General features: G+C 35.1%; 6 protein-coding genes and 1 pseudogene across 7 annotated transcripts in view; 2 read left to right on the top strand and 5 right to left on the bottom strand.

Moving 5' to 3' along the window:
• Positions 1 to 3,391: 3,391 nt before the first annotated feature.
• Positions 3,392 to 21,428, bottom strand: LOC128193162 (WD repeat-containing protein 76-like). Its single transcript, XM_052866452.1, has 14 exons — positions 21,241 to 21,428; positions 16,647 to 16,781; positions 16,128 to 16,214; positions 15,961 to 16,019; positions 15,752 to 15,872; positions 15,439 to 15,578; positions 14,581 to 14,734; positions 11,983 to 12,147; positions 11,751 to 11,872; positions 9,932 to 10,033; positions 9,452 to 9,607; positions 9,266 to 9,316; positions 7,086 to 7,188; positions 3,392 to 4,594 (listed from the first exon to the last, which is right to left on the bottom strand). The coding sequence occupies exons 1-14, from the start codon at positions 21,310 to 21,312 to the stop codon at positions 4,445 to 4,447; spliced, it is 1,617 nt and encodes a 538-aa protein (XP_052722412.1). The 5' UTR covers positions 21,313 to 21,428; the 3' UTR covers positions 3,392 to 4,444.
• Positions 21,429 to 22,088: 660 nt separating this feature from the next.
• On the bottom strand, positions 22,089 to 44,657 carry LOC128177719 (CD63 antigen-like). The gene is made up of 7 exons (XM_052844548.1): positions 44,463 to 44,657; positions 31,618 to 31,821; positions 30,194 to 30,268; positions 26,400 to 26,498; positions 25,781 to 26,026; positions 25,589 to 25,672; positions 22,089 to 24,919 (listed from the first exon to the last, which is right to left on the bottom strand). Exons 1-7 carry the CDS (start codon positions 44,532 to 44,534, stop codon positions 24,752 to 24,754), a joined length of 948 nt encoding a protein of 315 aa, XP_052700508.1. The 5' UTR covers positions 44,535 to 44,657; the 3' UTR covers positions 22,089 to 24,751.
• Positions 33,338 to 37,254, bottom strand: LOC128177709 (zinc finger protein 862-like). The gene is made up of 3 exons (XM_052844537.1): positions 36,905 to 37,254; positions 34,193 to 36,508; positions 33,338 to 34,090 (listed from the first exon to the last, which is right to left on the bottom strand). Exons 1-3 carry the CDS (start codon positions 36,951 to 36,953, stop codon positions 33,819 to 33,821), a joined length of 2,637 nt encoding a protein of 878 aa, XP_052700497.1. The 5' UTR covers positions 36,954 to 37,254; the 3' UTR covers positions 33,338 to 33,818.
• Positions 44,658 to 50,406: 5,749 nt separating the features above from the next.
• Positions 50,407 to 55,763, top strand: LOC128168690 (probable methyltransferase-like protein 15 homolog). Of its 2 annotated transcripts, none has more exons than XM_052834847.1 (7): positions 50,407 to 50,492; positions 51,577 to 51,679; positions 51,848 to 52,128; positions 52,449 to 52,585; positions 52,871 to 53,065; positions 54,229 to 54,423; positions 54,867 to 55,763. In XM_052834847.1, exons 2-7 carry the CDS (start codon positions 51,589 to 51,591, stop codon positions 55,291 to 55,293), a joined length of 1,326 nt encoding a protein of 441 aa, XP_052690807.1. In that variant the 5' UTR covers positions 50,407 to 50,492; positions 51,577 to 51,588; the 3' UTR covers positions 55,294 to 55,763. The 2 variants fall into 2 exon arrangements, with proteins under 2 accessions (XP_052690807.1, XP_052690801.1); XM_052834841.1 differs by having other exon boundaries at positions 50,444 to 50,505.
• A 7,267-nt stretch (positions 55,764 to 63,030) lies between these two features.
• Positions 63,031 to 69,623, top strand: LOC128171255 (neuromedin-B receptor-like; annotated as a pseudogene).
• Positions 69,624 to 76,279: 6,656 nt separating this feature from the next.
• Positions 76,280 to 83,934, bottom strand: LOC128186087 (uncharacterized). Its single transcript, XM_052855849.1, has 4 exons — positions 83,846 to 83,934; positions 83,447 to 83,656; positions 83,213 to 83,356; positions 76,280 to 76,851 (listed from the first exon to the last, which is right to left on the bottom strand). The coding sequence occupies exons 2-4, from the start codon at positions 83,643 to 83,645 to the stop codon at positions 76,670 to 76,672; spliced, it is 525 nt and encodes a 174-aa protein (XP_052711809.1). The 5' UTR covers positions 83,646 to 83,656; positions 83,846 to 83,934; the 3' UTR covers positions 76,280 to 76,669.
• Positions 83,935 to 120,705: 36,771 nt separating this feature from the next.
• LOC128170181 (macrophage mannose receptor 1-like) overlaps positions 120,706 to 121,896 on the bottom strand; it is a 21,664-nt gene continuing 20,473 nt past the window's right edge. Inside the window, exons 6-7 of the mRNA XM_052836119.1 lie at positions 121,628 to 121,791; positions 120,706 to 121,141 (exon numbers count right to left, since the gene is read on the bottom strand). Of these exons, the coding sequence (XP_052692079.1) occupies positions 120,923 to 121,141; positions 121,628 to 121,791 (383 nt within the window). The 3' untranslated portion in view covers positions 120,706 to 120,922. The remainder of the gene's footprint in view (positions 121,142 to 121,627; positions 121,792 to 121,896) is intronic.

Here is a 121,896-nt window from a genome sequence, read left to right as displayed (position 1 = left end):
TACATGCACAAGAAGGAATTGTTTGCATACTGACTCGATTACTAGTATCCCATGTTAAAGGGACCTAGACAAGATTTGAGATCAAAATTTCATTTTTCATTTATTATGTTTAAAATTGTTTACTTGTGCATTTTGAATGATTGACAAAAATTGAATGTTAGAAATCAAGTTGTATGATACAGGCATAATAGTTCATTGTTATGTAAACAAAGCTCGAGTCTTAAATTTGTTTACAAATAATGCAAAGTACAGAAATTCCCATTTCTCTGACAAAATGACTCATGCCAAACAAGATAAACTTATTCAATGTGTTTATGAATAATATTATCAACCAAACAGCAACATTAGATTGAAACACATAGCAATACCACATACGAGGGTTGTCCCAAATTAGCGTAGACAGGACACATAATTTATAATCTGTTCACTGCAATTTCATTAGACTTCTATGTTTCCTTCAATGACCATTTGGCAAACAATACTGAAAAATTCATATCTGTACTTTATTTATTTCTCGAGAAAATGAATAATTAGTAACAACAAGATTTGTCAGGCGGCGCAATGTGCGACGTCGAACATTTCCAGTTTTACGTTGTTGCTAAACCCTCCACATCGTTTACGATAACATTTACGTTTTATTTCCGAAAAAGTCTTAGAAAAAATATTATCTTTGAACAAGTAACCCGAGTGCACATTCAACATATATTTCTAGTTTTTAAAAAAATATATTTTCTTAGTACAAACGATCTGTCGGCTCCAAACTTGCCCTGTATTATTTGTTATCTAACGTCCGTCTTGCCTAAAATTGTCGTTCAGCATTTTGACGCCCATTGATATCGTTCGGAGTTTCTTTTTCCACTTATTGTCATCATACTTGTTCAAATATTTTCAATGCTGTTTAACTACTTAATACAAAACATATTTTTAATCCATTTTGTTAATTTCATTTACTTCCAAAGCCGCTAAGGATTTATTTCATGGTCTTTACAAAATTGTATCAGTTACAGCTGCGCCGCCTTAAACGCTGACATCGTAATTTTATTACGAGTTAACTTTTCAACTTGTCACAAAACGCGCTATGAAATATTTAAAAGTTTTGTTATAGCCAAAACATTTTTTGAGTAAAAAATAGAATCATTATCAAATACCAATGCATGTTTAATTTGAATTTTTTCATTCTAAGTACTTTTCCTCGCAATTTTCATTTCATTATGTTGATTTTAAATTTTTGTTTTTGACATTGGGCCGCATGTCGAATTTCTGATCTAACATGCTTTCATTTCACTAATTTAATCTCAAACAATATTTGATTTTAAAACATTATTTGAATGCAAATTTCTTGAACCCTTTGTGGCACAAATGTCATCTTCCTTTGTCTTAGATTACCTGAATAACGCCACTTGTCTACGCTATTTTGGGACAACCTCGTATATGTAAACAATAACAAGACTCGAGCTTTGTTTACGCTACAAAGAATTTCGACCTCTTTATCTTGCTTGTAACTCAATAATTGACTTTCAAATTTTGGCGAATCATTTAAAATAACCATATTGACCATTCTAGTTACTAAAATTGGAAAAGTAAAATTTAAAAATTTTCAGCTCAACTCGTGTCCAAGTCCCTTTAAATATAAGTTTATTTTTTAGAGGGGGAGGGGGTGTACCTTAACAAGGCTAATTTTTCAAGTGACAATTTTTTTTTCATAACTCTGTCGACAATTTCTAGAATATTTGCACATTACGTTATTTATTCCCGGAAAGAGCAACAAGCTAACACAATGGGTAAAATCGTATGAGACTCCCAAGGACTTTCCCTTCAGATAGACTGCAACTGTACATGTACGTCCCCATTACATCTGAACAGAAATAGTCCCGACTATTTATTTTTCATAAGATTTATTAATATTTAATATTTGCAAATGAGAGGTTTATCATTTTTTTGTTTAAATTTTCTTTATCCCCAGGTGAGTCGTGTATTTTACAAATCATGTATTGGAGTCGACTCCCCCAAGCTTTCCCTAGCGTCAGGGGTTGTGTACATGGATCTAGGGAGGAATGTGATACTTGTACATGTATTATCTAAAATTGTTTCGTTTCATCCTAATATGCACGAATGACAGTGCATCACAATTAAGACATACAATCCCTGTTTTAAAAACCTAGTCAATATTCAGCATTTTAAAATGGAGTAAAATTTTAAATTTCTTTTTTCAAATTAAAAAAAAATTGTGGATGCCGCAGCCGGTCTCGCAATTACAGCTTGGGATTAAAAGCTAACGATGTAACCAAGAGAGCTTTTCTGGCCAAAAAGCATAGAAACAAGACAGATAAAACAAAAGTTTGTTTAAAGTACGTAAAAAATAGGAATCTCTCAACTCTTTTGATTTTGCAGTAAAAACGTTCGTTATTCAATATTCCATGCGGTCTGAAGACATCGTTGTAAGAAATATTTACGAACAAAAAAAACCCATGAAATATTTACGAACAAAATAACCCAACGTAACACTGACATTTCAGGGAAAACGGAATCAGCGGCCATAAATCAGAATTTATACCCTGTTGTGGGAGGGATGTCAGAAAGGAACGACCCAAACGATGACCAGATATAATTAAAAAAGGAAATGAAAACATAAAACGGTGCCCAGGGGAGGTAACTGGATATGTACAGCAGTAGTCCCTTACACAGTGCCCGTGTGATAGATGGAGACCCGGGCACAGTAAATTCCCATCGGCCTGTGTAAGAAAGGCCATTCATCATGATAAGTAGGGGAACGACTATAGGAGTTCCTGACACAATTTATGAATTTGTTGATTTTTGGACAAATATAAAATCAACTTTTTAGTTCTGGTTGAGATCTGCGGTGCACCCATTTATCAGGTTCTCCTATGCTTTATTTCTGGGTGATACATCCAAGACCATTTTCGTGTTTCTTTTTCTGACACATTAAAAGAGCTGGGTGTAACTGTATTAGTAACTGTATTCTTTATCAAGTTATAGCAAATTTCTATAAACGTATATATTCTCTTTACTATATGATAGTTATGGCTGAACAAATCATTCATAAATCAATTTTGGGGAAGATCTGGTGTTTATTCATTGACCACACCGCCTCCTTCATAGTATGGAACTTTGATCCGGTTATTTTTATGTACTCAAGTTTTGTTCCGTTTTATTTCTTACTGATGAAGAACACTTTTTAAACCAGTTAATAAATTTAAATCATTTAGGCATATCTGGAACAGTTTTTTTTGTAACTCTGCTGAGTTAATTGATGGGTTGACAAAACGATGGAAGAACTGAAGACAGAGTCAGGCATGACAAGCTTGTATCTGGCCATATATACAATGTATACTGTAGGGCATAAGGCATTAAAATGACAAATTGAGAAACATTCTCATTTTCATTTCAAGTTTAATATAATCCAAAAATACAAAAAAGTATAAAAATCCATGGGTTTTCAAAATAAAGAGAGAAGAAAAAGCCCCAAATAGATAATGTCATCGATGTGTTATTGATAATGTCATCGATGTGTGATTGATAATGTCATCGATGTGTTATTGACAAAGATAATGTCATCGATGTGTTATTGACAAAGAATCCCCAGGAAAATTGAAGACAATGAAAATACAAGCAATACATTTATAAAAGACTTTCAATTCTTAACCTCTTAAAAAGTTGAAAACAAAACTGTGAACACATGATTTGCAACAAAAAATTTAGATGAAGAAACTAGTCTAAGTTTACTAAAAATCTATAGCTAAGGGAAATCAGAGAACAAAAAATCTCTTAATCTCTTGTTACATCAATATATTACCCGTATAACCAACTTAGGTACATTTTTTTGCTTCTATAGAATAGTCATAATATACATCTAAGTTCATGAGTCACAAAAAGTATGCTGTGTTTTTGTACAATACGGATATGTCCATACAGATTAACATACAGGCCATTAATCATCATCATCATCGTCATCATCATCATCATTATCAAACATCAAATCCTATAACAGATTAAATGAAATGATGTTTTTAAATTTCTAAAATATGTCTAAAAGAATAATGCTGCCTTTAGAGTACAACTTATTCACCCGTCCCTGTTTATCAATGTGCTCAACACATTATTCTCCCTCCAACAGCCTTCTCTGTACAAGTTGTATATATGACATAGTACTAACATTGACACCGGGTCAAATGGTCACAAGTCAAAAACCATACCAGTCTGTCAGTAATATAGGAACACATAATCGGAACACATACAATCAGCCACATCTTTGACTGTTCTAATTCAAGCTCTCTTTCGTCAGGTTTAGTATTCAAAGGATTCACTGGCCTATTTGTGATCATAGTTTTCCTGAAAACCAGGTAATCCTTCATCCCCTGAGTGCTAGTCCCTGCCATTGTCTCATCTGTCTGTACCCAATGAACTTTGTCATGGTGCCTCCGACCTACATTAAGACATGGACTCTCCCACTGGAGTTCCCACCCACTAGGACGTTCCGGGTCGGATGGAACACGTTGAGTGAGCAGACTGAGCCCAGGACCTCGGGGTCACTCAGATTACGCAGGATGTTACCCTCACAGTCGTACACCTGGATCTGTAACAGACGGGAGGTAACTCTTGTATAAGGATTCAAAATGAAGACTGTTGGACAAATACAATCACAAAAATACATGTATACCTTTATTGTCTTCTGTAAGATATCAAATGGTCATATACCAAGTACATGTAAATTTTGATTAAATGAAAATACAATTTATGACAAAGTGGCACCTATTGTAAACAAACTATTACAGATGTATATGCATGCCCTAAATATCAACAAGATTTGTAGCAGATATTAAAACAAGAGGCCCATGGGCCACATCGCTCACCTGAACAGCAGTTCCTTGTAACATTACATTTCGTAGCATATGCTTTTTCTATTTTAAACATTGAACCCCTTTCTGGGGACCCAGTTATGGTCCGAGGTTTATGGTTGGCTTGAACAACATAAATAGTAACATAGGAATTAAAATGTGTAGCACTGCGGTGGGACCGCACGTACACAACCTGAAAAAGAAGAGAAGAGTTCCACTTCAAGAGGAATAACTCTCAGACTATACAGAACATCAAGAAAGATAACTCTTGGTTCCACTACATTAGAGTTTACACAATTTGAGGATCCTTGCAAAGTAATCTCACAAACTGTAGCATTATAGTTCTCGAGAAAAACTTTTTAAAAACATTTTCAATATATCTTTCTATGTTAAACTTTGAACCCCTCTTGGGGCCACAGTATTAGTCCAGTGCTAAAGTTTTAATCATTTGGAATCTACATTATTTAAGGATGCTTGCATAGTTATCTCACAAGCTGAAGCATTATAGTTCCCTAGAAAAAGATTTTGGTCTGAGGGTCACAATTTTTATAATTTAGAATCTTCACTATATATACAAGCTTTTGTGTAAATATTAGCATTTCTGGTGCAGTGGTTCTTGAGAAGAAGATTTTTTAAGCATTTTCCCATGTATTTCTATGTTAAACTTTGAACCCCGCCTGGGGCCCCAGTTTTGGTCTGAGGGTCACAATTTTTACAATTTAGAATCTTCACTATATATACAAGTTTTTTGTGTAAATATTGGCATTTCTGGTGCAGTGGTTCTTGAGAAGAAGATTTTTAAAACATTTTCCATATGTAGTTCTATGTTAAACTTTGAACCCCGCCTGGGGCCCCAGTTTTGGTCCGAGGGTCAAGATTTTTACAATTGAGAATCTTCACTATATATACAAGCTTTTGTGTAAATATTGGCATTTCTGGTGCAGTGGTTCTTGAGAAGAAAATTTTTTAAGCATTTTCCCATGTATTTCTATGTTAAACTTTGAACCCCGCCTGGGGCCCCAGTTTTGGTCTGAGGGTCACAATTTTTACAATTTAGAATCTTCACTATATATACAAGCTTTTGTGTAAATATTGGCATTTCTGGTGCAGTGGTTCTTGAGAAGAAGATTTTTAAAGACATGCACCCTATACTTACTGTTTCGCAATTATCTCCCTTTTGAAAAGGGCTGTGCCCTTTATTTTAACAATTTATAATCCCCTTTCCATAAGGATGCTTTGTACCAAATTTGGTTAAATTTGGCCCAGTGGTTTTTGAGAAGAAGTTGAAAATGTGAAAAGTTTACAGACGGACGGACAGACAGACAGACGGACGGACGGACGACGTACAACGGGTGATCAGAAAAGCTCACTTGAACTTTCGGTTCAGGTGAGCTAAAAATGAAGATTTAAAATATATGTAGTTTTGTTATTCAACATATAAAATGACTTCTTGCCTTTGAAAATGAAGCCTCACAGTTCTAAACCAATCAATGACACTTGCAAAACTTAATTTAGGACACCAGAATCTACTAGATACCAACTAACAACAGCAAGAGAGGTAACCCCTCAGAGGACTACTGATATTGTACTCCATGGTTGCCTACTGATATTGTACTCCATGGGTGACTACTGATATTGTACTCCATGGTTGACTACTGATATTGTACTCCATGGTTGACTACTGATATTGTACTCCATGGTTGACTACTGATATTGTACTCCATGGTTGACTACTGATATTGTACTCCATGGTTGACTACTGATATTGTACTCCATGGTTGACTACTGATATTGTATTCCATGGTTGACTACTGATATTGTACTCCATGGTTGACTACTGATATTGTACTCCATGGTTGACTACTGATATTGTACTCCATGGTTGACTACTGATATTGTACTCCATGGTTGACTACTGATATTGTACTCCATGGTTGTCTACTGTTATTGTACTCCATGGTTGACTACTGATATTGTATTCCATGGTTGACTACTGATATTGTACTCCATGGTTGACTACTGATATTGTACTCCATGGTTGACTACTGATATTGTATTCCATGGTTGACTACTGATATTGTACTCCATGGTTGACTACTGATATTGTACTCCATGGTTGTCTACTGATATTGTACTCCATGGTTGACTACTGATATTGTACTCCATGGTTGACTACTGATATTGTACTCCATGGTTGTCTACTGATATTGAACTCCATGGTTAACTTACCCGCCTTGGTCTCTCCATGCTTCCCACAACAAACACATCCTCCCGTGAGGGATGCCAGGCTGCACGAAACGGGGTCAGCCACCTCCCAACATGGTTGTTGTGTCTGAAAATAGCAACACAGTCATACATTTCATATATTAAGATAAACTGACATTAAATCAAAATGCATTTTATTCATTTTTTTCAATTTTGTTTCTGTAATAATGGGTGTTATGAGGTATCATAAAGTTAGATAATGTGAATTACAAAAGCTGAAACTGACATACAATAAGCCAAAAAAATTTCCAGGTCATGGTTCCCACAATGTTGTTTATAGTTAACACAATCATGAATAAACAACATTGTATATTGTCATGCTACATGTAATGCATTATTACAATATTTGCTGCATTACTACCATTGTCTCATACTTATTTTATCAATATGACGACCTGCAGCTAGCAATGACTTAGGCGAACATTTTTTTTTTAATTGGATTACGGATTTTTTATTTTAAAAATTGGGTCGGTAGGTCGAAAAAAAAAAAGAAAAAAAACCTGGCAAACTTCAAAGAAACAAAATAAGTCTTATGTTTTGTTTGATTTTTTATTTACTATTCCATGTACACATGCTTAAGTGTGTCTTTGGGCCACTTTTAGGGCATTCCGAACCGCAGGTCTCACACCTCTACTGACACACGATTTACAAATTCAGGCCTCTCACACCTATTTTTGGTACTGGGGCCGGGGCCAATGGATTGGGAAAAATGCAACGTTTTGATAGAAATTGGGAATTTTTTTCCTTGCTTAATGTACAGTCCTCTGAACAAAAACCAGGGTATATTGATTTGATTTTTTAAAAGTTATTTTTTTTTTAAATTATTTTTAAAACTGGGAACATGTGTGTATAATAAGGAGAAGGAAAAAAGTGTATTTACAGTGTGTGATACAAGTTTGTTACTGACTGAAGATGTAAAATTTCCCAAAAGGTTTTTTGTGTTTAGTAGCCTGCTATATGTCAAATGGCATAGAAAATAATAAAAGGTTTTTTTTTAGAATTTAAAAAAAGGTTATCTTATTTTTATTTATGTAAAATTTAATCTATATTTGTATTTATACCTTTTACAGATAAATGTTTCCTGATTGTGTTAGCCTATTGAGAATATTTATTAAATCAGTCTCTGTACTTCTGTGTATTTGGGGTATTAGTCCAACCCATTGACCCACTTACTACCGTTTTGTACAGGATCTAGATCTGTTTAGACCAAAAATTTTATAATTATTTTAACATTTACTGCAGAATTATAAACTACTAACAGCTTATCAACTAACCGTAATATCAGAAATAAAAGTAAATTAATAAACATCGTTTTTAAAATTACACCATCTCTGTCTGAGGAAATTCTGGCTAAGTTACCGATCACAAGAAACAGTTTACAACGCGGTAGTGTTGCACATATTCACAGTGCCTTTATGACTGCTGAATATACAATATATATTTAGAATAAGTGTAGTTTTCTTTTAAGTTACTTTATTAATTTTAGGCGATCTCAAATTGGGGAAAACACTCAATTTTGGGGAAAAATATGCCTTTTCACGTTGGGAATGGGGCCGAATATCGCCCCCAATTAAAGAGAATCGAGAGGCCTGAAATTGGTCTTACAATGAAATATTGTTGCTTTAACTGATGCAAAATGTCTCCATCATATATCGTACTTCTGTCTGACGACTTTATTTCCAAAACTTTGAAACATAATATGTACGTGGGTTCTTACACTTTCAAGAACTTCTGACACCGCTTGCCCCCAGTATGTGACAACACTGTTTCAAGGTCTTAAACGACAGTTTAATGTCATTTTTGCAAATGACAGATATGTGAAAGTATGCCATTTAAATGATAAAACACAAACCACCGTTAGACAACATGGCACATGTGTGATAGAGAAGTCCGTATTCCAAACTCGATCAATTTTAAAACTGAAAGTGTAAAAGTTAAGGTAATTTTTTCGTGAATGAAACCAATTTATGTGGTTTTTATTGATATTTTTCACCAGCCATTTTATTTTATTTTTTGTATTTCTTTAAATTTATGTCGGTCAGTAAAAAAAAATTTAGAAAAGTGCATTTTATTTTTTTTCTAAAAGTCAAAAAAATTCGGTCGGCGGATCCGTAATCCAACTAATAAAAAAACGTTCGCCTTACTTGATAACTTTCCTCTTCCCCAGCTTTCCTGAGTCTGTGCACTCCACTACACTAAAACATACAAGATTTAAACTTACAAACAAAAACCTATAAAGCTCAATCTAGTTCAGCCAATCATGAAAAGAATGACCACACAATAAAGCGATAGTATTTACTGTCATTCCCATAATTCCCTACACTACTCACTTGAGCGTTCCGTCCAGAGAGGTGGTCAGTATATGGTTCCCAGTCAGCGGTGAGAAGTAGGCGCTGTACACATTCTTACTGTGGACGATCTGATCCAGCCATTTGTTACTCTTACCTCCTGATTTCAAATTCCTCAGGTCCCAGATCTTGGCAGTACTGTAACAGAACACATCAGTCATAAAAGGGGAGAAACTTGTCTATATCTACTGTTAATTCTACTTTGTACTTTTGACTTCCAAAAAATGCAAAACAAAAAAAACTGTCTGAGAGACAAAACTGTAATCTGTATTTAATTCCCTGCATATTTTAAGGGTAAATTGTGGATTAATTTTATAATGTCAGTAGTTTTCTTGACAACAGCATCATTACAATCCACTGTACTTTTACAGTCGGAAGAATTTTTCTTTCTACCATAATAAGCCAACTCTTGCAGCGAGTGAAATCACTAGATAAATGATATATCATGAGAAGACTGCTCACCAATCAGTGCTGCCGGTGACAATCAGGTGATTGTTGATTGGATGAACAGACACCGTCCTCAAAGATTTCTGATGAAGCCAATACACATGCTCAGCATCCGTCCTGTAAAAAATTTCAGTTGAAATATCATGTCCAAATGCAAGATGGTTGATCTAATATATATTCTGAAAAAAGATACTGTGGTACAGGTATTTTGTATACAAGCCAAGTTACAGTTTGGTAGTCAGAGACAAGGCAATCAATGATGAGTTATATCTACAGGCTACAGAGGATTTCTTGCAATCATGTTGATGTCACTGGTCAGATTACCATAACTATGCCACAAGCAGCACGGAATAAACAGAAGTACTGCACCAATCAGGTCACATAATTTGTCACTTACCCAGGGGTTCTCCTGTCTACCAAGGCAGTCACCTACCCAGGTGTTCTCCTGTCCACCAAGGCAGTCACTTACCCAGGGGTTCTCCTGTCTACCAAGGCTGTCACTTACCCAGGGGTTCTCCTGTCTACCAAGACTGTCACTTACCCAGGGGTTCTCTTGTCCACAAAGGCAGTCACTTACCCAGGGGTTCTCCTGTCTACCAAGGCTGTCACTTACCCAGGGGTACTCCTGTCTACCAAGGCTGTCACTTACCCAGGGGTTCTCCTGTCTACCACAGCTGTCACTTACCCAGGGGTTCTCCTGTCTACCACAGCTGTCACTTACCCAGGGGTTCTCCTGTCTACCAAGGCTGTCACTTACCCAGGGGCTCTCCTGTCTACCACAGCTGTCACTTACCCAGGGGTTCTCCTGTCTACCACAGCTGTCACTTACCCAGGGGTTCTCCTGTCTACCAAGGCTGTCACTTACCCAGGGGTTCTCCTGTCTACCACAGCTGTCACTTACCCAGGGGTTCTCCTGTCCACCAAGGCTGTCACTTACCCAGGGGTTCTCCTGTCCACCAAGGCTGTCACTTACCCAGGGGTTCTCCTGTCCACCAAGGCTGTCACTTACCCAGGGGTTCTCCTGTCTACCAAGGCTGTCACTTACCCAGGGGTTCTCCTGTCTACCACAGCTGTCACTTACCCAGGGGTTCTCCTGTCCACCACAGCTGTCACTTACCCAGGGGTTCTCCTGTCTACCACAGCTGTCACTTACCCAGGGGTTCTCCTGTCTACCAAGGCTGTCACTTACCCAGGGGTTCTCCTGTCTACCACAGCTGTATCTTACCCAGGGGTTCTCCTGTCTACCAAGGCTGTCACTTACCCAGGGGTTCTCCTGTCCACCAAGGCAGTCACTTACCCAGGGGTTTTCCTGTCTACCAAGGCTGTCACTTACCCAGGGGTTCTCCTGTCTACCAAGGCTGTCACTTACCCAGGGGTTCTCCTGTCTACCACAGCTGTCACTTACCCAGGGGTTCTCCTGTCCACCAGTGTCACTTACCCAGGGGTTCTCCTGTCCACCAAGGCTGTCACTTACCCAGGGGTTCTCCTGTCCACCAAGGCTGTCACTTACCCAGGGGTTCTCCTGTCTACCAAGACAGTCACTTACCCAGGGGTTCTCCTGTCTACCACAGCTGTCACTTACCCAGGGGTTCTCCTCCCTACCAAGGCTGTCACTTACCCAGGGGTTCTCCTGTCCACCAAGGCTGTCACTTACCCAGGGGTTCTCCTGTCTACCACAGCTGTCACTTACCCAGGGGTACTCCTGTTTACCAAGGCTGTCACTTACCCAGGGGTTCTCCTGTCTACCACAGCTGTCACTTACTCAGGGGTTCTCCTGTCCACCAAGGCTGTCACTTACCCAGGGGTTCTCCTGTCTACCAAGGCAGTCACTTACCCAGGGGTTCTTGTGTCCACAAAGGCTACTGTGCCATCTTGCTGAGAGTAAACAAGTGTGTCAGCTGAGTGGAAATCAAAGTTTTTCAGCAGATTGTCCTCATCCTCATCTGTGGCATACACCTACAGGAAATATAAATATTGTAAACACTTGACAAAATTAAACCTGTTTGTTCACTAAGTATCAATCCTCATAATATTAACTGTAGTGAAAACTGATTAATGTTTGATACCTCATTGAACACAGTCTTCTGAAGATCACAGCAACGGGAAGTTCCATCATAGCTACATGATATGATGTGCAGGTGGTTGTAGGGCGACACTCGGAGATCGTTGATTGGTCGAGAGTGCGGGTGATAGACCACTATACCGTCTGTATCATCCGATTTGTCATGGACCTGGATAACAAAAACATTGGTGACAGCACAGTAAATGTTACCAAACTACTGAAGTTACAAGGTTAACAGTAAATGTTACTGAACTACTAAAGGTACATGGTGTACAGTAAATGTTACCCAACTACTAAAGGTTCAAGGTGTACAGTAAATGTTACCCAACTACTACAAGTAAAAGGTTAACAGTAAATGTTACCCAACCACTAAAGGTACATGATGTACACCAAATGTTACCCAACTACTACAAGTACAAGGTTAACAGTAAATGTTACCCAACTACTACAAGTACAAGGTTTGCAGTAAATGTTACCAAACTACTAAAGGAACAAGGTGTTCAGTAATTGTCACTTAACTTCTAAAGGTACATGGTTTAAACCAAATGTTACAAACATACTAAAGATAGAGTACAAGGTGTACAGTAAATGTTACCCAACTACTAAAGGTACAGTACAAGGTGTTCAGTAAATGTTACCCAACTACTAAAGGTACAGTACAAGGTGTACAGTAAATGTTACCCAACTACTAAAGGCATACTTGCCAACCTCCAACATGTGAAAATCTGGTCATGACCAGATTTGGAAAGTAAAAAATCTGGTCATAGCGCGTAACGATATTCACGACATATTTATCATGCATTTCATAGGTATATACAATAGAAATATGTGTTAAAACTTATGTGTAATACATGTACTTTATTGCAAAGAACCATTTTAACTAACAGTTGCTGATTTTGAATTTTGTAAAGTGATCTGACACAGAAAATAGTAGGTTGTGTTCAGCTGAAAAAAAAAAAATGCAAAAAGAGTTTCTGCTACATTAACCTTGCTTTTGAACTCTGTAAATGATGGCATAAAAGTTGTAAGCGACTTGGAAGACTTTTGTGTATTAAAAAGCACTCTCTACATGACTTAGCGTTTTTGAATGTTTAGTCAGATCATTTTGAGAACAAAATCCAATATTCAAATGTGCGTTACATAGAACGCAAAAGCCTCGTTTTGTACTCGATTACTTTGTTTTACCTATGGAAATTCATTTTTCCAGATATGTTGATAGGTAGCGACAAAAATATCGTTTTCTTTTTGTTGGTTTTGATTCCGTTGGCCCCGATGAAGACCTTTTCTTATTGGAAGCCATCAAACTTAATGATTTAAACCTTCGCTTAGTCAAAACAACTCACGATAATAATTACACTTATTAAATAATGTGTCTATTAAAGCCATCGGCATTGTTTACGTGTTACGTAAATCCAAGCTTAGCTTGGGTTGATAACTGGAAGTCAAACGCGCAACGTAATTTACGAACCAAATCCGGAAATCGGGAGATTTTCGGGTTGTTCGACAAAAATCGGGTGAAAAGCATGACCCACCGGGTCATAAAAAATAATCGGGTGAAGGGTTGAAAAATCGGGTGTGACCCGACGAAATCGGGTCAGTTGGCAAGTATGACTAAAGGTACAGTACAAGGTGTACAGTAAATGTTACCCAACTACTAAAGGTACAGTGCAAGGTGTACATAATGTTACCCAACTACTAAAGGTACAGTACAAGGTGTACAGTAAATGTTACCCAACTACTTAAAGTACAAGGTTTAAAGCCCCAGTTTTTCTCCCATGGGAGAAACTTTTTTCATCAGGGTCTGCTGTCAACAAAAGGTTACAATCCAGTCAGATTTATGACTCTGTAGTGATGCTCTGCCTAAATAGCTAAAGCATTACTGAATGAAATAACAAGAATATGTTGAAATTTATTCCCACTTGTGTCCAAGGTAAGGAACACTAAGTGGGTTTGGATACCTTGATCTTACTAATTTTAAAACAACCTTGTCCGCAAAACCTTCAAGATATTAAAGATGTAAGTAAATAGTTCAGACTCGGACTCTGAGAGTGATAATGATGACTGAATATTATGTAAATATGGTTTATTTGCTGTGATAAATAATGACTATTGTTAATTAATTGTATTAATTTGAGAAATTTTACATAAAAAGTTAGCAATAGGTCTTTATCAATGAAAGTCAGTGATATACCAGCAGTGCTGAGCTGATGGCTCTGCAACTCAGCTGCTCTATATACAGCTGAATCTAATGCTAGGTGACAGATTCTGATAACAAACCAATTAAATTGAGTTTAAAACAAGCAGTGTGTGTCATACAGTGGCTGCATTAAATTCCCCCGAACTTGGGGCTTTAAGTTCTTTCATATATGCATGCATGGCAGTCAAACAAATCCAATCATTCTATACAAACAATGATCTTTCTGTTCTCATTACTGCTTCAATGACGTTACAAAAAACACATTTGACTGAAAATTTCTTTAATAGGTTCCATCTAAACTTGTCATTCCTTGGAAGGAAAGTAAGTTGTTAGTATCGACACAAGTTCCTCTACAACTGAGAGGGAGGGGTATAAATGACCTTGATATATAAAGGGTCCACCTACCACATCCCAGAATCCCAGCTTTCCCCACTTGTCCCCGGCCATGACCAGTGTTCTGTCATGGGCAGGGTGGATAGCCAGGGAGAAGATCCTCTCCGGGACAACTTTGGACACCCCCTCCTCTCCTAGTCTCAGCTGGTTCAGGTCTTTCACAAAACTGTAATAGAGAATATGTAATAAAGAATATGTAATAAAGAATATGTGTCAAGTGTTCTTGTTCACCAATAAATTATCAATAAAGAATAAAATCAAAATAATTTGAACACACTGACTACTCTCAGTAGCTTTTTTTTTTTTTACTAAAGCTTGGTGTAATTAAAAGTATGTAGGTTGTTTTAATGTCACACAATAACAATATTTTAGTAAGTAAGTAATTGTTTATCATAGTGACAGTGTGCATGACATCTATATCATGCAAAGTATGTCAAATAATCGTAATTTGCACCCGGCCCTTTGGACCTCTAAGTCACTTTATACAATTGTAACTTTATAAATGCATGATTTTAAATTTTATAATAAATTAACCTTTGGACATTGATAAATAACATTTCTGATGTACAATATTTTAACACAGTTACTTTTGAATATTATTTTTCTTTCTCATGCAGTCGATGATTTCTTGTGCGGTCTCCAAAATATTTTTTAAATTCATTAAATATTGAATGTAAAAAAATTTGATTTGTAAATGAGGAAGACTCATGTACTACTTTTTTTCGGGAAGTATACCTGGACGTAACATCTTTTGAAAAGTGAAACATTGTTCCATGAGTGTCCAGAAGTTACACATTGCCAAATTCTCTACTTGGTTAAGTGAGTTTTGATCATGGAGATTGACAGAAGTTTTAATGATACAATGCTTACTTAGTGAGAGGTCTGGTGTCTGTCGTCTTGGAGGAGACTTTTGCTGAACCAAGACGTGACACGAGATGAATGTGATCCTCAACAGAGTTACCACTGAACAGGGCATCCTCCATACCCATTGGGCCTGATGGTTTTCTAGCCTGAAAAAAAACCCCCATCAAATAGTACATATATAGAGGACAATAGAGCAAAAGTGGAAGAAAAAAAATATAATTTTGACTGATAAAAGAATTAACCTAGATATATTTGCCAAGAAATATAACCCATTCAAAAATATCATTTGATTCATATTTAAATGTAGTTAAACACAAACATGTTGATCGATCTGTGGTTCCTCTGCTGGCAGTTCAGGGAGAGGCTGACCCTCAGGGTCGATCCTCTGTAGCCTCATGCTCCGCCGACTAGGGCCCGGGGCAGGTTTGGGAATCTTGACCCTGTATCATTCAGAATAAACTCAGTAAGGGATCAGCTTAAAATTTTAATTACACCACTGATTCAGAGAGAAACAAATACCACCAATACCTTTTTGTTGCTGGCTTTGGTTTGTATTTCTTGGATGACATCTTAAGGTCTACTTTAGTCTGAAAAAAAAAAAAAACCAATTATGCCTCTTATCCTTTCCTCTGTAGTTTTATTAAATATCATAGCTCTACTTGACAGAAATAAAACATCACATTCCCTAAACCCACCTCCTGGAAGCCCAGACTAGAGAAGATGGCCGCATTGTCCTGGAGGTTCTTTTGTCTCTGGGACTCCAAATCCAAGTCGTCTTCATCCTGCAATAACAATGGAATACGTAAACATTTCCATGGAACTCCAGTGACAACCTAATACATGTAATAATACTCATTATTATCATCATAAACATTTCTTAGTACATGTACTGTCAAACATTAACATCTCCATAGGAACAAATTAAAACTTTGAGATAGGGTTAAGATTCCATATATATTGAGGATAAAATACATGAAGAATAAGGGACTGGGACTTCCAAATCACTGAATAAACATAACCTTGGTATTGAAGATTACTAATGTCTCTGTTCGAGTTGCAAAAGCTAACTCATCTTCGATTGATCTTTGTGTCTTCCAAGTTTGATTAAGTCTTTAAAGATGACAAACACAAACTTTTGCCTCTAACCCTGATTCTCTCAATGCTTGCAGTACTGACTTAAGCAAAGGCATGAAAAGTCTGGTGTTACTTTTTACCTCACTATTTGTGTTTTCCTCTTTCATTCCCTTTATCTCCAACTTTGTAAAGTCAGGTGGGCTCGGTATAGGGATGTTCACTGGAACCGGAGTCAGTGGAGTTTTGGGCTCCATTTTAATTGATGACAACGCATTCTAAATACAATACAAATTGTTAATCTTACATAAATTAATAGGCAGTTGTGTAATTTAAATCAAAGTCAAGTTTTTTGTTTTTCAATTCAAGCTGTAATTTTGCTATAAACAATCTTGCAGCAATGTTAAGTGTCCAAGACTTAAATTATAGCTGGAAAACTTCATTGTTAAAATCAACGGAAAAAGTTCCAAGCTATTTTTACATGCATCAAAATCTCTTCATTTAATTCAAGTTTACTCATAGCAGTACGAGTCTTCAAACCATTATACATATAGTTTATAAATAGTCATTTACTTTACATGAAACTTTTTAAGATAATAAATTTCCCAAGAGCTATCAAATGGAATGCAGATTGTGTCTTCAAAGTTGATGACATCATATTGTATGAAGTACAGACAAGTTGACTCTCTACATGTCGCTGTGAAATCAATCAGGGAGCATTAACATACCTGCACTGTGTTTGTTTGGTTTTTTTTTTTTCAAATTATTTGGACTGCATTAATAAATTTTGGTCTATCATTTTTGATTCTTCATTGCAGGCAGTTGCATTTGATGCAAATAGAGCAACTATTTCTCTTTCAATCCTCTTTAGAGAACTCAAAAACAGCCTGGATAACAGACACTTGTCTTTGATCAGCTGTTTGTGGCCATGACTGTAACCTTCCTAAAATATTTTTCTACACGATTTCACCTATTATTTTTATACATTATTTTTATACATTAAAGTCAATTCCCAGCGGGCATTTCAACGTTGAAACAACGTTGTTTCAACGTCAGGCATCAACGTTGAATCAACGTTGAAATAAGGTTGCATATGAAAGTTGAGGCAACGTTGAAAATGTAACGTTGTTTCAACGTCAAAATTCAACGTTGATTCAATGTAGAAAATGTGTTGAAATCTGGTTTAAAATATATAGATATGACAATGAAAAAAAGTTAAAATTAAGTGATTTATGTAAAAAGTTGTTTATAAACATATCGTCTTTTATTACGTTGTGCTGTTTTATGTGTTTTGACAATTTATTTAAAAAATCCAAATGTATAAAGTCGACCTTTATTTAAATCCTAGAAGTATTTGAGTATATCCTTTGCTAAACAACTTGTGTATTAAGTCCTCGTTAAAAAGTTGAACTTGGCATTTCAAAATGTTTTAAATAAGGCTGTAGGAGAAACCACGTACATTCCGCCAAATGGTAGCCATGCTTGTTTTCCATGACATGAAACAAAGGATGTCAACACAAAAACGTAGAATCCACAATAGTCAGTTCATCATATGCATTCTGCAGACTGATTTAAAAAATAACTCCCAAGATAGGTACTCCAGTGTAAAATATAAAATAGTCACAAATTAATCGTCCAAAAGCTAAAATCCCGGCATGTTACTGTACATTAAATCTGTGTAGTGACTGCACGAGGTGTACCTAAGAACTGACTTTCTTTGTTCACCAATAGCGTCTTTAGCGGTCAAGCTGACATAGAGCAGCCTGGTAAATTACAAAACTCCCTTGATCAGCAGTGCTTGCAGTAGTGATATGTCCGCGCATCCCCTTCTCACTGACCCAGTTAAAATGCAATTAGCCACTTGCAGTACTCACAGCTCAATCTCAAATTTCTTGTATGAAAACAATCTTTTTTATAATCAAAATACTGAAAGTACTGATAGACGGAGGCATCATTTCGGAGGAAATTAAACTAATGACAATATATGATTTTTTTTATTAAAGGAAAAACAGCGCGCTTACCCTTATCATGTTAGGATAATCGCAAAGCGGTTTATTATTATGGCAATTTAAGGTCGCGAGGATATTTTTCAGGTTGACATCAGAGTTCGGTAGATAATATTAAAAAAATTTGTGCTGTTCTCTTATCTTAACCTTATAAGCTTACTAATATATTACTACTTAAATGTGTTTAATCTTTACAAAAAAGGAAGGAGGAAATTATTTTGCATCACAAAACAACATTGGAAACTCATTTTACTGTACATGTTATTAAATGCATACAACTCGAACTCAAAAAATACAACGCAAACTATTTATGTACACATTTCTTTTCTTGTGTATATTTAGTTTAAGTTGATATTATTTCCTGTGTATAGTGATTTGCAAACGAAAGGTTGAAAACGGTATACTTTAGAGGTTTCCACACCTGCTCAAGACAAAAGATAACCTCTAAATTGCAAACTAACCTCTAAATTGCAAACTACTTTGTCTAACTGTACAACACCACCCCCCCCCCCCCTTTTCTATCTTGCAAAAGGGGTTTCTTCATTAATGAGTGTCGTCGATCCAGATATTCTCGTATTACGATCGTTGAGAGAGAGAGAGACAGAGAGAGAGAGAGAGAGAGAGAGAGAGAGAGCATTTTAGGCGTAATTTTACGTACATTCATTTAAAATATATACTAATATTATATATTCATAAAATTAGTATCCACAAAAGAATATAGTACATTGTGATTGAATCCAGCATGCATTTTCAGTCAAAGTCCACGTGTTACCCCTGTTAATCAAATCAACGCGCGAGGTGCACCACGTGCTCCTTCCAAGATAAGGGAAAAACGTTTCGTTCTAAGTTTTCATTTCAAGTGAGGAGAACTGAATTATGCCTAACAATAAAGTATTTTACACTGTTTGTGATGTTTTGATTTCTAGCAAAGAGAAAAAAAGTATGTCTAACAATGAAGTACATGTATTATACACTGTTTGTGATGTTTGATTTCAAGGAAAGAGAAAGGAAGCACGCCTATCAATAAAGTATTCTACACTGTTTGTGATGTTTTGATTTCTAGTAAAGAGAAAAAAATATGTCTAACAATGAAGTACATGTATTCTACACTGTTTGTGATGTGTGATTTTAAGTAAAGAGAAAGGAAGCATACTTAACAATGAAGTATTATACACTGTTTGTGATGTTTAATTTAAAGAATGATATACTGTGACAGTGTTTGTGAAGTTTAATTCGTATACTTCTTTTTTCTCAAAAGAAATCTCTCTCTCTCTCACTCTCTCTCTCTCATTAAGCCTATGGACACAATAAACACATGAACTTAATTTTGCTATTTATTTTGAATTTGCAGAGAACTCAAGTTCAGTAGTATGGTTCCAGTTTTAATGATATATATATATATATATATATATATATATATATATGTGTGTGTGTGTGTGTGTATATCTTTTTTAAATACACCGACTTCCCAAATCACTTGCGGGGAGGGGGCAGCTGTAAAGAGAGATACGTCTCCGCGGGAGATTAATTGATAATATGCGAACGATATACGACAGAGACAAAGAAGCACACCATGTTTATTCATTGAATCTCATAATTATTCATTATTTCGACCACCGCTAGATGGTGCTTAGGGAATCCTCATTATTTGACGTCACGGACAAGACAATCACAATATACGGAGGCTGTTGAACAGCCACCATCTAAAAATGAAATGTGAAATATTAATTTAAATTTTCATTTAAAAGAAAATTGATATTTTAATTGGATAAGACAATAAAATGTTAATTTTATTGGAATATATATAAGATAAAATTGTATTCAAATTAACATTTAATATTTGTAAAAACATGTCATTTAATGCTTCCACTTTTCAAATATAAGTAAAACCTAAATTAAACAAATGATATAGAGGTTTAAATTTGAAAATATGTGTTCAGTTTCATTAATATATTAAAACGTTGCTTCAACGTTGAAAAGTGGTTGATGTCTTCAACGTTGAAAATAAGTTGGGTCTTCAACGTGGAATCAACGTTGAGTTATGGTTTGGGTTTCAACGTTTAAACCTCAACGTTGATTCAACGTTGAATAATGGTTGATCAACGTTGCAACTTGATTTCAACCATTTCTCAACGTTGAAACAACGTTGTGTGCCCACTGGGTTGTTCGTCATCTTTGTTTTGACAACAAACGTTATTCTTTTGATGGCATAAATTTATTAAGCGATTGTATAAAATTACAGCAGCGAGCACCACAAATTCTCACTTAAAGTTAAAGGGGCATGGTCATGATTTGGGTCAAAAAATATTTTCCGATTCTAATGTTTACAATGCTTCAGTAAGGCATTTCTAATAGTCAATCAAAATTTGAGTGTCATTCGTTGAGTTATAGGCGAGTTACAGAACTTAACATTCTTTGCTATGTTAACAAAGCGTCTGTTTACATTTTGAATGTTGAAGTGAAAATTCCAGTTTAGGACCAAAAATGAATGTGAAAAGATTTTCAAATCAGTTTAAAAATTATTTTGAACTTGTTTACATGACAAAGAATTGTGAGCTCTGTATCTTTCTTATAACTCCATGAATGACCCTCTCATTTAATCATTGAGCATGCATTTTTAAAGCATTGTAAAAAATAAAATCAGAAAATTAGAATTTGGCCAAAATCGTGACCATGCCCCTGTTATAAACGATAACAAAACAAACCGCGAACTGTCAAACTATCAAGATACCTTCATTTTCTTCTGTTCATTCTTGTCTTCACTTTTTGGTGACGCACGTTTCCTCAAGCTTCGACGGATCATTTTTACCACGCCTTGGTGTGCTGAATTACTCAAAAATTCACCTCCTGGCCTCTCACAAATTTTTGTTACACAACATTCCCGCGTAAAGTCCTTTGACCTCCTAACGCAAAAGAGTTCCACAAATAATAATTTTGGAATCGAAAAGCACAAAAAGTTTCCGGAATAATATCCCGATGTTTTACATCTTTTTGAACCCTCCCCCCCCCCCCCCCCCCCCCCCCGACACGTTTATATAGACCAACTGCATATTCTATAATATAGTTTTTCAATAAGTTTAAGAGTTACAATTACATCATATATATTATAATTATATGATGTAATTGTAACTCTTAAACTTATCGAAAAACTTTATTGAATACAGATGTTGAATTGAAAAGACTACCACATTCATCCCTAAAATTATATCAGAACTTGGCTTAAAACAATATATTTTTTCTTTTGGTTCAAATCTACACGAATGTAGGATATTGCAATTTTATAAATTGATATATTTATATAACTATAGAGAAAAACAAAAGAAAAAGAAAAATATTGTTCATGTTCACACATAATTCTGGAGTATTTTAATATTTAAAGTTTCAATGTACATACGAGGTGATTGATATTTTTACTAAGTACACGTAAATGGATCAGAGATTTTCTTGCCAATGTTTTCAGTTTACATGTTTCTTGTCACACCTCTTCACTAGGGTCCTGATTAACCAGCCATGTAATGTTCAGTTAATTCACAAAATATGGACAAATTGTGTTCTTACAAAAGTACAATAAACACCACATTTATAGATAAATTAATTTTATTCTCACATGTACAATAAAAGTTACAATATTTGCCAATAAAATACAACATCATTTATAGAAATATGTGAATTTTCAAATTGAATATACACGTATACAATGTATATGTTCAATACTGCCAACTAAAAATTCACTTCTTAAATCACTGGATGCATACAACCAAATAAGCTTCATACAACCTTTAATTACATTTCACATGCATAACATATAATCCAATAGATATAAAAGGAATCATGGGATGTCTGTGGCATGTTGAAGATGTGAAACAGATGAAAAGATGTGTCACACTGTAGAGCCATTTTAACAAGAGCATAAACTTTTGGTAGGATGGTATGATATAATTTTTCAAACAATACAAGCAGTCAAATACTGAGTAACTTCTGAATTGCTAATTAAGAGAAGCCCACCAATATTCATAGACTGTAAAAACTGGAATTTTTTTTTAAAGGTCTACTCTTGTGAAAAATTGACAGTAAGTTTTAAGAGAAATGTCCCCGGATAAAATTGGACAAGTGTCATAGCGTTCAATGTTTTCACATCCATTACCAAATGACTGGATAATTAATCATGAGTAGACCCCACCTACATCAAATTGGAGTTTGACACTTACTGTACTGCACAAAGTCTGATGTCTTGTTCAAACAGCTCTTATCATGCTAATTTTACATATATCTTACCACTTCATCACTTAGTTATTGGAAATTATGTAAATGTATGGTAAATTTATATAATACTAGTATGTTAAACAATGAATAATTTAGGTCAATACTTTGAACTCTTATATCTTAATATCTAAAGACTGCATCAATTTGCTGTGAGGGTGGATTCATACACATATCCTTTCATTATCAGCTGTGCATGAATTTCTTACAGCTAGATTAAGGGGAATATCTCTCATACTGTCATTTTTCTAAAAATAATTGGAACAATGACCATCTACTCCATATTCTAGCAAAATCAAAACACTATATACCAAAAAAATTATCACCTGCAAACAAGCAAGACATACACAACATAACATAAATACATGTACATAACCTCACACTGCACTGATGAAGGTTCTCTAGGGAAAAAATCTGTTGGTAATCATGTGGCCAACACATACGTGTGAAAGAAGTATAATGAACTTTATAACAGTAATTGAAATCATTTTTTAAAAAAATCTCAGATTAAAGACATAATTGCTTGAAGAGATGACAAGGAAATTGACATTTTGGTCTCTTATTTATCTTTCAAGTAGATTTGTTTACACAATATGGTCCCAAAAGTTCATAAAACATCATCACAACAAAACTGATAAATTCTTAAAAAGGTTAACTATTTCTCACTTTATTTTTGCAAGAAAAAAAATAACCTTATATAAATTCAACATCACTGCATGATCACTGATATTCAATATATGACCAAAAAATAAAATAAAATTTGGCCCGCTACAAATTTAAAATGACTCAAATATAATATCAAAACTTGAAATATCAATCAACACACAATTTAAAAAAAAAAATAAAACCATTAAATAAGTATTAATATGTGTATCTGACTTTCTTTCTGCTTTTCTTTTTTTATGGGTTTGAGCGAAAATCAACGACAAAAACAGAATTTAAGTGAAGGAGTGTTGGTAAACAGGCACAAGTCCCTAACATCGAGTTAACAGTCTACATGGTCTATAAGAATGAACAATAACCACATCACATTTCTAACAGCGAACTACAAAACTAAAAAAATCTATGTCAAATTGTAATGTACAGTGTACATGGAGATATGAAATGACTATAAAATCTACATCAAATTGTCAACACCCTCAAAATGTACATAGAGACATGTATTATGACTTTATCGTATATGAGGCAAAAATTAAATAATCAATATCTCAAACAACATCAAACAAGGTTAGATTAAAAAGTACATATATCTGAAAAAGTATACTCTATACTAAACATTCTTCAAAAAATGCTGCATAATTTTTTTTTTTTTTAAATCATGAGTTATAAGTTTTGAAGAAATTTTGTTATCAAAAAATTAGTTGTGTGAATTATTAACACTATACTGTACAATTATCAAATGAACTGACTAATTGTATTGCACATGGGTTCTCCTCAGAGAAAATTTGTTAAGGGTAAACACAGATTTATACAGAAAAAAGACAAAACATATCAATAAATACGTGTACATGAATAAAAATGTGTCAATAAAAATCACATGATAAAAAAAAAATAATGATTCTCATTCCTATCTTCTAGATAACTGTCCCTCATGTTTTGTGTGATCAAGTCACATCAAAACACTCTATGCACTAGCAGGTGGTCGCGTAGTCAATTTCTATATAAAAAGCAGACGAAACACACATAGATAATAAACAATGCATATAAACTCCATTAATTCTTGGTTAAAATAGAAAAATCTTGCTCAAGACAAACTAAGACCTTGTAAAAGCTTGGTATTAAATACAACCTTGATCAAAGCCTATGATCTCGGCATCACATCTAAAAATACATGACTCAGAAAAAGACAACCTCTACTTCCAATGTTCTCTCAGAGATGACGTAAATGAATGCGGTGGGTAAGTACATGTAGTATGGCTATTTTACACTGCGTAATGTGATGACAAATGATTGTATCGGTGATATTGTCACTAATATCTGGTTCAGTTGGTGTACAGGTTGGCATAAGGCCCAGTCCCACGTGTTGGGTAGGGCGATTTTTCTTGACACCGTGCCATTTCATAGACAACATCATCGTTATTTGCTTCGTATGGTGTGTATCTACTGTTGTATAAATACAGCAACACGGAGGTCAAGATAATTCCAAACAGCTGTAAAAAAAATGATGAAAATACATGCTATAACATAGTCACTGTCACAGTGATAATCTATTGTTATACTTTCATGTTAAATACTGAAATCTGATTGGTTAAGACGCAGTTAATAATATTTACTATTACCCTCAGCGTTAGCAACGCACTTGGCAACGGGTAACGTTAAAAAATGTTACATGCGCGAAAATTATGCGCGTACGGTTCGCTGTAGAATTCATGTTATTCCTATATAAAAGCAGTAAAATTTTCTTAAAAATTTTAAAAAAGACATTCAGTATAACAAAATAAATAGTGCCTGTTTGGGAGGATAACAGTTGAAATTGACACCCCTCGAAAACCATTGTCAACCTCCGCTTCGCGTCGGTTGACAATGGTTTTCTCGGGGTGTCAATTTCAACTGTTACCCTCCCAAACAGGCACTATTTATATAATGTTACAGTAAATGTAGTCACACACACAGGGAGGTAAAAAAAGAATGAAACACATTAAACCTTTGGAATTTTCCAGTAAGCATTCTCATACACATGTATGTACTCAACTATTTTATTTTTATTTTCAATATTTCAAACACCTGAAGCTAAAATGTAGAGAGATACATGTATGATACTTTGTCTTTTAATTCATAATCTGAAAGAGTGATTAGGAGAGAGAAAGAGAAGTACATACCTGACAAGTCAACACACCAATAGCCACTCCTGCTACAATCCCAAGGTTCGTTTTGAAGAACTCGACAACTGCCTCATTACATGGCTACAAGACAAAATCATATCCCATAAGTTTAAATCAAATGTACAATCATAAGAAACCTTTAACTTTGTACTGTGTGATTTGTTTAAACAGTGCATAGTATGTGCTCACTTTTTTCCATATGTAGGGGTTTTCCCTGGAGCAGACCAGTATGTTCTGTCCGCTGGGCTGATCCAAACACATCTGGCAGGTCTGGTAGTTGGAGTCCTGTGTGTCCTTATTTCTGTCGTAGAAACTGCAGCAGCTCAGAGGAGCTACGTTATTATTGGTGTTGCCGATAACGTCGTTAATCTGAAGATTGTTACTCCAGTCGGAATTCTTGTAATCTGTGTATCCTTGTCCTCCACAGCATTCCAGCTGTAAAACAAACGCAGCAATGATCTAGTGCAATCTTTGTGGGACTTAAATCGTGATCATTCATTTGATTCACCTAGGTTTTACTATGATTCAGATAATAGGTATCATCATAAACAATTTTCCAGTCTAAAAATTGTTCTCTAACATTGTCGAGTATTCTTCCTTTGATAACTTATTTAAATGATGGCACATTGATAAAAATGACCAAAATAACGTTGTGGAGAGTTAAAAAACAAAACATATTTGGATAATTGTATTATAAGCTAGTTACTGCATTCCATATATTATCATGATTATTGATGACTATAATTTTTATATCTGAATCCCTATTTCTCACAGAAACAGGAACAAACTAATCTCTGTGTTGACCTACCTCACTCTGCATGAAATCAAGGGCCCGTGTAACCATGGTGTTCTTGCCATAGTTATTGGGCACAATGGTCTGGAAGGTCTGCTTTAACTTTATCTCGATCTGAAACACCAAATTAATTACTATTAAGTACGTAATTAGTATATACAGCTTTTATATAGCACTGTAAATTGCCAAATGTGCCCTACAAAATTTCACTGAAACCAGTATAAATGTAACCACTATTTCATTAATGTGAATCTAAATGAATACACAATGAAACAAGAGGCCCATGGGCCACATCGCTCACCTGAGGAACAATAGGTATGATAAAGTCAGCTTAATGGAGTCATAATACAATCTGGACAATGTACATTAATACATGTAGATCCTGTATAAATAAAATCCATTTTTCCCCCTTGGAACTCGGATAGCCCTGATTGCTGAAAATATTTACAAGAGCAGACTTTAATCACCGCTCCTGCACATATATAGGGACTCAACGTTATGCAGGCAGGGATGACCGCACACCTACGCAACTCAACAGGTACCAACGTTAATGCAAGCAGAGATAACGCAAGCAGGGATGACCTCACACTTGCGCCAACAGCTCAACCTAACGCAGGGAGTGCCACACACTTGCACTAGAAAGGCCAGAACACCAGCAGGGATGACCATACACTAGTGCTCCGCCACAACCACCACCAATACAAGCAGGTATGACCGCACACTTGTATCAATGCGATACAGGGCAGAAATGACCGCACATTCTGTATCGTTGGTTAGAAAAACACGAAAATTAGAAAGAGCAGGGATGTCAACACCCTCAATCTCTCCGTACCTGTTCAAGTTTAACCCCAAACAGTCACTCGTTGCAATGGAATAGACACTGTCCCTATATATGTGCCAGCCTAAAATAATTCATAGTATCTAAAAATTGGAAATCAAAAATAAACAAACTAATCCAGCCTAACCCAAAACTACTTATGCAGAACAACTTATATACATTGAATATTTATTATTGTATAAAAATAATCATCACATTAATTGGTTAACAGTGGATGCATTAATTAAAATAATCAAGAATCAATAAATCAAGGGCAATAACCCAAAACAGTAATACAAAATGATTCTAATGAAAAAATAGCTGCCTGCTTCAATTTTATAGTCATATCACATGTTGAGTATTGCAGTTCTCAAAAAGATCCTTTACAATTGTTTATATATGGGATATTTAGCTACATCAAACTCTGAACCTTCTTGTGAGGCCGAAGAATTGTCCTGGAGCCAAAGTCTTAACAATTAAAAAGAATCATCTTGCTGATTAGTTTCTGAGAAGAAGATTTTTAAAGATTTACTCTTTATTCCTATGTAAAACTTTAACACCCCCCCCCCATGTGGCCTCACCCTACCCCCAGGGGTCATGATTTTCACAACTTTGAATCTACACTACCTGAGGATACTTCCCACAAGTTTCAGCTTTCCTGGCTGATTAGTTTCTGAGAAGAAGATTTTTAAAGATTTACTCTATATATTCCTATGTAAAATTTTAACCCCCCCCCCCCCATTGTGGCCCCAACCTACCCCTGGGGGTCATGATTTTCACAACTTTGAATCTACACTACCTGAGGATGCTTCCACACAAGTTTCAGCTTTCCTGGCTGTTTAGTTTCTGAGAAGAAGATTTTTAAAGATTTACTCTATATATTCCTATGTAAAACTTCGACCCCCCATTGTGGCCCCAACCTAACCCCAGGGGTTATGATTTTCACAACTTTGAATCTACACTACCTGAGGATGCTTCCACACAAGTTTCAGCTTTCCTGGCTGATTAGTTTCTGAGAAGAAGATTTTTAAAGATTTATTCTATATATTCCTATGTAAAATTTTAAGCCCCCCCCATTGTGGCCCCACCCTACCCCTGGGGGTCATGATTTTCACAACTTTGAATCTACACTACCTGAGGATGCTTCCACACAAGTTTCAGCTTTCCTGGCTGTTTAGTTTCTGAGAAGAAGATTTTTAAAGATTTACTCTATATATTCCTATGTAAAACTTCGACCCCCATTGTGGCCCCAACCTAACCCCAGGGGTTATGATTTTCACAACTTTGAATCTACACTACCTGAGGATGCTTCCACACAAGTTTCAGCTTTCCTGGCTGATTAGTTTCTGAGAAGAAGATTTTTAAAGATTTATTCTATATATTCCTATGTAAAACTTCGACCCCCCCCCCCCATTGTGGCCCCACCCTACCCCCGGGGGTCATGATTTTCACAACTTTGAATCTACACTACCTGAGGATGCTTCCACACAAGTTTCAGCTTTCCTGGCTGATTAGTTTCTGAGAAGAAGATTTTTAAAGATTTACTCTATATATTCCTATGTAAAACTTCGACCCCCCATTGTGGCCCCAACTTAACCCCAGGGGTTATGATTTTCACAACTTTGAATCTACACTACCTGAGGATGCTTCCACACAAGTTTCAGCTTTCCTGGCTGTTTAGTTTCTGAGAAGAAGATTTTTAAAGATTTACTCTATATATTCCTATGTAAAACTTTGACCCCCCCATTGTGGCCCCACCCTACCCCTGGGGGTCATGATTTTCACAACTTTGAATCTACACTACCTGAGGATGCTTCCACACAAGTTTCAGCTTTCCTGGCTGTTTAGTTTCTGAGAAGAAGATTTTTAAAGATTTACTCTATATATTCCTATGTAAAACTTCGACCCCCATTGTGGCCCCAACCTAACCCCAGGGGTTATGATTTTCACAACTTTGAATCTACACTACCTGAGGATGCTTCCACACAAGTTTCAGCTTTCCTGGCTGATTAGTTTCTGAGAAGAAGATTTTTAAAGATTTATTCTATATATTCCTTTGTAAAACTTCGACCCCCCCCCCATTGTGGCCCCACCCTACCCCCGGGGGTCATGATTTTCACAACTTTGAATCTACACTACCTGAGGATGCTTCCACACAAGTTTCAGCTTTCCTGGCTGATTAGTTTCTGAGAAGAAGATTTTTAAAGATTTACTCTATATATTCCTATGTAAAACTTCGACCCCCCCATTGTGGCCCCAACTTAACCCCAGGGGTTATGATTTTCACAACTTTGAATCTACACTACCTGAGGATGCTTCCACACAAGTTTCAGCTTTCCTGGCTGTTTAGTTTCTGAGAAGAAGATTTTTAAAGATTTACTCTATATATTCCTATGTAAAACTTTGACCCCCCCATTGTGGCCCCACCCTACCCCCGGGGGTCATGATTTTCACAACTTTGAATCTACACTACCTGAGGATGCTTCCACACAAGTTTCAGCTTTCCTGGCTGTTTAGTTTCTGAGAAGAAGATTTTTAAAGATTTACCCTATATATTCCTATGTAAAACTTCGACCCCCCATTGTGGCCCCACCCTACCCCCGGGGGTCATGAATTTCACAACTTTGAATCTACACTACCTGAGGATGCTTCCACACAAGTTTCAGCTTTCCTGGCTTTCTGGTTCTTGAGAAGAAGATTTTTGAAAATTTCTCGAAATTTTTCATTAATTTCTAATTATCTCCCCTTGAAAACGGGTGTGGGCCTTAATTTTCACAACTTTGAATCCCCTTTGCCTAAGGATGATTTGTGCCAAGTTTGGTTGAAATTGGCCAAGTAGTTCTTTAGAAGATGTTGAAAATGTGAAAAGTTTACGGACAGACAGACGGACAGACGGACGGACAGACGGACGACAGACAAAATGTGATCAGAATAGCTCACTTGAGCTTTCAGCTCAGGTGAGCTAAAAAGATACATAAAAAATTATTATTACCTGAAATCTGTATACATAGCACCAGACGGTTCCACCAATCAACACCAGCATAGAGAGAACCAGACAAACCAGATACTGTAATGTAACAAAAACATTATTACAAATGGCATAAAGAGAACCAGACAAACAAGGTAGTGTAATGTAACAACAGAACATTATTAAAATGGCATAGACAGAACCAGACAAACAAGGTAGTGTAATGTAACAACAAAACATTATTACAAATGGCATAGAGAGAACCAGACAAACAAGGTAGTGTAATGTAACAACAAAACATTATTACAAATGGCATAGAGAGTACCAGACAAACAAGGTACCAGTACTATTACGTAACAACGAAACATTATTACAAATGACAAAGAGAGAACCAGACAAACCAGGTACTGTAATGTAACAACAAAACATTATTACAAAGGACAAAGAGAGAACCAGATAAACAATGTATTGTAATGTAACAACCAATCATTATTACATATGACATAGAGAGAACCAGACAAACAAGGTACTGTAATATAACAACCAAATATTATTACATTGTACAACCAGCGTAGAGATAAGAGCAGATATGTAACAACCAAATATTATTACTCAGTAAATGAACATTAAGGTACAGTATTGTCATACAGCTCATGTAAAATAATTATCGCAAGTTAGAAACTTTAGGTTTTTACCAAAACTATTGTTCTACAAAATGAGAGTTTATCAGACTAGTTACACCAACTTTGTTTTTTAACTGGTCTGACAGAATCTGCAGTTTGGCTACAACACAGCCATAACAACATCCCTACTAACTAGACATCATTTAAGATGGAGACTGCATCTCAGATAGTTCCATGCTTTAATAAAGGCAATAAAGAGGATTTAGCTTTGACCTCAACCTCTGACTTAGGTCATTGCATATCCAAACAATCACTAGGGTTCAAATATGAAGCCTATAGGGAAAAAAGAGATCAAATGGTCCAAACATGGATTTTATAGGGATGCTTTACAACTTTGCCTTTCACTTAAAAATTTTGTTCACTTCAAGGTATCTGCACATCCTAGATCTTCAGACATTCTGAGTAAATTCTAGACCAGATTGGGCCATGGGGAAGGAAAATATGGCTTGCACAAAGGCTGAGAGTAGTTCACTGAAAAATCTGCTATGACCTTGACCACAAAAATAAAAACTGTGTTTAAGGTCACTACACACCGTTTACTCATAGGCTCTCTGTTGCCAGACCGGGCTAAGGGAAGAGAAAATATGTTCTGGCCAAGTTAAGTTAGACTGACAGTGATCATTTACGGTACCTCAAGCACTATGGTGTATCACTAGCCCTAATATTCATAAAAAATCAAATAGATCTAAATGGAACACAGTCCATGTATAAATAGTTTGAATTTGAAGTACTGGCAAGTTGAGACTAGACCCTAACTGGACTTACTATAACAAGGAGACATTTCCAGCTCGGTTTGATGGCTCCAAAGATTCCAATCAGACTGTAGACCACCATGAACGCACTGGCCGCCACAAAGACATAGATGACGTATTTGGACTCCTTCAGCTCCGCTGTAGCAGCCTGGTACTCATTCACAAAGAAGTCCACCAACAGCCACATAGAAAAGCCAAAAATGGCTCCACCAATCAGCTGCAAGAATAGAGAGTATACATTTGTAATCCAGGTTAAATATATTGATATGCTCTGACAATGTACAATTTTACTATTATACATATATGGCTTCAAGGACGACTATTTAATTGTTATGTACCCCGATGTCGTAGGCAGAGGGTGATATAATACACCAGGGTTTTTCTGTCACAGAAGTACAAACATTCTGGTTTTGTTGCTTTAGAACACATGTAATATATGTTATATGGCATTTGTAAAAAAATCAAAATCAATTTACAAATGTATCTATTTTATAGACAAGTGTGTTTTAATAACACTTGTTCATATCTTACTAATCTGAATGTAAAATGCGGCACGTCTTTTAACCCCAAGGAACCCCAAGGAAACCCCAAGGAACCCCAAGGAAACCCCAAGGATACCCCAAGGATACCCCAATGAGAGAAATGAATAACTATTGATACCCAAGGGGGTCTCATTAGAGTGCAAGGGTCACCCCTTACCCTTGGTACCCCAATTATACCCCAAGGAACCCCAAAGATAACCTAATAATACAGATTTATAACTCCTGATACACCATAGAACCCCAAGGAACCTCAAGGATACCCTAATAATACAAATTTTAAACTCTTGGTACCCCTGGGGACTCACTGGTATTCCAGACACACCTCTAAGAACCCCAGGGATATCCCAAGGAACTCCAAGAATACCCTAATAATACAGAATCATAACTCTTAATACTCCATGGAACCCCAAGGATACCCTAATACATTGTAATACAAATGTAAAACTCTTGATAACCCTGGGGACTCATTGGTATTCCAGATACACCTCTAAGAATCCCAGGGAACCCCAGGGATATCCCAAGGAACTCCAAGAATATCCTAATAATACAGAATCATAAATCTTGATACTCCATAGAACCCCAAGGATACCCTAATACATTGTAATACAAATGTAAAACTCTTGATAACCCTGGGGACTCATTGGTATTCCAGATACACTTCTAGGAATCCCAGGGAACCCCATGGATATCCCAAGGAACTCCAAGAATACCCTAAAAATACAGATTCATAACTCTTGATACACCACAGAACCCCAAGGATACCTCAAGGAACTTAAAGGATAACTTAATAATACAAATTTAAATTCTTGATACCCGTAGGGACTCATTGGTATCTCAGACAAAACCCACGGATACCGGGCCAAGGGAACTCTAGGGATACTCTTATACATGTATTGGTTATATAAATTTTATAACTCTTGATATCCTATGGAACTCCAAGGATACACTATATCTCTTGATACTTTTTGGGTCTCTTTGATATCCTAGACAAATCACAAGGTATCCCAGGGAACCCCATGGGTACCCCAAGAAACCTAAAGGATACCCTAATAGTACTCTAATAGTAATAATACAGATACCCCATTGTTATCCTTGACACACCCTATGGATACCTCAAGGAACTCCAAGGATACCCAGTAATATAACTTTTGTTACCCAAATGAACCCCAAGGATACCCTAATAACCAGTGTTTTCAATAAGTTTTTGAATAGAAGGAAAAAAATTTGGAACAGCAGGCAACCTAATCTCGGCGAGGGGTCTGGGGGCCGCCCTAGGCCCCCAGCGGGTCCAGGGCAGAGCCCTGGTGGGGGGACCAGGGGGGCGAAGCCCCCCTGCCGAAAACGAAAATAATCATTTTTGAAGGTACTTTTGCTGCTTCTAAGGCCATCTAAAAGTATAAGTTTTATGAAATTTCTACTGCTAGCAACTGCTTAATTTTACCTTAAATAGTGCCATTTTAAAGACTGTTTTTTCTCTATTTACCAATATGTAAAAAAAATTCTTGAACATTTTTTTATCCAAATTACAGCTAATAAAAATATTTATGTGCTAAACTTTTATGATGAATATACTGTATATTTACTCCATTTCACATGAATCTACCTTTCAATAAAAACATCAATCAAAACTCTATTTTTTAATTTCATGTTGATGCATTACACAACTTAATTCTTAAAAGTCATCATCTGAATTCCAATCAGATTCACTTTCAAAATTGACAGTTTTGCTGTATTGCTGTGCTTCCCTGAGATTTTTTGCTATTTTTAATTGAAGTAGAGTATTTTCCAAAAGTCTGTCTTTTTCATGGTCATCATCACCACAGGTTGATCCAACATCATCAGCTTCATCTTCATCACCAACTTCAGTGCCATATGATAAGAGAGATTCCGACTCAGTCTGGACTTCTGCCTCCATATATGTTTTCATGCTGTCCTCTCCTGTAACTATAACATTTAATGAGTTTAAATCATAGTTAGGACATAAGGTCTCAGAATGTGACTAGATCTCAAGATTATCTTTTATCAATCCTACTGGAAAAAATTTACCTGAAGTCCTACTGGTAGGAAGTTTCCTCCTTTTCTTGTCAGTGATCCACTTCTCAACTGCATTAGTAACTAAACAATCACACTCCTCTGTGCACAACTCTGGGCCATTTACAGCAATATGAAGCAATCCATTTAACATATCATTTTTGAGTCTGTTTCTCAGATCAGTTTTAATGATCTTTACTTTTGAGGCACCTCTTTCTGGCCAGGCATTGGAAAGTGGCATTGTAAGTATCAATTCTACAACTTTTGTTAAAAAGGGGCACATGTAATTGTATTCATTTTTGTGCTTCATTATGTCACTCAAACACCATTCCAAGGGAGTAAGACCATCTGATGGATTGACAGGTATTTTACTCTTCTTTTGAGCAATATGAAATTTCATCAAGTTCCATTCAGCTTTTACTTCTGCAAGGGTACAACATTTTGAGAGAAACTGCTGGTGAATAATTTCAACAGAATCATCACCATATGAATTGAAGCTTTCATTGTCCTTATCAGGAATGTGGCAGGGATTGAAAATATTGAGAGCAGCTAAAATTGGAACATCAGGAAAGCGTCTTTCAATATTTTCCACTAATGCAGAAACATAGTTGTTAAGTGTCTGTCCAAGCTGGTGTTCAGTATTTTGATTTATTGTAATATCTAGTAGCTCAAGCTTTCCACCCTCACTTAATTCACATTTAGCCGACTCAATTGGACTTTTTTCACTTTTTATCTGTTTCAGTTCTTGAACTGCACTGTCTAAAGTAGGCTGAATTGAACTAAAATTCAGATAACTCTTCTGAAAAATCCTACTAATTTTTCCCAGAATTGGTAAAATTGCATGAAGAATAAAGAGCAAACCTACAAAATGGGCAGAATGCAATTTTTTTAGTAATCCATATGCTGCAGCATCGCTTTCAGAGAGATCACTTAGAGTTTGAACTAAAGGAATCAGATCTTCCATTGCAGCAGCAACTGATGCTTCAAAACTCAACCATCTGGTTTTACATGCCCGTTTCAGAATTTTTACACACTTCTGTCTTTCTGATGAGTTGAGTACAAGGCTTCTGTAACCCTCAAGGTGTTTCAAAAAACAAGCCATCTTCTTTGGAGAATAATGAAATAATTTCCAAAGCTGTAGCATGTATGTCTCTACATTACCAACACACTTGAGATTAGAATTGGTGTCAGTACATGCTAATGCCAACCGATGACATACACAATGAGTTGCAATCAGACCTTTGTTCAGCTGTTTCAGTTTAGCACTTAAGCCATCTTTTTTACCAATCATCACACTTGCACCATCTGTGCACAAACCAGTTATCTTCGCCTTATCTAGATTCATGGCTTCAAAATTTTCACAAAGTACCTTGAAAAGAGTTTCAGAATTTGCCGAGTCCGACTTTTCCAATAAATTTGCAATGAAAAGGAAATCAGTTTGAACACTCCCATGCTCTTGATCAAAGTATTGAATGTACACAATCATCTGTTCCAGTGATGACACATCAGATAAATCATCAATCATTAATCCATAGCAGTTTGAAGATTGTAACTTTTTAATTAAATCATTTTTCAAAGTATCTGATAAAGTTAGTAAAACTTCCCTTTGCGACCCTGCTGATCTGTGACTGAAATATTTCAAATCATTCAATCCAATGTGCTCTATGAACTTCATTAGTTTGTTAATCTTAAAGTTTGCAATCATCTGATCCGCAACAAATAAATGAGAATAGAAGGCTTGGAATAAAATTTCATTTTTGACTTCTAATTTTCTATCAATATCTTTTTGAAAAACTGAGACTCTGCTTAAAGATTCACTATATTTTGCTGCTTCATGACATTTTGTTTTCAGGTGTTCCTGCAAAGCTAACTTCCTAAACCTTTTACTTGGTTCATCTGCAAATACAGCTGATCTGTTTCTCGGATTTTTAATATTATGTTTCCTACAAAGTAGACAGTAGACTCCTTGTCCCTCGACAAAAACGAAATGCCATAACCTTGTAATCCTACAGAAAGACAAGTCTTTTGAGTTCAGCCAAGCATGATCAAATTTTTCGTTTGAAGTTATAGAGCAACAGTCACTCTTGCTGCAAAGCATGTAGTGATGAATCTTGTTAGAAATATCATTTTTTTCAATGTCAGGAAAACATGACTCAATTAATTTTACATGTTCATTTTCTGAAAGACTTGTACATGTCAGAACAGTGGAAACATCACAGTTACTCTGGCTCTGACTGGGATTAGTGAAATTTGTTGATGATCTTTCTGTCTGCATTAACTCATTTGGCTGGCAAATATTTTGATTTATGTCAAGATTTTCAGAGTTAGTACCTACAATTAAAAAAATAAAATCAAAAATCAGAAACGTATGAAGATCGATTTATGCAGTAAAACAATCACTGAAAATGTTTCTGCAAATTCAAGCTACAACACAGAGTCTAGGAAAATATTTTTACTTTGGGAACAAAAAAGTTAAGTTCTGAGGGAGAAAAAATTAGTACAGTACTTCGTGGTAGTCTGTTTGTTAAATGTAGCAAAAATTAATTAAACTGACTTTCCTTCGAGTTACGAAATAACAATCACGAGAAATTTCAAGTTACGAGGAAATTCTGGTTGATCTTTACCTTGAATTTTGAAAGAATGTAGATTCGTGAAGTTAAAAGTTATGTTATGTCAAAAAAGATACACCAGTCTCTAGAAATAATATATTAAAAACTATTGTTTTACCTCGTTTGGAGACAGGAAGAAAGAAATCGTTTATTTTCCTCTTCGACATCTTCGGACATGTTGTTGACTCGATCGTTTGACATATGGTGGGAACCAGTTCACGTTGATCTGGGTCATTGACGTGTTACTATTTTGATGCCATATTTTCAAACGCATTAACGATTAGGATTTTGATATTAACTAGCTCTAGCCTAGTACCCGAGGCCTTCCGAGTGCAGAAGGCCTCGGGTACTAGGCTAATCAAGCTCCTATGGGAGAATATCGGCAGAATTTTTTAAAGACGGAAATCTCAGCCGGAAAATTTTATTCTACAGGCGGTTAATTTTGCCGGTTGCCGGCTCTTATTGAAAACACTGATAACACAATTTTATATCTCTGGATACACCCTCGGGGCTTTTTGATATCCCAGACACCATTAGGTATCCCACGGAACCCCATGGATACCCCAAGGAACTTAAAGGGTACCCTTATAATACAGATTCATAAAACTTGATACCCCATAGAACCCAATGGAACCCCAAGGATATAGCCTAATAATTCAAATTAAAAATTCTTGATACCACTGAGGACTCATTGGTATCCCAGACACGCCTCTAAAAACCTCTATAAACCCTAGGGAACCCCACAGAAATCCCAATGAACTCCAAAAGATACCCTAATCATACAGATTTATAACTCTTGATACACCATACAACCCCAAGGATACCCTAATATGTAATACTTTAAACACATTTGGTCTAGCCGTAAAAATTTTGTCTATAAATTTGTTTCGGACTTGTGATATTGCATCACATTCTAAAATATAATGAAATTCATCGGCTATACGTTTTTTGTAACAGAGAGGACAAAATCTTTCATTTAATGGGATACCTTCCCATCTTCCCACTTCAACTGGTAGCTGGTGATTTGAAGTACGAAAGAACTATATATGATATGAGTTAAATTTGGCCCCCATTATTCGCAATTTTTTAAAGTGTTTCAGGTACAATAAAATGTTATGTTATATTTTAGAAGAGTTGATGTAAAATTTATTTTTCACCTATTTGTTTAATTTTTTTGCACTCACTGGCAGTAAATGAAGTCAGAAGTGACGCCATTTCTATATTTCAATCAAAATCAGTCAAAAATTTACATTTTTCTTATCTTTTTATGAATGGGAAATATAGAGGGCATGCTTGAACAGGGAACATTTTTTTGTCACTTATTAGCCTTGGCTAGATATATCTCTGATTAAAATATTTTGTTTGTTCAAGCATGCTCTCTATTTTTTCTGAAAGAAAAACTGCTTGAAAACAAGCTGTTTTATGCTAAAAATGCAAAAATGGCAGGAAAAGGTTGTCTTTACGATGTCATATTTCTAAATTCTGGGCAGGATTACCTCCCTTACTTTTCAACATTAGTGAACAATATATAGAATAAGGAAAATGAAAACTGTCATAAAATCATTAAATCTTGTCTGATCCTAAAAAAATTACAGGTGCACATCTTTAGATGGTGATCAACATATGTACAAATTTTCAGACTGTTCCATGCAGTAGTAAAAAATTCTATAGGGGGAACAAAGTTGCATCTACAGAGAGACGGACGGACAGGGTGAAACCAATATACCCCCGTAAACTTCATTTGTGGGGGTATAGGGGTATAATGAGACTCCTGGGGTATCACTAATTACTAATTTCTATTATTGGGTTTACTTGGGGTTCTAATGAGTATACTTGGGGTTCCTTGGGGTATCCTTGGGGTACTACGAGGTGACCCTTGGATTCAAATGAGACCCCTTGGGTATAAATAGTTATTAATTTCTATCACTGGGGTACCTTGGGGTGAGCCTTTGATTCGAATGAGACCCCTGGGGTATCACTGGTTAATAACTTTATCATTTGGGTTCCATGGGGTTCTTACGGGTTTCCTTGGGGTTCCTTGGGGTACCCTTGGGGTACTTAGAGGTGACCCTTGAAGTCCAATAAGACCCCTAGGGTATTAAAATTTATTAATTTTTGTCATTGGGGTTCCTTGGGGTATCCTTGAGGTTCCTTGGGGTTTCCTTGGGGTTTCCTTGGGGTTCCTTGGGGTTCCTTGGGGTTAAAAGACGCACCCTGTAAAATGTTTTGTTTAAAGTCAATTGGTGCTTATTGTTTCAATAAATTAAATATTATAATGTGCACGCTTGTGTTGTTGAAATGCATAATGGGAACTGACAACATTTTTGAAGGCTGTTCTCTTTTGCCTGGATAAGATCGAGGTTTGTATTCAGCCACTCACGATTGAATCGATTACTCTTATTATATTTACAAAGTTGTTACAATTAATTTAACAATTTTAAAAGTTCATCTGAATTTAAAATCAAAGGCCTGAAGGCCTGAGCGGCGCATTGCATTGAAGGTAGCTAAAAACATCACTACAAGTTGTTGAATATCGCCATTCTACATGAGGAAGGTTTTTATTTTACATTTTTTTACCTCCAATATTCGACCAATTAACGTCACTGCTTTTAAATTGAAGTACGAACTGTTGTTATGCAAATTATCTCATCGGTTGACTGGTCCTCTGTCCCTATCTTACGTACATCGCATTGCAGGCATTGCCAGTCTATCTCATCTGCGAATTAATCTTTGTTTTGTTCTTTCATTGATGTTGATGTTTTTTCAATGTGTAAAGGAGATATTTATTGTAATGATTTGTTGATATTTTTAAAACGAATACTGAATATATGTTCCTGGTTGAAAATACGTAACAATCAGAACGGCACTATATATTTATTGGCGCATTGATACTTGAGTTCTATGACGCCGCTTGTATATAAGCCGAGAGAAGTGAGCTGACAGCAATGAGGCTACATCGCTGATAGCGATGCGCCTCAAAAAAGATGCACACGTACATTGTCCTAACGTTTTAATTTTCAGGAAACTGTTTCATTTGCTTAGCAAATAGCTCTTTGAATTTCGAACCCGACATAAAATGCAAGGGTGATATAATAACAGTTTTGGGAGGGCAATATAACCATTTCTAATGGAATATGACTGTTTCCATGAGGGCAATATAACTTTTTCTGGCGTGCTTAATCAATTTTTGGGGCATGGTAATAAAATTATCTCATTTGTGATATAACAAGAAACATCATTGAAAAATGCTATATAAGCAATATGACTGCACATGTTGGTGAGATTTTCTTCATGACAGTGCAAAAAAGCCAATCATAATAAGGCATAATTTATTGAGGAAGTGGTCATATGTGTGATGAGTATGCCACTGTCGGTGAGTCTATGGGAGACTATATATAGCAATGGGTATCCAATAAAGACTTTAAATATGTGAAATCTCGCCGAAATACAAAGTATTCTACAATTTTTTGGTTTTTTTTGCATACCTCCTGTGTACAATGTCATTCATGATCAACTATGTTGTGTATCTATAATATTGACTAATTGTGAAACTTATTAAACAGTTATGATATTTTCTTTGGTCATTGCTGACCGCCATTCTACATGTTCTAAATAAATTGTTCTTAATCATAATACATGAAGATTTCTTTAGATTCTTATTCTAGCTGTATATTAACAAACTCATAAAGGAGACTACATGTATATGCATGCAGCACCCTTTTTAAACCATCTCCATTTAAATAAATCAACTGATATAATATTTCTAAAAACCTGTGAGATTGAACACAATCCCAAGCTGAAGTATTTGATGAAATAGTTGGTTTACGACATGACAATAAACCTGCCACAAGACTTAGATCAAACTTCTCCTGGTGGGAAGTTCAATACACTGACGTGTTCAGCATGCCAATCTACTACTGGCTTATGTACAAACTTTATGATATTGTGTAACTGAAAAAAAATTTACAGCAGGTACACAGTTGTTTTGTTCCCAATCCCTGCAATATGACATATCAAGTGAAACTTTCAATCTATATTTTGTACATGACATTCAAAATCTTCACCAATATTGCATTCAATTGGCATTCTGAACTAATAGCTTATTTTTGCTCCAGTTTTTAGGGGTTTATTTTTGGCAATGGATAGGGTATGGGTGTTTGATGTTTTTTTATTTGTGCAAGCTTGCACATAGATTGCAAGAACTAGTACATGTGCATGTATCTGCATAATAACAGGGTTTTCTGTTGCAGCATGCTTCAGCTGTTTAGCTGTGTATACTTAGTACATGCACTTCTAAAGTACACTTAATTGTGCTACGTACCATTACTCAAATAGACTTGAATTATCATCTAAAACATTAACTAATGTAAAAGATATAATCAGAGGGCTGCACCATGGGGGGAAATTTTGAAACATTTACATTTGATACTGATATATGTCTATAATCAGTGTATAACTCTGTAGGCTGTGTGTATGAGTCTACAGGTTGTGTATAAGTCTATATGCCCTGATTCATTGGAGCCACAGGGATGTTTGCTGCCAGGAAAGCTTCAAGTCAATGCAGCATTCTTAAAATCAATATTTAGGCCATCTTACTTAATTTAGTGGGGAATGGGTTTTGTACAAGCCATGGGCGTGAAAAGACAATTACCCAGAATCCATCAGAGAGCCAGCCTGTGTCATCAAATAAACCCAGTCTCAGACAAGTAGGACTCGCTATGAAGTTTTTTTCATTCTATTGGATTTTTTTTAGACAAACTTCCTGCTTCATTTTTGGGTCTTTTTTTTAAACAACACCAAATGTGCGCCTTTGATTGTTGGCAATTCAATGCCCTAGACTCCAAATGAAAGCAGATTTTCATCCTGACACATTAAAATGAAATGTTCACATGTGCCTCATGCTATTACTTTTTATAGCTGCATCACTTCAACATGTTGGATTTCATTTGATGCCATTCCTAACAATCTGCAATTTAAAAAAAAATTTTAAGGCACTTCACAGTCAAAGAGTACAAGTACCGGTATACCGAGAACAAATGGATGTGATCATCCAGGGCCACTTGTCCGCCTCAAGTGAACTACTTGTGAGCGGTTTTAATTGTTTTGACTGATGCCTCCGGTGGAAACACCTTGAGCTAGCTGTTGCAGCATGCTCTGACTTCTTCAGACTCCTACAGACTCCCTATTCTGCTTGCTGCCTCAGGCACACAGCTGGATATCATTACAAATTTTTTCTGCAGAATTTTTTTTCTTAATAAATACAATCATTTTGTTTTTTACTTTGCCTCCAAAAACTAAGCATTGCACAGGAACACATGTGGAGATATACAAATTGTTTGAGCACCAATGCAGTTAATGATATCATGGATATATGCATCAAAAGATATGAATGTTTAACGCTGGTCTTGTATATATATACCGTAAACTTACACAATATCAAGGTTTCTCCCTGACAAACAAGGTGCATGAAAAAAATCTTCAGAGACAATTAATACGAGAGAGAGGGACACAGAAAATGAGGGAGGGGGAAGGGGAGAGATTTAATATCATGGATACATATCACTGATTTATATAGGTACAATAAAACATAATGGTGCTTGCTTTTAATAATGTCATTATCTTGTGTTATTTACTGACTTCACACAACTTAAACATAAATTGATTTTTACACGATCTTGCAATTAAACCCAATAGTCGGTAATAGAAAAGTCATCAATATTCACTTCCATACAAACAAAAAAACAAAAAACAAAAATAACTAACGCCACCACAGGTTTTAGGATGATGTTGAGTCACACTGTTTTCAGTCAAGCATGCAGAACTGATGGAACGGCTATACAAGTGTTTTAAGATATTGATTTTTGCTATACAAGATGAAGTGAATCTTTTTCTCTGTCTATAAACATCTTATCAAGCAGACCAATATTTCATTATGATTATAACAGTGCAATGACAAGCAAGATAAACAAACTCTTTTTTCCAGTGTTTTGAATATATACACTGTCTGAGGTGGTAAAGTCTTAGTCTTCATGTACTACACTTTTAAATGCTTGTATGATTGGCATCAGTGACACTCTATCACACACGATTGTTTATTTTCTGAATACTTCTGTAACCACTGAAATTGGTAACATCTTGTGAATTTTATGTAACACGGAGTATTTGTGTGGGTGTTGTTAAGAGAAAATTGACCCAGTCTAGCAGTAGCAGTTTGCTTGGTAATATATTTTCTTAAGATCTTTGTTAAATATAAAGATTTCTACTAGTAACACAATTTGCAATTATGCAAGTAAATACATCCGGATATATCATTAGTACCAAAATATTGCACAATTCTTGCGTTGCATATCTAAAGTACTGTAGTACATATCTGTACTAATATATCACATCTCCTGAAGTGCTTCCTCATTAAACACAAGAAGAGAATAAGTATACACAATACATTATATCCATATGAAAGGAAATTCCCACTTCAATCATAATGACAATCAGAATTATTCTCAAGTACTTCAGTAGCATGGAAAAAAGATAAATGTACACATATAACATGTATAACATATTTAATATTATACCTGTCATCCCATCAACAAAATATCGGACAGGAAATTGAAACCATGAAATCAAATTACACTGAGATTACCAGCAGGTTTCATTACTAGGTCCTCTTGAAAAAATCTCTCTTTAAAATTTGATGCAAAGAAGCTTTTACGAATAAGAAAAATTCATTATGCAAAACATTTCATTTTCTGTATCATATCAATCATTTAGATAGAGATACATTGAAATCAGAGAATTTTCTTGACATACTTCAGACACCTTTTTTTTTTTTTTATCTTTTCAAGAATGCACAATCAATCCTCTTTTCTTTTTCTGTGCCAAATGACAGAACTAAACCATTAAGAATGAACAAAGAAAGTGGTTCAGCTCATGACAGAAAACAACCTCTTTTCTACAGCGTGAGGCTCTTGGATCAAAGCCACACAAGCTTGGAATTCTGTGCATTTTATCCTATTCTTCTATAATTATTTGTTCCATTGAACAGAAAATAACCCTTTCATTAATTATTGTAACTCATTGAGCAATTGAATAATAAATGCATGTACAATGAATTCATTGGTCACAATTTTAGGTACATGTAATACTGTTATAAGCTGTGTGACAAGCCGCAATGTAAAACAATTTAAACTCAAACTCTCTCTCTCTCTTTCTCTCTCTCTCCATCCACAAAAACACATTATGTTCATCGTAAAATAATAAATCAATACCAATATAATGCCTTAACTTTTCAGCCGGATTCATTCAACCTACAGTTTATTTGAGCACAGAATGACCAGTACACTTAGAGCATGATTTAATCATCCATTAAATCAAATAAAAGAAGAAATAACAGCATTAGGAGAATCAAGCATATGGGGTGGTTTTTAAAAAAAACCCAATCAAATCGAAAACAAAACAAAGCACTAACATACATGTACAAGGGTACAAAGAAAATCATCATTAGCAAAACTGAAAAATAGGAAATTATTTTGTTTCTTATCACATTACATTAAAGCAATCAAACAATCATCCCGATTACTCAGTGAGCCTATGATGATTAGGCCCAGTGGGGTTTGTTTGACAAATCTGAAAATGTGTCATACGTTACAAGAAGAAAAAACCCCGGAATTTCCACTTACCCAAATCAGTATTGCATCTGTGATGACAAAAATTCTAAGGCATCGTACTCCACCTTCGCTTCGACACCCCATTCTTAAGTTATATTCACAATCGTTCCTAAATATTCTTTTTCATTCACATTTCAGGTAAATCTATATTTCATGTACGACTACATTTGATACTTCCGTTGCACTTCTTAACCGCAAGAGGGCGTTCTTATTCATTCAAACGGGTCGCACTAAACAACGCATCTTTACCCAAAATTCGGCAAATGGATAGATAAGGTATCCACCGAGTTGAGTCGATTGCTTAAGGTGGAATAACACATCGTCATAAAATGGCTGACCTCTGATAAAAACGACATTTTGTTTTATTAAAAGGATTTTATCGACGGCAACATATAAATACCTCAAAGCCGAGTGGATAAAGTGTCAGGCGAATCCCTCAGGGGCTTTTGTTGTTTCACTGAATTGATTTTTTAGATATTCATTTATTATCCCCAATTTGCAAATTTTCGCTTATTTGACATATGTATAGTTTATTTATCATTATATCTTTCATAATCAAATAATTTACAGTTAATATTTCAATGACTTTTTCCAGGTTTATTGAATATTACTTCATTGATATCTTAAGGGTGTTGTTTACTCAGGGTTTGAGTTCTCAAATTCCGATTGCTATAAAGTTGCATTTAATGAGTAAAATTTGTTCTAAACACAAAAAGTATTTATGAAATGAATTATTATTGACAAAACATTCAAAATTTTTACTTTATTATGGAATTAGGCTCAAATTAAAATTGACCTTTAGCCAAACAGAGGAAATTCGGACTAAATTTTGCAAATTTTGTTTTCTGCTCAAAGTTTTTTGGCAGTAGTCTAATCTTAAAAGTTAGGATTTTATATTTAATTCTATGTAATTTTGCATATTTTCCGTTGGTTTTACCTCACTTATTCATTTAAATAAACTTATGGCACGAATTATAAAATTATTGAAAAATGCTTAAAAACGATAAAAGACACCATATCTCAAAATTTTAATCATTGACCTCATATAAATTTTATGCCAACAGAATAAGGTCAATATAAGTAGTTCAATACCATTCATGTTTTTGTATTATCATCATTCAATTTTTTGTAAAATTGGATCAAAAATGGGTAGGGATTTGAAAACTGATAGAGGAAATTCGGACTGGATTTTTTTTTTTAATTGTTGCTGAAATCTTAATGCTGTGTACTTATTTAGTGCCACTACCATTCATAAACTGTACCTTATTTTTAAAAGTGTTTTATTATTTGTAATATTTTTATAATAAAGAAAATCTTAATCGTAGTGTAAAATTTTATGGGATTTTTCTTGATTTTTCAATAAATATTCAATGGCCATTAACTCAAAAAGTAGGTCATTGACATACTTTTCTGAAAGTGAAAAATAACAATACAGGCAAAGGTCTATAACACGCAATAGATGGTTTTTCATTATCATCAGTGGATTTTTTTTTCATTCTGAGTAAACGTCATCCTTAAGTACTAAAAAATCGATGTGTTCCTCTAGAGACATAACTATGTCTCTGGTTCCTCTTTTTTCATTTTTTAGCCCACCTGAGCCATAATATACAAAGCGCGAATATATATTAATTACAATGAAACTTGAAAATATGTCGCTTCAAAATTGTTTCAAATTCTTCATCATTCATATCTGATATTTCTATCTGAACACAGATCTAATCACTCCGTTTCTAACGATTGTCACATTCATTTTAGGTATAAACTTGAATTTTCTTTAAAATTTCACGTTCAAAATGTAAACAAAAACATGACCTGGGTTTTGTTTACATAACAAAGAATTGTGAACTCGCTCAAATTTGGTTGATTATAAAAAGAAGTCTTACTAAAGCATTGTAAAAAATAAATTTTGCCCAAATCGTAACCATGCCCCTTTAAATATTCATTGAAGTGCAAACCGCGAAAATTGATGTCCAAGATATATATAATTCATGAAACTTCAGTATGTCCTTCGGTCAGCTCCATAAAAATTGAAATTTCCTATACATGTATAAAAATTAACGAACAATCTTTTTTTTTTTTGGCGAAGAAAAGTGTGTGTGTGTGGGGGGGGGGGGGGGGGGGGCTAGTAATAGCCACGGGCATGGATAACACTCGCCTGGTAACCATTCGTGTTTTAGCATGATCCGTTTTTTTTTGACCGGTTCTCTTTCAGCAAACAACTACCAGTTTATTAGTAATGGCGTGAAGTCACCGGAAATTCGGGTAAATTTATCGACTATACCAGTTCGGGCTCGAGATGCTATTTAAGCTGTATAAGTGCTGTTAGAAATATTGAAAACGAGACTAATTCGCTGTATGTAATTGTGCGAAAAACCAAAAACTATGGTATTAATCTTTTGAAAACAAAATCATGATACACATCGGGCCGTTTTATTTTAATGAAACATTGACTAATTATTCATCAATTAATTTGATGCATGCAATAATTCCCAGCACATCCTTCTATAGTGATTGTCTATCATTTTCCGTAGGTCTGTAATATTTATTTATTTATTTTTTTTCACAACCAGTACATTCTCTATCTGTCTTATTTGTGTAATTTAAAATAAAATATTTCCATTGATTTTAAATGAAATATCAGTTATTTCAAAAGTTCTCAAAATAAATAATTTCAATTAATTCTTCTATACCAGCTAGCGCAACGCTTTTTAAATTTTATAACTTTTGGCGTCGACTAATGATCAAAATAGGTACATGATGAAAGTGTTGATATTGTCACAACACGCACCATACCAAGCATGTAGATAGAGGTGACTTCACGCCATTGTCGTTATATAAGCATGTAGATAGAGGTGCCCTAACGCCATTGCAAATTTATAAGCATGTAGATAGAGGTGACTTCACGCCATTGTCGGTATATAAGCATGTAGATAGAGGTGACTCCACGCCATTGTCGGTATATAAGCATGTAGATAGAGGTGACTTCACGCCATTGTCGGTATATAAGCATGTAGATAGAGGTGACTCCACGCTATTGTCGGTATATAAGCATGTAGATAGAGGTGCCTCCACACCATTGTCGTTATATAAGCATGTAGATAGAGGTGACCTAACGCCATTGGCGTTTTATAATGCATTTATATAGAGGTGACTCCACGCTATTGTCGGTATATAAGCATGTAGATAGAGGTGCCTTCACGCCATTATCGTTTTATAAGCATGTAGATAGAGGTGCCTTCACGACATTGTGGTTTTATAACAATGTAGATAGAGGTGACCTAACGCCATTGGCGTTTTATAAGCATGTAGATAGAGGTGACATCACGCCATTGTCGTTTAATAAGCATGTAGATAGAGGTGACTTCACGCCATTGTCGTTTAATAAGCATGTAGATAGAAGTGACTTCACGCCATTGTCGTTTTATAAGCATGTATACAGAGGTGACTTCACGCCATTGTCGTTATATAAGCATGTAGATAGGGGTGACCTAACGCCTATGGCGTTTATAATGCATTTATATAGAGGTGACTCCACGCTATTGTCGGTATATAAGCATGTAGATAGAGGTGCCTTCACGCCATTGTCGTTTTATTAGCATGTAGATAGAGGTGCCTTCACGACATTGTGGTTTTATAAGCATGTATATAGAGGTGACCTCACGCCATTGTAGGTATTTTAGCATGCAGATAGTGGTGACTTCACGCCAATGTCGTTATATAAGCATGTAGATAGAGGTGACTTCACGCCGTTGTGGTTTTATGAAACGACAATGGCGTAGAGTCACTTTTTTCTACATACTTTTAAAACGACAATGGAATGAAGTCACCTCTATTTACATGCTTAAAAAACGACAATGGCGTTAGGTCACCTCTATATACATGCTTATTAAACGACAATGGCGGGAAGTCACCTCTATTTACATGCTTAAAAAAACTGCAATGGCGTGAGTCACCTCTATATACATGCTTATAAAACCACAATGTCGTGAAGGCACCTCTATCTACATGCTAATAAAACGACAATCATGGCGTGAAGGCACCTCAATCTACATGCTTATATACCGACAATAGCGTGGAGTCACTTCTATATAAATGCATTATAAACGCCAATGGCGTTAGGTCACCCCTATCTACATGCTTATATAACGACAATGGCGTGAAGTCACCCCTATCTACATGCTTATATAACGACAATGGCGTGAAGTCACCTCTGTATGCATGCTTATAAAACGACAATGGCGTGAAGTCACTTCTATCTACATGCTTATAAAAGTGCAATGGCGTGAGTCACCTCTAATTACATGCTTAAAAAACTGCAATGGCGTGACGTCACCTATATCTACACGCTTAAAAAACGGCAATGGCGTAAAGTCATCACTATTTACATGCTTATTAAAGGACAATGGCGTGAGTCATCTCTATATACATGCTTATTAAACGGCAATGGCGTGAAGTCACCCCTATTTACACGCTTAAAAAACTGCAATGGCGTGAGGTAACCTCTATTTACATGCCTAAAAAAACTGCAATGGCGTGAAGTCACCTCTATCAACATGCTTATTAAACGACAATGGCGTGAAGTCACCTCTATTTACATGCTTAAAAAACTGCAATGGCGTAAAGTAACCTTTATTCAAATGCTTAAAAAACTGCAATGGCGTTAGGTCACCTCTATCTACATGCTTATTAAACGACAATGGCTTGAAGTCATCTCTATTTACATACTTATTAAACGGCAATGGCGTGAAGTCACCTCTATTTACACGCTTAAAAAACTGCAATGTCGTGAAGTCACCTTTATTTACATGTTTATAAAACCACAATGGCGTGAAGGCACCTTTATCTACATGCGTATAAAACGACAATGCCATGAAGTCACGTCTATTTACATGCTTAAAAACGGCAATGGCATGAAGTCGCCTCTATTTACATGCTTAAAAAACTGCAATGGCGTGATAGTCACTTCTATCTACATGCTTATTAAACGGCAATGGCGTGAAGTCACCTCTATTTACATGCTTAAAAAACTGCAATGGCTGAAGTCACCTCTATTTACATGCTTATTAAACGGCAATAGCGTGAAGTCACCTATATTTACATGCTTAAAAAACTGCAATGGCGTGAAGTCACCTCTATTTACATGCTTAAAAAACTGCAATGGCGTGAAGTCACCTCTATTTACATGCTTATAAAACCACAATGGCGTATAGGCACCTCTATTTACATGCTTATAAAACCACAATGGCGTATAGGCACCTCTTTATACATGCGTATAAAACGACAATGGCGTGAAGGCACCTCTATCTACATGCTTATTAAACGGCAATGGCGTGAAGTCACCTCTATTTACATGCTTAAAAAACTGCAATGGCGTGAAGTCACTTCTATTTACATGCTTATTGAACGACAATGGCGTGAAGTCACCTCTATCTACATGTGCATATTATGACCATTGATTGAGGTCACCTCTATAAACATGCTTATAAACGACAATGGTATAATGTCACCTGTATCTATATGATTTATAAATCCACAATAGTGTGCCTTGAAGCCACCTTTGTCTACTCGCTTGTATAACGGCAATGGCGTGAGTCACCTTTTTTCTACATACTTATAAAACCACAATAGCGTGATATTTCCTTCCCGACAATATCATTAGCAAAACCCCCACCTATTATTTTTTTTTTTATTGGAAATATCGTAAAATTTCCGTAATCTGTGTATATTTTAACTGATAACTAATATTATACCAACTCAGAAAGTCTCTAAAGGTAGCTTATACAGCATAACCATAAAAAAAATTTAAGGTATTTCCTATATTACTTTAATCAGTCACTTCTCCTTATTATTTTTTATTAATTTGATTTGTATTATACTTTTATCTCACTTGAAAAATTAATTTCGTCGGGTTCGGTTTTCAAAAGAAAATTAATCGATAACTTTAATTTTTATATGTCGGGAAAAGGTGACTTCACGCCGTTGTATATGGATTAACGGTTCTGAACACAGAACATGCTGCTGGAAGTGGAACACAGCTGACTGGTTAGTGAGCCATGTACGTTGTCTGATTGAATCTAAACAATGTGTAGATATGCATTGGCACTGATGAGGACTGTTGATGTTGTTTCTCAAGAAAAAGACATCAAAAGTAATTAATACCCTCTGTTGACATCAAGTTTGCATATGATATTTGTATTTGTTAAACGTAACAGTTTCTGTTAGCATGGTTTCTATCTTACGGCGGTCAGACCCTGACGAGTGAAAGGAGAAGGGGGTCGTTTTAATCAGACTGTATATAAATATGCAAAAGAAAATTTTCATTTCTCCTTACTTAAAGTCATCTTAATATACAATTATTATACCAATGAATAACCTTTTGCATTTGTCACAGTGTTTTCCTTTAAGCGGATCACCACACACAAAGTTTGGGTCAGGTTATAACATAGCAAAAACAGCACTAAAAATGGCATATACACGTATATAGCTTTAATTACATGCCACTGAACATTAAAAAGGGGTGTCACTCAACATCTTGAATTTATTTTGGCATCTCAATTTACACAATGTTTTTCAATATATTTCTTTACTTTTGTATATATCAATATTTCTTGCAAGATCTAGGTTAATAATCGATTTAATGGGTTTGACTTAAAGTGCAAGTTGGACATCTTCACTTGCCAAGGATTAATTACTATCCCCTCTGCTATTGATCCTTTGAGTAAGACACTTCATAAACCTTTAGTCAAGGAGAATTTATGCTGTATAGTTCATGCAGTGAGCCAAAAACCTCCCAAAAACTTTCCAAACTATTAACAAAGAAACAATCTATCTAAGAACTTTGATTTTATGCAAGTGCCTATGTATGAATACGGTCCTTAAAATAGGTTTACAAACAGACAAAAGAATGATGACAATCTGTGAATATTTGAAGATCCTTATAACTGTAAATGAGCTAGATAGGACTCTCTACAAACAAACAAGCCAAGTTTTATGACTATACGCATAAAAATGTGTTTTACCACAACTACTTTGCCTTGATGGCATTCATTTAGAGGTGCACCTTTGAATAAGATATTTTTAATATTAAAGCAGATTATTTAATTTTCTTTTAATTTCTTTTTTTAAGATTTCTCATGCCATGGCATTCCGGAGATGTATAATGATGACCTTAAAACCACATAGGACTTTGACTTATTCCTGTCTGGCCACAATAAGGAGGCACCTCTCAGGTAGACTTGAAACTGAACCATTTTGTTTTATTCAGGTATAAGATTGAAAGAGATAATATATATCGGATTTTTCCACTGGTTTCCAAACTTATCATCATTCTGTGTAAATTATTTCCATTTTCATTAACATGCTGCCTGACACATCACAATTTTCTATGTGTTATGCAGGGATTAGCACGTGGGTCAAACTGGACACGAACTGCCTTACTACGAGAACGCGGTCAGTCTCTATGTGTACATGTACAAGCAAGCAGTTCCACCACACCACTACTCACCCTCAAAAAGGAAAAGCCACAGATTCAGATATTTGGAACATATCTGGATTTTATCAAGAAGAGTTCCAAAGAAAAATTTCTAAATTAGAAGAACCTGAATCAGAAGCAAAATTCAGCCATGTCCCGGTGATGGTACAAGAAGTTGTGAAGCTTCTTCACCCTAAACAAGGCAAGGTAGGACTGTCCCTATACCAGTGTAAAAATGACGTAAAGGAAAATTTAGATGAGAGAAGACTGTGAAAGTCTGCAGGGTTGTGCAATTATTTTGTCAATGAACAGAAATTAATGAATGTCTGTGTAAAAAATCTTAGTCTTGTCTGGCTATTTCTTCACCATAAAACTCTCATTGGTAAAGGGTGTGCGATGACTTTTAAACTAAAATTTTGTCAGATTCAAGATTCAGCTATCTGAGTATGTTTTCACATTAGGTTGCATGTAAAGATCAAAATGCATATTTTCTCTCCTCTTTTTGAATCTGATCTTATCATTTGTAGCTATTTATAGACATGACCTTTGGAGCTGGAGGTCACACAAAGGCCATTTTGGAAGAAAATCCTGAAGCTCAAGTAGTCTGTCTTGACAGAGACCCTCTTGCTTACATCAATGCTGAGGAACTTGCAAAATCTTATGGGTAAAACTATATTTTAAGACACTTGAACTCAATTTTCTGCATAGGAAAAAATGATATACACAAGTCAGTGATTTTTTTTTTACAACCAATTTCATATTTGAATATTGGCTTTTTCAACGTGAATGCAAAAAATTGGAACATGACAAAAAAATTTCCCCAAGAATTAAACATAAACTTTCTTCATAAATATGATATGTAGAGTTTGTTTAAAAAGAGAGAAAGACCAATGCATATACTTTTGCCATAAATTGCTTTGAAAGTGTTCTCCATTTTTCCTCTGTTCAGGCCTCAGCAGCTGCTGCCATGTATAGGGCAGTTTTCTGAGCTGCCAGGAATTCTAAAGAAGCATGGGATTTCCCCGGGATCGGTGGATGGGATTCTGTTTGATGTGGGAGCGTCCTCAATGCAGTATGACCAGAGGGAGCGAGGATTCTCACTAAGCAGGGAGGGACCACTGGATATGAGAATGGACAATGGCAGGTAGGTTTGTAGTGTAGAGAATTTTATCTGAAGCTAAAATATATTGGAACTTGCTGTTTATGGTTTTTAGCTCTCAGATCAACCATACTATGATATGGTGTTGCACTGTGTCCAAGTGTTATCATTTCCTCACTTAAAAATGGCATACCCTGTCTAATCACCGGTGATTGAATGGAAAGACCTTCCTTAAAAGATTTAGTGGTTCAGAAATTTAAATCTATTCAGAGTTTGTTTGCTAATGGGAGTTGACTTGATATTTTCTTAGACATTAAATATATACTTGAAGATTCAGTAAATGATTTCTGATCCTCAGCAATGTCCAATAACTCCAAGTTATCCGGAACTTTTTTATTCATGCCATAAATCTTCCTTTTATATAGACTTAATTTAATTAGTGTTGTAGTGTTAATATTACAAATAGTTATTTAACAAACTGCTTGGCTTAGTGGCTTCACCTACTACATAAAGGTAAAGGGGTTCGAGCCATTGATTCACAAGTATAGCCGGGGTTTTTCTTATTTGATATCAACTTTTATATTTATTCCATTATATCCATCGTGGCCAAAATTGCAAGAACTTCGTAAAATACATGGATACCATTAGCAAACTTTTTAAAATTTCATTTCATTTACAGTTAAATATGCTTATAACAAAGTGCCAGGGATGGGCAATTTTACTTTATTATAAGTGTAATACACTTTATCCATCAAGTTAACAACATGTTAGAAAGTCATTGGGAATGAAATTCACTTCGCTATAAGGGTCAATTCATTATAAGTGTGTTTGCAATAACCATGTTTTAATGTATAAAGTTTGAAGGATAAATAATATTTTTATGATGAAAAAAAATACTTTGAGGCTTAGGATGGGAGAACCTTGAATTTTAATTTATGGGACTCTAGTCTCTGTGATAATAGAATAAAAAACAAAGTATTACATGTACATTATAATAAAATAATTATATTGATATTTATGGAAATTAAACTTACCTTGTGATATAATGAATATAAAATTCAGAATTTACAGTGATTATACATATACATGTACTTGAATGTTTGTGGTTATATTTGAAATTAAAAATCATCACAGGAAACAATAAATACCAATACATAATGTGTAATATGGGTCTCTTTAGTCTTTAAACTCTTTGTGTAATGTTTCAGAAATCCTGATGGTATTTCAGCTGCAGATGTTGTCAATCACTTGACTGGACAGGAACTTAAGCATATCATTAAGAAATATGGAGAGGATCCATTGGCCAATAAAATCTCTCATGCTATTGTGTCTGCTCGTAATGTCTCTGGAAGGATCAGCACCACGAAGGAGCTTGCTGACATCATAGAAAATGCTCTGGATGGGTAAGAACTACCGTAAATACAAAACTGTCTCAGGACTTGATGTTAATATTAAGTGACTGTGACATTAAAACATGGAGATAGGCCTAGAACCAACATGGAAATCAGAGATGTTTAGATTTTGGTGAAAATCAAAATTTTAATTTTTCATTCCTTATCCAATATTTTTATATTTAACTGGAGGACTAACTGCATATTTTGTAGGGTCTGTTGTATTTTATCTTGATAAAAGACATGAAATGATTATGTTATGTTATAGAAGTTTACTTTTGCACATATTTTCTTTAATGCTTGGCAAACTGACAAAGCTTTGTGAAATGACTGTGTTTTTAAACAGATGTAGTGGTTTTTTTTCAAATTGTATAATTGCATTTCATACACTACATATACCTGTACTTGTTTATTGCCTCTCTTTAGATATTAGTCATTCTTTCTCTTTAAAACAGCACAATTCAGAGGGATAAACTGAGTCGTAAAAGTCATGTGGCAACAAGGACATTCCAAGCTCTACGAATATTTGTCAATGATGAACTGAACGAAATAAACAATGGACTCCATGTGGCCTACCATTACCTGCGACCCCACGGAGTCTGTGTGGGAATTTCCTTCCAGTCGCTGGAAGATAGGATCTTCAAGAGACATTTTCATGGCATTGACATGGAAGAACCTAAAAACATGACATCAAAGCAGCAGGCTCGTGCCATGAAGGATGACCATCAGAAATACAGCAAGGAGCTGATTCAGAAATTGCTTAAGAAGCGATGGATTCCTGTGTGTAAGACTGCCATGACCCCAACGAATAGTGAAGTCAACGAGAATCCACGCAGTAGATCAGCCAAGCTTAGAGCTGCCATTAAAGGACTGGATAGTTAACATCGGTGGACTCTATATATGTAGTCGCCAAAACCAAAAATAATTCTGCTTCACTGTTCCTTGCTGACATACGAGGGTCAATCAAAATAAAATAAAGTGCTGTACAGTTTTATTGCAACAAAAACAAGAAGTGTACATGTATTATGTGGTTATTTTTTTTTTAAATATCATAACATGTCACTTAAAGGATGGTTAACTTTTGACTTTAAGTTTTTAAGATGCAAAACAAAATGAAATCAATTTTTGAAAATGAAATAATTCATTTTAGAAATAGACTATTATTTATACTTTAAAAGAGAACTGTTTCATTTAAATATAAGTTGAAATGATCTTCAGATTTGCCTGCTATGTCATTTTTCTCTTTACAATTTAACAACACTTCTTTTGATACACTACCATATCATCTTATCATTTATTAAAACCTAACATCATCAATAAAATCATTTTATAGATTTTTTTTAATGGTATTGGTATTAATATTAGGTCAAAAAGCTAGAAATGGCTTCAAGAAATAAATGATCAAAAATTAAGATTAAACCCATGCGAAAATCTATTCAGTTCTATTTCGTTCTTGTGTTGTACCCATTTTGGATTATTGTTCCGGAGTTTGGGGATTAAAAACATACCACTCCATAGAAATTGTTCAAAACCGTGCTATCCGATACTTGGGTTTACAGAGATACCATGAATACGTTAAATAGTGAAGTAGGAGGGTTAGCACCGACACAGAGGCGCTGGATATGTTATAGCGAGCGCAGCGCCAGCTAGCGAAGCGAGCTCTTGAGAACCAGTGTGCGCGGGAAAAAGAACGAGCTAAACCTACAGTTCATCAAACAAATTTTTTTTGTCTACGTCCCATAATGCTCTCTAATGTTTTCACCCGTGGTGCTATGCCAAAAATGGCCGACTTTTAACTCGTAATTTACGGTGTCTTTAAGTTTGAAGACACGTTTTGAGTACCGCATATGCTTTGGCGAGACTCAATCGACTTTTTCACTGGAATACGCATGCTCGACTCCATAGAAGGGGATTCTGGGAATACTGTACTACTGTAGATAAACTGTACCATTTGAATTTCGTTTCAAGTTATCATCTTCTCATGAAGTTTTGTGTTTTATTGTAAATGTCAAAAAGTAGCAGTAACTTAGGTCTAAAAATGCAAAGTTATTTTCAGTATTATAATAAATAGGTAGCTTTATCTTAAATTCCTTCAAGCTCGGAAAACAACTTCGGATATGTTTTCCGAGCTTGCAGAAAAGGCCTGAGAAGATACGATTGCTACAAAACAGTGCCAATGGTTCTTGGAAAATTTTCACCTCGAAATTGAAATTACAGTAGATACATAATGATTAAGGCGCAGTCGGCAGTGGTCAGTGAACTATGCCATTGCCGATGTGAAACCCACTCTAGATTCACAATTCTAAATTGAGACCCCACTCCAGCACAATGCCAGTACACCACTGTGCCTTTTTATTGTTGCTTAATCGATTCAGAAATAATTTAAACCAATGTTTTAGAAATCTGCTTCTGTGTTTTATGATGGCTACAGCGCTAGCTCACCAATCTTTTAAAAAGATAAGCTTGTTAACGACTATACTGGTCAATTTTGAGGTACTTTTTGTTAATTTGTAATTAAGACAAAATGAACAAGAATTCTCGTATAACAGAGTAAATCTAATTCATCATGTTGATTAAAAAAAATATTGGTGAACAGAAAAACAAGCAGCTTCATTAAAAAAGAAAACCTGCAAGCCAAATTCATACTCCATCCACCCCACCCCCCGGGATTTCTAATGAGGCAATACAAGAGAGCAGATGGAATTCTTGGTTCATTATCAAATAAACTTGTATACAAATTAACTACATGTATTTTTTGGGAGAAGAACAAGTAAATTTTTAGAACTTGTTTCTGATCCTTTTGAGAAATCAATAAAATATGTTCAAAACAAAAAAATTTAACGACAGATTTTTCATACCACCTTAAATTAAAATTACAGTGTACAAAATAATAAGGTCTTATTGTATTTCTGTCAGTGGAGTAAGTACTAAGTAAATAATATGTTATAGCGACATGTGTTATCATATAAAATTATATATATATATATATATATATATATATATATATATATATATATATATATATATATATATATATATATATATATATATATATATATATATATATATATAATACAAAATAAATAATGAAACACCGGGCCCATCTAGCATGTATGTCACTGCAAATACAATTATTACATAATTTATATTCACATATTACGCATTGCGTTGCATTGAAAACATATTAAATAAATACCATATTTTATAAATTTAAACTCTTTATTTTATTATTTTCTCCATCAAACATTTAATTTCCACAGAAACCAGCCACTACTGGTACATGGACCGGAAACTAGCCGACCGCCTCCTAGCAACCAGCAATAATCTATCATAATGTATCATACAATTACACCGTTAAATTCTTCGTTTGTATTTTTGTACTAATGTACTTACAAGCATGTCACAATTAATATTACCCTTAAGCGACTATCTTCAAATATGAAATATTTCTTTGATATTAATATTACATTTTCATAATTTTATTTTTGGTGTAATGTTTTTGTCATGTTTCGCGTGTTCATCAAACTTTGCATACAGAAGGACATTATTTGTTTATAATGAATTGTCAAAACGAGGTCGATCAGTAATGACTGTCTGAAAATTGAAACCTCAATTGATGAGATCTTAGAACCTCCTATGTCCTGGTCATTATTTCTGATTAAACTAGAAGATACTTGAGTGTATACAACAAAGGCACGACTTGTCAAGCACGTTCAAGAATTAAGGACTACAAAAACTTAGCTTCTATCATTGATTAAGGTTTTAGTGTGTATTTAACAATTGTTCTTAAATTTACGGATAACAAAGATTGAGAACCTTTTCAACAGCTCTTTAATTTCCTGTTGAAATATAGGAAATCTTTGTACGAATATCATAATATTAATATTGTTTGATTTCCCTCCCCTCGTATTTTTTAAGCACGAGAGAGAGAGATGATACTTCTAAATCTAGAATGTGATATTTTTTATAATTGGTATCAATCACGTTGGTAACGATTGTAACGTTAGCAAAAGTTTCTATTGACAAAAAGCACGTTGTCATAATTTCTCTATTCATCTAACGTCCTTCATCGATGCAGCAACATCGAACATATGTGCATGTAACATACGCGTGTTTTTAAAATAGTAAGCTACATTTGAGCGGTTCAACGCCTTCTTGCTTAAAAAGTGGTCCGGCGGGCAGGCGGTTGCCTAAAGATTCATTTTCTCGCATGCATGTGTTTCAGGCCCAGCCCTTGGGTCAATTATCTTTGATAAATATTGGGTGAAAAATGTGGTATGAAAGGTTTGATAAGGTTGCAGGTGCGCGACGCAGGCGTTGTAGCCCTGTTTCCCAAGGTATCATTTCAGCTCGTTAGGCAAGTGAGAGATCGAGCGAACATGAGTCTATAATTTCTGAGTTAATATCTGTAGTTGTCATTGGTTTATTGTGCATGGTACAGTTCTGAGAGATGAAAGTGAGCAGTTGATTGAGTTATGGATGAGTCTGAGGCGTTAAAGATAATTGGTATGGCCATATCCAGGGAACACGTCGGGGACAGAAGAGAATGAGTTTGGATGTTAAAGAGTGAGGACGTATTTGATATTACCTGTGTTTCATAAATGGAAGACGACGATTACGTATACATACTAGCCGTTTGTGTACTAATGATGACAGCTGCATATCATTTGAAAAACCATAGAAGACGAAGGGGAACTTGGGCGAGACCTTGGTTGGGGCGGCGAAAAGAACATGGTGCATATCATGCAAGTAGTATAGAACTGGCAGAGGAAGATCCACAAGGCTTTCTGAATTATGTCAGAATGGATAAAAAAGATTTTGATGATCTACTTCGAATGATTTCCCCGGTAATAAAACGCAAAAATACATGCATGCAAGAGGCAATTTCCCCTGCTGAAAGATTGTCATTGACTTTAAGATATTTAGCAACAGGTAAGTTTTAAGAAAATGAAATCATTTATTTGTTGCCTCTTTTAAATACAAATTTAAAAAAATTGATTTATGTTACAAAATATTTTACAGGAGACAGCTGCCAGGCAATATCTTATTTATACAGAATTCCGCTTCCAACTTTCTCAAAAATAGTTTCTGAGACATGTAATGCGATATACAGAGTCTTAAAGGAGGATATCTCAAGGTAATACTGCCATTATCATTATTAAACCAATACTGAATTACAAACTTAAGGTTTTCTGCATGTAAAATAATTTCTACATACAGTATAAAGTCTACAGATTGGTAAAGAGTCATTCCATTTTCATTGTTAAAGACGATGCTGAGGTACCGGTAACACACCCATACTGGGTTTCGAATAGGAGTGACTGTATTTTGAACTTTTTTCCTCCGATCCTGTATCTTTTTCATTTCTAGGGTTATATACTGCCCAAAAATTGCATCTTCGTCGTTTTCCTGAACCGATGATTTTTCTTCATTTCTGTTCTTTAAGTGTGCAAGCACAGACACAACCTCAGTCATAACAGCTTCGGCCCCAGACGTTCTTTTTCTCTTATATCCTCTAGATGAAACGGTCTCACTTTGGGTGTCTTCAATTCCATCAAATTTTTCTTCCTCTTCATTTAGACTGCTCAAATCCTACAAAACATATTCTATTTTCAGGTTCCAAATACAAGAAAAGAATGGGAAAACATTGCGAACCAATACGAGGAGCAATAGAATTTCCTTAATTGTATTGCTGCAATGGATGGAAAACATATCTCCATTAAATGTCCAAATTAAAGCGGATCTATGTATTACAACTACAAACAATTTTTCAGCATTGTTCTTTTTGCGTTGGTTGATGCAGATTATAGATTTATATACGTTGATGTAGGATGTAATGGTAGAATCAGTGATGGGGGTGTTTTTGCTAATTCATCCATTTTTAAAGCTATGGAAGATAATCACTAGATATATCATTTGGAAAACCTTTGCCTAGAAGAGAGGGTCCTCTTCCCTACTTTATTGTTGGCGATGAAGTCTTTCCTATAAAGACCTCATGAAGCCGTATCCTTTAAGACAATTGGATTTATCAAAAAGAGTTTTTAACTTGTACACGTTTAAGACAAGAAGAGTTGTCGAGAATGTTTTTGGTATTTTAGCAAGCAGGTTTAGAGTTTTTAATAGAACGATTGATATAGAACCAGAGAGGGCCCATTGTAACGGCGTGCTGTGCACTCCATTGCTATCTGAGAACTAAAACTCTATCCATAGCAAAGTATACCCCTTCTGGTACATTTGATGAAGAATACTTAGAAACACGTGAGCTGGAACCAGGACAAGGGAGACAAGGAACTACAGGATCATTTCATCCTATAATACACCAGGGTGGTAATCATTTCATCCTATAATACACCAGGGTGGTAATTATTTCATCCTATAATACACCAGGGTGGTAATCATGCATCTTTTGATGCAAGAAGCATTAGAGATGAACTATGTGAGTATTTTAACAGTGATGAAGAGGTACCATGGCAATGGGAAATGGCTTAAAAATGCTCACTTAATTGGATTGGCTTGCTCTTGGGGTCACCTGCGCCTTTAAGAATGTGTCTAGAGCAGCAAAATGAGTCCACTGTCTTCTGTATACTTCTTCTGTGCTGGCTCCACTTCTCATAGATTTTTAGCCGGGCTCTGCTGAAAGCAGAGCCCTGGCTGTAAGCAGGCAAATCGCCGATGATACTATAAATATCACAACTTCAAAAGTAAACAAAAAACCAAACAGCGTCAAAGTAAAAGCTTCCGCTATACCAAATAGTTACACAAAGAGCAAAGTTTTGTCAAAAGTGTTTACTTTTTGTTTCTTTTTTTAATTTCGAGAGAACTGTCTATCATTTTTAGTTTTCTTATTAATAATATAGCATTGAATCATGATTTTTTGAAGTATACACTCTCATAACTGCAGCGGTGTGTGCATACAAATTGAGTAACGCGCGTTATGAAAATTTGTATGCACACACCGCTGCAGTTATGAGAGTGTATACTTCAAAAAATCATGATTTAATGCTTATATTTACATTTTTTTTTAACTTCTTGCCTTGTCTGCAAATGTGATTCATACCTTAAAATTCCTATCTTATCCTAAGGGTAAGTTAATATTAATGGAAGAGCCACAGTAACAGCCACAAGCGTGAACTTTGATTTTCGCTTGTGACGTTGCAGTTTACAGCGTTCAACGTTTGTGACGGAATTTAATGGAAAAACACAGTAGAATGTAAATATCATGTTTTAAAAACAAGACTAAGCATTTTGGACACATACAATGCGCATGAATTTCCATGAACTACTTTGCTGCGCGTTGAAGAAATTGGGATTCAATATATAACGCTTCTTGCAAAATTCAAGGCAGCAACTGTTGAATTTTTTCTACTAGACAGACATATTTTTATTTATAGCCGCTTACAAAATTTGGTCGCTCTTTAACGCTTTGTCGACAATAAAAGCATGAGAGAGAGAGAGAGAGAGAGAGAGAGAGAGAGAGAGAGAGATTTTCAGTCTTTACTACACAATATGCATAAAGACACACCAAAAGAGCCCGGCTTTCATTACTTCAGTACTTTGATTTAATTTTGTTGAGCTCTCGAGAGTAGTACCCTCTCAAATTTGAGAGGTTTTTTTTTGCAACAAATCAGCTGTAAAGTAATATTACCGTACATGTAGTATTAGGAATTGTATTCAATGTAGCATTGCATATTATTTAGAATAAATGTGAATAACTTAGGTAATAAAATGATTTATTATTTATTTTCTGTTTTTAAACTTGATATTCATATAAGAAAAAACAAAAATGAAATTCTGAATAAAGAAAATCAAGAGAAAGTAACAACTGCTGGCCAAACTTACAGGATCCATTTAAGCCTATTCTTCTTGAAGCTTTGATAGGATGTTTTCAATAGCTTTTCTGTGGCAGTCTTTGTTGTAGTAATTTGCATATGAAAAATTCCACAAATCTACTTCATTGTGATACAATTCTATCAATCTCTCAGTTTGTTCAGTCGTAAGTTTTAATTCCTCTTTTTTCTTCCCTGTCATTTTGAATTCTAGCACATGGAATGAAAATGTCCCCGAAGATTTTCCCCCACATCTTAAAACCCATTAATTATCAGCTTAATCTTGAAATAAATCTAAGTTAATCTGTGGCAAAAGTTCGGGAAAAAACCACGTGTTAAGATGTGATATAGATCAACCTCTCTGACCTGTTAAATAATTGGTTAAAATAATCTGACTTGCCAGACAGAATGGAGCATGTCTCTATTCCATCTGACTTGATATCTGTCTTATGATTTTCCTATTTACACGGTCTGATTTGTAAGATTTGGCGAGTCAGATTTGTAAAATCACATCGTGTAAATAGGGCTTAATAAAAAAATCCTGTTTTATTTATAATAATTGTTGAATTCTTGATTAATTTAATCTCCCAAGCGACAGTTTGAATAATAAAGTAAATACTCGTGACACAAAATAGCAACTATTACGTATTGAACAATGGGTTGTACCTGTGTTTTGACTAACCATTGGGCAGGACCAAGCGCAAAATCAGATTTTCATTGGTTGCCCTCAAGACAAGCGGTATTCATTTATATAGGTACTAGAATAGGCCGTTTCAAAACATGGTCAAAGTAATCAACGGTCTGGTGGCTGTATCGAACTGGCTCAAACACAGGTAAATTATTTGTCGTCTTTATACAAAAGTTATATACATGTATTATAAATCGTATTTATCTGAATATCTCATAGATAACAAATGCATGTATCAAATCATTTGATTTCCCCCCGGTATTATTGCGACCTTTTAAAAGACATAAAAAAGACATAAAACTAAAATATTGATATACTTTCCCACAGTGAGCATGAATAGAACGGCCCGATTTAAACATTGCTCCTGGGAATGCTTATCATACACAGGTGGATGGCACTAAGACTTTTTTCAAATGAAAAGAAAAGTAACAATTACCTTTAATTGCTCAAGAAAAGTATTTGTAACAAAGAATTTAAAGGCCTTCTTGACACTTTTAAAAAACCCTTGATAATATTACAGTTTTTATCAAACGTGATATAAAAAGCAGTAATAATAAATGTATTTAATTTTCAATTGTAAAATCTATATATACAATGCCTATAAAATAAATAATTAATTTCCATTGTTGTTAGAAAATTTAAATCTGTACTTAATGTTGTTCACGAAAGGATTTATTTTTATCATAATGAGGTTGAGTAGTAAAAAAAGCCATCGTGCATTTGTACATTTGTGAATATTTTAGTATTTTGTACCTCATGTACCATTGATATGGTTTGAGAGAAATAAACATTCATTCATTCTGTTCTGCTTTAAAATTTTCAGATATGATTTGTAAGCTATAAACTATTATATACCAAGGAAAAAAATCAAATATTTTAGCATCAAACATTTAAACTTTTTCCTTTATCTTTATATACAGAAATAGTCTTCTAAAGGAGATATGATCTTAAAATGTCCAGCTCTCTCTTAATTAATATATTGCAGATTTCTTCATTTCATTTTATTTATTCTCCTATTGTATAAAACAACATTGAGAAAATATACAATGCTGACAATATTACGAAAAAGCAAGAGTGTATATTGTACACATCAACGTGGAGAGTTGACTCGCTTATCTATTATATTGTAAATTTAAATAAGTTATTAATAACAGCTAATTTTTTTTTACATGAAAATAATTTTTAAAAATTTGAAATCATTAAATATATTGATGGTAAATAGGCTTTTCTATATTCTTTTAAATCTGGACGTATCATAATATAGTGATATTCATCGCCAATGTTTTTTTTATTTCACATAAATTACAAAATCGTTGATTTCTAGGTATATTGTTCCATCTGCCTGTCTCAACTGGCAGTTTATGATTGCTTGTACTAAATCTAAGTAATGTGGTAATGTTATTCATATAAGCACCAGAGTTTATGTAATTTCTAGGTACAAAAATGTGAATGGTAAACAAGTTATAGACCAATCTTTACTAGATGCGTTACAATCTGAGACCCATTTTTGTTGAATTGATCAATCAAAGTTTGCTTAATAATAAATACAAATAATACAAAACAAAACCCTTTCAAGTGTTTTATTAAGCTACCGTACATAGTTATAATTATCGTGCCTCAGTAAATGACGTAATCAATGTAGTTTCTTTTCTAACAATCCTGCTTCTGGCTAGTCATTATCGTGTCTGATTTATCCTAATGATCCCGCCACTGTCTGCCTCCTTACGTTCTGTAATCTATCCCAGGTTTCCAAGGACTTCATCTTTTTTTAATTATCTCAACAAACAAGCATTCCTTGAACTTCAATTCAGGTAGATTGATTAAAGGAAACACTACATGTCCTAAGACCCGATGTGAAACTGATTTTATATTTTTTGCTTTTTAAATTGGCAAGGTTGTCTCTGGTGATTCAAATGAAACAGCTAGAAATAACCATGCATAATAATCAAATACTTGAATATATAAGTTTTGTAACTTAAAAAAAAATAAGCATATTACATTAGAAAAATATTAAATTTTCAAATAATCGGCAAGGATGCCACCACTGACACTGACCAATTATTGAATGACACGGGGAAATTATTCGGAATAGTAGAGTTAATACAGAGGTAGGTGTTTTACAGGAGACCCTAGTACATACATAAATTCAGAAATAAGAAATATGATAAAACGGATTAATATTAATATCGTACACATTTCTGTATATTTCATCAAGAAGTCGATATAGAATATTTTGCAATAATAATAATGGACATTAAGCGTAGTCAAATGTGTGTGGGGGTGGTGGTGGTCGAGCATGTGATTTGCACCACTACATGGGTCAAAACAGGCCCAAGACAAACGACGTTTGATGTCAAACCGTGTAAGAAATCGTTTACTACGTTTACTTTCAACGTAAGGCTACTGGTCCTCCATTAGCTCTCGCCCTTTGAAGTAAAGTAGGTACTAGCACGATAAAGAATTCTCGATCACTAATCATTAAGAGATCTGAAACCTCCCGGGATCCCTCGACCCGTACGATTTCCTGGATTGGACGTCAATTTGTTACGCTTTTCACCCGTCTCAGACCGTCGTACTTTCTAACGCTCTTTTTATAGAAATATATTGGCACTAGATAAAACAAACCCAGAAATAGGAAATACATGTAAATCGATATGTCATTGTGAGGATAGGAACACAGAGAACTTACAACATTATAAGTAATCATGAATGTTATTTTAACGAAATGGGTATAAATGTTTGTTTATCCTTAATATGGTTTGATAGATAGGCATACTACTAACATATTCTTGATATTTCATCCAAAGAGCATATATCAAATAATTAATACACGGTTTATGGTTTTCTATGTGAATGTATTTTATCTGATCTACATGTATACCGGTCTAGCCTACAGTCGGCCTGTTTTGTTTTGGTTTCATTGAGCCGCTGAACAAAACCTGTTTATTTTTCTTCATTCTCACATTAAACTTTGTTCATGCACCAATAATTGATACCGAACAATTTTCCCAGGTTTGGTGTTGAAATGTCTTTATTTTCCTGTACGAAACGACGCGTTAAATAGCAGTGACGTTATACCGTGTCTGGCGTTATAGAACCGTGCCGCCGGTATTAATTATAACAAGGGTATTTAAGAAATCCAAGAAATCATGTTAAAGGCATTTTTAAAGTACCCATCAACTGAAGTGTAATTTTAATCTGCTGTGTGGCTTCAAATTTTCATTAAACGTAAGTGTCGGATGGTCATATATTTCTGGCGCAAGGAGGATTAATTTAATATTCGTTGGATAAGATACTAATAGATGTGGCATTACCTGTGACCACATGTAAGTAGTATGTGCTTTTCCTATTTAGACGTTTTTTTTGTGTCGATGAATTTTACATAGTAGGATAGCAGAAAGTGACCATGGTTCCCTGGAATGTAAGAAGACCGCAACAATATAAATTCTTGTTCGTCGGATCGATATCCAATGACAAAAAAATACGAGCGGACGAGCAATTAAATAATAAAATTATTATTTTTTTGTAGCCAAATTTTTTATAGCATTACATAAAAAGATTTGTGCGGACGGTTATTTTTTTCTTCTTGTTTCTGATTTATAAAATTAAAACTATTTAAAAAACGAATAAGAAAGCGGAAATAGAACAGAAAACAGCACATGATTTTCTGGGCACGGGCAATTCATTATAATATTATTTGAAGAGTTCGACGGACAAGCAATTATATTGGTGTGGCCTAAAACAAAACGATTGCGGTTGTAGTTATACAAATCTAACTTATCTGTATATGTCTTCTACATACGATTGGATGGTCACTCAAAATGATTTTCCAGATCGATTTTGTTGCGGAAGATATCCAAATGGCTGCATTTCCCGCAGTCCATTAACCCGGTGACGTGCGTTATCGTCCCTCGCCCGCCTCGTGTAAGGAGTAGGTTTTATATTGACGTGTTCAGTGAAGGACGTCAACCACAATTAATTTTGCTTTTATTTCGCTTTGAAACAAACATACCAATAAAAATATCATAAACTCATCGCCTCAAATTAATCGCGTCAATTAAATGTGATAACTCAAATAACACTTCAGAACTACAAATGTATCAATCGAAAGAGACGAAGGTGTTGCTCCTCCCATATCCCCAGTTCTATAAAACTACATCTGCTTTGGGTTAGTATCAAGAAATGGCCTCTCGACATCTTTCCTATTACGAATTATAAGCAAAAATTGAAAAAAAGGAATATGTCAAAAGGAAATTTTGGAATTCTTCTTTTTACATCGCTTTCAACTGTATTTAACTGATAGGTAGGAGTTATTTTTTTATAAAGAAAATCGATAGAGAGAAAGTAACCGAATCCGCGGGGACTTAAATCAGGCGTTTGAAAAAAGTTGAGCGCGAAAAATTCTCGCACGCAATAAAATTTGTTTTACTACATTTTTTTAAAGGTATACTGTAGATTGGCAATTAATCACGATGGTTTTAATTTCACTAAGTTCGCAGCTCATCATTTTCCCGCAAAATTAAACCCATCGTGAATACTACCATTAGTTTCGAAAAACGTTTTAATGCTTTTGTTCTGATCAATTGATTTTCTTGCAGCGTGAAATTAAAATCAACGCGATTGGTACTAAATTAGAAATCGTGTATTTTTTAACACAGTGGAATTAAAACGACTTACAGTATGTGGCGTATTTGGAGTAAAATCTTTGACACGAGTTTGAGTACCTCCTCTCCCTGAGGGATGCATGAAATGAGAGTGTTTATTTATTCTTTATTCAAAAATTTCTCTAAACGAAAATCCACCTGTGGTTTATAACTTATAAAGTAGAGACACGGAACACATGGTGCACGTACGAACCTGACTAGCAGAGCCCCTACAACTTTATGATATAAACTTAAGTTTAATTCGGCTTGAATTCCTATTCCATCAATCTACAGGGTCTCCGTTGACAATCTTTCCTTTGTTCCTATCCTTGTCAGTCTGTCTCTCTTTTCTTGCTTTGCCAAATCTGACAAACTTAACGGTATACCTGTCTTTCTCGTCGTCGCCATTGCTGTTGTGATAGACTGAGCGTGGTATCATGTGACCGATTTCAGGCGGGGTTTATTCAAATGCTGCATTTATCGTCGACTCCAAAATAATTATGAAAATTATTTATTAATTTCGTTATCTTTTTAACCTGATTGATGTAAACTGCGTAATTTATTGTGAAGATATATCTTCATATAACATATTTAAATAAATAAATCAATCAAATATTTTTTAGCATAAAAAAATACGCCACATATACCTTTACATGTAATTAGAATCAAAGATTCAATTTTTTTTTCATAAATCTTATTAAGCGACTGGGTTTTTTTTGGGTAAATTATTGTTTTATTTTGAAAAATGTTTATGTATCGATTTTGTGATTTATAGAACAATAAATCTAAATGACATAATATCAACTCTGAAGCGATGTTTGATGTTTTTGTATTGTGTTTCATTGCAGATGATGAATACTAGCGCGTCTTTAAATAAAAAGGAATCTTATGACCCCGTGGATGCTGGCACCACTCCGGCCATCATATTCCTTTGCATTCTCATGGCTATCGGAACAATAGCTAATGGTCATGTGTTTGGAATTTTCCTCTTCCGTTATAACCGGAAGTCGACCTACGTCACGTTCGTCCTGGCCTTGGCCTTGATTGATCTGGTCGTCTGTGTCTGTGATATTCCACTTGAGATCCTGGATCTGGTGTACCCCTATGACTTCTACAGCGAGACCGGCTGTAAGCTCTTCAGACTTACGAGCGCCACTCTCAGTCTCAGCTCTATATTCACACTCGCTCTCTTGTCGCGGGAACGATTCAAAAGGGTTTGTTACCCGTTGAAGCCCCAGTGGACGAATACCATGTGCAGACGGTATATAGCGGGGGGTATGGTCTTATCTTTTCTCATATCTGCCCCTGTTCTGTATGTCCATGGGTTGCGTCGAGTGAAAGTCGCCGATGATTCTTTCGTTCATACGTGTTTCTTTGATGATGACGCGGACGAGGACTGGAATCCACCCTTAGTTCACCTCTCTTTTTTGTACCTTATTTTCGTTGTTTGTTTGTTCCTCTTGATTATTAGCTACACCTGTATCGGGATCTCTCTTTACCGCCGCAGATCGTTACTCCATCGACGTGATCAGCCTGTCCAGAGCTCGATATCCTATATTAGAACCGATGTGCATAGCGGAAGTAAAAATCTAACATCCTCATTCTCCGATGTTTCTGACAATCACACCTTAATAATGCTAAACAGTGGAGAAAATTACAAATCATCATCTGGTTCTGTAAATATCAAGAATATTGCCGAAGAAAGAAGATTCACAAGTTCGGAGAAAGACAACAAATCGTCCCCAGTGCGTCAAGAGATGGCAGGAATTCAGTTGGTTTCAACCGGAAAAAACCCCCCGAGAAACAGTCACCGCTCAACAATCATCCCATTCATCATCACTGCCATCTTCATTGTAGTATTCCTCCCCTACCTCATTCTCGGCGTGTTCTTGTGTTTGAAAGAAAACTTTAAGGCGAATATGACCACGACTGAACTGAGTCTTTATCGTCTAGCAATGAGACTCATATTTGTCAACAACGTCGTTAACTGTTTTGTGTATGGTATTTTTGATTCAAGGTTTCAAACAGCACTGAAAGAAGTGTATAGAAGCGCCTTTTTACAGTTGAAGTCATCATTAGCATAAAATACGTCATCATCCATAATATTGACGTCATGAATTTTGTTAAACATTGATATCATCATCGGAATTTTATTCAATCAAACATCTGACACTTTATATAATTCTGTATAGTTGAATTGTATGACATTCAACAATTGAAATGTAAACAAATCTGTTCAGCCATCAACTGTTGAATAATATAAGTGCATGATATATATACTTTCTAGATCGCTGATTGTTATCATTATTCTTGTCGTCATAGACAGGTGAATGACAATAAGACCTTTTTCTCAAATGAAAAGGAAAGACATTACCTTTTAAGCTCACCTGAACCGAAGGTTCAAGTGAGCTTTTCTGATCACCCGTTGTCCGTCGTCCTTCCGTCTGTCCGTCCGTCTGTAAACTTTTCACATTTTCGACTTCTTCTCAAAAACCACTGGGCCAAATTTAATCAAATTTGGTACAAAGCATCCTTATGGGAAGGGGATTATAAATTGTTAAAATAAAGGGCACAGCCCTTTTCAAAACGGAGATAATTGCGAAACAGTGAGTATAGGGTGCGTGTCTTTAATAATCTTCTTCTCAAGAACCACTGCACCAGAAATGCCAATTTTTATACAAAAGCTTGTATATATAGTAAAGATTCTAAATTGTAAAAATCGTGACCCCCGGACCAAAATTGGGGCCCCAGGCGGGGTTCAAAGTTTAACATACAAATACATAGGAAAAATGTTTACATGACTTTTGTTCCATTTATTCAACTAAATTGTGCACCAAAAAACCCAACTGTGTCTCCCTGATTATTGACAACTCATTGCATAAGTATATAAGGTTGTTTAAATAAGAAATGACGGATGAATACGATAAGGTGTAAAAATTCACTAAATATTATTTTCGTTCATCGCTTACATTTTATTTGGATACCGTGCCTGATAAAAATAAAAATTAATGTATGAATAAATTTATTTGTTATCGGGCACGGTCTCCAAGATAAATATAAGCGATGAATTTATCTTGTGATTTTGTTGCAAGATTGCAGCCAATTTGGTTGAGCATCATAGATACGGCAGATCAACGAACCTGGTGTGGATTTATTTGTAAATAACCATACCATAGATAATCTTGTTTCACACGGGAATTAAATTTAAAAACAAGTATGTTTTATTATAATTAGGGAAACACTGTTTATGTGTTACCCTCATATACAAATGATGAGCCCGTAAATTTTGTTCAAAGCAGGCACGTAGCATCGGGGGGGGGGGGGGGGGGGGCGCACCAAATAATTTTCTTAAATGTACATAGTAAAAATTGAATTATCATGGAGTTGCCCCCCCCCCCCCCCCCCAACACTTTTTTGGTAGTACGTAAAAAATTGGAATAGAAATGAGAGAAGTCGAAGTTATAAATCTACGTCAGCACGTGTGTATTTTGCTAGAAAATTGTAAATGAAGTGTTGTTTAAAAATATGTCAAGAGGGTTTTTTCCAGAAGTTCGTTTTGAATTTTTAATCTGTATGTTAAGTTGTGCAACTTTGGTAAGAATATATAGTAAAATTTAATACTGTAATGACACCTGCACGGATCTCCACAGGCTCCCTGGTCGAGGACGGATGTGCCCAGGTGCACGGCGAGGGCTATTGTGAACTCTTGTTGATGAACCCATGTTTTATGTGTATTTGTATGTTGTCTGCTTGGCAATAAATACTTTAACATGTACGAATTTAGTTACACAAAATATTATAATTCTGATATTATTTGATATACGACTATTGGTACAGAAATTTAAATTAATGATACCTACCTTAAAGAAAATGTCAGCTCGAGGCCTTTGTGGGCGTTCCGGCCTTTGATATGTATAGTGAAAACTCTAAATTGTAGAAATCGTGACCCTCGGACCAAAACTGGAGCCCAAGGCGGGGTTCAAAGTTTAACATAGAACTACATAGGAAAAATGTTTAAAAATTTTCTTCTCAAGAACTACTGCACCAAAAATGCCAATATTTACACAAAAGGTTGTATATATAGTGAAGATTCTAAATTGTATAAATCGTGACCCCCGGACAAAAAGTGGGGCCCCAGGAGGGGTTCAAATTTTAACATATACAGGAAAATGTTTTAAAATCTTCTCAAGAACTATTATGTAACAGTTTGGGATATTACTATGCATACATGTACATCCTTAAATAATGTAGATTCTAATTTGTAAAAATCGTGACTCCCAGACAAATAATGGGGCACCAAAAGGGGTTCAAAATTTAAACATTTTAAAAAATATAAAGGAAACGTTTAAAAATGTTCTTCTCAAGAACTACAATGTTATAGTTTGTGGAATTACTATGCATGCATCCCTGGCTTATGTAGATTCTTAATTGGTAAAATCATGACCCCCGAACCGATACTGGGGCCCCAAGAGGGGGTCAAAGTTTATTATAGAAATATAAAGGTAACATGTAAAAAAAAAAATCTTTTTCTCAAAAATTACAATGTTTGACAATTTGTGAGATTACTAGCATGCATACAACCTTGGATAATGGAGGTTTGATAGTTTTAAAATAGTGACCCCTGGACTAATTTGAACATATTTTTATTGTACAAAAATTACAACAGGGATTGGACACAAGTTCAAAAACTTAGATCGCCCTCTCCCAATACAAGTATATAATACAGCAAAAATAATGTATACACAACATGTAAGGTCAACAGATCATATGACAGTTATATATAAATTTTCAATGGTGTACAAACATCAACTACAAAAAGATTTAGTTGATGTTTGTACACCTTTGAAAATTTATATATAACTGTCATATCAAACCCCTGGACTAATACTGGGGACCCAAGCTGGATTAAAAGTTAAATGTAGAAGTATATATGGAAAATGTTTTAAAATCTTCTTCTCAAGAACTAGCTGCAGGACTGTAGCTCCCGGTCTGAAAAAATTCGGATGGACGACCTGGGAGCTACAGTGCCTACCATAGGACAAATCTGCAATTTACGGCGCACAAAAAATTGCGCTAGTTTTGGACTAATTAACCTTATTTTCACACAAATTCTGTAAAAAGAATTAGTACCATTAATTTATTCAGCCAATTTACTACTGATATCGCCACTTTACTTGCCTTAGACTTTCTCTTAAAAATGATAACCGACCTCGGAAAATGAAGTATGTTAATTTACGTCGAGATCGAGAGTCGCCATTTTTAAATGTAAACAAACTTGCACCACTTTAATTTACAGGGCTGCTGATGGTGTTTAAGAGAATATCAGAGGCAAGTGAAGTGACGATATCTGTAGTAAAATGTCCGAGGAATTTTTTGGGATCAAATATTTGTACAGAATATGATCGTAAATGAGATTAATGTGTCCAAATCTAGCGCATTTTTTTGTGCGCAGTAAATTGCAGTTTTTTTACTATGGGAGGCACTGTAGCTCCCAGGTCGTCTATCCGAATTTTTTCAGACCAGGAGCTACAGTCCTGCAGCTACTCAAGAACTACAATGCTTCAATTAGTCAGATACCTACGTACGTATTCTCAAATAGTATAGATTCGAATTATAAAAGCCGTGACCCTCGATGTAATACTGGGCCCCAAGAGGTGTTCAAAGTTTAGCATAGAAATATAGAGGAAAATGTTTAAAAATCTTTTTCTAGGAAACTATAGTGCTTCAGCCTGTGGGATTACTATGCAAGCATCCTTAAATAATGTAGATTCCAAATAAATAAAGCTTTGGCACTGGACTAATACTGGGGCCCCAAGAGGGTTCAAAGTTTAACATAGAAAGATATATTGAAAATGTCTTTAAAAGTTTTTCTCTAGAACTATAATGCTACAGTTTGTGAGATTACTTTGCAAGGATCCTCAAATTGTGTAAACTCTAATGTAGTGGATCCAAGAGTTATCTTTCTTGATGTTGTTCTGTACAGTCTGAGAGTTATTCCTCTTGATGTGGAACTCTTCTACGTTCATTTTTTCAGGCTGTGTACGTGCGGTCCCGCCGCAGTGCTGCACATTTTCATTCCTATGTTACTATTTATGTTGTTAAAGCCAACTATAACCTCGGACCAATACTGGGGCCCCATAAAGGGGTTCAATGTTTAATATAGAAAAAAGCATATGCTACGAAATAGAATGTCACAAGGAACTGCTGTTCAGGTGAGCGATGTGGCCCATGGACCTCTTGTTGTTTTTATTTTTTCTCAATCAAGCCTCGCTAATTAATAATTAACAAAAATTCCTTTAAAAAATCCGGAAATCATCTGAATGTTTTGCATTTTACAATCTTGCGCATGCGCATTACATTCACGCTAAATCTTCGCAACTTCGCACTCTCGCCTTCGCAACTTCGCACTTTCGCCTCCACCTTTTTTGGTAGCATTCAGACAGTATTGGTAGATTACATAGCATTTGATGCAGGCAACCAACTCGCCAAGGTTTTCCGATTTATCCAGGATATTATTGGTACGCATGCGCTAGGCAATTGTGCTTACTATGAATGTTTATATATATATTAATGTGTATGCCTAATCATTATATATTCCATATAAAATGTAATGTCCGCCATAATGTATACATTTGCACTTCCAGACTCCTGTCACCTACCAGCTGTCTGTTTATTATAATACATGTGTATACTTTAATCTACATTAATATAGACAGATCTTCCTAACCATCATAAGGGGATGGGAGGGTTGCTTTGCATTTCTATCAGGTTGGGATACATAAATCCTAATAGATTAGTTAATTTTTCCCTTTATATATTTGACTTAGTTTTGCATTAAAGCGAATAAATTCACTTGTATGGGCCTATAATGAAATATGCATGTTTTTATCATTCTGTGGTGATATTTAGGAAATTTTCTTTAACTCAGAAATGAAAAGTCACCAAGATGTTTGGGCCTTGGGACTTAGGAACGATAACTCTTACCTGAGGAACTTTCATACCAAATAAAATTAAAAATATATTTTGTATTTATTTGCAGTGATTTTTATTCAAATTTTTTATGTCACAGTTATTAAAATATAATTCTTATAACATCAAGCAGCTTTTTCAGATGATTTGTCAACAGAGTAAAACAATATGAAAAATTATGATTTGGAGAAATACTAAAATAAATTGCAATAATACAATTTTTGAATGTTAAGAAGTATTATATTTATTTTTAGGTGTCCTAAGGAAATATCCATCATATGACAAACATTTGAAAATTCTTTAAAAATACCTAAAGTATCCCTATCATCATTTTAATATTTGATAAGTATATGTTTTGTGGTCTTCTATTGAAAATTGGAATAAACTGTGGGTGTATAGAGCCACCTTAAACGATAGAGAGCTCCACAATTTTAAAAAGGTGAAGGCGAAAGCGCGAAGATGCAAAGGCGAGAGTGCGAAGTTGTGATGGCGAAGGAGCGATAGTAGTATCGTTTCTTCGCCTTCGCACTTTCGCCGTCGCATCTTCGCGCTTCGCCGTCGCATCTTCGCACTTTCGCTCCTTCGCCGTCGCAACTTTGCACTTTGACCTAAAGGCGAAATTGCGAAGGTCGAAGTGGCCCCATCGGAACACCATAAATTCTACGTAATCGACCGAGACTATCAAAACAGGCGAAGGCGAAAGTCCGAAGTTGCGAAGGCGAAGGAGCGATAGTAGTATCGCTCCTTCGCCTTCGCACCTTCGTATTTTCGCCATCGCATCTTCGCGCTTCGCCGTCGCATCTTCGCACTTTCGCTCCTTTGCCGTCGCACTCTAGCACTTTCGCCTTTGCAACTTCGCACTCTCGCATCTTCGACCTAAAGGCGAAAGTGCGAAGGTAGAAGTGGCCCCATCGGAACACCATATTTTACAGCTGCATGCAGCTGGCATCTGTAGGGAAAATTAGATCGAAGGCCTGCGGGGTCAACTCTAAAGTGTTTATCCCCGGGTTTTATAGGTTACACGAACAGAATTACACATATTCATACTTAAACACACCAACACGAGTACATATTCGGATTTACAAGTTTACATGTCTGGATTTTTGAACACAATTACCCGCCATAAATTTCCTCACTGAGAAAATTTTTTATCAATCTTTGCAGTTCTTTGGTAAAAATGAAAAATTAATTTATTACAAAATAGAGCGTTTGTTTTATATTACATTAGATCAATTTTAAAAAAATGTTTAACAGCCTCTTAAATATTTAAACAATAAAATGCTGTCTTTGGTGATTCATGAAGGTATTTTGTACCCTGCATAAATTTAAAAAGAAAACATTTATATAAATGCTTAAATAGTTACATTTTTCTTTGCAGACAAATGATTGAAGTGATCAAACACATCAGTTTGTGAAGTCCGTAATTTTGCAAGGTTGTTTTTACCTTCCATCGATCGATAAACTGGTTAGAACTAAAATGTGTAGAGTTAAGCCCTGTTAGTTTCAATAGAAGAATGAAACGAAATCAGGTTCTTAGGAAATAGATCCAGAGGAGAGTATTCTGAGCGGATGTAAATATAAAATTATATTATCAGATCTTCACAGTAAGGGGGTAGTTCACTTGATCAGTACATTGTAGAATTCATCACAGTAATACTGATAACAACATAATTAAGTGTATAATACGAAAAAGAAGACATAACCACAAAATATATAAGATACATGACTTTTTAATCACGTTGATTACACAGTTTTAAGCTTTTTTTTTTTTTTTTTGAAACATTTTATTGAAACTCTTTTACAGTTTTACATACATGGTACAAGAAAAATTAATATATAGCATAATATTATGCAAAAGAGTTATATATGATAGAGAAAGTAAAAAGCGAAAGAAAAAATACAGACAGACAGGCAATCACATCATGTACATCAAACATAAATCAGCTATGTATATTTTACTTCTAGTAATAACTATAGTAGATTTTGGGTTTATAATTCATAAGTTCTATGTAATATTGCTTTCCATTCTCTTTCATATTCTAAATATTTGCAGTTTTTTAATAACATAAATTTCTGAATAAGGAATCTGTCGGCAATTATGATACTTAAACTAAAAAAGTTTTAACAGCTGTTTAAGCTTTTACTACTTCGATCATCATGATTGCTCCCGCACCAAGCGCTGCTAACATTGCTAATATACAAAAGGCAAAGGCAAAATGGTAATCGGCTGAGGCTCCCTCGATTACCGCATCCTCCTTAGACAACTCATCCCCTTTTGAGGCGTAAACAGCAATTGAAATCAATATGGAAATTGCTGCAAAAAATGCAAACAAACCTTTACAAATATGATGAATATTTTGTAAAACTACCTGAGTATTGATTTTCAAACAAGCAGTTCTGACTATATTCATGCACGATTGCCCCCGTTTTCCTTAGGGGTTGGTGTGGTATTGATTTGAAACATCGCGCGGCATTCTTTTTTTTTAATTGTTACTTTTTTGGATAATAGGACCTGCTACTTGTGTACCTTGTACCCTATACAGTAATGGTATCCTTAATGATAATAGGACCTGCTACTTGTGTACCCTGTACCCTATACAGTGATGGTATCCTTAATGATAATAGGACCTGCTACTTGTGTACCCTGTACCCTATACAGTGATGGTATCCTTAATGATAATAGGACCTGCTACTTGTGTACCTTGTACCCTATACAGTGATGGTATCCTTAATGATAATAGGACCTGCTACTTGTGTACCTTGTACCCTATACAGTGATGGTATCCTTAATGATAATAGGACCTGCTACTTGTGTACCTTGTACCCCATACAGTGATGGTATCCTTAATGATAATAGGACCTGCTACTTGTGTACCTTGTACCCCATACAGTGATGGTATCCTTAATGATAATAGGACCTGCTACTTGTGTACCTTGTACCCCATACAGTGATGGTATCCTTAATGATAATAGGACCTGCTACTTGTGTACCTTGTACCCCATACAGTGATGGTATCCTTAATGATAATAGGACCTGCTACTTGTGTACCTTGTACCCCATACAGTGATGGTATCCTTAATGATAATAGGACCTGCTACTTGTGTACCTTGTACCCCATACAGTGATGGTATCCTTAATGATAATAGGACCTGCTACTTGTGTACCTTGTACCCCATACAGTAATGGTATCCTTAATGATAATAGGACCTGCTACTTGTGTACCTTGTACCCCATACAGTAATGGTATCCTTAATGATAATAGGACCTGCTACTTGTGTACCTTGTACCCCATACAGTAATGGTATCCTTAATGATAATAGGACCTGCTACTTGTGTACCTTGTACCCCATACAGTAATGGTATCCTTAATGATAATAGGACCTGCTACTTGTGTACCTTGTACCCCATACAGTAATGGTATCCTTAATGATAATAGGACCTGCTACTTGTGTACCCTGTACCCCATACAGTGATGGTATCCTTAATGATAATAGGACCTGCTACTTGTGTACCCTGTACCCCATACAGTGATGGTATCCTTAATGATCATAGGACCTGCTACTTGTGTACCTTGTACCCCATACAGTGATGGTATCCTTAATGATAATAGGACCTGCTACTTGTGTACCTTGTACCCCATACAGTGATGGTATCCTTAATGATAATAGGACCTGCTACTTGTGTACCTTGTACCCCATACAGTGATGGTATCCTTAATGATAATAGGACCTGCTACTTGTGTACCTTGTACCCCATACAGTGATGGTATCCTTAATGATAATAGGACCTGCTACTTGTGTACCTTGTACCCCATACAGTGATGGTATCCTTTATGATAATAGGACCTGCTACTTGTGTACCTTGTACCCCATACAGTGATGGTATCCTTAATGATAATAGGACCTGCTACTTGTGTACCTTGTACCCCATACAGTAATGGTATCCTTAATGATAATAGGACCTGCTACTTGTGTACCTTGTACCCCATACAGTGATGGTATCCTTAATGATAATAGGACCTGCTACTTGTGTACCTTGTACCCCATACAGTGATGGTATCCTTAATGATAATAGGACCTGCTACTTGTGTACCTTGTACCCCATACAGTGATGGTATCCTTAATGATAATAGGACCTGCTACTTGTGTACCTTGTACCCCATACAGTGATGGTATCCTTAATGATAATAGGACCTGCTACTTGTGTACCTTGTACCCCATACAGTGATGGTATCCTTAATGATAATAGGACCTGCTACTTGTGTACCCTGTACCCCATACAGTGATGGTATCCTTAATGATAATAGGACCTGCTACTTGTGTACCCTGTACCCCATACAGTGATGGTATCCTTAATGATAATAGGACCTGCTACTTGTGTACCCTGTACCCCATACAGTGATGGTATCCTTAATGATAATAGGACCTGCTACTTGTGTACCCTGTACCCCATACAGTGATGGTATCCTTAATGATAATAGGACCTGCTACTTGTGTACCTTGTACCCTATACAGTGATGGTATCCTTAATGATAATAGGACCTGCTACTTGTGTACCTTGTACCCCATACAGTAATGGTATCCTTAATGATAATAGGACCTGCTACTTGTGTACCTTGTACCCCATACAGTAATGGTATCCTTAATGATAATAGGACCTGCTACTTGTGTACCTTGTACCCCATACAGTAATGGTATCCTAAATGATAATAGGACCTGCTACTTGTGTACCTTGTACCCCATACAGTAATGGTATCCTAAATGATAATAGGACCTGCTACTTGTGTACCTTGTACCCCATACAGTAATGGTTTCCTTAATGATAATAGGACCTGCTACTTGTGTACCTTGTACCCCATACAGTAATGGTATCCTTAATGATAATAGGACCTGCTACTTGTGTACCTTGTACCCCATACAGTGATGGTATCCTTAATGATAATAGGACCTGCTACTTGTGTACCTTGTACCCCATACAGTGATGGTATCCTTAATGATAATAGGACCTGCTACTTGTGTACCTTGTACCCCATACAGTGATGGTATCCTTAATGATAATAGGACCTGCTACTTGTGTACCTTGTACCCTATACAGTGATGGTATCCTTAATGATAATAGGACCTGCTACTTGTGTACCTTGTACCCTATACAGTGATGGTATCCTTAATGATAATAGGACCTGCTACTTGTGTACCTTGTACCCTATACAGTAATGGTATCCGTAATGATAATAGGACCTGCTACTTGTGTACCTTGTACCCTATACAGTAATGGTATCCTTAATGATAATAGGACCTGCTACTTGTGTACCTTGTACCCTATACAGTAATGGTATCCTTAATGATATGTTATTAAAAGCTAGTTGTATTCTGTTACAATTTGACTTTAAATTCTTATCAATTATATTATCTACATGTAATGCAGTCTACACTATTTTTTTATTTGTCTCAACCATTTTTTTCTGATTTTTCTGCGTTAATTAAGGCAATTCACAGAAACACGCCAAGTATCCATTCGAAATATTAGCAAAATATGTTAATTTTTCTTGCGACATTCTGATAAAACCATTCCTGGCTTTGTCATTCAGTTTTGTGATAACGGGAATTAAAATATTTACGTTTTAGACCTCATGTTCCTTATTTGGAATATTTTTTTGAGTTAAAACTCAGCATTGAAGCAATGCAGAAACTGCAATATACATTTTGTAATGCAAATGGGCATTGGCATTATATGCATCCAGTGTGATTTCATTGGACAGAAGGAATACCTGCATTGGGTGAAGAATGAGTGGTACTAATTGCTTGCATTGGATGATTGCAATGATGAATAAAGAGTTGCTCAATGCAGGCATTGGACGGTTGAGGAGTCGTTCAATGCAGGCATTGGAAGACTGAAGAGTCGCTCAATGCAGGCATTGGACGACTGAAGAGTCGCTCAATGCAGGCATTGGACGATTGAAGAGTCGTTCAATGCCTGCATTGGACGACTGAAGAGTCGCTAAATGCAGGCATTGGACGACTGAAGAGTCGCTAAATGCAGGCATTGGACGACTGAAGAGTCGTTCAATGCCTGCATTACGACTGAAGAGACGCTCAATGCAGGCATTGGACGACTGAAGAGTCGCTCAATGCAGGCATTGGACGACTGAAGAGTCGTTCAATGCCTGCATTTGACTACTGAAGAGTCGCTCAATGCCTGCATTGAACGACTGAAGAGTCGCTCAATGCAGGCATTGGAAGACTGATGAGTCGCTCAATGCAGGCATTGGAAAAACTGAAGAGACGCTCAATGCAGGCATTGGAAGACAGAAGAGTCACTCAATGCAGGCATTGGAAGACTGAAGAGTCGCTCAATGCAGGCATTGGACGACTGAAGAGTCGCTCAATGCAGGCATTGGACGATTGAAGAGTCGTTCAATGCCTGCATTGGACGACTGAAGAGTCGCTAAATGCAGGCATTGGACGACTGAAGAGTCGCTAAATGCAGGCATTGGACGACTGAAGAGTCGTTCAATGCCTGCATTACGACTGAAGAGACGCTCAATGCAGGCATTGGACGACTGAAGAGTCGCTCAATGCAGGCATTGGACGACTGAAGAGTCGTTCAATGCCTGCATTTGACTACTGAAGAGTCGCTCAATGCCTGCATTGAACGACTGAAGAGTCGCTCAATGCAGGCATTGAACGACTGAAGAGTCGCTCAATGCAGGCATTGGAAGACTGATGAGTCGCTCAATGCAGGCATTGGAAAAACTGAAGAGACGCTCAATGCAGGCATTGGAAGACAGAAGAGTCACTCAATGCAGGCATTGGAAGACTGAAGAGACGCTCAATGCAGGCATTGGAAGACTGAAGAGTCACTCAATGCAGGCATTGGAAGACTGAAGAGACACTCAATGCAGGCATTGGAAGAATTTATAGTGATTAAATGTAGGTATTGGATGTATTTTCAGTGGTTCAAACCAGGCCCTGGGGCCATAAAAGTTAGATGAGCTCACTTTTGATCTCAGTCTCACTTTTACAAAAGGAACACATAGTAGAAAAGTGAGATTGAGATCAAAAGTGAGCTCGTCTAAGTTTTATGGCCCCGGGGCCATGTATTGGGTGTCGTTTGATTATGATAAGTTTTTCAATGCAGGAATTAGCTGGGTTTTTTTGTTTGTCAGTACGTTAGTTGCTCAATGAAAGCATAAAATTTGATAATTGCAATTTTGTTGTCTCTCGAATGCAAAAAATTAATAACTGTTTAAGGTCCATATCTTCAAGCATCAACTAATAGTCACTTTGCAAAACTAATTATTATGCGTTTGTGCACTGATATAGAATGGCAACATATTAGAAATAGATCAACACATCAAATGCTACATTAAGCACCTGTTTATGTTACAGGGAAATGCAAATATTTTCTTTTTCAAACCTATCAGCAAGCATTAATTTAGAGTTTTGGATTTTTTTTTCATTCCATAATTAATGTAAATGCTATCGGAAATGCTTAGATTATCTCATTAAAAACATCACTAAACAAACAAAATGTCATCCATTAGGTGAAACAATCCTGCATTAAATCCAGAAAAATGGTCAAGATGGCTTAAAACCATCAGTCGTCCAATGTCTGCCTTGACACTAGACCATCAGTCGGCCAATGCCTGCATTGACTCTATACAATCAGTCGTCAAATGCCAGCATTAACTCTAGATCATCGATCGTCCGATGCCTGCATTGGCTTAGTAGATCATTAGTCGTCCAATGCCTGCATTGTCTTTTGATCATTAGTCAACCAATGCCTGCATTGACTTTTGATCATCAGTCAACCAATGCCTGCATTGGCTTAGTAAATCATCAGTCTTCCAATGCCTGCAATGACTCTTGATCATTAGTCGTCCAATGCCTGCATTGACTCTTGATCATCAATCGTCCGATGCCTGCATTGGCTTAGTAGATCATCAGTCTTCCAATGCCTGCATTGACTCTTGATCATCAATCGGCCAATGCCTGCATTGACTCTTGATCATCAGTCTTCCAATGCCTGCATTGACTCTTGATCATCAGTCGGCCAATGCCTGCATTGACTCTTGATTATCAATCGTCCTATGCCTGCATTGGCTTAGTATACCATCAGTCGTTTAATGCCTGCATTGGCTTATAGATCGTATAATGCCGCCATTCTGTCCACATGACGTCGTTCAATTCAGACATTGACAAATTAAAAGTAACATTGTGATATGTGTTATTTTCTTCCGAACCAATCAAAATTGTTTTGAAGGAGTATATTTTGTAACTGGTGACAAACTGAAAATGACAATATCAATTGAAAATATTGGATACGAGAAGGGTTTTATACATTATTTTATTTTCATCATTATCATTCAAAATGTCATAAAAAAATCAACGATTGTTTAAACTCGCTCATCTTAACCAATTTCAAAAACTTAACTTTATTACAAATGATACTTATTTGACAATGAATAGTATTAGTATTTGCCCTTATTATATTTCAAGTTTGTATCATAATGTTTGTAAACATTTCCCAAGAAACATTTCAAAACGACCATAATTGTTTAAGCAAATAAAAAAATAATAATTGAGACAAATAAAAAATAGTTAGAACTCTATTATGTATATTATAATATGAATGAACATTTTTTACCAACAAGTGCAATAAATATAACTCTTACCTCCAACAAAAGTAGTTCCTATTGCCGCAAACAAGACTGGATTCCTATCTTGCATGACAGACATTCTCAGAATTAACATTACAATAGCAGCTAACACTAAGAGTGATCCTAGTATACTCGTGGCTCTTACAGCTTCTAACCAATCTGCCAAAAACAAAAGATTGTTTCTTTTTTCTGGTCTTATAAGATAGAAATGGTGATAAACATATCAAATTTATGAAATTTGTTAAGTACCTGGTATCAGCGGCCAATCAGTGCATTGACTTGTATCCAACGCTTTGCTATAAATGCAGAATTTCCATAAGCCAAGGTATCCTTTATATCCTTCGGATTCGGCAAATGTCCAATACGGAGACGCTAAACCAATAAGTTGAAATATAAAAGCACAAATGGTCAGCACCAAACCAATTCGGATAAATTTAGAGGCTTCCATTTTGTTCAATACTGAAAAATAAATTAAGGCAATGAAACTATTTAAAATTTAAACTATTTACAATTTCTTTATTCTATGTTTTTAAATAAAACCAAAAAATTTCAGTAATTACTACAGCTAAATTATTAAATGATTTGAATGTACAATTACTATACGGAAGAAATTTTCTTGAATATATATTGAAAAGAAGTGTATAATACCTTCTACCCGTGGATTATTTGATGGTTGTTGGACACGAGGAGGTATTTATTCAAAAAGGCTTGGGTTTATTGCGCGCAGACATGCGCACTTGATTAGTGGAAAGACCCAGATTGATTTCAAAAATTAAATTCCGTTTCCATGAAATCGTCTTCATAGTTTCGGTTTCTTTATCTTTATCTTCACACTTGCAGGTGCAGGTGCAGGTGCAGGTGTTTTTAGCAGATCAAATACGATGTAGTATTCATCGTCGTAAACAACAAAATATTCTACGGGGTGTGAATATCAAATAAAATCGGTTGTTTAGGCCCTTGTGTTACAGTAAGAAATGCTCAATTTATGTCCAAAATTGAGAAATATTGATACGAAAGCGGAAAACAGCTGAGATGTATCACTCATGTTAGTTAGATTAGAACAATACCATGCTATTTTGGACAAAGGTTCTCACCATTTTCATAAATTGTATGAAATAATGACGTTTTCTCTACCCCACCCCCCAGAGGCAGGGTCATTGAATTTTTGGCCGACATAATTTCTGAGGTCCACATGATATTAATTAATTTGCGTCATTTTATACATTTTCATACATCACTTGTCAATTTAAAACCAAAAAATCACTGAATATCAAAACACCGTGTAAATGCATACAGTATAACTTTGATCATATTTTCATAAATCAGTGGCCACCGTGTACACCGTGGTGTTTAAAAATCGCTCATAACTTTCTGAAATGAGTAGATATCTTCATAATTTTTTTTAGTCACACAACACAATGAGTATTAATCAATTTATTAATGTTGATTTTGCGATAACAAAAAATGAGTTATATTGCACGGCAAAGAAGCGAGAGACGAAAGTGCTACAGTAAAGTATGGAACGCCATAGCTGTCTTATGTTAGGTGATTTTATTATATGCTGTGGGTCTATTATTATATGCTGTGGTTCTATAATTATATGTTGTGGTTCTATAATTATATGCTGTGGGTCTATTATTATATGCTGTGGGTCTATAATTATATGCTGTGGTTCTATTATTATATGCTGTGGTTCTATAATTATATGCTGTGGGTCTATTATTATATGCTGTGGATCTATTATTTTATGCTGTGGTTCTATTACTATATGCTGTGGGTCTATTATTATATGCTGTGGGTCTATAATTTTTCTGTCGAGAAAGCATTTTTAGCAGACAATTCCAGTCTAGAATTATTTCGACCTTGCAGTTCTGATCTAATCTTTTTTCTCAGATGCATACTTGAAAATAATTTTTTCGAATTTAACGGAAAATATTACAAACAAATTACATGTATAGGCGCGGCGATGGGGGCACGCCAGTCACCAGAAATTACAGATATACGTATGAAAAACATAACTGATGATGTAATATCTAAATTCAACATGCCGACAAACTTATATATCACGGCAGATATAGAGAAGACGGCTTTATTCTATTTAATGGAAGCCCGGATGAAATTACAGAATTTTTTGACATAGGGAACTCTTGTCATAAATATCTGAGATTTACTTATGAATTATCTCACACCAGACACGACCATATACAAAGGAACAAGATTCTCAGATAGCAAGCGATTAGATATTCACTCATATATCAAACCTACTAACAGCTTCCAATACCTGCACAGACAAAGAGCTCATAGCCCATTAGTCTTCAAGGGCCTAATTAAAGGAGAATGTACCAGACATCTAAGAAATACTAGCGATCAAGCTGTATTACGTAATATTTTCAAAGATTTCAAATCTCACCTATTATGCAAGAAACTCTTTCTACAAATAGAATGGATCTTCTCAATAAACAAAAGAAAAAAAAACACTTAAAAGGCTGTACCGAACGGTTTGGTGACCAAATGTAACCCATGTATTAAAGGGTTAAGGAAACGACTTATGAAATACTGGGATAACATACAACATGACGAAATATGCAAAAAATTATTCACAACACCTCCTATGGTTGCATACAGTTAACACCAAAATATTGGTGATCTATTCATTAGATCGAAATTAAAACCAAATGAAGTTTAAAGAGATTAATTGGTTTATGCATAAGGTGAACTCCTGACGAGGCGGGCCTTATTACAATTCAAAAATGACATGTGCTATTAATACCGCCGAAACACTCTTAACTATGACATATAAGCCATTGACCAAATGCTTCATTAAAAGTGTCGGGTTTTAATAAGTTTAAAACATGTCTGGATGTTAGGATGCCGTCATTTTTCTGCACCCACAGCATATAATAATGAACCCACAGCATATAATTATGAACCCACAGCATATAATTATGAACCAACAGCATATAATAATGAAACCACAACATATAATAACTAGATGCTGTCATTAGACAGTAATACCCGCACCAAGTGTTTGCCCCTAAATAACACTGTTTTGTACCAGTTTAATTAAAAATGAAGGCCACATGCAAACTTCGGTAATACATTTAAAAATCATAATATTCATAACTGAAGGATGAGATCCCTTCCCATATGATAATACACATGAGCAGCACTTTATGTGCAATTTGGGGTTGAACTGTTTGCAGTGAATTTTCAGTTTATCAATAATCTTAACATTTCATGTCATAGAAAGTATAACGGTCTATATAATTATTACAAACAAAATCAAAAATTAAATTATGCCCCCTCCCCGTGGCGGTTGCCGGTTTTAGATTTGCTTCTGTGTGCATACATATGTACATCATCGTGTGCATAGATTTAGAGAAGGGGTGGGAGTGAGGGGTCCAGACCCCCCCCCCCCCCCCCCATGAAAATTCATTTATATCAATTGTAAAATTACCAAAAATACACCTTGGACCCCAATGCTCTTACAGACATGTAAACGCTCTAACCCACTGTGCTTCAATGTTAGGTAACATTATTTGGGGGGTAAATATTTTATTAATATTTAATATACTTTATTGTTTATCTCAATACAAAGTATACAATCACAATATGCAGGTGTCCTGCACCACCTTAAAGCTGTTATTTACCTAATAAAATGGTGCAAGTGGATTTGAAGAATAGGTCATAAAAATACATGCATGTTACAAATAACTGATCTTTGTCTGAAGTAACGTACACAACACAGGTCTGCAGGTATCATTAGCGGGTTCTAGTTTTACCCAGCTCTTCGATTAGATGGGTTCGGAAATCGCGTGTATACATACATGTCTGTGTTTTCCATATGCAGAAAAGGATTAGTTAAGATCAGCTAAAGGAATTCATTATTGTGTTTTAATTGGATTATCATTATGATGCTGACCAATATAGGTAAGCATAATACATGTAGTAGCAGTAGCACAATATAATGAGATGCCAGCATACATAAGTTCTACTTTCACTTTCTAAATTTGATCTCCCTTAGACAGCATACTGTATCATCATCTTTTAATATTCAAATAAGCTTATCATCGTTACCTATCCTATCGCATTTGTAAAGTTTCTGTCATTTTAGTTGCAAAAGTTATTTTTTTTTTCATTTGTCAGACTTGCACTGTTGAGTTGACCCCATCTTGACCCTGTATAAACAATTTCTTATTAAATTTGTGTATTACATGTAAGAAAGTGTACTAGACACTTAATTATCATTTTTATATGAGTTATAATAGGAAAGAAGGAGTATTTCTTTCTTAATGTATTATAATGCATCAAATACAATGTAGGTCATAACCTTATGGGACTATAGCTGTTCTGACCCCACGAAACAGGAAAATTCAAAATATCTTCTAATGTCATTATGATGCATCAAATGGTGTAAAGTACATTAATGACCCCCAGGTGTTGTCTTTAACTCGCTTTGCCCGAGTAAGTGCATAGGAGAGTTGATTAAAATCAACTCCCAATAAAGTATTTTATCTTATTCATATGTTACAGTAGTGTTTGATCCATGTGGGTAATTCCTAGCCTAATGATGTCACTGCTTTGTTTAGGAGACTTTACAATTGCCCCAAATAGGCGAATACACATGCATATAACATTTTGTTTATAAATCTTAAAAATTGAATTAAGCAATTTCAAAATGTTAATGTGCATTAGGAGAGAAAAAGCAATCAAGAAATGATTTAAAATTTGCTAATGTACACATGTAAGAATGTATTAAGAAGACTGAATCTTAACAACCAGGTTAGATTGGGGGGGGGGGGGTGAATGTGGAGTATAAACATTTATAATTTGAATCATTTAAATTATTGTTATTAATTTTAACACGTTAATGAATACTAGTTATTGATCCCAAGGTAGAAATATGACCTCTGATCATATCTCAATAGATCATTTGTCAATTATGCAAGGTGTAATGTATTTTTTTTTAAGAATAACATTTTTTACCAGTTTATAAAAGTTTGTAGACATCCAAATTATATTTTGATTTAATAGATCATTCGACAATTAAGGGAGGGGGGGGGGGGTGCCGGTGTTGTATAGCAGTTTTTCCCCCATAATAGCTTTTCCCCCCGGAAAACCTACTATATAGTAGTCTTTCCCCCCGCGGGGAAAAACTACTATATAGTAGGTTTTCCCCCATAGTAGGGTTTTTCCCTCACGTTTTTGGTTCATATTTTATAAAAATTAAATATGGAAACCCAGTGAGAGTTAAAATCAATGTTCCTTCACTTCTAAGATGCATATATCTGCATTCATCTATGTACAGATTAAGTTTTGTTTTGCCGTTTTATTATTTTTTATAGACAATGTTAAAAATTAAACATGTTTTTAATGTAATTAATCATAGAACTTATAATTTAGGTAATTTAATTGATAAAAGTACTTGGCTTTACAAGATATACACTTATATGCATAATTCTGTGATCAGAATTTGTAAGTGAAAACTGTTTTGAGATTTTTTTATCAAATTTATCTGTCCTTCTGTCTGTTTGTGCAAATTTTATCCAGGCTAAACCTCTGTTTTAGAAAAATTTGTTTCCAATGTTTCAGAGCTCGATGCTTAAAATCCAATTATAATGAATATAGTGCATATAACTAGAAATGACTACATCGCCATATTTTCACAGTGGCTGTAGTTTACCACTTGTAGATGACTGAAAATTTCAGCCCTCTGGGTAGGAACCCTCGATGTTTCAGGGCCCGATGTTTGAATCCCCGGGGCCAATTATACTGATTGAATAGTGTTCTATAAGTGTGGGCCCGAATCTCAAATTCTAGAGATGACCACTAAACCATGTTTTCACAGTGGTAGTGGTATACCAATAGTAGATGACCTGAAAATTTAATCCCCCAGGGTAGGGGCCCTTAATGTTTCCGAGCCCGATGTTTGAAATCCAATTATAATGAATAGTGTATTTTTGGGGGGTCCCATATCTAAAAAAAAACTAGAGATGACCACATCATCATATTTTTACGGTCATTTAAAAGTAAAAACATCTTTTAAATATACACACTCACTCATATATTTCTTTATCAAATAAAAAATAAACAACAAAAGCGCACATGTTTGCAACTTTTTTTTTGCCAATTGATTACAAGAACAAGCTTATATCTAAAACAAAATAAGTCAGCTCATAAAAAATGTGTGATTTTTTTTCTAATTACCCTTGTTTTATTGTTCGAGGAAATAATATGGTACACAAGTAAATCTTTATTGCAAAAAAATATATGAAATAAATAATAAGATTACATTTAAGGTGAGTGAATCGTATACATGTATCTTGTTTTATATGGCATCGTTTTCAAAATTGTATATTTATAAATCACGTTGCAAAATAAAAAGCAGAAAAATTAGCATACAGTGAATGATATTATATACATAAGGGTAGTTCAGGCTTCATTTTACATTTTCCAAAGTAACCAGCGAAGTTACCGATTTCGTTCTGGTTGTGAAGCCATTTCATTTTAAAAAAGTAAAACATTTCTATTCCCCGACATATCATTGCACTCTGTCTCTCGTATATGATTAAATTTAACGGTATTAATTCAAAATTAGTAGCCTTTTGGACGAAGGGAGCAGTACGTTAATTTCCACTTCTAATTCTTTTTCTCCACAAAATTAAGACAAGATTGGTCGGTTAGTTTCTTTGAAGGAGCTTACACATAGATGATAATGCTTGGGAAAATTAAAGTTCCAAACCGGCGTTATTTCACTCAAATGTATTTTGACGTGTTTTGTGAAAAATGTCTTTGTCATAACGTCGAAGTCATCCCTGTAGATAAGCATCGATTAGATGAAAAAGATTCTAGGTATTCCGAAAGCCATGTAAAAGGTGTTCCAAAAAGGTGTAACAAAAGGTGAAATAAATGGTGATGACACGGGAATGTTATGAAGGCGCGTGCCTTTATTCATATCAGGGGTGAAATAACCATATATTTTAATCTATGTGTTGATAAATGCCATAATTATCCTTTATTATGAGAAATTCATGTCATATCAGTTATTGCAAATTATTGCCACCTAGGGCCCGCCATAAACATGACCGGAATGTAAAAAAGGGGGAAAATCCACTATATAGTAGTCTTTCCGTGGGGGTAATCTGGCTATAAAAAGGGGGAAAACCCACTATATAGTCAGCTTTCCGTGGGGGAAAAACTGCTATATAGCCATTTGTCCGGGGGGAAAAACTGCTACATAGCCATTTTTCCCGGGGGGGGGGGGGGGGGGGGAAAGATGGCTAGGGGGAAAAGGCACTATATAACACCGGTTTATATTTGAGCTTTTTTGGGGGGTGGGGGTTCCAAGTCATATATTTGACAATTTTTTAATGTAATTTAAAATAAGACTAAGCCATACTACAGTCATGAACATGAATAGTATAGAACAAAACACAAACTAATACATGCATATATACATAGGAAGTATTACAAAACATAGATGATTGATCTATATCTGGGTTCTTAAATTGAATCATATATCATGTACATATTATATTATTGTTTCTTTGTTCGAGGCATTTCAGATGGTATGTAGGTCATGATCACAAGTGCTCTTCCTGAAATTATCAAATATCATAAAAACAATTGAGATCCCCTCCCTAATCCAAAGATATTATTCCTCCTTAGGTCATGGCACATCAGATATCATTATGGCATGTAAGTCATGACCCTAACGGATGTCAAAAGGGTGTGGGGTCTAACATTGAACCTTGTAGGAAGAATTGTAGACTGTATTTTAAATGGTAACTTGAAAACGGACAAAGATAATAATACAGGGTTTTCATAATCATATATTGACTGTTACTGGCAATATATAGGGTTTATTTGATCTGACCCCTTGGGTCATCCCCACCCCCCAGGAATTTGAAATTACCATACATCTCAGAAACTGTTATAATCATGACCCTTAAATCATATATATTCATGGTTCTGATGTCAAGGAGCATCAAATGTTATGTAGGCCATCGGCCCTGTGGGTGGTCCTTACCCCCTCGAACAGCAAGTCCCTTAATATCTTCAAAACAGTTGAGATCCCCACCCTTAAACCATATATATTCTTGTCCTTGTGTCAAGGGGCATCAAACAGTATGTAGGTCATGGGCCCCGGGGTGGTCGTGACCCCCCTTGAACAGGAAGTGAACGAATATCTCAAAAACGGTTGAGATCCCCACCCCTTTACCATATATATTCTTGATCCTTAATTAAAGGGCATCAAAAGGTATGTAGGTAATGGGCCTCAGGGTTAAATTTAATTTTTCAAAACTGCAATGCACATCTGTAGAACAGTCCCTATCATATCCCAAGATATGATGTGCCCATCCATTAAATCATAGGAGGAGCTCTTGGATCTATGTTTTTTTTTTTAGTGATAAACCTCAATTTTCTGCTACTATTTGACTCCCTGGATGAAATTTAAATTTTTAAAACCTTACTGCACATCTATAGGACAGTCCCTATCATATCCCAAGATATGATGTGTCTATCCATTAAATCATAAGAGGAGTTCTAGGATCTATGTTTTTTTTTTTAGTGATAAACGTCAATTTTCTGCTACTATTTGACTCCCTGGATAAAATTTAAATTTTTAAAACTGTATTGCACATCTATAGGACAGCCTCAATTATATCCCAAGAGATGACGGAGCTACTCCAAAAGTTGTAAGAGGAGCTCTGGGAACTATACTTTTTCTGCAAAAAAAACGTCATTTTTTGTTGCCCACTGATCCCCTTAATAAAAAAAAAATTCTGGAACCTGATCACACTTCAAGATAACACCCCCAATCATATTCTAGAAGATCATTTGGCTACTGATAAAAAAAATGACGTTTTTGATACCAGTTTTTTTTGTAAAAAAAAACGTCATTTTTTAGCAATTAATTGACCCCCAGGACAAAATTGAAAATTCCGAAACCTTATTGCGCATCTATAGGATACCCTAAAACATATTCCAAGAGATGATTTGTCTACTGTTGAAAATGTAGGAGGAGTTCGAGGAAAAAGGTTTTTTGTGAAAAAACGTCATTTTTTACCAATTATTTGACCCCCAGGACTACCAGAGAATTTTTGAAACCTTTTTACAAAACAACATGACACCCCAAATCAAACTCTAAGAGTTCAGATTGCTGGTTTATAAGATGTAAGAGCAGTTTGAGAAAGTAAAACGTGACAGACGGACGGACGGACGGACGGAACAGAGTAACAACAATATACCCGAACTTTCTTTAGAAAGTGCGGGTATAATAAACCCACAGACTATAATTATGAACCCACAGCATATAATAATAAAACCACAGCATATAATAATGAAACCACAGCATATAATTATGAACCCACAGCATGTAATTATGAAACCACAGCATATAATAATAATACCACAGCATATAATTATAGAACCACAACATATAATAAGGGGACCACAGCATATAATAAGGGAACCACAGCATATAATTACAAACCCACAGCATATAATAATAGACCCACAGCATATAATAATAGAACCACAGCATATAATTATAGAACCACAGCATATAATAATAGAACCACAGCATATAATTATAGAACCACAGCATATAATTATAGAACCACAGCATATAATAATAGAACAACAGCATATAATTATAGAACCACAACATATAATAAGGGAACCACAGCATATAATAAGGGAACCACAGCATATAATTACAAACCCACAGCATATAATAATAGACCCACAGCATATAATAATAGAACCACAGCATATAATAATAGAACCACAGCATATAATTATAGAACCACAGCATATAATATTAGACCCACAGCATATAATAATAGACCCACAACATATAATTATAGACCCACAGCATATAATTATAGAACCACAGCATATAATAATAGACCCACAGCATATAATAATAGACCCACAACATATAATTATAGACCCACAGCATATAATTATAGAACCACAGCATATAATAAAATCATCTAACATAAGGCAGCCATGGCGTTCCATAGTAAAGCGCGACGAGAAGGGAGAGATGGTTTTGATAATGACATGTGCAGCATGCATGCATTGGCTTTTCACACATCCGAGATATATGTAACATTGTTTTTTACCTATATCCTGTTCATAAAGTTTAGCTTTCAAAATGTAACTTTGGTGATTTATGCGGGATATGAAGGTGGCGACATTGCAGAAAATACATAGAAGATCGCTACGTTCATAATCTGCATGAATCATCAAACCAAGCATCTTATTGCCTGACGTCATGCATATCTAAGGTTTAAAAGTTACATTCTCCGAAACAGTGCAGACAATGGGATCAAGTAATATCATGATATTTCACAAAAAAGATTAACCGATGCATGTTTAAGGTGTCAGCATTTACAGTGGATACTTCTGGGCATGCGTGGGAGTATGTGGCAGTTAAATTTTGGAGCTGTGAATTGGTGTATGTATTGTCTACATTTGACTTTAATCTAAGTGTGTAGTATTTTTGTCACAAGCCCATAACATCTTACATTGTATGACACAAAAAAATGAGTACAAATTCCGATGGTAAACGTCGTTTATCGTCTGATGGTAATACACCCAAACCGGTTCAAAAATCAACAAAAATGGCGGAATCTCCACAAGAGAGCTCAGGTGAGAATCCGGGTGTGATTGACAAATTGACAGTCATCGCCAAGGCTGTACAAAATCTTCAGGCTGGTCAGCAATCACTTAAGTCAACGCTAGAGGGTAAGTTGGACAAGTTCAGAAATGAGTTTATATCGAGCATTGACGAAAAATTCAAGGCCATGCGAAGCGATATAGATCTCGAGTTAGCAGTACACAAGAAAGATATAGATCAATTATCTCAGTCTATTGACTCAATTGTTCGCCGTTTAGACAGTATTGAGAACCAACAATGCTCAGGTCCTTCACCTCAAAATGTAAACAGTCCTCTCGATGACCCCAACCTAACCATCATTGCATCGAATGTAACCGAGACCCACGATGAGATACTTGACGTTGCGCGTGATCTCGTGAGCAAATTGGATAGTACATGTTGTATTAACGTCACTGCAGCCTCTCGGCTCAACACTAGATTTGGAAAATCGAGTCTAGTTAAAATCTCGTTCTCATCGTTAGAAGAAAAGAAAGTTATACTTCGAGAGAAACGCAGACTTCGAGATACCGAGAAATACAAAAATGTATACATGTACCTCAGATCCAGTAAGTCACACACGAACCGACTCATCGAATTGAACGCCCGAACAATTCTTAATGAAATTCCAAACGGAAGACAATTCAGAATTACGTCTAACGGTCGCATCGTTAAAAAACAGAACGAGATCCAACGTCCTTTAACAGACACTCATGACGACGGATAGGACAAACCCCGACCCACCGAACATCTACGGATTGGACATTTGAACGTCTGTGGATGGACACGCACAAACCATCATCTAAGATCTGAAATTGTAAAACAACTAAACTGTGACATTATAAGTTTGAATGAAACTCACCTACTCGATGAAAACGAATTGAACTTGTCAGATCATGGTTACAAGTGGATAGGCTTTAATCGCTCAAATATTCATGTAAATGCACCGAATGGTTCCGTTGGAATTGGTATATTAGTGAAAAACAGTCTTTATAAAGTTTACCATGTACATATAATTGACAAACCCTACGAGGGTATTTTGGGGGTCAAGTTCCGAAATAAAGACACCGACTTTACATTTGTATTATATTCTGTATATTTGCCGCCAGAGAACTCTCGATGGGGACGTGATGCTAGTTCATTATATGCTCACCTGCTCACACAAATATATCAGTATAGCGAAGCGGATGCCATAGTTATCTGTGGCGATTTTAATGCAAGAATAGGCAAGACTAACGAATGTAATGACTGTGTTGACAATATTCCACACCGTAGCTCTACTGACGACACACAAAATCAGCATGGAACGTCCTTTTTAGACTTTTTAAACGACAGTCGTTGTTGTGTATTAAACGGACGATTTGGTGACCAATCGACAGGATACACGTCTCTCTCAACTCGTGGGCATTCAGTTGTTGATTATATTTGCGTCCCTCATGATATTTTCCCACTTTGCGAAAACTTCGGAATAATAAGTTGTAATGACATAGTTGAGCAATACAATTTAACAAACTTTCTGGGGGAGAAGAGTAAAACACCAGACCACGCAACAATAACATTCGAACTTAAGGTACCTTCACATACTTGCAATCCTCCTGTAAATGAAAACAAAATAGGGATAAAAAAGCGTTACAACCTACGACGCATCCCCGCAAATTTTATGAACACAGAAAGAACTCGCAATGCAATTCTAGATCTCATTTCCAAAATAGAGATGTGTCGAGAAATACAAGATCAAATCGACAAGGTCTACGACGACTTTTGTGATACAATTATCGGGGAGATGGCTGAAACAATTCCAAAATATGACTGGTCAAATAAAGGTAGAAAAAAATTGCGTTTCCACAAACCATACTGGAATGATGAACTTACAAACCTGTGGAAAAACATGCGTAACAAGGAAAAACAATATTTAAAATGTGAATCAAAAGATAAAGGCATAAAAAGAGTCCTTCGTCATGGTTATAAAGTGGCCCAAAACACTCTTGACAAAAGAATCCGTTTTTATGAAAGAAAGTACAGAACCGAATTATCTATCGATATCGAGTCTTCAGCTGTGCACACTCGTGACCCTAACAAGTTCTGGAACTATATTAAGCGTTTGGGACCAGAAAGAAAAAACGTGTTTCCTGACGAATGTTTTAAAAACGGAGAAATACACACTGATCCCGAAACTATGAAAGACGTGTGGTCCAATGACTTTAAACTATTGTATAACCCACAAACGGATTCATCATTCGACGAGAACTTTAAACAACAAGTCATAAATCATAAAGACCACTTAGAACGGCGCATGTTAGACCCATTATACCAATGAAACGCTGTCCTGAACAGACAAATGGACATAAACGAAGTACGTTGTGTCGTAAACAAAGCGAAGGCCGGTAAATCTGCAGGAATTGACGAGCTCCCCTATGAAGATTTTCAGTTCCGTCCTAAACGATAGACTCATGGTGTACTTAGAAGACAACGAGCTTCTAGTAGATGAACAAAACGGGTTTCGAAGGCATAGATCGTGCCTATATCACTTTTTTTTCCTTGAACAGTGTCATTCAAAACAATAATTCAACGTTTGTCACATTCATCGACCTACAGAAAGCGTTTTACACTGTAGATAGAGAATTACTCCCGTACTGTCTTTTAACCCATGGAATTGACGGCAATTTTTACCACAGTATTAAGGTGGCTCTATACACCACTTTTTGATGACGCAGTACGCAAAAAAGTAAATCTGGAAACATGCATTTCCGGTACTGGCTGATTTAAACTGAGGTGAATTGTATGGGAACCGCTATTTTGAAAAATTTGTTAAATGGATAGATTTAATTTGATAATTGGAAAATTCATTACTTACAAGTAATGTGGTATGTGACACCTTCACGTTGTGTGGTATTATTTATCGAAATAAACAATAAAATCAAGTATAAATTTTTAAAGAGTTTCCTTAGCATTATCGATATGTTACACCGTAGCGCAGTGGGTTAGTGGGTTCACTACAAATCAGTAGGTTATGAGTTCGATTCCCATCGAGAACAATAATTTTTTTAACTTTCCAAAATTTTCTAAAACGTATTTTTTGGTTGAATACCGTGAAAGAAAATTCTAAACAGGTGAAAATATTTCAATTATAATATACTTTAATGCACATTCATATCGACACCTAACGGGGATGAGAGGGTTGCTTTGAATTTCTCTCAGGTTGGGATACATAAATCCTATTAGCCTAGTTAATGTTCCCCTTTATTTATTTGACTTAGTTTTGCACTAAAGCGAATATATTCACTTATACAGGGCAAAGTCTATAATGAAATATGCATGTATTTATCATTCCAACATTATATTTAGGAAATTTTCTTCAACTCAGAAATGAAAAGTCCCCAAAGTGTTTGGGCCTTGGGACTTAGGAACGATAACCCTTGCATTAGGAACTTTCATACCAAATAAAGAAAGTGAGCGCCCAAGACGGTAAGTTTGCAGGAATCCTCGACTCGAATCAACTGGGATTTAAATGTCTATAACCTCGAAAGGCTATGTACAGGTTTCAACAGAAATATATTATGTTGAGTGTCGAAGTACATGGCTATTCCGGTTATTAAAAAACTCACAAGCTTTCAAAAAATGGCAATGAGAGATAAACCAATAACTAGTTGGAAATGTTAATGCAAACATATTTTAATGAAGTTATATTGTGTAGATCCAAAAAAACTAGTAATAAAAAAGGAAAATATTGTTCATACAGCAGATCTAGAAATCAATAACAACAAATTTAAAAAGTATACCGGTATACTATAATTCAACATCAGGTTATAATAACAAACATTTAAAACAAAAAAGTTTTTTTTAAAAGACCACCAGTTGGATTTGAACCCAAAACACTGAATGTTTGTATTCACTAATCCAGGACGAAACCACTGCGCCATGCGAGACTTGTCAGTTGGCTGTATAAAGTACTGTTTGAAACAACATTGTCATATCAATGGACTTTGTTTTTTATCCTTCAAAAAATAATTTGAAAAAGTACATAATTAGTCATCTCTGGGTCATCTCTCCATCTTTTTTTAAAAAGCGACATTTTTTATGTTGAAATATGTTATCTTTACACGTTTCAAATTTGTGGAGAGAAGACCCAGAGACAACAAAATCATTTAAAAACAGTTGTTAATAAGTAGGATTTTGCATGAATTGCATCGTGTTGCTATATTTAGACCCATATTATGATAAAACCTTTTGCATTTCAAATATTTTTCCACTCATTCCACATCCAACAGATACCAAATAACGGTTATAATTCGAAAAATATCAAAAATTAATTGATGAAATTTTCACTCTTCTTGTGCGCCCAGATTCCTGCCGAAAGTACATCTTAAGCGCCCACATTCTTTAAAATATTTTTTGTGTTTATTTGCAATTGTTTTCATTCAATTTTTTATTTCACATTTATTAAAATACATTTTCTTATAACATCAAGCAACTTTTTCAGATGATTTGTCAACAGAGTAAGAAAATATGAAAAAAATATGTTTTGGGGAAATACTAAAAAAAATTGCAATAATAACATTTTTGAATGTTAAGAGGTGTTATATTTTTTTTATGTGTCCGAAGGAAATATCCATCATATGACAAAATAATTTCTCTCAATTTGTTGATAGCTGTCTTTTTAAAAAATATTTTACAAAAACACGAAAAAACATTAAAAAATTCTTTAAAAATACCTATAGTATCCCTATCGTCATTTTATTATTTGATAAGTATATGTTTTGTGGTCTTCTATTGAAAATTGGAATAAACTGTGGGTGTATAGAGCCACCTTAAATCACTTTATTCAAATACAGAAACGTGCGTTAGGCTCAACGACAAGTATACCGACTGGTTTCGCTGCAGTGTTGGAGTACGGCAAGGAGACAATTTATCCCCAACATTATTCGCCCTATCCATAAACGATCTAGCCGTGAAATTAAAAACATTAAATAAAGGAGCCCAAATTAACAACTACAACCTAAGTCTGCTTCTATACGCTGATGATATTGCTTTAATTTCCCACTCAGGAAATGATATGCAACACATGTTGGATACTTTCGACGCCTGGTGCAGAAAATGGCGATTAAGAATTAATTCGCAAAAATCTAAAGTTGTTCACTTTAGGAAAAACAGATCGAAAAGAAGCAACTTTAACTTTCATTTAGGGGAAAATAATCTGGACTACGAGGCGTCTTACAAATATCTAGGCGTGATTTTCGACGAAAAACGTGGTTTTAAAGTGAACGCGGAAAACCAAGCCATGTCCGGAGGACGTGCACTGGGATCCGTCATCTCAAAAATCAACGCAATCAAATCAGTTGGATTCCGAACCTACGAAAAATTATTTAATAATTGCGTAGCCCCAGTCCTTGATTACAGCAGTGGGGTATGGGGGCACAAGAAACATCACTGTATTGAAATGGTGCAAAATCGAGCCCTCCGGTATATCCTTGGTGTCCATCAGTTTACTCCGTTGCTAGCAGTCCAAGGGGAGAGCGGGTGGTTGAGCGGTAATTGCCGCCACAAGATGAATATGTTGCGTCTCTGGAATCGACTAATTTACATGGAAAATGAACGCATCACCAAGCGCGTGTTTCTTTGGGACCGTGAGCAAAACAATAGTTCTAATTGGAGCTCCCAAGTTAAAAATATCATGGAATCGTTAAACATAGAAAGTACTTACTTCAATTCTACACCCTGTAATTTACACTACGCCGAGGAAAAGTTACGTACAAATTTTGAAACCGAATTGCAAAACGATATACAAAGTATACCAAAACTTCATATATCCTTTTTAAATTCAGCTACACAGTCGAAAAATACGTTACGCTAGATCTCCCAAAACCCATCAGATCAAAATTGGCGATGTTTAGATGTGGTGTACTCCCCCTGAGGATCGAGACTGGTCGCTATAGAGGAGAGCCGGTGGAGGATAGAATGATCTTAACGAAATTGAAACTGAAAAGCACTTTTTATTACGTTGTCCATTCTTTAATTACCAGAGAAGTCAATTATTTTATAAAATTGGATATGATGTAACTGTAAGTCAAAATAATACAGATGACAGTACTCTTTTAGTTGACCTAATATGTAACTACCCCCGCCAAATCGCTTATTTTATTCATGAATTATACAATTTAAGACAGAAACAATTGACAAAGCCATCTTGCTCCCAAAACATGTAAAACTTATTCATATTGTAACAATTTGTAAGTGACTTATAGGTCCGTTGGGCCGGGTGTATTGTGTTATATTTGTAAATTGAATTTTGTAATCATGCTATATACACATGTCACTATAATACCGAGCGCAGCGAGAGGCGGGCGAAGCCCGCCTCGCGAAGCGAGGATTAATGGTAACACGTATATATAAAAAAATAATTGAAAAATGAAAGTTGAATCAGGGGTACTAAGGCCAAAAAAATTTTCTTCCAGCCACGGGCGCCGCCATATTGGCAGCCATTTTGTTTTTAAAAAGTTAATTCGATCATTGTTTGACCGGTACTTATCGATGTTTGTTGCCCCTACACTCGATTAAAATGTTCCATTATTTCAATAGAAGGTAATTTGAATCAAAAGAAATTAAAGAGGACACGGGATAAGTTTCAACAGTGCTTCAGTCAAGAAACGCGACTAGTTCTATGTATGTCTTACCAAATTATCAGATGGAAAATAAAAACATTAATATCAAGGAACTGGTCTTTTAGATACTGAATAAAGTATTCAATTTTATTACCGCGGCATTTATATGAATTAAATTGATAAACAATGAAAGAAGAAATAAAAAAAAAAAGTTCGGAATAACGTAACTCTCTTCGGCTATTTCCGAGGACAAAACGTGTATTACGTTTGAAACATGACGTCATAATGTAGACTGAGCACGCTACGTTTCGTTAAACTTTGGCTAATGCTTTGAGTAGGCAACCAGGTGGATCCTACTGTGTGCATTTCAAATAGATTTTATTCTACAAAAATCAAACTGCACTGTATTAAATCTGCGCTCGGTCCAACGGTCACACCGTTTACATATTAAATTATTTACTTACTTACATTTACAATTGATGAAAATGTTATATGGGATGTTGTAACAACAGCGAGCAAGAGTTTTCAAGTAAAAGGGATGTTCACCATGCAGTGCACGTGTGTAATCCTGATTTGAAAATAGATCAGCATTCAACCATATTTGAACGCTGAAAAAGGGGGAGGGGGTCATCGCAAAAGGTTGTAACATATTGCCTATTACGATACAATGTAAGTAATAATTGGTGTTGGATTATCATTATAACAAGAGAGTCATCAGTTTGGATTAAAACAAATATATATTTATACAGTTGGAATGTTTACTAGAGGAACTAAATCGCCAAAGCGGGTTGTGACCCGATTTTCGTTCAGTTGGGCGATCTCATTAATCTTAAAAAGGGGTCATAACTCGCGTGTCTTACTAAATGTACATTTCTAAATGTTAATTCGATAGATTTCTTCCAAAAACATCCGATCCAAATAAAATATACATGCATGTAGCCGTTACAAAACAAATGTCAGAAAATTCATCTGACCCCCTCCCCATGGATCTCTGCCAATGGATGAGTTCATTCAAATGCGTGAATGGTAAAGCAGTACTTCGTGCCATAATGTATCATTCATTTTTGCGCGCCGATTAGTGGACGAGTTCGTTGGGATCATATGAAAACCCGAGAGCACACCGTGTGTTTACATCACGGGCACGTAGCATCTAGGGTTGGGGTGAAGGGGGGGGGCTGCTTCCACCTTACCATTTTTTTGCAGCAGGCACTTTTCTTAACTTTATATTATAAATTCAAATATCATTGATTTGCCCCCTCCACTTTTGTAGGAGCATGTAATCTGCATATAAGGAATTGAAGTTACAGTTAGATTTTTTTTATGAATTTTAGAATTCACCCTCTTTAATTGCTTGTCAAGATGATTTTGATGAAGCTGCCCTACACACATTCAAAAACAAAATGTGTTTGTATACCCTTTCATATTTTATAAGGTTAAAACGCCTTTCAGTTGATTTTGCATCTTAATGTAACAAATACAATTTTTTTTAAAATGACTATTTAATCTCCATGGCCAGCTTTCAAGCTTACATGCACTTACATGCACTTATATGATATGTGTACATTTCTTTAAAAAATTGAATTGATAAAACAATTGAATTTCAAGTGATACTAGTATATATGTACATGTTCTAGATCGAAGAAAAGACTGACATTTCGTCTTAAATTTTCATGTTCCATTTATAAATTTATGATCAGCAGCGAAAATTAATTCATTATTGATAAGATAGCCTAATTGATACATGCATGCTTCCATTGAATAATTTTGTTTAGCCAGGCAAGCTTTTAGGAAAGCGATTACTTGTTGTTTATATTTACATCTTTCTTTTAACTAATTAGTGAACGATATAAAAAGTAAGTAAAATACACTGAATTACTGTTCATATACATAGGTATGTTAGCTAAAAGATGAGATATAGTATGAAATCATCATGATAATCTCATGAAGTCCGTGATATTTCTGAGGTCGCTGTAGGTTTAGACCAATCGATAAACAGGGTGTGTCGATTTCAGTCCTGCCAGTTTCAGTCGCTGTAGATTTCGATAAACGGGGCATGTAGATTTCAGTCTGGTTGTTTCTATAGAGCTTTGAATTAACTATAAGTGTCTGTGAGAAATGCGGGGAATCATACTCAGTAGATGTTAACATATAAATTTTAAGGCCAAATTTAGTAAATGAAAGGTGCCTTCAGGTTTTTGAAATTCAAGATATAAATTCTTTCAATAATGCTCCATAACAATTATAGCTTTGTTTAATAGGGTGCAATGGAGCTTAAAATTTTGGCAAGCACATTGAAAAACTATGTTTCAAACTGTCATTTTCTATGAAATATGATTAAAACAAGAAAGAAATCTCGAAGTTTTGTCTATTTGTAAGTAATGAGATATATCTAGAATGCCTACATTTTTCTAAATATGTAATTAAGCAAGCTTGAGCTCTTGGCCTCATCTTTAAATTATTGTCAAGTTGGAAATAAGTATCAGGACTACATTTTTCATTATTTGAAGTAAAATGCAAAGACAGTTTCATTTTCTAAATAATTCCTTTTAAACTGTGTATTTCGGAAAAATTCTCATTAATACGTTGTTTCTGTTTTCAACTAACCTAGAGAGTGGACAATGTTTTAAATTACGGAGGAGTGTCGATTTCTTTAACACATTGGGTGCCTTTTTTTCTTTCTATGTAGATTCTATTTCTATTAAGTTGTCAAACTTCCATAAATCATAAGAACAAGACACATTGATACGTTTGTTTCAAACCATATTTTCATATAAAAAAGATAACTTATTGAATTTTTGTGCTACTTTATATATTGATAATACGCAACTTTCAACCTTTTAAATATTATTTTTTCTTACCCAGATCACATTATTAGTGACACATTTATTTATTATCGCGAGGCTGTTGGACTTCGATTTCTAGATTTTTCCCCCTGGAGGTTTGATGAATTGATTTAAACTTGCTGGGTAGCTTTATAATCAGGAACAAGGATCAAGTCTGAGTTGATTAAGATTGGTCAAGAGATATGTATTTAATTTGATTGTAATTATAGCTGTCCGGCATCAAATATGTGTTATGTGCAATTCTCGTTCTTTCTCTTTCTTTTTACCTCTGAACGTTTAAGCGTAGCAACAATTATAACGGGTTTTAATGTTTACATAATACTTAACAAAACTATTTTGTGGCTACGAATAAATTTACATACTAAATGAGGCACCGACGTAATCGACAAACCAACAAATCAGCTGAATGACATTCCTCAGTTGAAATGCATCATTGGTTACTACAAAATTGTACCATAGCTTGGGGAGTTTTCTATTGTTAAAAGTGTGGGTTATATGTACATATCCCACACTTTTTTAAACTCCGCCCACTATCTCGCGTAAAAAACTCATCAACAAAGTTGTTTTTAGCGCGTCCATATTACTCCACAGTCAGAGATTCCTCCAGATCAAAATTGCCAAAAACTGACTCGACTAACTTAGTTCGTCGAATAAAAGTCATTTTTAGCTCGAGACAAAACAATATGAGCAATGGCTCTGTCATTTCAATCATTCATTCTTTCTTTATTTCCTCCCTTAGGAGATTGTGGCATGAAATTTTATAAAGAACAATTATATACAAACACACAACAATATTACACTCACACACACACACACACACACACACACACACACACACACACACACACACACACACACACACACACACACACACACACACACACACACACACAAAGAAGAAGAAGAAAAGAAAAACTATATTACCCTTTTGCCACTTGGCATCGGAGAAAAAAAAAACAGAAAAGAGAGGGGAAAAAGTCAAAGAAAACGAAAACAGAAACATATAAACTGAGAGGTATTGAAGGAGAATGTACTTAAGCATGAGAGCAATGATGTCGTGAATAAAGCCAAGTTGTTTGCGTTCGGGGGATTGTAGGTAGGAAAACAGTCGATGTAGAAATATCTGTTGGTAAGGGTTTTAGTGTCTCGATCACATAATCGACCGAAAAAAAGAAGTTTTCTTTTATCAATTTCGGATGATATGGGAAGAAATCCGAAGAGAGATTCACAAATGTCCGATCTCGTTGTTTTTAAAAGGCCCATATGTACATGTTTTTCAGCCACTTTTAAAAAATAAACATGTATATTATAGATACAGAGTATCAAATATGACTTTAAAAAACTAATTGTCTTCAACAACTTAAATTTAATTTCGATTGTTTAAACAGAAGCACTGCACAATTAACGGTTCGTACATATGAAATTGTGTTAATAAGTTTAATTCTTTGAAGCAAATATCGATACTATAAGTCGGAAAATGAATGAATATGAAATAAAAATATAACAATGAGAAGTAGATCTATTCATTAGGGCTATGAATTTAAAAAAAATGAAGAATAATTAATCTTTGTCGAGAATTGAAAGTCATTTTGGAAATTCATGCACGAAGTGCAATGTACATATATAAAGACCAGCGCATTGGCACCATATTGTTTAGAGGCAAGTGCACTCCCGATATTACTATAATAATAAGATTTAATGAATAATTGTAAACTATGGTACAATTAACTTACCCCATATAATATTGTTGATTATGTGCAGATACCCGATGGGCGCTCCCGAGTGTCGTTATGACCACGCCCATCGGGTATCTGCACATAACCAACAATATTATTTGGGGTAACTACTACGTACTACTTTAGAAAATGCTAGTTTTTTCAAATTGCTTTTGGAAAGGCATAATTCATTTTTAAGCATTTTGCACACTAAAAACAATAATTACATCATCATCTACTAATTCCATGCTAACATTCAAAAACACCCATTTTACAATAGTAAAAACTTGGTTTCTTCAACTGCATTGTATATATAATCAAGTCCATTTGTTGACAAGAATAAGGATCGCCATAGCTATATAATCAAGTCCATTTGTTGACAAGAATAAGGATCGCCATAGCTGTCTTATGATGTCATTTCATAAGAAGATGAAATTAATTATATTATTCTGTGGTTATTTCATGTGAAGATGGTGTTTTATTATATGAAGATGGCGCATTATTATAAGAATATTGTGCTTTATTATATGAAGATGGTGCTTTATTATTTGATGATGGTGCTTTATTATATAAAGGTGGTGCTTTATTATTTGATAGTGGTGCTTTATAATATGAAGATGGTGCTTCTTTATTTGATGTAGCTTTTTATGTGAAAGCGCTTTTTTATATGATGGTGCTCTTTTATGTATTGGTGCTTTTTAATATGAAGGTGGTGCATTATTATATGAAGGTGGTGCTTTATAATATGAAGATGGTGCTTTTTTTATGTGATGGTGCTTTTTCATATGAAAATGCTTTTTTATATGATGTTGCTCTTTTAATTGATTGTGCATTTTTTATATTATATGATGGTGCTTTTTTATATGATTGTGCTTTTTGATACAATGGTGGTCACTCGGACCTCCTATTTTTGAAAACTGAGTTGAATAGATATTATCTCGAAATTTTGACCACAGCCCAAAGTATTATTGGCGTTATAAAAAGGCTGGATCTAAAACACGAAAAATAGAATATTACAATATTTTGTCAGATTTCTTTCATTTCTTCATTTTACCTTTGTCTTTATCACCCATGAAAGGGTCGTCCTTTGAGCTGTATTAAAGTTAAGCATAGTTTTCTTAGTTTGTTCCAATTCGAATCCTATGACCTAGGCCATCAATATGAATAAAATCAGATCTTTGATCCGCTCGTTTATTTGTTTTAAACCAGTTTTGTTTTTTAAACCTCTCAGAATGTGACATCTTCCTCCAATTTTACACTTTAAAAAGGAGAGAGGGTCGGCTGGGCGTTGACAATAACTAAATAAGGAGCTGATAAATGATCTGATTTTAATCAGATTGCTAGCTAAGGGCATTTACGTCTCATAAAATAATTTGTTTTGCACTTGAATATCAAGTAATTGGGGTTTTTTTTTTCAATTTTCTGCACTGCAAAGTTGTAACGTTCAGTCATTTTGTAGTTGTCAATTAATTTTATTATACTTTAATGTTAAATACTGAAATCTGATTGGTTTAGACGCAGTTGTTAATCCATTCTATCACCCTCAGCGGTGGCAACACCCTTTGCAACGGGTAACGCAACGAATTGTTACATGCGCGTAAATTATGCGCATGTAATTCACGTCATTTCTATATAAAAGCAGTAAAATTTTCTCTTAAATTCAGACTTTCAGTATAATAAATAAATAGTGCCTGTTTGGTAGCGTTCCAGTTGAAATTGGTTGACATTAATGGTTTTGAAATTGGTTGACAATGGTTTTGAACTCAAGTCATATGCAGATCATCTCGTTACCTTAATATATATTTATTATGATAGGAAAAAGAACTAAATTGGTGTATTTACTTTCAAAATTTCGAAATAATAGCTCTTAAACTCAGTCTTTAAAAATAAAAGTTCCGAGTGGCCACAATCAAATAAAAAGCACCTTCATATTATAAAGCACCATCATCATATAATTAAGCACCATGTTCATATGATAATGCACTATAATTTAATATTCTGGTTGCAACACGCTTTTTGATTGTTTAAAAAAATTATTTTATATCGTATAAAGAAAGTTGCGTACGTCATAGTAAGACTAACGTCAAATTAAAAAAGTATCAATTCGCCTGACGTTACATTTGAATTTTGTACAATTTAATGTCATTTTATAGATCAAATGACTGTTTTTATCAACAATTGGAAGCAAAAGAATTAAATCAAAAGGAATGAATTCAATATTTATTATTTTTATATGATAAAGTACCATCTTCATATAATAAAGTACCATCTTCATATAATAAAGCACCATCTTCACATGAAATAACCACATCATAATATATTTAAGCACCATCTTCTCATGAAATGACCACATAAAGCAGCTATGGCGTTCAATACAAAATCCTTATAAATTACTGCCAGCGCTGATTTCTCAGCAGTACAATTTTTGCGTGAATCTCATGGTCCTAGACATTCGACTCGGAGGTATTTGTACATTGTTATGTATTCAAAAGACCTCATTTGGCCATTTACAGCTTAAGTGTTAATAGTAACTAGTAAGTCAGGTGCGTGTTTGGTGAGTACTTTTCATATATATCAAAGGGGTAATATTTATTTGTAAAAATAAATACTGATAATTTTTTTTTACCTCTGACTATTAAATCATGTAAACGTGTTATTTGAGGAATAAATATGAAAAAATAACTGTTACAATAAATCAATGCTATATATTTTGTGACAAAAATGAAAATAAAAAACGTCAACCATCTCAAAAAGCCATAAAACGAAATACAAATTCAAAGCAGAGCAACACGGACCTCTAAAAAGATAGAGGTAGGATCAGGTGCCATGGAGGTGCATTGTCGTAATCGGGGAAAAACAGAAAAGTTCGTAGACAATTAGGTGATTATCTATGGTCTAACAATTAGTATGAAAAATGTCAGTCCGAATGCGACCAAGTGGAAAATTTGCTGACAAGGTCGTTGTATTGTATTGTTTATTACCAAGAACCATACGATTCATAGGTTTAACATATATACATAAGTGAACAAACATATGAAAACATTAACATTTCTTATTTCCTTATAAAATGGACGGATGAAAATAAAATGAAACTCATCTTCAATCTGTGATAGTGAACATAGTTTACAAAATCTCTCATTTCTACGGATATTAAAAATCTGCCACGCTCAATCTCGAGTTGATGAGAGGATAAACGGTATTTGCTTATAAATTGAGCATACTTTCTAATTCACTTGCTAGAAGCTGTCCCCATAATTCACAACCATTATATACTATGCTACCAATAAATGTAGCAAACAGTGACAATTTTGTATTAAAATTCAATTGTGATGGCTTCATTTTGGACAATAAACAATACATCACTTTTCTACTTTGTGATGGAAACAACCATTAAAATTGTTATACCGAGATAATTGAAGTTTTCAACAAAATCAATAAATTCATTGTTATAATTCCAACAATAATTATTTTTTAACCTTCCACCTTTTCTAAATAAACAATTGTTGTTTTATCTACATTAACTTTTAACTTCCACTTGGATGTATATTGCTGTAAACAATCAAGCATATCTTGTAAACCTTGCTCTGTCTCTGGAAAAAGTACAGTGTCGTCTGCATACATAATCAAGAATAAAGCAATATCTCAAATTTCAACAGGTAGACACATCTCCTTTATGAATTCAATTTCAAAATCATTTACGTACAAGGAAAATAAGAAAGGAGACAGAGACTCACCCTGCATCAAACCCTCGAGGCAATCAAAAAACTCGGATATATGATTTTGATATTTTGCACATGACTTTATGTTACTATACATAGACATTATAATATTTAATATGTATATAATGATACGAAGGGTAAAGATTTTGAGTCGAAAATGATAGATAAAATGACTTTAATAGCAGAATCAGTTAGTGATCTTCAAAACGGCCAGAGAGAATTACGTTCGTCTTTTGATAGCAAATTGGATAAATTTCGTAAAGAATTTATGACAAGCATTGAAGACAAATTCAAAGCAATGAAATCAGATTTCGACCTTGAACTTGGTAGGCACGAGAGCCAAATCGACACATTGTCACGGTCTGTTGATTCGTTTATTGAAAGAATAGAAAGGGTTGAGAATCTAGAACGTCTTAGCGGGGAAACAGAGTCAGCTGTAAACACAAACAAGAAAACCAATTCGAACACGGTGTATGGCCCAGATCGAACCATTATAACAAGCAACATCACTCAAAATACAAACGAGGATATTTTGGAGATAAAGATCTTGTAGGACACCTAAGCGATTCTGCAAACGTACTTGCAGCGGTTCGATTAAGAAGTAGGGTTAACGACAAACCTGGGCTAGTAAAAATCAGCTTTCAATCAGTTGAACAGAAAATAAAAGTCTTGCGTAAAAAGCGCGACTTAATGGCTAACCCGGCCTACAAATCTGTTTTCCTAAGATCTTCGAAATCGCACACAGAAAGGTTGATAGAACTCAATGCCAAAACCATTCTAAGTCAGATTCCAAACGGTAACCAATTCCGCATTACATCCAATGGCCGAATTGTGAAAAAAACACATATCCAACATCATATTGACCAACCCGTTTTCACCGATCAAACCGAGGATGACCACGCATAGCAACCTTCCCGGCCCCAAAATATAAAACTTGGTCACATTAACGTCTGCGGATGGACGAAAGAAAATGGTGAACTTCGAAATCAAATAATTCTTGCTATGAACTGTGACATCATATCTATTGGTGAAACGCATCTACACGTAGAAAACGTACTTGATATTAACGGTTACAGATGGTTTGGTTTTAATAGAAGAGACATCCATGTAAATGCTCCCAAACCATCGGGTGGCGTAGGAATTTTAGTTAGAAACTGGTTGATAGATCAATTTGAAATTACAGTGATCGACAAAGTATACGACGGTATCCTCGGAATAAAGTTTAAAAACCGTATTTCTGATTTTGAATTCATTGTGTTTGCATGTTATCTACCCCCAGAATGTTCTAACAGAGGAAGGGATGCTCAGGGTTTCTATACACATCTTTTAACTCAGATTTATCTAAATAGTGATAGTGATGCCTTATTCGTGTTGGGGGACCTGAATTCTAGGATTAGGAAATTGAATGACATTCTTCAAGACATTGATAATATTCCTAACCGAGTTCATATAGATAATACTGTAAATCAACATGGGCACGAATTAATCAATTTTCTTAACGAAGCAAATTTTTGTGTATTGAATGGCAGATTCCCAGATGATAACTTTACATGTATTTCAAGAAATGGTAAATCTGTTGTCGATTATATTTGTGTACCTATCGATGTGTTTAGAATGAAAACAAACTTTAAAGTGGCAACCATACATAACATTGTGGAAGAATTCAAACTACATAAACTCATTGGTGAAAAATCAAAACTCCCAGATCACTCCGCCATCACTTGTGTTTTTAACATCTCTGATTGTTGTATAGTTTCTGACGCAGAAAGAGCTGGACATCGCAAAAACCGTTTTCAACTTCATAGGATCCCGTCCAATTTTATGACAAGTGAGTTAAGAAGGTCTGCATTGGTAGCAACAATAGACCTGATCGAAAAGAGTCGGAAATCTCAGGAATGCATTGACGAGACTTATGAAAAATTATGCGACATAATATTACTCTAATGAGATGGAAGCTTTGATCCCAAAAGTCGAATACAAAAACAAAAATAAACGTTTAAAAAACAGCAAACCCTACTGGACTGACCAATTAACTGAATTATGGAAAACCACTAGAGAAACCGAAAATAAATTCTTACGATATAACGGTGGAAGGAAAGTCATATCTGTTTTAAGAAGGGAATACATCAAAGCACGAGATAAATTTGATAAATCTCTTAGACGTACTGAACGCGCGTATAAAAGATCAGTTGCTAATGGTGTTGAAAACATGAGCTCTAGAAATCCCAACGACTTTTGGAACAAAATACAAAATCTAGGACCCAGGAAACATCACAGTATACTGATGGAGGTATTAGACAACGATGGCAATATTATAACAAACGAAGAGGACGTGTTAGAAAGGTGGCGGCTCGATTTTGAAAATTTGTATAATGGAGGCACAAGCAACGAATTTGATAACGACCATTACAGTATTACGAAATCTGAAAAATGTATTAAAGAAATCAACATGGAAGAAGAGTCTTATCAGGTTAATGAAGAAATAAATTGTGAAATATCTTTTCAAGGAATATCAAATGTTGTGATGCACGCCAAATCTAAATCTTCATATGGATTCGACGGAATTCCTTACAGTGTCCTAAAATTCCCCGTAGTCATCGAAACGTTACGGCATCTTTTCCAACATATTTTTGATTCAGGCATTATTCCGTCGGTGTGGCGGAAAGCGATAATTTGTCCGATCCTTAAGGATCCTACATCAGATAAACGTCTCCATATGAATTACCGTGGAGTGAGCCTCTTGTCCTGCATCAGTAAACTTTACAGTTCTTTTATAAACAAATTTTAAAAGAATCGTGTGTTATTTAGAGTCGAACGACGTATTAGCAGACGAACAGAACGGTTTCAGAAAAGATAGGTCATGTGAGGATCACTTATTTACTTTGAATAGCTTAATACATAACAATTCAAACCTTTGTGTCGCATTTATTGATCTACAGAAATGTTTCGACTTTGTCGATAGGGATATGATGTTATATAAATTGTTAATCAATAACATAGATGGTAAAGTGTATAATTCGATAAAAAATATTTATCAGAGTTAAGAATCATGTATACGAATTAATGGTGTCCTCACAAATTGGTTTGATTGTAAAACTGGTGTAAAACAAGGTGATAATTTATCTCCAACTTTATTTTCAATTTTCATCAATGACCTTGCTCAGGAAATTAATAATCTAGATGTAGGAATAGATATTGTAAATCGTAAATTATCCATGTTATTATACGCAGACGATATTGCTTTGATATCCAAATCTACAGAAGATTTACAATGTATGTTAAATAAATTACATGAGTGGTGTAGACGTTGGAGAGTACTTATAAACACCAACAAGTCAAAATTTATGCATTTTAGAAAAGGTAGGGCAAGAGCGACGAATTTTGAATTTACTATTGGGTCTAATAAACTAGAAACAGTTGATAATTATAAGTATCTGGGAATAACATTTACTTACTCAGGAAACTTTATAGAAAATGGAGAAAGGCTAGCTAAAGCAGGGGGACGTGCTCTTGGGAAGATTATTTCCTCAATACATAATAATAAAGACTTAAGGTTTAACTCATACGAGAAATTATTTTACTCTTGTGTCATTCCAGTTTTGGACTATTCATCCAGTGTCTGGGGGTTCAAAAAATTTCAATCGATTGATAATATTCAAAATAGAGCTATTCGCTATTTTCTTGGAGTTCATCGTTTTGCGCCAACTTTGTCAATTTATGGAGACACTGGATGGGTACCTAGTCAATATAGACGTTGGATTAATGTAATTAGATATTGGAATAGAGTTTTATCCTTTGACAATGAACGGATCACAAGAAATGTATTTGAAATTGATTACAACAGATGTAGGAATAATTGGTGTAGTGATTTAAAAGAAATTTTTCACTGTTTAGATTTATATTACTACTTTGACTCTAGAATGATAGTAGATACAAATATAGTTCAATCAAAAATACACTTCTTCTATTCAAATTTCTGGAACAGTGAGATTAGCAATATTCCAAAACTACGTACCTTCGTACTTTTTAAAACAGTTTTTGGTAGAGAAAATTATGTAGTTTTAGATATACCTAAACAATTGCGTTCAATTCTGGCTCAGTTTAGATGTGGGATTTTACCATTGAGAATTGAGACGGGTAGATACCACGGTGAACCTGTTGAAGAGCGAATGTGTACTTTTTGTTGTAAAAATAGTATAGAAAACGAAATTCACTTTTTATTACATTGTCCTTTATATAACGACTATAGAAGAATCCTTTTCGAAAATACTGGGTTTAATCAATTAATAAATTTGTCAGATACAGATGCACTAATTGTTCTTATTTCAAATTATCCTCGGCAGGTTGCCAAATACTTTTGTTATACTTTCATGTTAAATACTGAAATCTGATTGGTTAAGACGCAGTTAATAATATTTACTTTTACCCTCAGCGTTAGCAACGCACTTGGCAACGGGTAACATTAAAAAATGTTACATGCGCGAAAATTATGCGCGTACGGTTCGCTGTAGAATTCACGTTATTCCTATATAAAAGCAGTAAAATTTTCTTAAAAATTTTGAAAAAGACATTCAGTATAACAAAATAAATAGTGCCTGTTTGGGAGGACAACAGTTGAAATTGACACCCCTCGAAAATCATTGTCAACCTCCGCTTCGCGTCGGTTGACAATGGTTTTCTCGGGGTGTCAATTTCAACTGTTCGCCTCGGTTTACAATGGTTTTCTCGGGGTGTCAATTTCAACTGTTACCCTCCTAAACAGGCACTATTTATATAATATCATTCTTTTACACGTAGACAATCTTTATTGTTCAGAAAATAAACATACACTGTATTATATAAACTATGCAAACTCAAGGTTCTGAAGAAATGTTTATACTCATACATGTATATTTTCATTCATATCTTTGTTTACCGCTTGATGCTGTGTTATTTTCTTTTCTTTTTTCATGTATTATGTGTTCAAAGTGGCATATAGGCCCGGCGGGCCAGGTGTTTAATCTATCTGACTGTTGGTAATATTACACTTGGAAATGTATACACATGTCACTATAAATAAATAAATTACTTACTTATACGACAATCAACACCACTTCTTGCTAATTTAAAAAAACATTAGATTTCTATCAATTTTGTCAAAAGCTTTTTGATAATCTACAAAACAGCAAAATAATTTTTTCCTCTTTGCAATACTTCGACTAATAAACCAATGTAAAATAGAAATTGCATCTGTTGTACTATATCCAGCTTTAAAGCCAAATTTAGCATCAGTGATTACATTATATGCCTTGTACCAATTACATAATCTGTCATTCAATAGAGATGTAAATAATTTAGATAGACAGCTTACAAGTGTGATACCTCTGTAATTATTACAGTCCATAGAATCTTTTTTATAAATAGGAGTTATAATACCTTCCGACCATATTCGGGGAAAGATTCCCGAAGAAAAAACAATATTAAATAAGTCAACTAAGTATGTAGTAGGATAGTCACCAAACGCAATAAAATATTCGTTCAAAAGATTGTCCATTCCTGGAGACTTGTCATTTTTCAAACGTTTTATGACGCGAGTTACTTACTCTGTTGTTATTGGATAGTTAAGTTCGGGGTACGAAGAATTGTCCGCTGCAGCGAATGTAAATTCCTGATCGGAGTAGGTGTTGTTATCCGAGGAGGACAGCTCTTTAAAATGATCATGAAAATTTATAATAGCTGGTCCTTGTATAAGATTCTTCTTATGTTGACGAAAAAAATGGTAGAATTGTTTGGGGTTCTTTTTTAAATATGCCATATGATCTCCTTGGTATCGGAGGTAAACACGCTTCAGTTTTCCTTCATATTTTTTGTAAGTTCTTTTTGCTGAAACCAGAAGAGTTCTATTGTAATGAGTTTTTGCACTATTAAACAGTTTCAAATTCCGTAAATAGATTCTCCGAAGGTTTACACATTTTTCAACAAACCAAGGTTTGTTGTCTAAGGTTTTATAACTTTTACAATGAGTATAATTGCTAGTTTAATTTACAACAAACTCTTTGCTACAATGCGGTAAAAATACATTATTAAGTACTTGCGTAAATGATTCTATACAATTATTCACACCGTTTTTTGTTAGTTCTATATTAACTAAAACTTTATCCAATTGCGGTAAATGATCATACAATTGAATTCTTACATCATCATACAACGATTCATCCCACCGTGTTCTAATAACATGCGCATTACTTATCTCAACATTAGGTACAACATGTCTATTAATACATATATGAAAATATAAAGGAGCATGGTCAGACCATTCATTAAAATTGTCGACCTGGAGATAATCAATAATATGAAAGTAATTCTCTGTAACTAACGCATAATCATTTACGCTTGCGCCAATATGATTTAAAAATGTATATCTACCTTCTTTGACGCCAACTGTACGACCATTACATACTCTTGTACAAGTTGAACGGCAAAGCTGTAAAAGCTTTCTTCCAAAACTATTCACAACTGTATCATGTGACTTTCTAACATACATGGGATCATCACATTTATAATCTATAACGGGAGATAAAAAAGTACTCATCTCTGTGCCCATGACATCATGTTCTATATAATCTGGAAAAGTGCCTATTCGTGAGTTGAAGTCACCACTTACAATAACACAACCTTTTTCTTTGTACATTGATATATCTTCGCTAAGTATACTAAATAGATCAATTTCATTTTTCTTGTAAAAAACATTGTTTTCATGTGGGATATACACAAATCCGATATACAGGTAAGTACTGTAATCATTCATACCGTTTTTTAGCTTGATCCACAAAATAGATTCATGTTCAATATTCTCTACACACAAAAAGTTGTGCAGCTCTTTTCTTTATATAAGTATAAAACCTCCACCTTTACATGACGTTCTAGGAAAACATTTATATGAGTATTTGTCTTTAATAAGACTATAATCAATATCAATATGTACATCGAGCCAACACTCAGACAAAAAAATAATATCATACGAGTCAATAATTGATATAAATGCTGGGTCTTTAATTTTATGGTATATCTGACGGTTTATATTCCAGGAACATACTTCAATAGTGTTTAACGAGACAGACCCGGGGTTTGATATTTTTTCACGAGCGGAAAATTCACTATCCTGACGAGATCCCTATGCAGAGGAGGCGCCGCGAACGGATTCGGTGGTTACAGCGGGGTCCTGGGGTTCGTACAATTTGCCATCTATGAAGAGTTTGTCCCTCACTAGTTATGTCTTCTGACCGGTTTTTCTTCAACGTTTTTGTATTGGATACAGAAGTCGACGTCTGTTCTCTATTTCTTTTGGAAACTGCTCGTGGATTCCATAAGGCTTCCCTTGAAGTTTGTGGACATTTTTCAAAACATGTACTAAATCTCCGTGGTACAAGAAACGGGCGACAATAGGACGATCTTTCCCGCGGTAGAAGCGACCAAAACGGTGCACATTATCTATGGATTTTTCCAACTGTTGTTGTTTTTTAACTTGTGGTTCCACTACTTTAGAGACCTCACTACATTTTCTATCAAACTCGTCGACCTTATTAGATACACAATCTACCGATTTTTCAAAATCTGCTGATTTAACTTCTGCAAGGTTAACCCTACTTTTGGGAAACCCGTCCGTCGAGTCTTTTAATAGCTTCTACAATGCTATCTAGCGATTCTTAATTTTTCATAATAAGGTCAAGTTTGTTGTCTATGCCCCCAGATTTATTGAGGGGAGTTGAAGTTATTGGTGGGTGGTTCGAACTGCTAGGGTTGTCGTAGTTAAAAACAGGGGTATTCTCATAAAGGACCCGATTTCTTTCCTTAAGTAATTCACTTACTGAGGGCAGTTCCTGGGAACTGTTCAGGTCCGTACTCTGATCCGTTCTCTATGTGTTTATTTCCTATTCTTTGTCGGTTTCCAATTCCATGCTTTGTTTTCCCCCATTTTATTGAATCACGGTAACCATAACGTAGCCATAACACACCATATATACAGGTATTTACAGGTATACAATGTCTACCGACTCAACAGTACTCAAAGCGGTTAGCACGGAGCGCATAGAAAACACGTCCACCCTGGTCGATGACCACTCATTCACTCTAGTAAGTTGAAGACATCTTATCTAGTTCAGTAAATTCAAATTTGCTTTGGAAAAAATATAACTTACAGGTAAATTACTTTCTCCACCAGTCTTTGGTTGTGATGATTAAAACCTATAGGCATCAAGTTGTAAAACGCTGCACTATCGACCATAGAACTCACGAAAAGATGACTTCAAACGAGTCCTGTTTTATCAACTTGTTTGGCAGTAGCTTGCCTCGCCTTAAAAACTGTTAATACGTAGAGAATGCCCTTGTGTATCGAATTAACTGAGAGACAAAAACACCATATGCAGGTGATGAAGGTCATAAATTACTATTTGAGTATGTTGTCGCTCAATTAGTGAATATCATAAAAGTATTAATTAAACTAACAATGATTCACTATTTAAATAATGTAAAGTTATCAGAATACGGTCGGGCTACCTGCAAATCTACCTTAAAACCCCAAAAAAAATTAAATTAAAGGCGGAGTTTATAATATCCAAAAACGATATATGAATGACAGCTAATCAACTCTTCGATTTAAATTGCCAACAAAAAGCAGATATTTTAAATGTAGTATATAACATGCCATATAAACTTACGTAATTTGCAGGCATGACCTCGAAATCCAGGCCAACATTTGGAACACAACCCCGTGTCATGGTAACATTGTTCACAATTCCATGGACAAGGTCTCGAAAACTGAGGAACTTTAGGTACAGGTCTGGGACAACCTTCATTGAATAAAACTGAATTTATAATAATCAAACAGTACATTAAAGAAAGATAAAACCGAGACATTTTACAGGAAGTTTTCTTACGAAACATCATTAAAAACACCAACCACCTTAGCTGCAATAATGTAGCCCTCTCCGATTTTTTATATCTGATGTTTACTGGAGAGGGCTACAATTCCACAGGATCTCCGTGATGGTGCAAAATTAACTTTTTAATGCAGCTGACTTCGGTCTGAAAAGATCAATTTTATATTTGACTTTCTTTAGATAAAATGATTTTTAATACATGTTGAATAAACTAACCGTATATAAATCAAAACCACATAAAACACATCAGCATGTTTACGAGTCGTCTTTTTCAGCAGACATGACAGTTCTCGCATTATTTTATGGAATTTACGCTTGGAGTTTTCATGGGCTTGAGAACGTGAATGTCAGTGTAAATAATCGATCTAACTTCGTTATATCACTATAATATCATTTAAGGAAATGGTATATAAAAAAAATTCATATTTACCGCGTTAATTATGTTTAAAATAGGGAAAATCCTATATTCAATTCAAGATCCGCTCCTGTATTCTCATTGGCTGTCCCAAAATAAAACCGGTCAAGGTCAGTAAACTTGCGTTGCTGACATACACAAAAAAGCAGATTTGATTAACAATTACTTCTGTTCACAATCAGTAGTTAACGACGAAAATACTGATTTACCAAACTACGATAGTTTTAGTGATACATGTACCATTTCGAACATAGTGATCTCAACACAAGACGTTAAAGATGTCTTAGAAACACTAGACACGAGCAAAGCTACCGTGCCGGATTGCATCAACCCAACATTACTAAAACAAGCTTAGCCAGCTATTGCCGAACCACTAAGCAAGTTTTTCAATTTATCGCTTCGTAAGTCTACAGTTCCAGCCCAATGGAAAATTGCAAACGTAATCCCTGTATTCAAAAAGGGCGCCAGCAATATCGTTAGCAATTATAGGCCGATATCATTATTAAGTTTCCTGGTAAATGTATGGAAAAGTGTATTTTCAAACATTTATACAACTTCATTCTTACCAACGATATTCTTACACCGCACCAATCTGGCTTTAGACCAAATGATTCTACGGTCAATCAGTTATTAAGTATAACTAGTGATTTTTACAAGGCAGTCGATCAGGGTAAAGAAGTAAGAATTGTATTTTTCGATATAAGCAAGGCTTTTGACAAAGTATGGCACATTGGTCTACTGTACAAGCTTGAAAAATTTGGCGTTCGAGGAGAATTACTCGAATGGTTTAGAAATTACTTACATGATAGGAAACAGTATGTCGTAATCAATGGTAGCAAATCAAACATTGGCCATATTAAGGCTGGGGTACCCCAAGGTAGCATACTTGGTCCTTTACTTTTCCTTATATATATAAATGACTTGGTCACCAAAATTAAATGCATGGTCAAATTATTTGTTGACGATACATCTCTTTATATTGTTGTTGATAATGCTGATACTTCAGCATGTTTATTAAATACAGACCTTGAAAAAATACAAAAATGGTCAAAACAGTGGCTTGTGTCTTTTAACCCAACCAAAACGGAATGTCTAATCATATCTAATAACGTCAAGAAACCCTTCCATCCCTCCCTGATATTTAATGATATTCACCTGAAAGAAGTAGAAACCCATAAACACTTAGGAGTTATTCTTAGTAGTAATTTGTCTTGGAATCTACATGTAGATGAAACAATTAAAAAAGCATATTCGCGCCTTGGTATGATGCGAAGACTCAAGTATATTCTTGATAGGGAATCTTCCCAGCTACAATAAGACAATGGAATGCTTTACACTAAAATGTGCAATCAAATCCTTCATTACATTGCTTTAAAACATACTTACATACCAGTAGGATTAATATCCCAAATTATTTTTATTTAGGTACCAGAATAGGCCAAACTCTTCACTCCAAACTAAGACTAGAATGTAGTGGTCTTAATCTTCATTTGTTTCAAAGAAAGTTAATCAACTCGCCTCTTTGTACTTGCGGCGAAGTTGAAAGTACTGACCATTTTTTACTACACTGTAATACATATTCCAGAGTTAGGATCAATACAATCCTGACACTTCCATATTTTCTTAATGTTGAATTATTGTTATATGGTAACGCTAATTTATCTGAAAGTGAAAACAACAATATTTTTTACCTTGTCAAGAAATTTTTTGTTGAAAGTAAAAGGTTCTGAGTTCACCTGTTGTTTTACTATAACTACTGTATTACATTTAATACCATATTTGTATGTACCTGTAAAAGGTTCTGAGTTCACCTGTTGTTTTACTATAACTACTGTATTACATTAAATACCATATTTGTATGTACCTTTAATAGGTTCTGAGTTCACCTGTTGTTGTACTATTATAACTACTGTATTACATTAAATACCATATTTGTATGTACCTGTATGTTCACAGATATAAAATGCTTATTTAGAGCTACTAAGCAACATCATGGTTCAATATTAATACATGTTTAAGTAACCTTAGTCTATTAGTATAGACATTATCTATTGGTTTGATACAATTGTCCCAATACTCAATTCCAGCTATTCTTTTCTCCCCATTCATTTTCTTTTTTCTTTCTCCTACATTTTTCCTAATCAATGTTTATGTGCAATGTTAGAGTAATTGAAAATTTTACCCACCTCTCATTTGTAAAATGACGAGAGCGAGATTAACATAAGCCTTTTGGCTTGTTTCTCAATCTTCTGTGTACTGTTATTATAATATGTATGATGAAATTCACTAAATAAATATTGTTTAAACTAAAATATTGTGACGTCACCACAGAATAATAATCAAGATATAATTAACAGAAAATTCACAACACAAAAGTTAAAAGTAAGTCCTGTTTTATTTGTGCAATAGTATGTGCAAATGAATTGAATTAAAAAAGAGTTTAATACAAAGAAAACGATCTGTTGGATCCACAATATTAGCAAACTTGTCAGAGTAAAAAGTATTGATTGGAATCTGGAATACTATGTAAAGAATGTCAATAAATTGATTTGCACACAATCTGATATATTATATATATATATATATATATATATATATATATATATATATATATATATATATATATATATATATATATATATATATATATTAGCAGTTTAAATGTTGATTTCAGGTAGATAGTATACACTGCAATGCTTTCAATCAACTAATAAAATGAATCTACAAGGTGTGGTTTAAAATTTCTACAAGCTCAAATAATGTCCAGACAGTTTTCATCGGTCGCCGCATTTCACTAATATTAGATATTCCATTATACGCGGGTTCCGTTGTAGGAGTGACCGGGTCGGTTTACGCTATATATTGCAGACCGTGTGGCTTCCGGTCCATAGGGGAGACCTTTTTGGGTTTTTCCTCTACTTCCTCCTCTTGGTGGCGGTAGTCGTCCTTACTTCTGAGGCAGCAGAACCAGACGGCGCAAACTCCCACGGTAAGCATGGAGAAGACGGAGAAACCAATGGCCAGCCCGATAACCCCAAACCTGGCGGGGGGCGACGACTTGTCAAAGGTCTGTAAATTCAACACGGTCAGATATTAGAGAGTATTCATCACAAGTAAAGTTGAAATAGACAATAGAGAATTTTTTTAAATAATTTTTTTTCGGATTGCCTAATGAGACACCAACCGTTTTAAAATGCATAGATTCATTAAAGAACCGTACTTATTCTACATGTAGCTGCAACAGTTTATAAAATGTGTAACAACGATAATGAGCGATGATGAAAAGATCAATGGGCACCCAGCTGTAACATATAGGTGGGGAAGATACATACACATGGATTGAAATAATCTACATTTTACGCACAAGGAAATTTGATTTTTACAGTTAATCTTTCTTGAACGCACACTTGAAGAAAAAATATGTATTTATCAATATTCTGTGAATCATTTTGCATATTTCAATTTTAAAAACATTAAAACACATTTATTTGAAAAAAGTCGGTGCGTGTTGCAATATTTACATGGAAAGCGATTAAAAACTGAGAAAAGTGTTACCAGTCCGTTGGCTCCAATAGCTTTTCCGTCCTCGCTGTACTCCACGAACCACCATGGTTTGGTGGTAGTCGCCAGTTCAGTAGTGGTGGTTGTGGCGGGTGTGGTAGTCGTGGTGCTGGTAGTAGTAGGCGTGGTGGTGGTGGTAGGAATAGTGGTGAATTGGTCTTAAGATAGCAACAGAGACTCGTTTACCCAATCATTTAAAAAAAAGGCGTGGTAAGAAATGCGGGAAATTATGTAAATTTAATTGTTTACATTCATATCAAAAC

Source organism: Crassostrea angulata, chromosome 1 (genome assembly GCF_025612915.1).
Source record: "Crassostrea angulata isolate pt1a10 chromosome 1, ASM2561291v2, whole genome shotgun sequence".
Classification (NCBI taxonomy): Eukaryota; Metazoa; Mollusca; class Bivalvia; order Ostreida; family Ostreidae; genus Magallana; species Magallana angulata.
This window is presented reverse-complemented; position numbering and strand designations above follow the sequence as displayed.

Bases quoted from the DNA above. Each gene is read 5' to 3' on its own strand.
- LOC128193162 (XM_052866452.1), bottom strand. From the start codon at position 21,312: ATGATCCGTCGAAGCTTGAGGAAACGTGCGTCACCAAAAAGTGAAGAC. The intron at 16,215-16,646 runs GTAAAAAGTAAC...TTGTTATTGCAG, and splicing joins AGGAAAACACAAATAGTGAG to GATGAAGACGACTTGGATTT. The intron at 11,873-11,982 runs GTATCAAACATT...TATTTCCTGTAG, and splicing joins AGAAGACTGTGTTCAATGAG to GTGTATGCCACAGATGAGGA.
- LOC128177709 (XM_052844537.1), bottom strand. From the start codon at position 36,953: ATGTCGAAGAGGAAAATAAACGATTTCTTTCTTCCTGTCTCCAAACGA. The intron at 36,509-36,904 runs GTAAAACAATAG...TTTTAATTGTAG, and splicing joins TCTTCCTGTCTCCAAACGAG to GTACTAACTCTGAAAATCTT. The intron at 34,091-34,192 runs GTAAATTTTTTC...TAAATGTTATAG, and splicing joins TCCTACCAGTAGGACTTCAG to TTACAGGAGAGGACAGCATG.
- LOC128177719 (XM_052844548.1), bottom strand. From the start codon at position 44,534: ATGGGGTGTCGAAGCGAAGGTGGAGTACGATGCCTTAGAATTTTTGTC. The intron at 31,822-44,462 runs GTAAGTGGAAAT...CTATTCTTGCAG, and splicing joins CAGATGCAATACTGATTTGG to CTGATTGGTGGAGCCATTTT. The intron at 24,920-25,588 runs GTATGTACTTCT...TTTTTTTTACAG, and splicing joins TTGGTGTGTTGACTTGTCAG to CTGTTTGGAATTATCTTGAC.
- LOC128168690 (XM_052834847.1), top strand. From the start codon at position 51,589: ATGGCATTCCGGAGATGTATAATGATGACCTTAAAACCACATAGGACT. The intron at 52,129-52,448 runs GTAGGACTGTCC...TATCATTTGTAG, and splicing joins TTCACCCTAAACAAGGCAAG to CTATTTATAGACATGACCTT. The intron at 53,066-54,228 runs GTAGGTTTGTAG...GTAATGTTTCAG, and splicing joins ATGAGAATGGACAATGGCAG to AAATCCTGATGGTATTTCAG.
- LOC128186087 (XM_052855849.1), bottom strand. From the start codon at position 83,645: ATGGAAGCCTCTAAATTTATCCGAATTGGTTTGGTGCTGACCATTTGT. The intron at 83,357-83,446 runs GTACTTAACAAA...TGTTTTTGGCAG, and splicing joins TGATTGGCCGCTGATACCAG to ATTGGTTAGAAGCTGTAAGA. The intron at 76,852-83,212 runs GTAAGAGTTATA...CATTTTTTGCAG, and splicing joins AGGAACTACTTTTGTTGGAG to CAATTTCCATATTGATTTCA.